The 144,179-nt window shown below is 42.7% G+C and overlaps 1 protein-coding gene across 1 annotated transcript; it reads right to left on the reverse strand.

Moving 5' to 3' along the window:
- Positions 1 to 36,523: 36,523 nt before the first annotated feature.
- LOC148505439 (low-density lipoprotein receptor-related protein 2-like) lies at positions 36,524 to 114,016 on the reverse strand. Its single transcript, XM_088448388.1, has 35 exons — positions 113,855 to 114,016; positions 111,649 to 111,762; positions 111,026 to 111,145; positions 104,962 to 105,189; positions 104,538 to 104,648; positions 103,586 to 103,705; positions 101,131 to 101,256; positions 95,071 to 95,280; positions 93,905 to 94,073; positions 93,164 to 93,332; positions 90,821 to 91,049; positions 87,643 to 87,768; positions 87,168 to 87,389; positions 85,179 to 85,481; positions 84,463 to 84,672; positions 84,239 to 84,358; positions 79,251 to 79,427; positions 71,514 to 71,729; positions 68,925 to 69,160; positions 66,941 to 67,070; positions 63,025 to 63,203; positions 57,085 to 57,271; positions 54,726 to 54,944; positions 54,401 to 54,584; positions 53,823 to 54,024; positions 53,561 to 53,725; positions 50,707 to 50,907; positions 48,096 to 48,630; positions 46,364 to 46,489; positions 43,858 to 43,965; positions 42,133 to 42,369; positions 41,344 to 41,722; positions 40,648 to 40,779; positions 37,634 to 37,671; positions 36,524 to 36,622 (listed from the first exon to the last, which is right to left on the reverse strand). Exons 1-34 carry the CDS (start codon positions 113,925 to 113,927, stop codon positions 37,635 to 37,637), a joined length of 6,300 nt encoding a protein of 2,099 aa, XP_088304514.1. The 5' UTR covers positions 113,928 to 114,016; the 3' UTR covers positions 36,524 to 36,622; position 37,634.
- Between the last annotated feature and the right edge of the window lie 30,163 nt (positions 114,017 to 144,179).

The raw sequence follows: 144,179 nt of genomic DNA on the forward strand, positions 1-144,179 counted from the left end.
AGAGAATTATGCGGCTCCTTAGCACCTACGTTCTGGTGATCATTTTTTTTTTTTATAAATTCAGTACATTCTTACATTGGTGCATTGAAGCAAGGATTATGTGCAAATCTATTGCAGATTATTTGAATGATTTTCTGAAGGTGGGTACAACGAGGTTAATTAAATTTCAGACATTGTTCTCTTTACAAGCATCAGGTTTTTTTTGCTTTTGGAGTTCTACCGTAGTAGGCAAGGATAAAACCGAAGAGCCAACTAGTAAATGATCGCAAGGTAGGCCTTTGCGAAAAGTTCAAAAAGGTAGCTTAGTGATCATGGGTGACTTCAACCTAGTTCCAGATGTTAAACTAGACAAATCAAATGTAGTGAGATCTACAGGAACAGGCCCAGACCCTTCCTTTACTTTACGTAATCTACTGACTGAATTCGATCTTTACGATGTATGGCGAATTCAGTCCCCGACGGTTAGAGATGTTAAATTTTTTTCACATGTTCATAATTCCTATTCTCGGATAGATCTAATTCTATTAGATAAATGGACACTACAAAATACACGACAGTCCAAAATTGTTCCTGTGGTCTGGTCTGATCATGCAGCTGTGACATGGACGTGGGATTACGGTTGCTCTCAGTTTCCCCCTAGACAATGGAGATTCCCTGAGTACCTGTTGCAATCCCCTGAAGCCACCACCCCTCTGCTGGATGCTTTCTCCACATATAAGGTCACTAACTCCCCAGAAGTCACTTCAATTTCTGTATATTGGTGTGCTTTAAAGGCAGTACTGAGAGGGGTGGCTAATCAGACAGGTTCTATATTACGTAAACAATACCTTCAGCAACAGTCTGATTTAGAAAAGAGACTGGCACAGGTAGAATCTCTAAATCGGGCCCGTTCATCTCGTCGCCTTAAGAGAGAATTGGTATCTATTAGAAGTCAGCTCCAAAAATTGTTTATGAACCGTATGAAAAGTGCTTTGTCTTAACTGCAACAGAAATTCTATACCTTAGGTAACAAATCAGGTAGATTTTTAGCTCGTAAATTGCGTTTACGTCACACAAGGAATAGAATAAAGTCCACCATCACTCCAGACGGACAGAGATTACTTAACCACTTGTCCATTGCAGATGCATTTGCCGATTACTATAGAAAACTGTATAATCTATGCAGTGATCCTAATACCCCTCAACCTACGCATGAACTTATCTCCTCATTTTTGGAAAAACTTCATCTCCCCAAATTGACAACGGAGGAGTTAGAGTCTCTTAACGCCCCATGGTCGGAAAGAGAGGCACTAGATGTTATTAGGGCACTCCCTTTGGGTAAAGCACCCGGCCCAGATGGATTCACTAACTCTTTTTACAAACATTTTTCACATGAAGTTGCCTCTACTCTTTTCACTCTTTTTAATTCAGCCACTAGACAAGGGTCCCTACCAACTGAGATGTTGGAGGCCCAGATTATCACTATCCCTAAACCTGGGAAAGATCCCTCTTTATGTCAGAATTACAGACCAATTGCCCTCCTCACTTCTGATATGAAGATCTTCTCTAAATTAATTGCTAACCACCTCTCTCCACTTGTTCCTCAACTCATACATCCTGATCAGGTGGGTTTTGCTAGGGGACGACAGGCTGCAGATAATACACGAATGATTTGTGACTTGGCTGAACTGTTAGTTAAAAGGAAACAAGAAGCTCTTTTACTTTCCCTAGATGCTGAAAAGGTGTTTGATCGACTACATTGGAATTTTCTTAACTCTACATTAACAAAGTTCGGTTTTCAAGGAGAAATACTCTCCTCTATAGCGGCATTATATAGCAATCCAACTGCTAAAGTATTAAGCAATGGTTTCTTGTCTTCCCCGTTTGCTATTTTAAACGGCACAAGACAGGGCTGCCCCCTTTCCCCTTTAATGTATGTGTTGGCCATTGAGCCCTTCGCTACTTCTATCCAAGATTTGCTATGTTTCCCAGGGATTGCAGTAGCAACCATGCTGCACAAATTATGTTTATTTGCCGATGACGTTTTACTATTTGTTACCAGCCCGGAGACCTCTCTGCCTGCCCTCATGAATATAGATAGATACAGTAGTGCGTCTTTCTATAAATGAAACACCTCCAAGACAGAGGCATTACCCTTTTCTATCCCACAGAGGACACTTACCTATCTTCAAAATACTTATAAATATCAATGGAAGAAAGAATCCCTCATATGCCTTGGTATCCATATTCCAAATAATAATTCGAATTTTGCTGAGATTAATTTCTCTCCCATTATAATACACGTTGCTGGTCTTTTAAAAATTGGATGGGCTTTGAGGTCTCATGGCTAGGCAGGTTGGCAGCATTTAAGATGATGGTACTACCCAAGTTCATGTATCTGTTCCGCACAATCCCTTATATGGTTCCACAGCGCTATACCTAAACTTATATATAAGTATATATGGAAGGGAAAGACTCCACGAATTGCTTATAGCCATTTAACACGTCACAAACACCAGGGTGGTCTAGATGTCCCAGATCTTTTGGCATACCACCATGCATGCTTGGTGGCCCAGATCAGCGATTGGGCGCTTCCTAGCAATTCAAAGCCGTGGGTTGATTTGGAGAGAGCTTTGTTTCAACACTTCCCTCTGGCAGAAATTATCTGGACCCCTAAGCAACTTCGGCTAATTTTGACAGAATCACCTAGAGCAATATTGGACTCCCTTAAAGCGTGGGATTCCACTATAGGAACTTCACAATGTATGATTTTATCCACACGTCATCTCTCTCTTGGCTCTTTCCCGTTTAATCCCAGATTTGTGTATTACAATATGGCGCTCTAGTGGTATAAACACAATTGCAGAAGTACTTAATAACAATTCTATGAGTCCCTTTTTATATTTACAGACAATTTACCTTCAAGTGAATTTTTTACTTACTTATGTATTAACCATTGGGTCTCTGCTATGTTTCGAATCAGTGGTTCTTTAGCTCTGTCCCCTTCTTCTATTTTAGCTAAAATGACATCTGGTAATGCTCGAGGGGCTATTAGATTTTGGTACTCCTTATATATAGAGGGCAAGACCCCTACTAACTCTTCTGCACAATTACAATGGGAAGCGGATTTAAAGATTACATTCACCCCCCAACAGTGGGAAGGAATCTATTTAACAGCTCACCGTTTCTCTAAATGCTCTAACCATATGGAGATGCAATTCAAGTTGCTACGCAGGCTGTATTTTACACTGACTAAGCTACACAAGATATGGCCATCCCAGTCAAAATTCTGTTGGCAGAACTGTTCGGAGCAGGGAGATATATTCCATATATTTTGGAATTGTCCAAAAATCTGAAGCCTCTGGCATGAAGTATTTGCATTAGCATATAAAGTTCTTAATACCCAGTTTCAAGAGTCCCCTACCATAGCTCTTTTTCATATTTATCCCACAGAGATGTCCACCTCAGATAAATATATTTTGGGTCATGTTTTGATTGCCACTAGAACGGCTATTGCACAAAATTGGAAATGCCTGTCTCTCCCGTCCCTGCATAAAATCTTGGGTAAAATTCAATATGCTTTCCAAATGGAGACTTTAGGTATTCCATACTCCTCTGCAGCCTCCTCCCCATTGGTAAAATGGTCTAAATGGCATGAATTTGTCACAGATGGTGAGGGCGCTGCACTGCTCCTTGAGGCTAATTGATCTTTATCTATGAGCTGGCCTTTATTGAGGTTGATGTTATTGTGTGCCGGATACTTTATTATCTAGTATACTGAGTAAATTGTCAGTATTGAGAGTTTGTTATCATATGTATTTATATCTGTATTTCTATGTAATATTGTGTTTATGATATATGGGTTATCTTGTATTTTTCTCAATTTATTGTAATTAAGATGTTTATTATATTGACAGCACTGTCTGATTCCTTCCCCCTCCCCCTCCCTCATATTTCCCCTCTTTTTTTTCTGTATTTTTTCCCTTCCCTTTCCATGTTGTTGTTAATGGAACAAAACTCAATAAAAACTATTGATGATAAAAAAAAAAAAAATGATCATACTTGGGTATTGAAGTATAAACTGTTGAAAAATTATGCAGACAGCCTGGAGTCAAGGTAAAAAGAAAATGATAGATCAGCTTTTGAGGTTTGACGGTGCCAATAAAGTGACAGGGGGAGATGTATTAACGGCAAAATGCGGTAAAACCCCTGAAAATGCGGTTTTCGGGGGTTTTACGGCATTCCCCGTATGTATTAAGCGGCAGAATGCGCTGCATTCTGCTGTTTCGCGTCGCTAGGTAACGCCACCTTCAGGAGGCATTACCCAATAGAAGCCTATGGGCTTCTTAGCGGGCCGCTCGGGGCCGGGAGGGTTCCGAGCGGATCCCTCCCATGAGCCCCCGCGGCCTGCGTCCTTCTGCGCATGCGCAGAAGGACTTCTGGGTGTTCAGCAGCTCCTCAATGGGCAGCAGAGGTCAAGAGGCAGTCTAATTTAATAAGATTACCTAAATAAATTAAAGAGGACATTAAAATATGGATAAAGTTACTAGAACATTTCAGTGGCACACAGTACATATATGGCTGTTGTCAAGCCACAAATTTCAAGCATTTACAGAAGCTTGAAAGGGTCCAGAAAATATCTCTATGGTGAAAGGTGTGCAGCTTCTTGGCCCAAAGGTTATATAAATTAGGGCTGTGCAAGCAATTAACAATCAGCATGCATCATCTTTCCAACCACGCATAGGGTTCAGACTTTCCAGCCCCAGGAGGTCGTTCAGAGCTTCCAGCCCCAGAAGGGAGTTCAGAGTTTCCAGCTTCAGGAGGTGGTTCAGACTTTCCAGGCCCAGGAGGGGGTCCAGATTTTCCACCCCAGGAGGGTGTTCAGAGCTGCCAGCCCCAGGAGGGAGTTCAGACTTTCCAGCCCCAGGAGGGGGGTTAGAGCTTCTGACCCCTGAAGGGGGTTCAGAGCTTCTAACTCCTGGAAGGGGTTCAGAGCTTCTGGCCTCAGGAGGTGGTCCTGAGTCTGCTGGTTCCAGTTGGGGTCTTTTGTCAGCTGGTCCCAGGGAGGGCCTTCTGTCTGTAGGTCCAGGTGAGGGACTTCTGCTTGCCAGTCCAGACAGTGCTGCCCAGCCCGAGTTGCCTCACAGTGCCGCTTAGCCTGAGTTGCCTCACAATGCTGCCAAGACCAAGTTGCCTCATAGTGCAGCCTAGCCCAGGTTGCTTTATGGTGCTGCCTAGCCCAAGTTGCCTCATAGTGGTGCCCAGCACCAAATTGCCTCAAAGTGCTGCCCTGCCCAAGTTGCTGCACAGTGCTGCCCAGTCCAAGTTGCCTCATAGTGAAGCCCCATCCAAGTTGCCTAATAGTGATGCCTAGCCCGAGTTGTATCTCAGTGCTGCCCAGCCTGAGTTGCCTCACAGTGCTGCCCAACCAGAGTTGCTTCACAGTGTGGCTTAGCCAGAGTTGCCTCACAGTGCTGCCCAGCCTGAGTTGCTTCACAGTGTGGCTTAGCCAGAGTTGCCTCACAGTGCTGCCTACCCTGAGTTGCTTCGCAATGCGGCTTAGACAGAGTTGCCTCACAGGGCCGTAGCCCCAAGAGGGGTCTCTCGTGCCACAGCCCAAGGAGTGTTCTCTAATTCCCTATGGTTTAACTCCTGTCTGTCAGTCTCAGTGAGGGACTCCTGTCTACCAGTCCCAACAGGGAATACCTGCCTGCCAAATCCTAAGAGGGTGCCATCCCTCCTACCTTTAAACATTCTGATTGTTGCCAAGTCGGCTGCCAACCCGATGTTCAACACCAATTTCCTTTGAAAAAATCTGATGTAGTCGGAAGAAACACATCAGGAGGTTCTATACTGTTCTCTACACTTCAATTAGCTGAATAATTCTTATTGTGGATGCTCCTATCAAATTACAGCCACAATACTGCAATAAGGATTGGATATATATTGGCAACTTTATTTCCGGCAGTTGACACTATTACCAACAGCAGAGTGCTAGATTCGTGGATGGAGACGTCTACAAGCTAGGCATCTACAAGCTAGTGGTGAGCAGTCTCACCAAGGCCGATATTGGCAGGTCGCAAGCCGGCTACACCGATCTCCATAACCAGTGGCCAGTATCCAGAGGGGAGCACATATATTGGAACTCACCTGTCCTGTAGTTTGTGAACGGAGACAGTGTCTGGAATTAGCGGTGAGTGTGTTCACCGGAGCCCGCATTAACAGATCATAAGCTGGTTATACCGCTATCTCAAACTTGATATTTACATTGAACTCAGGAGAAATACTTTACAATATCAGAAAGGGGATTGAAATACGGACAGGGAGATTTAACCCCAGTAATAACATATATACAACCCGGAAATCCGTGAGAAATGGACAGTTTTGTTTCAGGTGTGAATCTTACCAACGTAACAATCATTGCAGATATATAAATAATTGTGCTACTGTGTTATTTGAACAAAAGACATTCAATTTAAAAAAAATTTTGTGGAACAATAAGGAGTTATCCGTAAAAGGTTTTATAGCATATTATTGAAGTGTGTTATTAATACATTAACTTATACTTGTGATTTATACATATGGTTGCTTTAATGGATATTGATGAAATGTTTTAAAGATTTTTGAATATATATTAATGTGTAAATAAATTGCTAGATAAAAAGCAATTATTGTGTTTTATTTACCACTATAGTGCTGTGTTTTTAAAAATATATTTTGCCAACCCGAGTGTTGCCATGTTGGCTGCCAACCAGAGTGCCACTTTGTTGGCCACCAACCCAAGTGCTGCCGTGTCAGCTGCCAACTCAAATGCCACCCTGTTGGCTGCTTAACTGTGTGCCCTTGCCTCAGGGCATGAAGAGGTTTCTGCTACCTTTGCAGATGTCCGAGGGTTGACTGCTACCTTGCCAAAGTCCGCATGGTGTGTCTGCTACCTTTTCAGAGGTCCGAGAGGTGTCAGTTCATGTTGCCAGATTCCGTCTGCCCACACCTTCAGTTGTGAAGTTCCGTCTGCCCACACCTTCGGCTGCGAGGGTCCATCTGCCCACACCTTCAGCTGCGAGGGTCCATCTGCCCACACCTTCAGCTGCGAGGGTCCATCTGCCCACACCTGCTGATGTCCAGTTCCCCATCTACTTCGACAAGAATCCACGTGGGAACTGTCAGTTGCCAGAGCCTATCAGCGGCCGCGCTACAGTCAGCGCGGCCGCTGATTGGCTGACGGGACTGCAATGCCCCGTGAGGTGCCGGCAGCGGCCATTCGGGAGCTATGTGTATGTGTGACAACACACATACACATAGCTAGTAGCGTGGATCGGGTAACACGTTTATTTTTTTAAAAATCCCATGGATTACTACGGAGACCAGCGCTGGATGTAGGTGAGTATGAAATCTTTCTTGCAGGGCCAGCTACCATGGATCTCTACTTGGACAAGGGGACAGAAACTTCTGGTATAGGCAAGTATGTGTGAATGGGTAGGTGTATGTAATAAACTTATACTGGGCACGGTGTGTGTGTTTTGTCTTTTTTTAACTATTTATTTTACAGTGAAATTACAGGTGCCGCATGTCTGCTGGCACTTGTAGTTCCACAAGTGCAAAATGGCAGGCATGCTGGCACTTGTAGTTCCACTATAAAGTACAATAGTTTTACATTATTTGGCCCCCCTATTACCCCCATACCCACCGCTCCAGGGGTATGGGGATGAGCCCCAGGCTTCAGCGTAAGCCTGTGGTGCTCTGGAGAGGGGGGACTCTTTTTTGGGGGGTCCCCAACTCCCCCGAGATCACCGGCTTGCGCTGACCGACTTGGGGTGTAATGCTTTGGACCTGGAGCCCCGGTGATTGGGTCTCCGGGCTGTGGCATTGCACCCCAGTCGGTTGGGTCTGGTGCTGGTCTTAAATATAGGGGGTACCCCACATCGTTTTTGCCCCCTATATTTAAAACCAGCACTAGTCCCTGCAGCCTGGTGTTGGTTTCTAAAATACGGTGGAACCCTACACATTTTGTTCCCCGTATTTTTAGAAACCACCACTGGCTGGCAAGCCTGGGGCTGGTTTGGCGTTTGGCTTTTTTTTTCTAAATTTTTACAATTTTTTTTTTTTAAAGGTTAACAAAAACGGGAATTTTCGGGAAATATTCTAGGGACCCCCCTAATGATGTCTAGACATGGGGGATCACTATGGGTACCCCCATTTTTAACTCCTGAAGGAAGTCGGGGTTTCTAATTGCCGCGGCAAGTGCATAAATGCGACTTTGAAGAAAGTGGTGCAGAAGAGCATTTAGAATTTTTGGGGGGGAAAAATAACTATGCCCAGCAAATTTGGGGTACTTGAAAATGGGGGTCAGCATATTTTAAAGTTGCTAAACATACTTGAAAAAATCGTGAAAAACCCACTTGCGCAAGGAGCTGCAATGAAAAAACACCTGGGGCATACTTGGGGACCCCCAGAGTCAAGTTCGCTATTTTTTAACTTTGTTCCCCAACATTTTTTTTTTTGGCCCCCAAATTCAAAGTGCTTTTTTTGGGGTGTCCCGATTTTTTTTTTTTGACACAGATCATTTCAAGGGGTCATTCTGAAGGGTGCAGGCTATTTTTTTAAGCCTGCACCCCTAAACCCCAATTCTGCACTTTTTTTCGACACCTATTCAATGGTGAAAACTTATCCCCGTTTTTTAACTTCAACTTTCAAAAATGCGATAAGTCTCTGAAATTGAATACAGTGTAAAAGTAAAACCTGCGATAATGACGTCATACCTCCGATATTAACGCAAAAACGGACTTATCGCTCCCATATTGAATACCCCTGTGACTTCAGAGGGGAATTGTTGGAGTGGGCAAATCCACTTATACAATCTAGGGATCCAGTGCTTCACGATCTCCCAGTCCTCTGTGAGGCAGTGCTAGTATATATATACTGACACAGGGGCCTATTCATTAAACGCAAAAATTCAATGGAGATAATTAGCTTTAGAACTCTCATGGAGTTCTAGCTAATTATAGGTGGAATTCATCATTCCACCTCTCCATAAGTATCTATTCCGAAAAGCTGTCATTTTTGCGATGACAGCTTTTCGGGAAATAGATACTTTTCCCTGCCTACACTACCTTATCGCGTCTGGAAACAGTGCTGCGCATGCGCTGTTACATCTGTAAAACCAGCGCATGCGCAGCACTGCCTACAGATGCGTTAAGTTTCGTACCCCCCCTCCCCCCCCCCCCCGACTTACCTGTCCGCGCAGCAGCCTCCGGCTCCGTCCTGCTGGTGTGTCATGTGGTTTCCCAGCAGACCACATGACAGATTAGAAAAAAAAAAAAATTTTTTTTTCTTTTTCTAAACTTTCTTGTGCTCTGCCGGGGAGCACACATGACAGACCAGCCTCCGGCGCCTGAGAACGGAGCAGAGCGCCAGAGGGACTCGTCGGGGGACCTGCACACGCTGATACAGGTAAGTGGATTCTGCTATTCGCCACCTCACAGTGGCGAAAAGTAACTGCATCAAATTCCGAAAATTGATAATTTTCAGAATTTGATGAATACCATAATTTCCACATCCCCATACTAATGTATGGGGAGTGTGGAAATTAACGCAGGGGAACTTAGCAAGGAGATATCTGTGATATCTCCTGTGTTAAGTCTGTTCATGAATACCAAAATAACATTATTTAAGGAAAATGTCCTTAAAAACGTTATTTTAGTGTTGATGAATAGGCCCCACAATCCGTTGCTTTACTACTCTCCAACCAGTGGTGCTGCTCTTCCCTGTGGTATTTGTCCAACATATTTCTGCTTGATTAGTCCCATGGCTTTCTGTGCTTCTGTGGCCTGAGATAATTCTCTAATTACACAGCTGTGGACGACACCTGTGTCTCACAGATTTATACCTGCCCCACAGTGCTTTCCTTGCCGGATCATCATGTCAGCACCTCTGTGTCTGCTCTGGATAACAGAACCTTTGTGTCTGCTCTCCAGGCTCTAGTCATTACCTGCTCCTGCATTTCTGCAAGGATCTTGCATCATAAGACTCCCTGCATCTCAGCAATTGTATTAAACCTTTATCACCTGTGATTGCTTTTTAAATATTCAGCATACACTTAAGTTCCTGTTTATCCACAGTGACTCTGCTACACTAAAGTGCCTGCTAATCTACAGTGACTCTGCTACACTAAAGTGGCTGCTAATCTACAGTGACTCTGCTACACTAAAGTGCCTGCTAATCTACAGTGACTCTGCTACACTAAAGTGCCTGCTAATCTACAGTGACTCTGCTACACTAAAGTGCCTGCTAATCTACAGTGACTCTGCTACACTAAAGTGCCTGCTAATCTACAGTGACTCTGCTACAATTAAGTGCTTCAGCAATTACCGGTTTATACCAGTTTCCTGTTACTCTGATTCTGTACTACACCCTGTGTGTGTAATAAACTCTTTTTGCTTCACTCATATCCATGGTACTATTGGTTACTCTGGGCACACGCACACACAGGGGAATTCCCAGAGAACTGCAACACACCTTTCAGCAGCAAATCGCTACACTCACTTTTACCTCTCACCTACTGGCCCTCTCCTTTGAAGTCCACAACTGCTCACCTTCATACATCTGTGAGCTCATCATGATATACACTCCCTCTTGCATTTCATCAATAATAATTCTATAATCCATGTCTCTCCTACTCTCTGCTAACGTGCTCCCTTAGCTTACCTCAGACATCTTACATGTCGCTTTCCATGCTTGGAGCTCATTACCACCTCCAGCCTGCCTGTGGTCAACAAAAATATTTATTTGCAGCATAGACAGGATGTAGCAGTGTGGCCAATCCACCTTCCAAGTGCCATAGGAATATGAGTAGAATATGGGTAGGAGCATGAGTAATGACACAGAGCTGATGAGCATTACCAATAAACAATGATAATGATGAAAAGCCATAGTTAGATGCATACAGGAGTGGAAATCTAAGCACAATAGTACAAATTAATTACATACAGATCACCTGTTTATCTTTAAATTATATTCCCTATTAACTTATCTGTCCAGCACATTTCTAAACAGTTTAGTTAATTAATACCAATCATCTGTAATCCTCAAGTTTATCTGTCAAATCTGATTGTAACCAGCCAAGCTGGGCTGTCAAACTATTATGTTATTATGTTGGTGGTTCCAGAATTTAAGATGGTCACTTAAGCTGGCCACACACTAGACCAACTTACATCCAACCAGCCAACTTGTTGATTGGTTGGAATGAAAATCTGGTAAGGTATGAAAGGAAATGACAATCAGCAATTTGCTCCCAAATGCTGGAAAATGGACAAAAACTGTTGTTTGAACAAATTATTTAGATCAAACATTTAACAAACTTGTTTGAACGTCCATTTTCATCTGTTTTCTCCCATTTAGGAACAAATTGCTGATCATCATTTACTCCCATACATTACCAGATTTTCATTCCAACCAATCAACTAGTTGGCTGGTTGGACAGATAATCTTTAGATGTGTGGCCAGCTTTAGGCTACAATGATCATACCCATGGTTGGAATTTTTCAGATTTTGGATTTTGGAAAGAATATAGGGTGTGCACATGCAAGATAGTATTTATAGCAGCGAGATTAAGTTTAATCATTTTGTTTTTTTTACACTGAGCATATCGCCATGGCCCTATTGCACATCAAAGCAGAGAAGGATTGTTATTTTATTGCTAAAATGACAGCGTACTGTAGTTGTACTTTGGATTGTGTATATGATTTAATAGGGAGAGTGCACAGAAACTATTTACCATTATATTTCCTGGCAAAATGCTCATCTGAACTTTGATCTGAAGTTATGATTATTGAAGGACTGGAGAGAGTGAGATTAATTCTGGTAGTTGAATATATTTTCATCAGGCAACATAAAATATATCTTCACCACCTACATTGTTTTCCCAATCAGACTATAACAGTGGTTTTTAGCTCCAATCCTCAAGCTCCCCCGATAGGTCATGTTTAATGATTTCTGTTGGAAACAGGTAGGATAATTACTGACCCAGCAAAATAGATTAATCCACCTGTGCATGACTAAACATATCCACAAAACATGACCTGTTGGGGTACTTGAGAATTGGAGTAAAACAACTGGAATATAGCAAAAGGAAGATGATGTAGTTCATCCAGTATAATGGTGCACATTTAAGGGGTAATTCTTAATAGCACCTGTGTGGGGGGCCTCTCTGTGTGTAGGGGCCCCAGGATGATTGCCCCTGCAGTCCACCCCTCCTTAATCTGGGCCTTTAGTACTGTGACTATGCATTGTTTAGTGTACTGAGTGCAGTATTAAAGGAAGTCCTATATTGTATATCCCTCACTGCAGGTCCTCAGATGGTTCTAACACTAATAATGGAAATTGAGTCACATATACTTCTAGAAATTAAGAGTGAATTTCACTAGGAAATTACTTCAGCTTTTCAAGTAATATTAATTGGAAGACCATCGGATGACGATCATGAGACATAAGGGTATATTTATGAGAATTACCCTTCCTCTGGACTAAGGAGAGGAATAGAGCAGTGACATTACTGATTTCAAACTTATATCAACCTAGAGAAGGGGTAGACTGCCACTTAGCAGTGGGTAAAGGAGAACATTTTGGCATGCATTGGTGTCACTGGGTCAAGCAGGAAGAATAGCAGTTACTAGCAGGGTAGTATGGCTGGTGCTGTCGCACAGGGTTGGATGCACTGTTGGTGGTACCAGCCGTACCCACCCTCTGCTGCAACCTCCACTGCTATCTGCATCTTGCTCACAGCTCCCGCACTGTGTGGGAAGAAACAGTATGTCTTCTCCTTCAGTGCAGTGGGACCTGTTCTGCTGTTAGAGCCTCTCTAGGATGCTCCGAGCAGCAAGCTAGTGGTCCGGAGAAGGTGATCCCACCCTCCCTCCAACTGGGGCACTCAATTGTGGTGGCTTCAATGCCGCTCAGGGTGTGGGTGCAGCACAGAGCACAGCAGCTCCCTGTTATGGGGCTGGTTATCAGATGTAGCGAAAATTTAAAAATTAAATAAAAAAATGGTTGCTATGAGAAGTGAACTCTCCAGGGCAAATGGTGAAGATCTTAGTAATAGACCACTGTGTAAAAACTCTTAACCAGAGTTTGCAAAGGTGGGTGTTGCAGTTTGACCCCCAGACCTATGAGGAGTTGGCCACTGCTGCCACGACAGAAGCCAAGCTTGATAGTCAGTGGAACCAATCTCAATGGAGAACCCCAAGTGTTTTGAATGCAGAGAGCATGGTCACTTCCAGGCTGTACGCCCCTCACTGCAGGAGCACATGGACTGTTCATTTGCTCACACCAGTGCAAAATATCCAAGTTACTGTACCATGAGTCCTTACGGCAGAAATCCGTATCTAGTCAAGTTGTAGTTTTTGCCTTATTTGACATGGGAAGCAAGCTTACGTTGGTCATGCCATCGTCCGTGACTGGTCGACTCCACAAGGTAAAAATCCTCTGTATGCAAAGTACCACTGAGGAATACGAGAGGGCACCATTGCCAGTTACTGTGAAAGATCAAATGGTTAATGTAGTAGCAGCTATAACCTCAAAGCTGCCATATCAGATTTTTTCTTAAAGATTTCCTAGTATTTCATGAAGTGTTTCATCAGTGGGGCTGGCCAGACCAGTTGGCAACTGAATCACAGGCCAAGAGTCTGAAGTAAAAAAAAAAACTCTTAAACCTTCAGGAAACATGCACCAAGATTTATTAGAACTGCTATTCTGGAATGCTATCTGTGGGTTAGTGGCAGGCAAGAATACATGTGACTCAGTCTAGACAGCACTGCTAGGGATAGGGATTCCTTGCCTCCAGATGAGCAAATTAACTGGTCCACAGTGCCCATGCTCTTTCCCCTACAGGACTTTGCTCGAGATCCGATCAATGATGCCATGTTAGAGCATGCCTTCCAACTAGTGACTGAGATGAATGGGTTGTCAAAGACCATCAGACTGGCAGAAGGGGTCCCGTTTTTGTTAATTGAACATTTTCTGTTATATAGAATGGGGATGGGACAGGAGAAAACTGTAGAGCAGTTTTTGGTTTTGCAAGTACATAACTCCTTAATCCTAAAAGCCCATTTATGGGGGACACTTGGGGGTAGACAAACAAGCAATTACATTCTGCTCAGGTTTTAATGGCCTGATATGTGCATAGCTGTAAAGAAATACTGCCAATCTAGCCCCATTGCCAGCGTACTTGTCCTAAACGTGTGTATATGGCCCCTCTCATGCCTGTACAAATAGTACACACACACTTTGTGAGGATAGCTATGGACTTTGTAGGGCCATTAGAAAATCTGCACATGGGCACCAATATGTGCAATATGTGATTCTAGATTACGCTAAGTGCTACCCAGAGGCAGTACCACTTCATAGTATTAAATCCAGTACTATTGCTAAAGAGCTTGTCTTGATATATACAAAATTACGTAATTCCCAAATAAATCTGAACTTTGATCTGAAGTTATGATTATTGAAGGACTGGAGAGAGTGAGATTAATTCTGGTAGTTGAATATATTTTCATCAGGCAACATAAAATATATCTTCACCACCTACATTGTTTTCCCAATCAGACTATAACAGTGGTTTTTAGCTCCAATCCTCAAGCTCCCCCGATAGGTCATGTTTAATGATTTCTGTTGGAAACAGATAGGATAATTACTGACCCAGCAAAATAGATTAATCCACCTGTGCATGACTAAACATATCCACAAAACATGACCTGTTGGGGTACTTGAGAATTGGAGTAAAACAACTGGAATATAGCAAAAGGAAGATGATGTAGTTCATCCAGTATAATGGTGCACATTTAAGGGGTAATTCTTAATAGCACCTGTGTGGGGGGCCTCTCTGTGTGTAGGGGCCCCAGGATGATTGCCCCTGCAGTCCACCCCTCCTTAATCTGGGCCTTTAGTACTGTGACTATGCATTGTTTAGTGTACTGAGTGCAGTATTAAAGGAAGTCCTATATTGTATATCCCTCACTGCAGGTCCTCAGATGGTTCTAACACTAATAATGGAAATTGAGTCACATATACTTCTAGAAATTAAGAGTGAATTTCACTAGGAAATTACTTCAGCTTTTCAAGTAATATTAATTGGAAGACCATCGGATGACGATCATGAGACATAAGGGTATATTTATGAGAATTACCCTTCCTCTGGACTAAGGAGAGGAATAGAGCAGTGACATTACTGATTTCAAACTTATATCAACCTAGAGAAGGGGTAGACTGCCACTTAGCAGTGGGTAAAGGAGAACATTTTGGCATGCATTGGTGTCACTGGGTCAAGCAGGAAGAATAGCAGTTACTAGCAGGGTAGTATGGCTGGTGCTGTCACACAGGGTTGGATGCACTGTTGGTGGTACCAGCCGTACTCACCCTCTGCTGCAACCTCCACTGCTATCTGCATCTTGCTCACAGCTCCCGCACCGTGTGGGAAGAAACAGTATGTCTTCTCCTTCAGTGCAGTGGGACCTGTTCTGCTGTTAGAGCCTCTCTAGGATGCTCCGAGCAGCAAGCTAGTGGTCCGGAGAAGGTGATCCCACCCTCCCTCCAACTGGGGCACTCAATTGTGGTGGCTTCAATGCCGCTCAGGGTGTGGGTGCAGCACAGAGCACAGCAGCTCCCTGTTATGGGGCTGGTTATCAGATGTAGCGAAAATTGAAAAATTAAATAAAAAAATGGTTGCTATGAGAAGTGAACTCTCCAGGGCAAATGGTGAAGATCTTAGTAATAGACCACTGTGTAAAAACTCTTAACCAGAGTTTGCAAAGGTGGGTGTTGCAGTTTGACCCCCAGACCTATGAGGAGTTGGCCACTGCTGCCACGACAGAAGCCAAGCTTGATAGTCAGTGGAACCAATCTCAATGGAGAACCCCAAGTGTTTTGAATGCAGAGAGCATGGTCACTTCCAGGCTGTACGCCCCTCACTGCAGGAGCACATGGACTGTTCATTTGCTCACACCAGTGCAAAATATCCAAGTTACTGTACCATGAGTCCTTACGGCAGAAATCCGTATCTAGTCAAGTTGTAGTTTTTGCCTTATTTGACATGGGAAGCAAGCTTACGTTGGTCATGCCATCGTCCGTGACTGGTCGACTCCACAAGGTAAAAATCCTCTGTATGCAAAGTACCACTGAGGAATATGAGAGGGCACCATTGCCAGTTACTGTGAAAGATCAAATGGTTAATGTAGTAGCAGCTATAACCTCAAAGCTGCCATATCAGATTTTTTCTTAAAGATTTCCTAGTATTTCATGAAGTGTTTCATCAGTGGGGCTGGCCAGACCAGTTGGCAACTGAATCACAGGCCAAGAGTCTGAAGTAAAAAAAAACCTCTTAAACCTTCAGGAAACATGCACCAAGATTTATTTGAACTGCTATTCTGGAATGCTATCTGTGGGTTAGTGGCAGGCAAGAATACATGTGACCCAGTCTAGACAGCACTGCTAGGGATAGGGAATCCTTGCCTCCAGATGAGCAAATTAACTGGTCCACAGTGCCCATGCTCTTTCCCCTACAGGACTTTGCTCGAGATCCGATCAATGATGCCATGTTAGAGCATGCCTTCCAACTAGTGACTGAGATGAATGGGTTGTCAAAGACCATCAGACTGGCAGAAGGGGTCCTGTTTTTGTTAATTGAACATTTTCTGTTATATAGAATGGGGATGGGACAGGAGAAAACTGTAGAGCAGTTTTTGGTTTTGCAAGTACATAACTCCTTAATCCTAAAAGTCCATTTATGGGGGACACTTGGGGGTAGGCAAACAAGCAATTACATTCTGCTCAGGTTTTAATGGCCTGATATGTGCATAGCTGTAAAGAAATACTGCCAGTCTAGCCCCATTGCCAGCGTACTTGTCCTAAACGTGCGTATATGGCCCCTCTCATGCCTGTACAAATAGTACACACACACTTTGTGAGGATAGCTATGGACTTTGTAGGGCCATTAGAAAATCTGCACATGGGCACCAATATGTGCTGGTGGTTCTAGATTACGCTAAGTGCTACCCAGAGGCAGTTCCACTTCATAGTATTAAATCCAGTACTATTGCTAAAGAGCTTGTCTTGATATATACAAAATTACGTAATTCCCAAATAAATCCTCACAAACCAAGGAAATATCTTTATGTCCAAATACAAGAAGGAGGATCTCTGTTAGTTGCTCTGGGCAACTAGCGAAGCAGTTTAACCGCACGTTAAAACATATCATTCGGAAGGCCGTGGCCCAGGTGAGGAAAGACTGGGACATTCTTCTTCCATATTTACTTTGTGTAAGAGAAATGTCTCAGGCCTTCACGGGATTGAGGGCCTGATTCAGACCCGGTCGCAATCGCTGAGCGCTCGCAACCGGGTCGATGGTGGTCCAGAGCGCATGCACATGACAGAGCCGCCTCCGTCGTGCGCATGCGCGAGACCCGGATAGCGATGGCCAATCCGTTGCTCCGGGTCTCGTACCAAAGGGGACGTGCTGTCGATGTTGAGTGACAGCACGCCCCCTTTGGTGGGCGGGCCGGGGGAGTGGCTGCCCAAACGGATGCGTTCCCATGTGAACGCCTCCGTTTAGGGGCTGCCCCACTGACATAACAGAGCCAAAATCTCTCTGGGGCTTGCGGCAACGAGACCCTACCACAAGGGTCTTGTCGCAAGCCCGATGGTCGCGATGGTCTTGACCATCGCGACCATCTTCCTGGCCGCTCGCTACAGCTGTGGGTGGTCACCCACAGCTATGCGAGTGTCCAGGAGGCCGTTCTAAAAAAAAAATAGCCCGGCCCTGATTCAGAGCGAGCGTTCTGTCAGAGCGTCCGGCTCTGAATCAGGGCCTCAGTCCATTTAAACAGTTGTGCAGAAGGCAGTTGAGAGGCATCCTTGATATTAATAGAGGGATGTGAGAAAAAGATCCCTAAAGAACCAATTGTGGTTTAGTTCTGTCTCAAATGTTTGAAAGGCCTGGTCAGATTGGTCCCATAGTCCAACAGCATGTATAAGAGGCACAGGAGTGTCAAAAGAAGAACTATAATATGACAGAAATAAACTGGACTTTCAGTTCTGGAGACAAAGGGGGTTTATGCCATAGCCTGCAAGATGCAGGCTCTGGCTAGATTTTGTCGAGTCTTGGACGTTTGTCTAAAATGGCAATCAGTTACAAGGCAACATGCTATAAGGCCACAAGCTATAACTTAAACCACAAGGTGAGACTTGACCATTTTTTCAGGCTTCCAGGAGAGTCACCCGAGATTCAGTAGTCTCCCGGACATTCTATGGCAGTAGGCATGTATGAAATATATATATATATATATATATATATATATATATGTATGTATATATATATATATATATATATACATATCTATATCTATCTATATATAAAGTGGAATGGGATTATAATGCCGCCAGTTCAAATCCCGACAGGGTGAGCCCGACGGAGGAAATCCTGATAGTGTGAGGTAAGTAAGCTAACCCTCCCCTCTTCCCCCCCTAACCCTCCTTTAGGGGTGCCTAGCCCTAACCTCCCCGGCTAGTGCCTAACCCTAACCTCTCCCCAGGGGTGCCTAAACCTAACCCCCCCTCCCTGCACCCTAAACCTAACCCTCCCAAGGGGGGGTGCCTAAGCCTAACCCCCCCTTCCCCTAACCTATCCCTAACCCTCCCTGCGGGGTGCCTAACCCTAAGTCCCCCCCAGGGTTGCCTAAACCTAACCCCCCCTCTCCCCCGCGGCTAAGCGCTAGGGTCGTCTGTACTTACCTCCATCGGTCCGGCGTCCTTCAGCACTCCGGCGTCGGGATGAAGATATATATATATATATATATATATATACACTGGTATATGGATGCCCGGCACTCCTGTGAATAAAATCAATGGTCCTGGTGCCCCTCCTAAAGCCCAACACTGTTAGGGCTATACATATAATACTCAAATTGGATGGATGAAAATAAATGAAGCAGACCACACGACCGTGGTGTTCAACGTTTTCAGAGGCTTTCCCTCTTTTATCAAGACATCTCCTGTGCCATCCAGTTTGCGTATTATATATCTTTTTTTTTTTTTAAGCTCTCACGAACAGGGCCCTCATGTGCTTTTCCTTCCCTCATCTCTTTCACACTGCCAACGAATCCTTTGAGATTGGCTGACCTGTTGCTCATTTGGGTATTATGACTGCTGCTGCAGCAAAGCTTATAGACCTTGTCAATGTTCTGCAATGTTTTGTAACAAATAAATATAAATATATATACATTTTTTAAACACATTTGAAAACAAATAAGTGGTTAAAATTACTGACTACATAGTGTTTCCTGAACGTACCATCTGCTCAGTGCTGGTGTACAGTACTTTTAATAGGACACATTTTGCACATCCACTGTGAATCACAATGTTCATGCACAGCTTTAGGGGTCTATTTACTAAGCAGTGTTAGAAAACAGAGTGAAAAGTGATAAGGTGTCAGCCCATCAGCTCCTAACTGCCATCTCACAGGCTGTGTTTGAAAAATGACAGTTGAGAGCTGATTGGCTGGCACCTTATCACTTTTCACTCTGTCTCCTAACACTGCTTAGTAAATAGACCCCTTAGGGCTTTATTTACTACAATCCGCATTTGTAATGCAGATTTTAGTGTGATATTATCGACTGAATTCACATTGCGATTTCAGGCAATATCACAGGGATTTACTCCCTTGCAGGGACAGAGCTTGCGAGAAAGCTCTGTCCCTGTGAATCCCCTCCGCACACTAGTCACGGTATTTTCGCAAAAAAATACCATGACTAGTGCCACCGCTGCTACCCCCGGCACTAAGCCCCGCTCCCGACACTAAGCCTCACCCCCCGCAATCATGGATCCCCCGCGACCCCCCTCCCTTAATAGCACTTACCTGCAGTCATCGGTGCTCCGGTGATGTCTTCCATGCCTTCGGTCAGCTGATATCCCATACTGCACTGGGACCCGATCACCTGATGACCGGGCCGCAGTGCAGCATGGGAGACCGGTCCCTGGAGCCAGGTAGGTGAATTTTTTTTAACTATTTTTGGGGGGAATGTATCCAGCTTGCGGTCTGTTTAGACCACACAGCTGATCACTGGGACCGGCTCTGGGATCCTTTTATAGCAGAGTAGGAGTCCAGTAACCGGGGGAGACCCTGGATAACGCCACCTCCAGGTGGCGTTATTATCACAGGGCTTTCCCCTGTATTTGTTTACAATTTAATTTTAGTAACTTTGGTCGGATCACATTTCCCATTACAATTATGGGAAATGCGATCTGCTTACTAAAAATAAGTGATACTTAGGGATTGGAGTAGAATTTTACGAGTTCTACTCCTATTGCCCTATAGTAACTGTAGGTGAAACTAAAATAATGTGAAAAGGTTGTGAAAACACCCCTTTTCACTTTATTTTAGTAAAAATAATGTTAATAAATAGAGCCCTTAGTCATTAGACAGATCCAGTAGAGTAAATGACCTGCTTAGGTGGTCCCCATGAAGTCTGAGCAGCCAGTCATCCAATAAACAGAGTTTAAGGGCCATCTGGTAAAACCTGATAACATTCCTGCCCAGTGGCGTCCCTCTCTTCGGTGACACCTGGTGCGGGGAGGGATGCCTTGTGCATGGCGAAGCCGCGCGCACCCTGAAAAGGGGGCATGGCCTCGCGGCCCGAACCCGGTGGCTGGCAAGTGTAGAATAGATTATGGAGATCGGTGTGGGGTGCCGGAGGAGCGGGCAGTGCCGGCTCCCTCACTGTGACAGGAGCCAAGTGCTGCACTTAATGATACAGTGCAGCACCCAGCTCCTGTCACTGAGGGGAAGACTGCACCTTGGTGTCACCCCTCGGTGGGTGACACCCGCGTGCGGCCACTGTTCCTGCCCAAAATAAGCCAACAGTGGCCAACTATTTAATCTGTTGCTATACATCAAATTGCTACATGTGTAGCTAACAGTATTTAATATATGTTTTCTGGTAAAAGGATTTTGTAACATTTGATGTTTTTTTTTTCACTCTCTCTAAAACTAAACTGTTGCAATCTGCAATATTGAAGGTTTGAAGTTTTTTTCTCAGTAAAATAACAAACCACATCCTGCCTAGTCATTGGTAATATTTTCACTACTACTGTATATCAAGCTAATATGGTTTCATCACCAAAAATATAAAAATTAAGATATTCAGTTTTATATAAGTACACAATTATTTCCAAATTATATCCAAGTGAAAAATGAATCTAAGTTATTGCATAAAAAGGATTTGCACTACTTCTGTATTTCCTTCTTCATGAACTAAACGTCCCAGCCAACACAGAGACATAGGGGTAAATTAGCTAAGTTTCGTGTTTTGCCTGTGTTTGTCTGATATTAAACACTGGTAGGAACGATCATACACAGTGTTTGTTTCTTATAGAAATTCAGAAATTTCCTAAGCTCCCGTGTTTGACAGGATTGTGTTTTTCTATGGTGTATGTGATCGTTCCTACCGTGTTTCCTCCCCGTGTTCCCCTACTTTAACACTCCCAAACAAGCAGCCTGCACATATCAGTGAGATACGTGCAGGCTGCTTGTGTGTAATAATGTTAATATAAAGGGTTAATTAAAAAACATAAAACATGTGAGGTTCCCCTCTAAATGCATAACCAGCCCCGGGCGCCAGGAAACAGTCCTGGTTCTAAAAATACGGGGGATAAAACGTGTAGGGGTCCCCCGTATTTTCATGAACCAGCAGTGGGCTCCCGGTCCTAGTTTTAAAATTAAGGGGGGAAAATGGCATTGGGTTCCGCGTATTTTTAAAACTAGCACCGGGCTCAAACTAGCCAGAATGTAATGCCACAGCCAGGGGACCTTTTCACGGGGTCACCCCGGACAAAGCATTTTCACCTCAAACTAGTCAGCACAGGCTGGGGATTCCAGGGGGGAGGTGGGGACCCACCCAATAAAGAGCTCCCCCTTCCCCTGAGCACCCCAGGCCTGGCTGAAGTCCGGGGCTCTTCCCTGCACTCCTAGCTGGTGGGTGCAGGGTTAATAGTGGTAATAATAGATGGCTATTATTGTTTTTACAGTGGGACTACAGGTGCCAGCATGCATGCCAATTTAGTAATATAAATTAAAATATAACTGCATCACTAAAGTGTACTGTATATCACGACTTTATAGAGGACATAATGTTAAATCAAACATTACAAAACTATATCATCAATATTTAGAAAGTATAAAACATTTGAGCAATTTATCATTATAAATTGTAGAATATATGTGACAAGTGCATATATGTAAATAGTATGAACAAATACATTCTATCTATTCAAAAAGTATATGCAAGCAAAATATAACTAATCCGCCATAAAATAATATTCCATACCTATTTAGTATAATCCATCATATAGTGAAACTAACACACAAAATACAGATCACACCTTACACCTGCATTAAAATATATAGAGGCTGATTCAGAATTGCATCTGCGGCCACTTTGCAAGTCTGAAAATACCAGTAGATACTTATTTCCGCTTGTATTCAGAGTCGGCTGCATCTAGACAACAGCTTGTGAGAGCAGTCATCACCATTATCGGCACACATTTGCCCCAGCTCTATTCTCAGTGCAAAAGTCCATCTGAAAGCAGCCAGATCTCACCATTTAATAGCCTGCAGTACCGTCTGCCACAGTTATGCTAACTGTGACTACCCCGTTACCACCCAGTTATACCCATTTAGCCGCTAGTGGAGATCCAGATGACTTTTGTGTAACCCTGAAGAGCTTGCCCATTTAAAAAGATGACTCAGAGGCATGTATGCGCCATGGCTGTAACTAGGACAGTGCCGCTGGGATGTACGGGTGCCACTGTTTCCACTAATTATATTTGCCCAGCCCTACATTAGGTTCCAGTGTCAATGCAGAACTGCGCGGCACCAATTTTTTATTGTCACAACTGTATTTATTTTATATTTATTTATATTTCAGTGAGTGAGGTATAGTGTTAGCAAATAGTGATGTGTGGGGGCTATTTAATTGTGTGAGGAACACTGGAAGGGAGTGTTGGTGATCAAGGGGTATTTCATTATTTGAAGTATAGTGTCAGGAAGTGGTGGTGGGTGAGTTGTATTTCAATTGGTGAGGTAAGGTGTCAGGGAATGATAGTGGGTGACAGAGCCGTAACTAGACTTTTGGTGCCCTGTGCCAGAAAGAGCATTGGCGCTCCCCCCTCCTTATAGTGACATAAGATGCGCCCCCGAAAAAGGGCCATGGCCTCATGGGGAAGGGCCAGGGAAGAGATAGGAGAGGCCAGGAGATGCTGGGGATAAAAGAAGAGGAAGCTGCAAGTGAGGATGATAGTAAACAGAAAATTGACAGGCCCAAACAGCGCCCCCTGCCCTGCGGTGCCTTGTGCCATGGCACTGGTCGCACTGCCCTAATTACGGCCCTGGTGGGTGAGGGAGTTATAGTGGGTGGGGTATGGTATCAGTGATTGCTGGTGACTGAGGTTTATTTCAGTGGGTGATGTAGGATGGCAGGTAGTGGTGGGGAGTGATAGGTAGTTAATTGAAGTATACTGTCAGGAAGTGGTGGGTGAGTTGTATTTGAATGGGTGAGGTATAGTGTCAGGGTTATATAGTGGGTAAAGTATGGTAACAGGGAATGGTGGAGAGTGAGGTGTACAGTATTCAAGGTTTGGTATATTATGTCTCCATTCATCATGTTGATATGTCCAAATTGATCATGTTGACATTGTTGTAGAGTCGACATGATCATAATATCGACACTGTGTTTCTTGTCAATCTATCCCTAACTCTAATGGTAATCCTAACGCCAACAATATCTAACACTAACCCTAATGCTAACTCTAAGCTTACTGCAAAAGTCTACAATTTGACAAGTAATATTTCTCCCTTGTGTTTTATATGTCCCTTTGGCATGTAAGACCTTTTCTATACTGTGATTGAGTAAGTTTGGATAAAAGCACCTTGTGATAAAATATAGGGCCTGATTCAGACCCGGACGCTCTTTCAGAGTGATCACTCTGAATCTGGGCGGCATTTTTTATTCAGAGCCGGCCTCCTGGCCGCTCGCTAAGCTGTACGTGACCACTCACAGCTTTTGCGAGCAGCCAGGTGATGGTCGTGACCATCGGGCTTGCGACGAGACCCTTGTGGTAGGGTCTCGTCCATCGCAAGCCCCAGTGAGCTTCCGGCTCTAATAGAGCCGGAAGCTCACTACTGAGGCCACCCCCAAACGGCAGGCGTTCCTTCGGGAACGCCTCCGTTTGGCCAGCCACCCCCCTGCCCGCCTCCAAAATGGGGCGAGCTGTCAATCACAATCGACAGCCACAGTTTTTTGATGCGAGACCCATAGCGACGGAGTGACCGTCGCTGGCTGGGTCTCGCGCATGTGCACGCCGGCTCCGGCGTGCGTATGCGCAGTGAGGGACCATCGACCCGCTTGCGAGCGCTGTGCTAAATAAGGGAGGGGCAGGGTTTGATACAGGGGTGATGCTGAGCCTACTATAGAGAGTATAATTTCTTTATTGCTACAAGAACTGCATCTTTCTGTCCTATTCTAATAGAAACCCTTTTCGTGTAATCCTTTTTCACTCTTCCGGAGCAGATTCATCACCACCTGGAGTTTTTTACTTTCATTTGTCACTGTTTCTTCTATCACATTAACAGTACACAGTGATTGGATTTGTACCACCATGTGACTTAACAACAGTCACATAAAGCCAAGCCTGGCTAAAGGGCAAATTGATTGAGGCAGTTGTCTTAGGCCCTATTCATTACCGATCACAACTGCGATTACGCAAGCAATCGGCTGATTGTTGCGTTCTGCGCATGCAGGGCCGGATTAAGGTCTGTGGGGGCCCCTGTGCAACAAACATGTGGGGGCCCCTATTAATTGTGACAAACTGGGGGTATGCGCAATGGGGACCTTATGCAGAGCCCCCAGTAGTGTCAGTGCCCACATTGGTAGTGCCCCGTATGCAGTGCACCTAGTAGTAGTGCCCCTTATGCAATACTCCCATTAGATTAGTAGTGCCCCCTGTAGTAATGCACTCTGTATAAATGCCCCCAGTAGTAATACCCCTATAGTTGTGCCCCAAATAGTAATGCCTCCCAGTAGTAAATGGGCGTGTGCCCAATAATAATGCCCTAGTAGTAATGCCCCCTGTATAAATCCCCCAGTAGAAATACCCATGTAGTTGTGCCCCCAATAGTAGTCATTCCCCCTTTAGTAGAACCCTCTGTAGAAATGCCCCAGTAATAATGCCCCTCTACCGGTGCCCCCAATACTAATGCTCCCTTTCTAGTAGAGCCCCCAATAGTAATGCCCCCTGTTTAATGCCCCCAGCAGTAATGCCCCCCCCCGAGTAATGCCCCCAGTAGTAATCCCCCTCCAGTAATGCCCCAGTAGTAATTCCCCCCGCCAGTAATGCCCCCAGTAGTAATGCCTCCCCCCTCCCCAAGTAATGCCCCAGTAGTAATGCCCCCTGCCAGTAATGCCCCCCTTCCTCGAGTAATGCTCCAGGTGTAATGCTCCCCCCCGAGTAATGTCCCCTGTAGTAATGCCCCCGACCAGTAATGCCCCCAGTAGGCCACTTGCACTGAAAAAAAAAAAAGCTCATACTTACCTTAAGCTCTAAGCCCCGCGTCCGCTGCAGTCCGCTCAGCTGCTCCTCTGCACCATGGCAGAGATGTCATGACATCTCTGCCATAGTGCTCTGCGTGAGCCGGAAGCTGGCTCACGTGAGCTTAAGCTTCCGACTCCGGCTGTCGCTGCGGGGAGGGAGCCGGGCGCCCGCTGGCTACAGCGGGCGCCTGGTAAATGGAGCCTCCCTGCGGTGCCGGGGTTAGGTTGGCCGGAGGAGGAGGAACTGGTTCCGTCTCCTCCGGTCCACTTTAAGCCCGATGGGTGTGGGGGCCCTTAACGTGTGGGGGCCCAGGGACGATCGCCCCTGTCGCCCCCCCGTTAATCCGGCCCTGTGCGCATGCATTGCAGAGCACGTGCGCAAAGACGTCACTGTGATCGGACTACACAGACCCATCGCAGAGTGACTGACAGGAAGTGAGCGTTTGGGGGTGGTGACAGGGGGGTTGTTGTCGAAATGCAGGCATGCCAGTGCGTTTGCACACCGTTACAGGGACGTGCATAAATTAGCCACTGCAATGCCATACGCAGTTTGGGTTTTCACTGCGTGCAATGAGATTAGCAATTCCTGAGTAAAGTCAGATCTTGTGCAAGGGTGCATGAGGCTCCGATTGTACTCGATGTTACAGATGGTTTTGCAGACTTGCAAAATATTATAGATGTGTGCAAGGTAAATTGGGCGTCCATATGTTAGGCTGTGACGGCATTGCGATTGGAATCATTAGCATATTTTCACAGTGAGACTACGTGTGTAATCGCAGCGGAGATCGCCCTTAGTTCCTAAGTTCACCAAGGCCGCTGGAGTGTAATACAGATACTCATGTTGCTTAACTAAACTGCAGAATGTGTTTAAACAACTCTTCAAAGGAAAAAAGAAGATTATGAATAGGAGGCACTGAAGACACCTTGCTGCACTGCCTTTCTGGTTTATTATGGTGTTGATGGCATGTCCAAAGCTTGAAATTCATTATGGTCCCTTAGCCTCTCGTTATCCCTCTGGTGTTATATTCTGTAAGTACTAGTGTGTAAATTTTCACAGAATTCCTTCATACACTACAAGGAAACAGAGAAATGAGTCAGTTTCCTCTTGTGTCCATGTAATTAGCAAATACTGTACATGACTGTTTCTTGAATACATAAAGTACTTCCTTTCACAGCTCAATACAAGTATTCACTCCTTACAAGTGTGTCCACATACAGGGGAGTAGCGAGGGTGGTTTTCGGTGGAGCATGAGCTCCGGGCTCCAAAATGGACAGAGGGCGCCATCCAGGGTTCCGGAATTCATGGGCGCTACTCAGTATGACGGCCGCCTGTTAGTTTTATCTCGGTTTGTTTGCTCTATATCCTAAATAAGTTACGGATCTGAGATTTGTTTCTATATTTCATGCTCCCTCAAGCTGCCCAGATTGCCTTGTATCCGACCTTCCCTCCTCTGTGATCATCTTGTATCACTTCCCCTTTCCTATCAGATTGATTACATTCACCTCTCACCTCTATGATTCCCTCCCCTCTCTCCCCTGTGTTTGGCTCTTTGCCCCATCCACACCTTTCTTAATGGCTTCTGTCACCACCCCTCTCTGATTGGCTGTGCCCCTCACCTCTCATTCTTATTGACCTCTGTCACCACCCCTCTCTTATCAGCACTATCTTCTCCCCTCTCCTCTTTGATCCCCTCCCTCCTTCTTTTCTCATTCATTCATTGTGCTTCAATGGACTTAAAAGTGACACATCTGAGGTAATATAATAAACTTCTATGATAAGGTATTAGATTAAACAAAGTCACTGCTTTTCTATATAAAGTAATGAGGTATTCCCAGGCATGACCACAAAGTGTTATTTGAAAGGTCTTAATATTAGGAGACCTGAAATAAAAATAATGGTGTTAGACAGAACATGATTAATTGTACTCACATTAATATAGGTGCAATGCATATTTGTGAAGTAGGAGCATAGCTAAGAAGGGAGCTTCCCATAGGTGTCCCCACTCCAGTGAAAGCTTCTCTGGTTAGTAATTGCAGGCATAAGCTGTGCACCATGTGGAAACTCACTCTAGCACATGTATTCTGTCAATTTAAGTAAAATGATCAGAAAAATTGATGTCAGATAGTGCATCACCAAAGCATTCTACTCCCCCAATGGGACCTCAATGCCAAGTGTCATACCCCACTTTGTTCTTTTTCTCTTCACTTCAGTGTTCCCCTGCAGGCTGGCCATACCCCACTGGCACAGTTCAGTACAGGGAGGGGGATGACATGCACTTTCTCCAGGTGCCATGGTTTCACGCTACTCCTCTGTCCACATAACCCTATCCTCAGATTGTACCAGATAGATATTTGGGCTAAAACGGGGCATTGGGACACACCATGGACTTTGCCGCACTAACCGCCCTGACAGAAATTGTTTCACAAAATATGCATCTTATTTCCAGCGCTAATGCAACAAAAATACAATGCACGGGTGCCCTGATACAGGCACTGCCATTTCATGTAGCTTATGTGTGTGACTCAGTTGCTAATCTGGGTAAAAAGGCAAAAAACAGGGGACTGATAGGAGTGTCCTGTGTCATTCCATGGCTGCATACAACTCCCCCAAGTGTATCAGTCACACCGTATGGCACAAACATGCAAGGTGTATGAGGACACACCTGTATTTCTTTTATGCTTTCTTCTCTGTGCTGTAACTTATTATTGCAGTAAACTTTGGATGGATGTGAATACAGAGCTGTGGTGATTCTAATATTACACAAGCAAGCAAAACAATTAGATATGACAAAATGAAGTGTGGTTTTCTCTGAGAATAGCTTGGTACAGTATCACAAAATATGAGGAAAAACTATTTTAGAAATACATTGTGAAATATATTCTGCATCTTTGGGAATTCTGGATGACTCAGAGGGTTTGAATATTTATACACATTTTGCAAAACTGTGTCAGGGCATGCTGGGATGTGTAGCTCCACAGCAGCAGGAGGGCCACTGGTTCCCCACCACTAAAACCAAATACATAAGTCAGGGAGCTTTTTAAAATTTACTTTGTGAATTATCTTTATCTTATTTTTCCCATGATCTCTGATGTAAATGTCAGTCAGCACCCTATATACACACATCGAGAACTTTTATGTGAAAGAAAAACCCAGTTTATTGTATACTTAGTGTTCTTTATTTGTAAAGTGTCTGTGTATTATGTAGTGCTGTTCCTTGAGGGAATCATGATACTATCAAATTAATTATGTACAACAACAGGGTTGGATTAAGAAGGTCCCTGTGACTAGTGCCCTGTCAATGTGAGTTTCTCCTTCACTATCAGCTTCTATGTCTACTTAAATATGTAAAATAAAAATATTGCATAATTTTGCAAGGAAAATATAAATACAATTTCTAATGTGCAGCCGTCTCTCATATGCTCCTCACTTCAGAAACTTCACAACTATTAATGTTAGAGAACCAGTGAGCCTTGTGGTACAACCCATTCATCCAGAAAAAAGGAGAAGTTTCTGATGAAGCATAAGGAGAACTTGAAGACTTGGCCCATGGTCAATTTTCCAGCCAATCATCTTGAACTCAAGGAGATATAACATCTGAGAAATTGTCCCAGAATTTAATTAATCCTTTTAGTTTTCCCATTTATTTGTGAGTGATAGTCATTTATATGGATTTTATTTAACCTATCATCAATCAGAAGGCTTTCCAGAACCAGGCAATAAATAGAGAACCCCTATCAGGAGCAATGTTTCAGGAAGAGCATATAATTTGAAAATGTGCTGAATGAGTAATGAAGCTAGAGTCTTAGCAGAGAGTAATACTTTTAATGTAATGAAATGAGCCTTCTTTCTGAAGCGGTCTTTAACTAGCCATATAGTATTGAAGCTATGTAACATCCAGCAATAAATGGGACCCATGTCTATTAAGAATGGGCAATGGATTAAGAAAACCCATGGGCACCTCCCTAGAAGCTTAAATTCTAAAGGTGCATACACATGTAACGATTTTTTGAATGATTTAACTATAACGACGTCGTTATTAAATAGTTTGAAAAATCGCTCATTTTTTGGGGGGGAACAATGAACGATAATCGTTTAAGCGCGTTCCCGTTTGTAGTTTATCGTCCATTCTGACTGTCCAACAGAACAATTTTCGTTCAGCATGTTTACAAAATTGTTCATCGTTCATGAAAATAGTTTAAAAAATCGTTCATTAATTTCGTAACCAACGATTTTTCTAAACGATTTTCATTTACGTTTTCAAGGGAAAATCTGAACGAAAATCGTAGGTTACTAAAATCGTTAAGTGTGTATGCAGCTTTAGACAGACATCACAAGACAGAAAAAAAATCAAATGATTCAGAAGTTTCACTGCCTTAGTTATGCTAGAACAGTGGTTCTCAAACTGTCTTCAGGACCCCACACAGTTCACATTTTCTAGGTTACCCAGCAGGAGTACAGGTGTATTCATTAGAGATGTATGAGTTCGGTTTTACTCAGATTTACTCTGATATGTTCGGATCTCAAAAAAGGCATTTTATTGGCCATCGGCTATCACGTGTTTTGGATAGCCAATAGGATAAATCCGAACTTGCGATAAGTTTGGCATAAAGAACCGAACCCGCACATCTCTAGTATTCATTACTTACTGATACATTTTAATAGATCCACAGGTGGAGCCAGTTATTTCATTTGTAATTCTGTGAGGAAACCTGGAAAACATGCACTGTTTGGGGTCCTGAGGACCAAGTTTGAGAACCTGAGTGCTAGAACAATAAGAGTGTTTAGAAGCATGAGCTTCAGAGCGTACAGATTGTCTTAGGACAGTGGTTCTAAAACCCAGTCCTCAGGACCCCACACAGTTCGCGTTTTTCAGGTTAACCAGCAGGTGCACAGGTGTATTTATTACTCAGACAAATTTTAAGATACACAGTTGGAGCTAATTATTTCATTTATTTATTTTGTGATTCTGTGAGGTAACCTGGAAAACATGCACTGTTTGGGGTCCTGAGGACCGAGCTTGAGAACCTGTGTCTTAGGAGAACAAGAACATAGAGATGTTTCTACAGAGTTTCTGGTGAAGCCTGATCTTGAACTTGTAGGAGTTGAGAGGAGATATCAGGAGTAGAATAGCTAATACAAGCATCAGAAGAATGTTCTGAATATCTTTAGCAATCTCATTATGTCTCTGAAGCAAATTCCTAGATAGCTTTCAAAAGTTTGAACCTGGACAGAGTGATAAGGAAAGTGAATCGGACAAAAAAAAAATAAAGCCCATCTAGCTTGTCCAGAATTTAGTCTTTTAGTGGTCCAATTTATTGAAAATTTTTGTGGCCAGTATATACAATGGTGTATCTTGTCCTCCAAAACCAATGTTACCATTCCTCAAATAACCACTTAATGGCTAACAATTCTTGTTCTCCAACATCATAATTATGTTCAGCACTAGAGATTTTCTGAAGAAAAAAAAAAGCACATGAATGAAACTCCTTTGTAGCTAGGTCTGATTGAGACAGGATAGCAACAGCTACTCTGAGGTGTCTGCTTCTCAAACTGATTATAATGGTATTTTAACAACTTGCAGTTCATTTTGATTGTACCAATTTCCCCCCTTGTAACAATTACTTACAATTTTGCTGCCAGCATTAAAAACTTGAATACACTCTGTAAAGTGATCAGTTTAAGTAGACCATAACCAGTCTATATGGTACAAAAGGTTTTTTTTTTGTTGTTGTTGTGTCATCTTCTCTCCTACCATTCAAGACACAGATCATTTCAGTGTGAGATGCCATAGAGGTGGCAAGATGTTTTGGTCTCTCTCTAGGCACCCTGTCACCCCCTTGGTCTTCTGCCCAGGGTGGCAGCACCAGTTGCACACCCCTCGTTACAGTAACCATCGGTTACTGCAGCACACTAAGTGCAGACTGCATCTAGCCAAAATACCTCAGGTACTGCAGCAGAGGATTTAGGGGGAGATGTATGAGTGAACAGGTGCTTATTGTCCGGTAACTGCATGGTGCTGAGAGATCCACCATCAGCTTCACAAATCCAAGCACTGTGTATAAAGGCTCAGAATCGGTCACAGATCAGTCAATCGGAGTAATCCTATGGACTGCACAGAAATGCAGCCAGAACTGAGACACTGGAGCAATTTTTACTGCTTACAGCAGAGGTTCCCAAACTGGTTCCTCAAGGTACCCTGACAGTCCAGGTTTTAAGGATATCCATACTTGATCACAGGTGACCAATACCGCTTTTATACCTACATTCTGGGTCTGACCTGGAGGTTGGAAGTGGGTTCCAAACCGGATCAGACCCGGAATTTAGCCGGCGCTAACCCATGATATTCCAGCGTCAGTGCCGTTCACACCGGAGCCGGATCTGCAGTGAACCTGCTCTTAGGGCGTGGAAGTGGACGCTTGGAGATGATGTCTTCTCCAAGCGCCATTGAAGCCGGCTGGCATGTGGCATGCTCCAGGTCATCGTGACCCGGATCGCACCGTTTACACTGCAGGGTTTCCAGGGTCATTCCAGTGTTAAACCCTGCAAGTTACCTGGGTTGGATTGCCGGGTCACTTGATCCGGGAATCCAAACCTGTGCCCTTTTACACCAAGGATCTACCCGGGTTAACCCTGCAATAACCTGGGTTTTAGCTCTGGTGTAAAAGGGGTATTAATTAGTACCTCAGTCAATTAGTTTCATCCACCTGTGTTCAACCATGGATATCTCTAAAACCTAAACTGTTGGGGAGCCTTGAGGACCGTGTTTGGCAACCTCCTGGCATAAAGTGTTGCTGCTGCGGGATGAAATACTCCCCACAAATAGGCACGACCTGTCTATATTTTAGTCGCCACCCCCATTGCTGCCCTCAAATGGTCCCTGCCTGTCAATTACTTTACAAATCCTCACTGCGAGTGAGAACGGTAATGGAACTTGATGCATGTCCTGTGCAACTCAGATGCACAATTATCAGTAATTTGCTCATGCAACTGCCTAAACATCATCATTGCATCCATCTCTGAATTAGGCCCACAGTGTGTTCAGCTGTCAGTCACACACACACACGCCACAGTATAATTATCACTCGCCCCCTGAGCATTATACTCTTCACTACAGGTTGCACAACAACCCATTCATTCAGGGGGATGTACAGATCCGATCAAACTATATGGGAAAGACAGTCCCTACAAGATTGTCTTATTCCTATTCCCCACTGTGAGAAGGTGGTTGGGGATAACATTCATATACTCTGTTATCCACCCATTGACACCCTGCTTTAATATCAGCAGGTGTATACCATTATTTTATTACCAGTAAAGTTACTCATTCTTATTATATTGTTATACTTATTTTATTACCCAGTTTTCACAACACATTGTCCATGTACCACATCATCATAACCAGAAGGTTTTTCCTCAAACACTTCCCTCATTTTCTTGCCACTGACCAAATCAGGACAAGCTTCTCTGCTACTGGGACTGTAGCCCCTGAATTACCTAGACGGCAGTCCACCTAACTATATTATCACATTGTTGTCATTGTCTGCATATTAGAGAAATATTGAACAAACAAATACATTTCCACATTTTGTGTATCACTGGGGTCTTCCCTCTTTTTACCTTTATAATCTCTAATAGCTAATGTAGCCTGATTATCAGAGTCCAAAGCACTTCAAAGTTATCTGAATCTTTAGTTATATGTGCATGTAGCACCACCTACAGGAATCAAACAAACTTTACCTCATATGCTGTTTCACCATATTACCGTGTTTCCCCGATAATAAGACAGTCATTTTTTTTGTTAAAAAAAACACCATAGGGCTTATTTTCGGGGTAGGTCTTATATTAATAATCATTGACAGCCGTGCCCCTTATGCAGGCCCCCTTGTAGAAGTGCCCCTTATGCAGGCCACCCCCTTGCAGGCCGCCCTGTAGCAGTGTCCCTTATTGTAGTGCACTTACCTGACTCGCAGCCGTCCGGGATGTCGCTCTCACTTGCGCGCTGACTGGATCTAACATGATCCAGCAGGCTCGGCCGCACAGGATCCTCAGAGCGCGGGTGACGTAATGATGTCACCCGCTCACTGCATGACTGGGAACGCTGGGCTCTGCAGCGTTCCCAGCTAAAAAATGAGATTCGGGTAGGTCTTATTTTCAGGGTAGGGCTTAATTTAAACCGGGTTACAAAATGAAGGGTAAGGCTCATTTTCGGGGTAGGTCTTATTATCGGGGAAACACTGTACTATTATTATTTATTGTTTGTAGAGCATCATTATATCACACAGTGCTTTTCAGGGAATATTGAATCATCCACATCAATTAAAATAACGATTTACCTAGTTATACAATACTTTTATTAAAGCAAATCCTTTGAATCGGGCTCATTGTAACAAGATGTTATAATATCCATAAACGTTCCGAGACAGGGCCGGGGACAATTTTTTTTAGCAAATATTTTTTTTCGGGCAGCCGACAGTTTTGCACCCAAAAAAAAGGGGCGTGGCCTTGTGGGAAAAGCCTTACCCATGAGCCACACATCCAACACTGGCTGCCAAACTTTTAATGTGACCTTGTGAAATGAAATTAAGACCCTAAGGGGAGCGACTCAGTTATTTAAGAAAAGTACCAGGTGGCTCTGCTGCCTCAGTCAGTCTTTTTATTGGAGGATTTATGGTGGGCGAGGAGCCTGCCTGCTGATGGCCGCCGGCGCTGACCCTAGCAGACGTACGCAGTCTCCTCTGGACAGGACAGACCCCATGTCTGCATTTTTAAATTGCAGACGCCCACAGTCTCCTTGGCCACAGCGAGGAGACTCGCTCCACGGCTGCAGCATTCAGAGTCACATCGCCTGGCCCGCCCATTCCAACCAAAAGGAGCCGCAGTCACCACTTGTCAAACAATGGCACGGTACTGCGCAGCGCAGGTAGCAATCTGCATCACAGTAACAGTCTGACTGCTCGAGCTTAATCTTGCATGTCACTGGCCACGGCCGACTCAGGGAGCCCTTCTCTATGTGGTGCTCTATTCTGTAGAACCGGCCCTGTTCAGAGATGGCCACTAGTGTTTCTGCAGTTGCAAATTTGCATATTTTCGCACAGCCACTGTGTACAAATGTTGCAGCCACCTGGTTTGTATAGAGACTCTCACTTGCAGCTTCGCCAAAGCAAGTAACCCCTATGGTTGCACAAACAGGGCCATGGGAACTTAGACGCTGGAGCATATTTACTGCATAGCCGCAGGCTGATACACGTTAAGAAAATGGTCACAACTTGCCACCCTTAATTTTAGGGATGATCGGTTTAGATTCTGTGGAAACTGAACCGCTCTGAACAGCGGGGATCCAAGTCCACCCGAGCCGCGGGGATCCGTCTGACTGGGATCCCACTGCAAGGCCGAATGGCATCCTCCTGACGTTAGATTCTCACGAGAGTTTGCCTCTACATTTCACTCCCATCCTGCGCACTGCTCTGCTGATAGTGATGCTCACTGGCTGTGTACAGGGACTCACAAGTGGATGAGCTGGCAAAGTGACTGTAAAGGGGCACACTGCACGCTGATGTATGCTGCGCTCTACTCTTCTTTTTTTTTTGTACACAGCCACTTGTGAGTCTCTACACTTTAATCAGCAAAGTTTAAAAAAAGTAAACAAAAAACTTAAGTTAAAAGTTTAAAAAGGAAAAAAAAACAAAAAAAACAACAACATTTTTTGGTGCTGTACCCCACTGTGTATACAGTCACATAACTTCTTGGGCCTTAGCCCTCTGTGTATAAAAACACCATTACTCCTTGGGCCGTAGCAATCTGTGTATATAAGCACTGACTCCTTGGGCAGTAGTCCTGTGTATAAATTAAAAGCACCATGACTCCTTGGGAAATAGCCCTCTGTGTATAAGCACTGACTCCTTGGGTAGTAGCCCTCTGTGCATGCCTGTTAGGAGTTAGTCAGAGTTTGATAGAGGGCCAGCTCTCTGCTGTTGGTATGGGGCATTTTATGTCAAATGTGCCTTTATGAGAAGATATTGTACCACCACCCTGTGACAGTAGGTGCTTTTTTTGTGTGAGCTGTTAGGAGTGTAGCAGAGGGATAAAGCTGGGTGTTTTCTCCTGTCAGAAGGAGGGGTGTAGTGTGATAGCTGTTGTAATTCCCATCAGCGATAACAGTGGCATCTCAGCCAGGGACGGGAGGGGTTCTAGGTGTCCTCTGGGAACTTAAAATTGTTTTTAGGGTGAAATAATACACAAAGAAAGGGCAAAGAGCCTTTATATGCAGACAGGAGAATAACCCATGAAAAGGGGGCGCAAGCTCAGTTAGAGAGAAAGTTTAAGAGCTGTACTAAAGAGGGGAAAATGAGGGTTGAAGCCCTAAGTGATTGAGGTCTGAGGAATCAGAACAATCCCACAGTCTGAAGCGAAGTGTTGCAAAAGGTGAAGGCTGAATGAGAGCAGTGACTAATAAATAGATTCATTTTGTAAAGATAATCTGAGTGTTGATAAAATAATAAGAGCAACAGACTTCAGCCCTATGGAGATAGCTCCAAAAACACTGAGTGTAACAACTGCATATAGCTTATATACATCTGTTCTACCCCACAGCACTAGGGTCATGTGTTCAGCTTGGTCCTAGGCCCTACTTTTGTGGAGTTTCTATATTCTGTGTTGCTCAGGTTTCCTCATACAGTCCAAACATGCCAGTAGGTTAATTAACTCCTGACAAAAAAAAAAAAATGGACCAAAGTGTGTGTTTAGCCTAAGTTCCAATTGGCAGGGACTTACTACCTAGTGCTGAGCAGAGAATATATAATTGTTCACATAAGACACTATATAAATGATACCAAGTAATCAAGGCTAGGCCTCTCCTCTGAACTGCATGATCTAGTGTGCCACAATGTTTCCACAGAAGTCAATATAATAAACCCTGCAATTACATATGAAAGTTTTTTTTATTAATTTTTAATTTGTATATTTATAGGATCACATTTGCCATTATACAATGCAGCGTTAGTGGAGTTCCCAGCTCCTGTGAAGGAAAGAAAATATACAATTTAGAAAAGTATATCCAATACACTAGGGTGAATCGCACAGTGAATGAACGGTTAAGAAAATTCGCATATTTAAGATGGTGTATGCAAAAGTTACAATATAACTATTTTGGTCATGTGCCATCATTACTATGTATACTTTTAAAATAAATTTTTTGGCTTAGAGATTGTTTTCGGTTGTAACATTGTAACAAATTTTTCAAACCCCAGAAATGACCAGTGCATGAACACACAATGTTAGCAGATGAACAGACAAGTCCAGTAAATTAATATGATTTACATCAATAAAACGGAATTGGCATGAAATCGGCGGTTCGAATCCCGTCAGCGGCAGCCCGACAGGAGCAGAGTGCGACGCAGCGGAAGCCGACAGCGCTGGAAATCCCGATCGTGGATACCCCCCCCCCCCCCCCCCCCCCCCCCGCCCCCCCCCCCCTCCTACCCCCCACCCCCCCCCCCCCCCCCCCCCCCCCCCAAGTGCCTAACCCTAACCACCCCCTTCCCCGCTGCCTAAACCTAAGTCCCCCGGGGGGGTGCCTAACCCTAACCCTCCCCCCCCCGCGGCTGTCCGCACGTGGCGCTCGGCATCACTAGGATTGTGATGCCGGGCGCCGGTTTCCCGGCGTCGGGGAAATGCGGGTGTCTACATCTAGACACCCGCCATTTCACCCTTGCCGGGATAAGACAGTCGGGAAGCTGGCTGCCGGTATTTAGGCAGTTGGCTTCCCGATTGCCTCCCCAATAAAACAGTCAGTAGATCCAATCTAAGATTGTATGCACTAAAATTTAAGATTACTGCATTAACCCTGAAAATGGTAATTCACTGGCTGATTCAGGCTAATCGTATCATAATTGTGTTTCACCACGCAACACAGCATTTATATTTATATAACTTTAATATGGATGCTTATAATTTAGGAATGAGAACCAAGAACATTGTTTACTATCAAGCAAAGTGTTAGAAAGACATATTTAAATTCAAAACTGACCTTACTTAGGGTCTTCAGCACACGTTTCAAGTGTGGTCCTGAAAAAAAAAAAAAAAAAAAAACGTCAGATCACTCACCTTTATAATTGTATAGTCGTGTTAAGGTAAGTGGTGCATAATTTTAAGTTTTTAACCACTTATTTTTTTTCAAAAAAGGTCCCCCAAATTTTTTTATTTGCAAATTATGTAAATAAGATCCATTTAAACCTGATTAAATATAATTTGTTTTTAACAAAAATGTAAAGTCACATTTAAATAGCTATTATATAATGTGATAAAAAAACAACAAAAAAAAAAAAAAACACCATTTTGAGGACGTTTAAGAAAAATGAGTTTATGGTTTTTAAAAAACCTGTTTGGTGGTGGGATGGAGCGAGGGGCATGGATAGCAGCCGCCTAGACGACAGATAAGAACCACTTGGCCCATCTAGTCTGCCCCATTTTTAAACATAGTACCTCAACCCTTATTGATCCCTACTTCTTCTGAAGGATATCTTTATGTCTATCCCATGCATGTTTAAATTGCTCTACTGTCTTAGCCTCTACCACCTCTGATGGGAGGCTATCCCACTTGTCCACTACCCTTTCTGTGATGTAATTTTTCCTCAAATTTCCCCTGAACCTTCCACCCTCCAGTTTCAGAACATGTCCTCTTGTTCTAATACTTATCTTTCTTTGAAGAATGTCTCCTTCCTTTACCTTGTTAAAACCCTTTATATATTTGAATGTTTCTATCATGTGCCCCCTATCCCTACTCTGCTCCAAACTATACATATTAAAGATCTTTTAGTCTTTTCTGGTACGTTTTGTGGTGTAAGACCTTGCACCATTTTAGTTGCCCTTCTTTGTAGTCTCTAATGTATTAATATCCTTCTGGAGATATGGCCTCCAGAATTGAACACAGTATTCAAGATGAGGACGTACCAATGACCTATACAGTGGTATCACTTCTTGCTTTCTGCTACTGATTCCTCTCTCCCTATGCAACCAAGCGTCTGACTTGCCTTCCTCATTGCTTTGTTACAATGTTTGCTTGTCTTTAAGTCACCTGAAATAGTGATTCCTAGATCCCTTTCCTCTTCAGTAGTTTCCAGTATAGTGCCATTAATACTATATTTAGCCTTTGGATTTTTGAGACCCAAGTGCATGATCTTGCATTTTTGGCATTAAACTGTAGTTGCCACGTTCTTGACCATTCCTCTAGTCTACCTAGATCATCAATCATTTGTTTTACCCCTCCTGGTGTTTCTACCCTGTTGCATACCTTTGTGTCATCTGCAAAAAGGCATAGTTTCCCTTCAATACCATTTGCAATGTTACAAATAAAGATATTAAAAAGCACTGGTCCAAGTACAGATCCCTGAGGTACTCCACTGGTAACAATTCCCTCTTGAGACTGCACTCTGTTTACTACAACTTTCCTATCCTGCAGCCATGATCTTATCCATTCAACTATCTGTGTTAAATAAACTGGAAGGCATGGGATTGGATACAGTCTGCGATGTGGAACAGTGTCAAAAGCCTTACTAAAGTCTAGATAAGCTATATCTATGCCCCCCCCCCCCTTTATCCATTCCTTAGTCACCCAGTCAAAAAAGTCAATAAGATTTGTTTGACATGATCTCCCCCCAGTAAATCCATGCTGTTTGGGATCCGGCAAATTGTTGGATTTGAGATAATCCACGACTCTTTCTTTTAAGAGTGTTTGCATCAAGTTCCCTACTACTGATGTAAGGCTCACTGGTCAGTAGTTGCTTGCCTCTTCCTTGCTTCCACTTTTGGAAGCAAGTAATTCCTCTGGAATTACTCCTGTAGCTAGTGACTGGTTGAATAATTCTGTTAATGGTGTTACCAGCACCCCTTTAAGCTCATTTAGTATCCTTGGATGTATCCCATCTGGCCCCATTGATTTATCCACTTTCAGTTTTGAGAGTTCTGTTAGGATCTTCTCCTCTGTAAATGTGCTTGTTCCTATCTCATTTTTCTGATTACACCTGCAACTTAACTGTGGCCCCTTGCCCTCTCTCTCAGTAGTGAATACTGAACAAAAATTAAGATGATCAGCTATTACATTGTCTCCCTCAACAAGACTCCCTCTTTCTGTCTTTAGTCTTTTTATTCCAACTTTTGTTTTTCTCCTTTCGCTTATATACTTAAAAAAGTTTTGCCCCCTTTACCCACTGACTGCCATTTTCTCCTCAGCTTTTGCACATCTGATTACTTTCTTAGCCTCCTTTTGTTTTACAAGATACACCACTTTGTCTTCATTATTTTGCGTCTGCTTGTATTTCCTAAAGGCCATCCTTTTTGCTTTCAAAATACTTGCTACCTCTTTCCCAAACCACACTGGCTTCCTTTTCCATGTGGTTTTACGAACCCTATTGATACAAAAAAGGTCTGTTGCCTTTAATATTGCACTTTTTAATTTTCCCACCTCACAAGTTCCTCCACTCTGCCAAAGATTCGCTTAAACATCTTCCCATCCCTGCAAAATCAGCCTTCCTAAAATCTAACACCTTTGTTTTTGTATGGGGTAAGTCAGTATCTGTCTTTATTCTGAACCATACTGCTCGATCACTGGATCCCAGGTTTTCACCCACTTTTACATCAGATATTGTTTCCATTTGTAAGTATTAAGTGTAATATTGCGTCTTTCCGAGTGGGCTCCCTCACCAATTGCTGGAGGGAGGCTCCCTGCAATGAATTCAGGATGTCCCTACATCTAATGGAACTTGCCACAGACACCTCCCAGTTTATATCAGGTAGATTAAAATCTCCCATGATTATGACCTCTCATTTTAAAGGCAAGTGGTTAAACTAGATGCGGCCATGTGTGTTAAAGCCCAGTCTGGCGTGATCGCATCTGATGTGACCATGACAGGCAAGTGGTTAAAGTAGATGAGGACCTTTTTATCAAAAATATTTTATTAGTATGTATGTATAATTGCTACATGTAAAGTATCTACCAATTGTATGTGATACTTTCAATGTGTACTTGGATAACGTTTGTGATACCTGTTGGTGCCTTCAGTATCAAATGCATCATTAAAAAAGGTTTCCGAGAACTCCATGTTCTCTGCTTCCAGTGGCTCCATGTCTTTAGCAGTCTGCCTAGTTAGAGTCCTTGAAGACGCTGAACTATAGGTCCTGTATGACAGAAAACAAGGATGTTTTGTATTAATGTAGTATTGCATGAACATAGCTAATACTACAGGCAAGGAAATGATCTCAGTTAGTGGTTTGTAACTTCAGTCTTCAAGTACCACCAACTAGTCATGTTTTGTGGATTTCTTTAATTATGCACAGGAGAGTTAATATATTTTGCTGGGTCAGTAGTTATCCCACCTGCTTCCACAGACAGAATTCCTCAAAACATGACCTGCTGGGAAAACTTGAGGGTTGAGAACCCCTGATATAGGTTGTACAACAGAGCAGTATTAAACTAAATCAGATAGTATCTTATCTACCCTACAGTTGTCACTTTAATAGGTAAAGAAATTGATCTACTGTATTAATGTGAATAATCTATTCCCTGCTGTAGTATACACCAGCATGAGTCACACAACATCTTAGCCATCAACATATTTTAAACATCTCACTTTCACTTCTGTATGTAAAATAAAAAAAGGATATAAAAAACCAGGACAAACCCTTAACTCAATTGTCTACAATACAGAGCAACAAAAGAAAGCGGATAATTGTACTGCCAACCTTTCCAAAGCTCTTCTGCGTGAAATAAAGACAAAGACTCCCGCTGCTATCACAAATACAAAAAGAACTGCAATAGTGCCAAGCGTGAGGGGCACAGCAAGTGGTTTTAAGCCCTCTTCACAAAAGTCTCCAGCGTAACCTAGGGCGCATCGACATTTCACAACATCGTTTTCAACCACACATGTTCCCCTCATGTTACAGGTCTCGCTATTACAAGGCCTTGACTCCATGTTTCTTCCAAAATCTTCATTTGTCTGGTTAGATTCTGTGTTTTCAAAATCTACAGAGAAAGTGCTACTTGGAGGACGCATGTTCCCAGGCGTATTAGGTTTGGCTGTCAGGGCATCCTTCCTACCCTTTCCTTCAATCCTGTACTTGCCTAAAATAAAGAGATGTAAAGTTAAAGTGGAGGTATAACTGGAAACAGTATTTCGATATATTGTACAAGGCTGAACATAGTCCTGTGCTGATACTCCAGGCAACATAACTGTTTAATCAGAACATTATTCAGGAGTCAGAGCAGGCTTCCATTACCAGGTTTTCAGCATTGCCCAGTACCAACATGGCAAATTTTGTGCAGCAAAACCACATACAGTGGAATTGATGGAAGGCATCATAAATACCCATTTATCTTACGTGTGAATGGTTACTGGTACAAAAAGTTTCCAAAATACCACTAGCAGAAAACATTAAAATCTAGCAGTTTCTAGAAAATCAAAAAGGAATATTTCTGATTTTCTAAGGTGCCTGCATCATTTAGAATATATAAAAAAAATGTATATAACTTACAGTTTCTCTCATCAGAACCATCTAAACAGTCTGCTTGGTGATCACATATTTTGTTGAGAACAACACATTTTAAACCATCTTTGCAGATCTGAGAACCTTTGGGGCAGTGCAACTCCTCAAGACACAGAGTACTATTCACCAGACGATGAGTAGATGAACAACGGCAGGTACGGCTCGTGAAGTTTGGCAGACAAATCTGGCTACAACCACCATTATTTCTTGAACATCCATTGCTGCCTGTTAGGTTAGAAATAACAAAAACTTGGCATAGAATTGCTACTGAATTCAGAATTTGCACTTTTGGCTCATACAACCTATGCTCTATTACTATAGGCAAATACAAATCTCAGAACCAGTTTTGCAGAATAAAGTAGACTGCATCATCATTGAAGTTACATCATTGCTTTTACTCACTGCTCAACTCCACAATTCTTGGAAGTGAAATTGGAGTTTCACATGTTAGACATGTATCTATTCTTGGAGTATAAAACACCAATTTATACTAAACTGAATATACTAGAGTTTGACACTCATTCAGCTACTAGGAAAACCCACTTCACAAAAAAAAAAAAAAAAAAAAAACACTCCACCCACAAGCAAGAAATAAAAGGGAAGAAAAAACAAACAAAAAACAAACAAAAAAAAAACACATCCTAACCCATCAATACTGTAAATTGTGAATGAGCGCTACAATAAACACAGCTATTGTTTCAATAAGACATTTTGTAAATGGAGCTACAGAGACTATGAATTTTACTATTTGATCCACTCCAAAGAGAATGGTATAGACCAAGTAGATGTCAAAAGATATTCAAATTAGCAGAGATTACAAAAATCTGTCACAAAGAATACTGAAGGTTTAATTACACAAACTATAAAGGAGAAAAAAAAACAATAGAATTCTGAGTTTTGTTTTTTTTTTTTTTAACAGAGCAGGTTGGATGAAATTGTAAACTGGGCTGTGACCTGGTAAATTATATACTGTATCATATTTCACTATAAGGGTATAGGACTTTCAGAGGCAAGTACCCTCTATAAGAGGAAGAAAGGGTGAAATTATCTAAGGCTCTAGAAAAGCCAGTATTACTTTAGAGCAGTCTGTCCTCAAAGCACCCCACCAGTTCAGGTTTTTAAGAATATCCATGCTTGAGCACAGGTGACTTAATTAGAACCTCAGCCAATTTGATTTAACCCCCTGTGCTCAACCATGAATATCTCTAAAACCTGAACTATTGTGGTGCCTTGAGGACCGCGTTTGGGAACCTCTGCTTTAGGGAGTATTTTAGAAGTAATTACCTGATATGTCTATACATTTTAAGTGAAACAGATTTATCCAATCAATTTTTTATACTAAGGAAAGCCTGCACATAAGTGGTTCTTTCCGGGAATAAGAAGAAGGAATTCCTCACAACAGAAAATGGGGATAACAAATTCACAAACAAATTAAACATTTAGTGGAAGCATCTTGCAAGACATTTAAACTGTAGCTAAAATTAGTAGAAGAAATTATGGGGTTATTCATCCAAGGACTTTAATAGATTAATTTTGAGTCATTACAGTTATATTTGCAGTTGTGTTTTGCCTTACTCTGCATCAATTCCACAAGATAAAGTTTGACCCCTGTGGACCTTTTTGTAAACTCAACCATGAAACAATTTTACAAATTGATAGTGGTCACAATACCCAGAAGATCAATACTTTCTTTGGGGTCTGCGTGGCTCTTACCTTGCTGAGTCAGGCTACTGTACACTTTTAGATCTACCACCTTTTGGTCCATTTCAAAAAAATTATTCTCTCGTGTACCCACTCTGCTGAACCAAACTTTTGTTTTGCCTAAGAAACAAAAATTATAAAATGGACAATGGATAAAAAAAAAAAATACATGGCAGAATTTGCTTAAAACCTACACAACAGGAGTGCTACCTGGCATCTCCCCACTCATTTAGGTCTAAAAATGTAGACATTTAAGATAAATTTTGGAGGAAATAAAAAAACCCAGCCGCACACTCGCCAACCTTTACCCCACGGTTCTGGGGAACGTTCCCGACAGAACATTAACAATTGACAGGTAAAAAATGAGTGGCACTATCCTTTCACATATAAGCAAATAGTTACATTTTATGGCCACTTCTAAATATACTCTTGTATTTACAAAGACAGTTATTTTGAGTTTGCATTAGTAGGTTGAAGTACTGCACAAAGAACAAAATTAAATCTCAGAATTTCAAAAAGTGTCCATGAAAGATACTGCAGAATAAAGTTGCTAATCTTTAACAGACTGGAAAATTTAATTCTGCAATGTACACAAGCCATCCACTGCCTCCAAGTGGAAGATACCTAAATTACAAATTAACACACAGCCTTATGCAGAGTTGAAAGCAAGTTTAGTCTCGGAATCTCGGTGGAAATGTAATATTCATCCCAAAATTATAATTCACACTGTCCTATGCAGTTTCCATATAGAGCAGAAGCAACCAACTCAGCATAGCCAGCAAACTGCACCACCCATCCCTAGAAAATAAGAGGAGCAGATGATGTAAGACCTTGACGGAAGGTGTGGCTACGCTGTCAGCGCTGAAGATAGACAAACAGTACATAACTTATCCACATTACTGGAAACCGCCAGAAAGTGTATATAGCTATAATATAACTTAAAAAAATAAAATAAATTATTGATAGCTCTATCCATCCATCTCTATATACACACATATAATTTTTTTTATCTGTTAAGTTGTATGGAGTCTAACCGATCTAAAATTTCAACTTTGAGAGGGGCTTCTGATACTGTTGGTTAGATTTCCCTTTCTATTTTAAAGGCCACACTGAGTATTCAGCACAGTTATCCTGTTACAACAGCAAAGCTGCACGAGTTTCCAAATATTAGCTTAATTACATTTTAAGATGCATTCAACTAATCACATACAGCCTGCAGCTGGCCCCAGGGGGTCAAATACCCGCAAGCTATTCAACTCTAAACAGGCATATTTGCTTCCATTTGCTAGCATATTGGCATGCATGTAGTCAAAATGCCCTTCCTGTACTTCAGCCATGTCTATGTCTCCCTGTTCTGGCCCCCTTGGCACAAGGAGTCGTAAATGGAAAATGTATCCGAGTCACCAGGGCAAAAATATTAAGTAGTGGAACAAGTTGTGGGGAAAATGAAGTACATTTATGTCCAATTCTACATGAGGCTCATAACTATCTTTTCTACAGCCGTTTTTCACTTTTGATCCCCAACATGGGCAATTGGAAATATGGAGCAAGAAAGACTGAGCATTTTATAATATACCTCATTATGGGGCTTATGCTGATTGTGAGCAGGTGGGGCAGATAAAAAAATGTACAGAGAACTAGATTTGAGAGGGGCAGGTCCAAATTCAAATATTAAATTAGTGTAAAAATAAAGCCATCCAGCATGTGTGGGCTACATGCAACAGTAGCCAATATTTACTCCACATGCAAAAAAAAGGTAAATAAATGTATTTGAACCCCTATGAACTGCAACATGGTTTGTTCCAGATACAAAGTTACTTTTCTTTTGCTTTACTCCCATCTCAGAATTAGCTCCTAAATTATGTGAGCACATTGTGTTTATACACGAGGCATGCAAATAGATGCTCTCTTTAGGGATCACCCTGCATGCACAAAGCACTGCTGCCTGCCCTCTAAAGCCGGGTACACACTATACAAATGTACTGCACGAACGAACGTTCAGACATGGATTGGAACAAAATATTGTACACATCACATAGAGTTTACACCTGATCAGTTGTTCATCGCATCCTGTAACCCGTTCTGCACGGTAGATTGCAGGATGCAATGAATGACACGTTGCAGTTACGTACATGCAGCATGTAACACCAATCACGCCATCAAACACCAGATTATGCAGTGAGTATGGTGCGTTCAAGATGTATCGTTACAGTGCATCATCACTGGGTTGTATGTTGTGTACCCAACTATAGTGCCGGCAGTTCAAACACTTGAGGGTGCCCCAAATCCTACCACCTTTTCTTAAGTAGGCACTATAGACCTACTGTATCAAGTTGACCTATTTAAACTCCAATTGTTAGCAGGTGAACCATAAGATTCTAATGGATAATCTATATATTATTAGAAGTAGACCAATTGTATATGTATACAACTAAAAGATAGCAAAGCCTTACTGTTATTTTTTAAAATAATTTTTAGGCAAAATGTATATAAATCTTAATATCTTAAAAAAACCTACCATCAGCAAACATTGTCCAGAATAATACATCATTTCCTGTAGTGAATAAGTTCAGGCCATGCAGTCCACTCCGTATCACTTTATAATTTGACCCATCCACCAAAACTGACTCAATTGTGCCATATGCTGCAATGAAATTAGAAAACTGTAGTACCAATTAGGATTCCAACATTAGAACATCATATTTTTAATGTATGGACAGTCTGTCTATAAATTTAAAAGCTTAAATGTTACAAAAAACACTGCTACATGTATTTTCTTACTATGGGGAGATGCATCATACCTTAGAGTGATAAATTGGAGAAGTTGCCCATAGCAAACAAGCAGCTTCTATGATTGGATACAGCTGCCCCATGAGAGAAGTATTAATTATTGCATTTATAATGCAATCAATAACGGACATCTTCACCTACTTACCTGCAGGAACATCTGCCGCCATGTATAATCCTCCTCTCGAAAGTAAAGGCTTTGCTGGGACAGCTGAGTATTGCGGAGCTGTCCCTTTACTGCAGAGTTTATGGCCAGTATGAAGTAATGTGCATGGGCTATTGGCCACCATCAGGAAGGGATCCTTTAAATCCCTCTCTGGGCCATTTTGCAGTAAGAAGCCCATAGACTTCAATAAGCAAAACCATATATAAAGCACAAGCTCCGGAAAGTTACACATTCCAGAGCTTGATGCATTTGGGCATATTGCAGCACTATACAATTTTGAGGCTTGCTGTGTTGTGGGTCCAGTAGATAGAGATCTGCTGTGAACAGCTTTATGAGGACCAATATGTACAGATTTTAATAAGCCTTCATAAATAGTTTTCAGAGGTATGTCCACATTTACACCCTCATCTCTGTCCTTCTAATACAATTATTAGATCTCGCGCCTTGTACCTACAGTACAAATACTGAGTCCCGACACCCATCTAAATCCCGATGCCAGAATCTCAACAGTCTCCATCCCGATCAAAAGGTACACCGGGCGTCTTAGCTGATAGCTGCAGGGGCAGAGTGTTAGGTTTAGGCAACACAGTGGTGGTGGGGAGGGGGGGGTTAGGCATCAATGGGGATTGGGTTTAGACACTAACGGGGAGAGTTATGGTGCAAGAAAGGAGGGTTAGGAGGTGAAGGGAGGTGGGATAATATAATTACCTGACCTCTGTCAGGATACAGAGCATCGGGATGCCGCTATCTGCATTTTGACAGTAGGCATCCAGAGTCACTGCCGGTATTTCATACCCAACCAATTTTAAACAGATTGCAGTGAAAATTCCAGTTTGCATTAATATTTTTGTGGAGAAAAGGTTTTTTACAAAAAAAAAAAAAAGAAACGTTACATTTGTTGGTGCAACAATTAAGGTTACAACATAGAAATTCGAGGATACTTGTGAATTGGCCACTGCATCGTAGCACTGTGTATACAGATTCAGACTCATTCGCACATACTGTAGTTGTACAAATGTCGCATATCAAATTGATCAGCGCAATGTAGTTTTATTGCTTCCAGTTTTATTTGTGCGAATAAGTAGTTATGAGCTGAAAAGTTGCTCAGCGTAGCAGAGTCACCCAGACCTGGGCTGTTTGGTATGACTGAAGCCAGTGTGTATGCGGACACATCTGTACCATAGTAATCTAGTTACATTTTCTAAAAATAAGACTCAAAATTAGATTTGAGAAAAAGATCAGATTGTATTGGGAAACAACTGAAGGCCTAGAGAAAGCAAATCATTAAATATTTTACCTCTATCAGCCCAATAAAGTCGAGAACCAGAGTCTGCAAAAGTTAATCCTGTCACCATTTTGCTCTTTCTCCACAGAACTCTCCTCTCTGTGCCATCCATTTCTGCACATTCCATCTTCCCGCTGTTCTTTTGACTCTGTAATCCAGCATCAAAATAGCACATTATGCCAGTCGATGGGTAGACTGCAATGCAGAATGGCTGAAGCAAATCGTTTATCACTACAGTTTTATACAAGCCATTTAAAGTAGCCACTTGAATGAATGGCTTAGATGTGCTAATCCAGAAAATATTTCCAGTTATCCAGTCCACAGCAATGGCAATAACACTGTCCTCAACATACATTACTTTTTTCCAACCCTTCGTGTCATCTTTGATTTTAGTTGAAGCTATGTATTCACCATTTTTTACAGCCAAAACAAGCAAGTGATTTTGCACAATATAGTCAAATGATGAAAGAGGATTAATGTTGGTTAAAGATGCGATTTTAGTCTTCGTAGGTGCCTTTTGGTCAAGTGTTCTTTTTTGCAGGGAGATCTGCAAAGAAAATAAGATTACTCACAATTTTGAAGTGTGATCTTGTTTTTTACATCAGCAAGTGACAAATTTCCCATACATGTAAATGTACAGAGGAGAACACAAGTCTCTCTAGTAATGGAGGACAAAACAAGTCACTAGAGCTGCTGAATCAATTTGTTACTATCAAAACAAACAAGGGTCCATTGTTATTTAGCATGGATTTAATAATCATCTCAAGTCTAACGTATGCTTAGATTAACATTAAAATACAGTAAAAATAAATTCTATAGAGCTTAATAAAATGATAGCTAAACCCCTTAGACTGTCTTAGAAGTCAAGGACCAAATATCCAGAGGTAAGTGCACAATAAACAGGAATATTTACTAACTATTGAGTTTTAAATCCAATAATTATAATTTTATTGGCACTAATCGTGACAATAAGAAATCATCCGGGTGTAACAATCACATCGTGACAGGGGCTCCGAAAGGATTCATAAGCAAAAGGTTTGCAAAAGTCATCCATACATTCAGGGGATCCCCTATATTTGCAGGTACCCTCCAAAAATAGATGTTTTTAGGGGAGATGCCCAAAATATTTGATAAATAGGCTAAATCTTGAAAGCATTTAACAAGGTTAATCTGGTATTATTCCAGAGATGCTACACCTATACTCAGAGCCAACTCTGTCCATACTTATTCATAAATGCATTCTAGATAATTACCTCTATACTTTGTTTCATGGTTAGTAACAAAATGCCACCAGGCTATTTCCAGAGGCATCACTGGGGCTGGTGACAGCCGCTGCGCACTCTGGATACCCTGCGCGGGCCAGCGGCGTGCCCAACCAAATAGGGGGGGGGGGTGTCACCTAAATGAAGGGGCATGGCCTCATGGGGGACCCCATCATCACTCAGGGGGCAGCCCAGCATCACCGGATATATCTGGGCTGCCCCCAGAGACTAGGTAGTCTGCACTGTCGGCTCCTCTTCTATGACAGGAGCCTGGTGCTGCAGAAGAATGTCACACTGCAGCACCTGGCTCCTGTCACTGCAGAGGAGCTGACATTTTGGCGTCACCCCTTCAGAGGGCGACACCCGGATACGGCCCGCAGCCCCCACTGGCTATTTTTCCCATATTATTCCTGTGTTGCCATCTTTGGTTTCAATAGTAATTAATAGGACAAGGTACTGTCCAACAGTATGTCTTTTTGCCCAATACTTGCAAATACTCTCCCTGTCTGGACACATTACTTCACTTTCACTACACCTCTGCGTGCAATTCTTGTACAGTGTTACACATACTTACTCAATTATCCTTGTCCATTTAATCATCTACCTAGGACTTGCTCACACACCCAGTGCTAAAACACTGACTGTATGGATACAAAAAGTCTAATCAAAAGGGGCCTAAGTGGTTCCATAAAGCAGAGTACCTGCTAACAGATCCCTAGTAAGAGGAGGTGCTGCCACCAGGCCTGACACCATGATTGCACAGATTAATGCAGTTAATAAAAAATTGGATACAAACTAACCTTACATCTAGCCAGAATCATTAATAACTGATATACTATCAAGACAAAACATCAAGTAACTAAAAAGGCAATGTGTGCAATTCAAAACTGATCCATCTATACCAATATTTATTATTAGATTTAACCTCAATTCTGGGCAAAAGAAAGGTTAAGAACCATTGCTGTAAAAGGTGCATACACAATTACACACTAGACGATATTTTACGCGATTAGTCAGATTTTGACGAATCTGGACAAATAGTGTAAAATATGTCCAAATCGTGAGTGTCCACTCACAACATGGATGCAGAAGCACGTACCCGCAGGTCTTCAGTCATATCTTCACTACAGCAGGCAAGACCTGCCAGTCTCGTACACGACACACTGGAAATTGTTAAGGACGCACGATAGATCGTTGGTCAGATTGGACACTTTAGCACCATATTGTGCCCCGGAGTGTTGGTGAAAGTTCAAGGGAAATCGCTCACGATATCACATCGTGAGCACATAGTCTAGTGTTTAGGCACCTTAAAAGGATTAGCAGTTTTATATTAGAATAGGTCTGCTTTCGGTTTCCCATACCTGTGTTACAGATGTTGGTAGTGCCAATAGTAGAAATGACAATTCCTTAAAAGGAACACAACTCCACATATTGCTTGAAAGCAAAAGTCCTGTGGGACACCAACAGCTTCCATTTAACCCAGGCCCAATAAGGCATAAGTGTGAACACTTTAGTAGTTGGCAAGGGTTGTCCATTCTTGGTTGCAGAACCTCATGCATCACCTAAGAAACATTTAAGCACTTATCAGCAAGGTAGTGGAATTATCAAAAATGATATAAACTGTCGTATAAAGAGACAGGTGTTTGTGTTTTAGATGCAAAATCTATTACATTTTAACAGGTTGCATTGGTAGATCTGGAAAAAACACAAAAACGAACCATTGTTGGCATCATGAAACATACCAGCCCCCAATAGAAAAAAACCAAGAAAAAAAAAAAAAAACCATTTGGGTAGATCAAAGACAAGAAACAAAAAAAGTAATCCCCCAGCACACCGAATTATCTACCACCATGTCGTTTTTCAAATCTTATTGCTGATTTCATTCAGAGATCTCAGTTGCATATGTTTGCAAAGATATGGCTAAGCCTCCAGGCCGCATCATGGAGTCTCTGATATCGGAGGTCCCTATCACTTGGTCAGAGTCCTGGGTGCAGAACCCAAAAAAAGCCGGCGAAGGCCAGCCACCCCAGTGAAACACACCAGTGAGAGACTAAAGTTTTCGTTTTTGCTTTATTCTTATTAACTCATACTATGTGTTAATGGGTGATACATAGCTGAAAGGTGTAATTAAAATGCGAAGAAAAACAAAATAAAAAAAGTGTATAATATTATATATACATACAAAAAATAATTAAAAATAAAATATTTTGAAGGTGTTAAAGTGCTAAATACAGTGTTAAAGTGTGCCACCCCAGAGCAGCCCAGCCATACCAACTCCAAGGGGCACTGCACCCCAAACTCATACACAAAACTATATCCAATTTTGGTCACATAATTGCCCAATATAAGGCCACATGATAATGGCACATACAAATATACCTGAATTGAGAGCCAGCTTACCTTGCAGTCACCCCTAAGTCCTCCTAATGGCACTCCAAGAACCAGCATGCCCTCCAAACGCTGGTCCCATCTATGCCTCTCAATACAGCAATACATGTTGGTAGCTGTCTCAATCACTTCAGTAATATCACTCCGATGCATGTAAGGGAGGAGTTAGTCTATACAAGAAACTAAAAAGTAATCCCCCAGTACTCAGACTGAAATCAGCATTAAGATTTGAAAAACTACATGGTGGTAGAAATTTCAGAGATCTCAGTTGCCGGCTTTTTTGGGGTTCTGCACCCCGGACTCTGACCAAGTGATAGAGACCTCCGGTATCAGATGCCATGACGCGACCCGGAGGCTTAGCCATATCTTTGCAAATATATGCAACTGAGATCTCAGAACTATCTACCACCATGTATTTCTTTGAAAGCAAGAATGAGGCATGTTTCTATGTCATGCATGCTTGCTTAGTCTCCGGTGTCACATGATGCACCCATGATTCATCACCTGTAACAATACGATGCAGGAAGTGCACTCCCTCTTCATGGTACCGCGCTAAGTGCACAAGACAATGCCATCCTATTAGATTTGTGAACATCTGTGAGTTGCTTTGGTACCCAGCATGAACCTTTTTTCCTGTACCAGAGTTGGTCATGAACGATGTTGTGCACAGTACCCACTGATATGCACAGTCGGCAATATGTCCAACGCGAATGAGTCTGTCCTCCTGAATCAGACCTCTGATGCGGCACAAAGTGCCAACTGTGGTGGACATGCTTGGCCAGCCGGATGCTAATCTTGACCTTCTGTCCTGCAGTTATCAAAAGTAGGGCACCAAACCAGTTTCCGTGACATGAAATCAACTTACACCGACATGTTGACAATTAATTTAATTTGCTGATGTGCCCTTTAGATGCAGAAACCTGATCACACTACGCACCTCAATGTTTGACCATGTTTCCGCCAGCCCCGCCATCTTACAACTGATGTTGGGACAGTATGACCGATATGAGACACAGTCTAATGGTTGTGAGGGGAAGCAGTGGTCTACCTGCTCTGGCCTGGGGGGAAATTAGAATTAAATCTAGAACATAACACATGAGAGGTCATGTTACCTACATTACTTATGGAAACACCCTTGTAGAATTGGCTGCCGTTTTTTGTATATTCTTAAAAGGTTATGTTCTACGTTAACGCAGCAATCCAAGAAAAACTAAAATACCCTGGGAAGTGTGCGATACAAAATGTTAACATATGACATGTCGATATTACCATGTCAACATTTTGTATGACCATATCGGCATTACATCAATGTTGACATTGTAAATGTCAACATAATGACCAGACGCCATGCTCCAAAAATGATAATGTCATTCCATAAAAAAACTACTGCATGTGCTTTAGCATTCATCTGGCCGTATATCAGCAATTACTTGGAGCAATTCCCCATTCTGCCGATGAATGGGTCGGGTGATCAGCAAAATCCAACATGTTAGACAATATAATTTCAACCCAAAAAATAGATAGTGATCAGAACTGGCGAGTAGGGGGATCATCAACATTGTACTTTGCTGATCCCCCGAAAAATCACCAACCATCGGAGTCCAGCAATTTTCATCAGGGATTTTCCCATTAGAAATATGGCCGCATTAGCCAATCCCCAGACAGAAGTGCCATTTGAAACCCATGACCAATAAGGGTTAGAGTGGGAAGTAAACCATGGTTGAATCCTTGATGGTAAAATCCTCCAAATGATTGTGCCCCCCTGTATGTTACAGCTATACTATTGCTTGCCAAGTGATATGCTGAAGGTTATAATGCATCAAGTACCTTAAGTCCATAAGGCTGCCCATGTCTCTTTATTAGAACAGATGAGTTTTTGCCAGTCTTCTTATTCATTTTCTGCACAGTTCTTGCCTTTATTTCAGACCAGTAAATCTCATCCTCAAACACCGTTAAGGCAAAAGGACTTTGAATGTTTTCCATTTGAATTACCTGATTGTGAAGAAGCAGTAGAACAAGCAGACAATTCTAGTAAAAAAAATAAAAATAAAGCTAATAAGCAGCAAAAGTGTTAAAATTATACATGTACCTTAATGTTTGTGCCATCTAAGTTAGCTGATCCAACAGAATGAAATTTATCATCCGACCAATAGATTTTCCAGCTCAGTAAGTCAAGTGCTAAACCGGTTGGCCAGCCAAGCTGCTCTGCAATTAGCACTTTTCTGTGTGTCCCATCCATACCAGCTTGCTCAATTTGTGGCTTTAATCCAATTTCAGACCAGTACATGATTCTGCAAAATCATGTGTTGAGATTTACTAAGCCAGACTAGGTAATTTTACATTGCATACAACACTTACCCTGAAGACTAGTTTGTTTAAACTCTACAGTAAAAGTTTTTTCTTTTTTACTCCTCCATACAAATATTTTAAGAGGTGTAGTTTTGGTTAACACCACCCCCCCTCTCCCAAGAATAATACTAACAAAAACAAACCAACAACAATACTCTAGTTGCATTTAAATTTAAACATGCAGAGACTAGGACCAAACTTCATATTCTTTATCAGTGAATGGTGCACTATTAAATTAATATGAAAATCATTAAAACAAAAACTACATCCCCACCACTTTTCTTTATACAAAACTGGTGTTCTTAGATGATAACTTACCCACTAAGTGACTGCAAAACCAAAGAGCGTGGCTGATCTAGGTTTTCATCAATGACTACTGTGTATTCAGGATAGCCTTTCCAAGATGCATTTAATGCTGTTGCAAGGATCTGCCCAACTGCCCCATCTGTCCAATACAGATTGCGGCCAACCCAGTCAACAGCTATGCAATCTGATTTAATTCCTGGAGCAGATGGAAAAACATATAGACTATCTCAAAAATTTATTTTGGGGCTGCAGTAGTACAAGTTATAGCACAGAACTCACTACCAGAATTCAGTAACATTAAAAAAAAAAAAAGAAATAAAAAAAAGAAATACCTGACCTTTTACAAGGGTTCCTTTAGTTTTTGTTCCCATGGTTAGCCATTTGATGCTCTCAGCATTAAGGTCCATCCAGAAGATCCTCTGTTGTTGTACATCATAATCCACAGAAAAGATCATTGAGCGCTTATCTGTGGATGTTAGAATCTCTTCTTCCAAGGTCCTTAACTTGTATATCATCAGATCAAACTGAACCGCTACCAGCAAAACTGGTTCTGTACCTATCAGAGGGAACCAGATTCAGTCAAAGGTTAAAACATAAGAACCTTTCAAAGACCACCCAGCACTCCTCCTGTTTTGTAGAGTATCTTCATGTGGAATATATAAAAGCTTGACTTCCTCCATTGGTTATGAAGTGGACACTTCATAACCAATAACCTAAAAGCCCAATAAACTGAAGCATTTTTTGCAGCACAGCTTTATGGTAAAACAAACAAACAAAAAATAATAGCAGAAGGCTTGATTCATTTCATAATCATAATATGCTATAAATCCCTATGCTATAAAGTTTTAATGAGGAGCTGCCAGAGAATGGATGGTAAATGTAACAATACATAAGGAACTTCTGAATTGCTATCGCAACTGTGGTACCAATTAATATTGCCTATGCATGTTTGTATTTTTAATTAATTGTGCACAACTTTAGAATGGAACAATATAGTTAGCACACCTGTGGAGCTACACTCTAAAGCAGCAAAAATTGTCACAAATAAGTCACCAACTTATATGAATGCAAAAAAATACAATGTGTAGAATGATCTCACTTTAGCTTCATACAGTATTGTCCAAATAGGATTCTTTTATAATGTCACTAATTGAACTTGTTCCAATGGAGTAGAGCATATATGCATGAAAAAAAAAAAACTAAATATAATGGTGTAATACTCCTACAGAATGTTAAGTCCACGTGGTGATAACTTTCAAGAAAAGGTGAAATAGTCCTATCCAAAAGGTCAAATTTCCCAAATCCTGAATGATGGCACCAATAGACGAGTAGAAATAGTCACTGTGTGGACTCTTACATGTATGCTTACTTGATGGTATCAAGCACAAAGGTTTTTCTTTATAGCTTCAATCACATCTCAAGAATGGTATAAGATCTGAATATACTCCATTCAACGTACATAGAATGAAACCACAAAAATGGACCAGTTGGTAATCGAAAAAAAAAAAAAAAAAAAGGGTTTAGGCATTCATACTATATAGATGGAAAACATTACATGCACTGAGGAAGTTGGAACCTGGTTATTCTTATTCAGTGAACATGTATATACGGACAAGGGAATGCCGTGCCCAAAACAAATATGACCTCACGCGTTTCGAAGCTCTTGCGTCATCTTTTTCAAGATGAGTGTCTCAAGACACTAGGAACAAACATGTTTATTGCACAAGCACAGCATGTTGGCAGTTCAACGTTATTGATGAATGGCACCCACTTGACCTTTGGATGGGACTATTTCACCTTTTCCTGAAATCCATCACGTAGAGTCCATATTATGTAGGAGTACTACACTACATTTCATTTTATTCATGCATATAAAGGTCTACGCCATCGGAACAAGTTAAATTCGTGACATTATGCAAGTATCTTATTGTTTGGACAATCTGACGCACAAATGAGATCGTTTTACACATTGTACAACTTTTAGAATTGTTTTATGTTTTAGAATACATTTGTTCTAATTTAATTTTATTGGTTTTTTAAATAATTTCTCAACTAAGAGTTTACACTATGGGCAACATTTCTTTGCCAGTATAGTATTAAAAGGGGTTAAAGAAAAAGGTCTATTTTGCTGCTTCCATTTATTCTCTACCAAGAATGGTTTAAACCTGAAGAGCCAAATCTAAAATACACTAGTAGTAATATGTAATTTGTGGGCCAAAACTAGGGGTGCGTGATTGAGGTCACTGCCCTGGGTCTAGTGGGCAACACCAACCCTACCCTGTATATGGCCAGCACCCTCTGGCCTGTAGAACCACCATGTGTTCTTAGGATGCTCAGCTTCTTCCTAGGCTCAGCCGGCCCGGTCCCCTCGTGAGGTCACATGTGCAAGGCTGGGCCAGGGCCCTGATAACTATTATGCTTCAAGGTTGGCAGGCTTTGCCAGCTTCAAGGTTGGCAAAATCAATTGGGGTACAGAAGAAATGCCATGTAATGCATCTGTAACAATGTTCAAATTAATATAATTAATAATATCGGTCTTCAAGCACCATCGCAATGCATTGTGGTAAACTCCCCATGAACACTGACAATAAGTGTGTTCATAAACTTAGGGTCATGAAAAGTGTGGTTGCTCTACTGTAGGCTACTTTTCCTGGTAGAATATACACAAACATAGGAAGCAAGACACTTTGGATTACCTGTCACTTTACACTGGTGACCATCAGGCTGCAGGGCATAACCGGGATGGCAAGTACAGTTATATGTGCCATTTTGGTTCATGCAAGACTGGCTGCATGGTGACAGATCAAGTTCTTTGCACTCGTTTATATCAATGCATAGACTTTTATTTCCATTTAACTTGAAACCCCTCTCACACAGGCATGTCTGTAAATAGACAATGTAATCGGTTATTTTATTTTGTAGGCAGACAGTACAGTGTTTTAGGTGCTAAAAACAAAGTATATTTCATAATCTATACACCCACAGACTTTACCATGTACAGTAAGAAAGAAAGATGCCAATTCGACATGTGGATGAGATGCAGCCTATATGAAACCCTCCCAAATAAGCTCCATCTAGCTAGCTTATGATACGGAATACACTATATAGTAATTGAACGTAAATACTGGCGGTTTCCGTATAATTTTATGTAAAAATCAGCTTGATACATATAGTAGACTGATTCTTTCTGAAAGAAACCTTGATGTGTCTGTGCCTACTGTTGTTCCTGTGAGTAATGGTAAGAGGCTATAGCAAATACCACTATGTAAATGAATGGATGTTTCTCATGATTTAAAGATACCAATATGTGCTTACCTTGCTACATTATGTCATAAGTGAGGTGCGCCACTTTTATATCCTTCATTCTGCGGTGACAAGCTTAAGAAAATACAAACATCTACTTAATCTAGAATGGATTGTGGAACACCACGGGTGTTTTCTCATTACAAAACCAGATATACTACACTATTGTTTTTTTCTCCCTTTCTTTTCATGAACGGAGAACGTGAGAAAGGAGGAGACAGACAAGAATCACTTATACTATCGATTTAGAAGGATTAAGTATCCATTGCTATGTATATTATTTGTTAGTTTTTGTGAGAAGCGCCAGTATTTACCTTCAATTACTGTAGTGTGTTACTATGTACAGTGGCTATAAAAACAAAAAAGGTATTCACCCTCCTTGGGCTTTTCACAATTTTCCTGTATTATATTTACCATGATCAACTTAATTTAAATTTATTGTCACCAACACAAAAAGTGCCAATAATGTGCCAAACAATGCAATCTAACCAGTTGTCAAAAATCAAGAACAAAGAAAACCCAGGAAAACAAGCAATTTCTTTAGTATATCCATACTAGACTTCCTAAAGTAACCAACCTTCTTTAGAAGTCAAATAGCTTATTGGAGGCCACCTGTGTGTCAGATTATTGCAGCATAAATTCTCTGGAAGTGCACTAACTACCTGAGGGAGCTTGCATAGACTACAAAATGAAGACTCAACATTACTAGCATATCTGGGACAAGGTCTTTAATATATACCCATCAGGAAAAGGATACAATATTTAAAAAGTCACTGAATATATCCTAAAGTACAGTTAACTCCATGAAAAAAAAAGGAAGTGCATTTTGGAGATTGAGTGTCTTGGGCAAGGAGAGCTGTAATAAAAAAGGCCAACAATAGCCCAATGGTAACTCTAAAGGGGTCACAGTATTCCATGACATGACCATATGAGAGGTAGATTGTATGGTCTGACCAGACCAAAATTGAACTCTGCAGTCACATGCCAAGCGTTTATGCTTGATCTAAACCCAACACTGCACATGACAATGAAAGCACCATCCCTACAGTGAAGCATTATTGTGGCATCATATTATGGGGATACTTCTGCAGCAGGGACTGGAATGCTCCTAAAGGGAAAATGGATATCACTAAAGTACAGAGAAACCCTAGATGAAAATCTACAGCAGACTATTTGTCATGTTCTAAAATAAATCTTCCAATTACCCAAAGCGCACAGGAAGGGCCCCACTAGAGTGGCTTAATGAAGAGGTTAATATTCTGAAATGGTCTAGTGCAGAGGTTCCCAAATGCGGTCCTCAAGGCTCCCCAACAGTTCAGGTTTTAGGAGATATCCATGGTTGAGCACTGGAGATTTAATTAGAACCTCAGTCAATTTGAGTTAACCACCTGTGGTCAACCATGGACATCTCTAAAACCTGAACTGTTGGGCAGCCTCGAGGACAGTGTTTGGGAACCTCTAGTCTAGTCAAAGCTAAGTTTTCAATCCAATTGAGTACCTGTGGCTACAACAGTGCGACCCAGCAATGCTGTATGACGGCACAATATTACATGCAACAGTGCTGCGTTGCTCATTGCAAAATCCCATCTGCCATGTAGCACAGATGGGATGATGTATTGCTCAGATCCGCAATGGAATAATATATCACACGATGCATCTTATCGTATGTACCCAGCTTAACCACCATGATCCAGCCCGATGGAGATTAAACAATTTTGCCCAAATAAATGGCCTCAGTTATCAGTGCCTAAGGGGCCTATTTGTCAAGTTTCATACACTAGTGATAAAGCTCATTGCGTATGATAAATGGTGCTCAACCAATTAGCTCCCAACTGTCATTTTTCAAACACATGACAGTTAGGATCTGATTGGCTGGAGCACCTTCATATGCAACAAGTTATTACTCAGATAGACACTTAGCAAAAATAGACAGAGCTATAATTAAGGTGGTTCTACCAGTTAACTGTGGCAGTAAATACTCATGCAATCCCATTTTCAAGTTTTGTCCCCACCTGTTTTCGAAACAATGTGGTCTTCAGAATTTTTTTCCACATTGAGTATGTAACCCCCCTTTACCCTCTAAAGGGACACCAGGTTACTAACTCCTATGTAATCTCCTTTTCCCACCCTTAAACTCATTGTTAAGTGGTGTACCTCCTATTACTATTAAATCAGTGCCTCCACCCAAGTATTGGTAGTAGACTGGGCCTACTTGGGAAAACCCATATGAGGATAAACTCACACTTAAACTATATCACTGCATGTTTATAATTTTACTTAAGCTCACAACTGACACTCGCAAATAACGACATCTTGTATAGACATTATGGAATCACATAACCGAATTACAATATGAGTAGTAAAATTTAACTGAACAGAGTAACACTCAATCCTTGTATATAAATGAATAACAGATGTATATAGTGGTAATACAAGTCATATTTTACTGTAACACCTGTGGTCATAAAGTAGTTGATACATTGTAAGTCCTCAACTTATTTAATATGGGGTAAGTACTTTACACCACTGTAAGTTTGTAGTCCCTTTGACACTTGTCGATAATATGCTGTTCCTAACTTTTAGTTTATAAAAGTTCTGTTGTCGGAATATCCTTTAACGGTAACTTTTCCTGTATGCTGCTCTCTATATCCACTGAAGGATAAATAAAGTTGATACCTCTGTTGCAAATGTTTCTAAGAGAATAGCATTTAGTTATAATCCACCTCCTGAGTTTTGAAATATTTCCTGAGTTGATACATACATACATACATACTAAATGCATTTCTCCCTCCCCAGCTATTTGCTAAGGCTAGTATTTTAGGGAAGTCTATCCAGCTCAATGGCTGGTAGTACAAATGTCAGCCATAGATTAGTATAACTGGACTCCCCTCCACAATATATCTAAGTCCATATAATGTGCTTATGCTGGTACCTTGGTAAGTATATAAGCCTTGCAATATCAACAAATATAGTCCTGTGGGGTTATTCCATCACAGTCACAATGAAATAACTATTCATACTCCAAATTAATTATATTTATACAGCAGTCCTGCCTATGCAACAACCAGAGTTTGGTGATGTGTGCTGTGGATTATAAGTGTAACTGGCAATATGTTAGATAGTAGATGCCTACACCAACTCCCCTGACTTATATCTGCCTCAGGCTGCAAATTCTTCCTGTATTCCTAAGTCCCAGTCTCTTATAGATATTGAGTTATCTATCCCTTTTGGTCCCTCCTCTTTGCTGCCTCAGCTTGCTAGTAAGTCGGTTATATGATTAGGCAGAAATTAAGCTTTGAGTAATGTATGAAGGGTAGCTGGTGATTATAGTGAGTGTGGTGCTTGTATGTGTACTCACACCCCTGCGGTATAGAGATACAGCCTCCGGGCTGTCCTTTGTAGTGGGAGCTGCTGCTTGCTTCAGCCTCTGAAGTTAGCCTGAATTCAGGCTGATTTGCCTGCCCAGGACCCGCCTCTCAGACCTCCATCACAGGGGGACTCCCGACAGCCACCTCCTGGCCAACTGTAGCCGGCGCCTGCTCCATGACGCCGGCAATCCCACTGCGACCATTGGCCTGCTGTCTGAGCCAGCCGCCTCCTCTCACCAGGCATCACCCAGATCGGTGCGGGTCCACCTCCCGTGACGCCGCCTCTCTGGCATCATCGGCAAGACAGGGTGGGTGCCACTGTCCCACCTTCTTCCCCAGCTCCGGCTGGGCTCCCTCTCCGGCTCTTCTCCCCTGCGCCCGGCAGCTCATAGCTGCTCACTGGCTGCCAGGGTCACAGGAGGGCAGGCACTGGAGGGAGGGATCAGGAGACTAACTATCAACTGCTGCTAACAGCTCTTATATGTCCTCCCTCTCACCGGATCCTATTTTCCTGACAGGAACCAATTCACTCCCATCTATATTACTCCGCCCCATTCTGCAACTATCACCAGTGTCTGTGAAATGTATATCTGCAGCATGAAGCACTAAAGTCCACTGACATCATAGATATCTAACATGCACAGGGTACTTACATTTCCACATATTTACTTATATTTACATCACATCTATCCCTACAGTATATTTAACATTTACCTCATAAATGGCATTTTGCTGTAGTTAGATGAATGAAAATATATACCTGTTTCAATTGTATATATGAATTACCTCCGTAACCCTAACCAGGGTTACAAGTACTTGTATTGATTTGTGGTAATCTGTTTCAATTATATCCATCATAGTTCTACCAGCCACACTAAGACATCAGCGTATGGAGAGGGAGGCACAGCCCCCATCCCCCATACATCTGAACAGACCTTATTGAGCTCTATGCAAGATACATAGGGGTCTACTCGTGAAGCAAAGAAGAGCCCTGTTTAGCTGAAATCAGGGCTCTTCTCTGCTTTGTGCTATTCATGGAGCTAGTTTACCGTGGAGAAGTGTATTACTTATTTAGCTGTAGCCCTGCTCCATGCCTGTATCACATTACCATACTATTGTATGGTGAGTGCGATTCATGAAGGAACAAAGCTCAGCTGTCAGTCTCCTCCTGCGGTACAGATTCACCATCTGAGTGTGGTGTTCAGTTACCGCAAGCCGACCAGAGCAGGGAAGAAGCATACTTCCCTGCTGTCTGCCTGGCCCCGGCGCTGGCTCTGCACCTTTTCCCAGCGTCCAGATGCCGCGGCATGCGCTGTGAGGTGCAGGTCTGTCTTCTCACTGCGCTACAGGGATCGTGAAGGGGCTGGACAGCGCCCAAAGACGTTGGACAGGCAAGTGTACATGAATGACTACTAAACCACTATATATCGCATCAATGTGATGCGATTTATTGCTATATATCTTTTAGTAGCCACTGCATGTTCTATATGAATAGACTCCATAAGTTAAATACAGTTGAAACCAGGGCCGGCGCTTCCACTAGGCAAGCTTAGGCAGCTTCCTAGGGGCGCTGGCAACTAGAGGGCGCATTTGCCGGGTGCCCGCTGAGCTTGTGTTTGTTACCAGTGGGCACCTGGTTCCTTCTCTACTACCAGTCTCTCCCCCCCCCCCCCCCCTGCACCTGGGACCTAATCAACCCCCCCCCCCCCCCCCCGTGGCTGCGGAGGACGGAGCTCACTCTTGGGCTCAGTCTTCCGGGTCCCGCAGTGCACTATGGGAGTGGCATCATATTTTGAAAAGAACCATTGACCTTGACCTCATCTTACTGGTTACTTGCAGTGTCAGTCACCTCATGAGCAAGGGGGCATTGGAAAATCAGATTTTGTAATTTAAGTATTTTAACTATAAAAAAGAAAAAGAAAAAGATAGACTCAAGCAAAATCTCACATGTCACTTTTTACTTACCGGACCAAGTGGGGAAAGAAAACACGCGTGTGAACATTCTTCTCCACATGTTTTGTTACACATTCCACCTTCATCTGAGCTATCCAAGCAGTCATAGTTCCCATCACAAACTACATTCATAGGAATGCAGTCAAAATTCTTACACCGGAACATGTCATTTTTGCAGCTTTGGAGTCCACCTGACGAGATACATTTAAGGGTTTAGAAGTATAGTTGGCAAGAGGGGTCTAAAGTCTCATTGTGTATTAGTTTATGAATGGTGCATGGACAGAGCAATTTTAACATGAAAAATAGTGACCCTGGAAGATGCAGATCACCTCCCTGATGGCGTGGCCAATTGTGGCCTTGGCTATGTGGTAGAGACACTGGTATACAAATATTTTGTATTATAGAAAGTGTTTATGCTACACTGACAATTCTAAGACCTGCAGTACTGATAAATGTGACCCATTATTTGGACAATTACAGACCAACTGCCAGTCAGCTGCAACAGTGCCTCATACTTTATGTGCAGAGATGCCACTGGGAGTCTGTAGTGAATCTTCACCAGTGGCACAAGGAACAGCAGCTTACAATGTGCTTTTGAATAGTGGCAGGAATGGTTGGATTGATTGAACAGTGTTGCCAACAAGCGGAGACAGAGTAACATTACCTACTAGACAAAATGCAGAAATCTGACAGCTGGGGGTTATTTGCTGTAGGACCCACAGATTGGGGTGGCATCACCCATGTCACATCTACAGGTCTGTATTTTTCACTATTGGGCAGTAGGTGTGGCCCACAAATCTGTTACACCCTTGGTACTATAGTAAGGGTGTAATGCCAGGCTCCTAAATGTGTACTCCAAGTGAGGAATTGATCTCTATTAGAGCAAGACCCTCCTATGGAGTATATATGGTGCAAAACCATTTTTATCAAGTTCCTAATCTATTGCGACAGGAGCCAGTTTAAAAAAAATAATGACATCATATGTAACAAGTGAAATCTGCTATTTGTAAAACAATGTATTTGTCATGCTTTATTATGAAAGCTTGGAGGGCTGTCTATTGCCCATAACCATTAAGACAAGACCACTCAGCAATACTTCTACATAGTCTTTTGTACTGCTAATGCCAATTGAAGTATGGGCCTGATTCAGCTTGGTTCGCAAGGCTGCGTTCGCACGGACTCGTTCGATGTTTGTATTCTGCACATGCATCGCACTGCTCATGTACAAACTAGCTACTGCTATTGGGTAAGGGACTGCAGTGAGTACGCAGTCCCTTCCGATATTGATTGACAAGAAGTGCCGTTTAAGAGTGTTGATGGGGGTTGTCGGGCGAACGCAGACGTGCCTGTGCGTCTGAACGCCGTTGCAGGGGCGTGCGTAATTAAGCCCCTGCAGTGGTGTACGCACCCTGAGCTGTAGATGCGACAGGAAGTTTAGCAGTTTGTGAGTGAAGTCATGGTCAAAACCAGTGCATACGGTCCGATGTTTTTGCACACTTGCAAAGGTATTTGGGCTGTAAGTAAAGGGAAGTGGGCGGATTGATAATGTGGTGGTGGCTTTGTATAGAGCTGCGATCGCATTCATTTGCATAAATTTGCTGCCGGGTACGTGCGAACACAGCCTTGCGAACAAAGATGAATCAGGAGGACCTATATACACAGTTCACATTATGCAACGTATACTTATAGTACTACTGCCATCTACTGTACAAAGTAAGAATTAGTTCTGAGATTTAGGGGTCTATTCATTATCATTTAATTTTCACCTGCTTTTGTAGAAATTACGTTTTAGGGCCATTCATCAAAAAGGTAATGCAGGAGATATCAGATATCTGCTGCTTACCTTTCTTTCCCGATGTGGCCCACTGTCCCCATATGGGGATCTAAATTCATCAAGCTCAGAAAATACAATATTTTTGGAGCTCGACTGAGAATTCGCCATCTTCAGATGGTGTTTGCTCCTGCACACCTTGCTACTTCTCTGTGGGAAGAAGTCCTGGGTTGCGTAGCTCCTTCCGCTGGATGCTGGGGGTTTGTGTGCCTGCGTGAACTCTAGTACACACACACACACACTAGCACTGCAGGGTCAGGCTCTGGGAGACTGCTGATTTTCAGATCAGCTACTTCTGCTTCGGAGAAATGAATTGCTCCGGCACTTGCCATGATTAAGAATGTTAATCGGGGTCCGCTCAGACCCCGATAATTAACATAATATATCCATTAAGGAGGAAACAATTTTATGGTGACTGAGTGCTAAATGATATATTTCGATTTTCTCAATCCTCAAACGTTTATGAAAGATAACACCCAGAAAGCCGTAGAGCTGATACACAGATTAACAGACTGCAGGACTGCAACTGTACCAACCAGGATCTCCCTACAAAACATACCAAGTATATGAACCAACTGTTTGTAAATACAGAGGTAGATGTACTAAGCTATGGAGAGAGAAAGTACCAACCAATCAGCTCCTGCCATTTTACAGACTGAAATGACAGGAGCCAATTGGTTGCTAGTTTCTCTCTTTCCAAAGCTTAGTACATGAACCCCAATGGTTGGAATATTAAGTAATAATTTTCCAACATATTTATTTCAATTAGTCCTTTGTACTAGAATTTCAGGATTGTAATCGTGGTAGCTTGTTACAGGTACAAAGTATGGTAAACTGGTCAAGAAGTGTAAAAGTTCTCCTTGTTGACAGTTCTAACACCCATTAAAAAAGTTATTACAATTTCAACATGCATGAAGAGGAATCACAACATTATCTAGTGTGATACTAAGGGCTCTATTCAGCAATGTAATATTTACTTCAATTATCGTGTCGACGTTGCCAGAAATATTCGGGACACCACCACTAATGCTGAATAGATCCCGAAAGGTGGAGATTTAAACGTTCTAAAGATATTCTAGCCATCACTTACCTAGTACACAGGGTACTATTGAGGGGAGTAGGCCCGTGTGCATTCCCCGTCTGGGGCCCCCTCCTCTCCACGGCGGCCAGACTGACGGCTGACCACAGCAGCAGTAGAGACTGGGCACTAGTCTGTGCCCAGAGTCTGAGCATGTGCAGGTCACGCCATTTTCCTGGCGATTTCCTCACTGCGCATGACGCTGCGTCAGGCAATTTCCAGCATTTTGTGAAGGGCTGAGACACCCAACGCAGGCCCTTGGAGAAGTATTACAAAATATGAATGCAGGGTGCACAGTGTGGCCCCCTCCTGGACCCAGGGGTCCGTGTGCACCCATTATAGATACACTCTTGCTAGTACAGTCTACATAACGGATAGCTACAAAATGACTGCTTGCTATGGTAGGGACAGATTAACAATGGAGAAGATGGAACTACAGCTATAGGCCATCACATAAACAAGGCCCATCATGACAGCAGGATGGTGACCAGCCGTCCAACTGGCCACATGGTTAGTGAAAAATTATAAGCATTAAAACTGTAGTTCTATTTTCATAACAATAGAGAGACAGAGAGAAATGTTGCCCAGAGCTACCAATCTGCTTCTACCATTGCTTTGGGTAATTTCTTCACCACCTCTCTACAAGACTTGATAAGTCTCCCCCCCCTTGGACTGACACTCCGTGTCCTGGTCATAGCTCCTTCCCAGTCTCAGAATAGGCCATTGATCATTTTCAGCCCCAGGATCATGTGGCCTTTAATCTGGCCCTTTCTATAGTTAATATAATAAGTGGCTTTATAACTAGACATTAAAGTAAATTATTTCCAGATTTAATGAAGACAGCACTAAGTAAATTAGTATAGCAACACCATATAGATTACAATCTTACTTTAATTCTGGCATTCCTATAGCCAAATCCAGGAAAAGTAGTCTGGTTATATAGTGATCAATTTTACTCCCCATACTTGGACAAATTTAACACCATATTGAGCTAGAGGCCATTAGGGAGGAGAACTTACAACCAGTTTCGTCACTGCCATCTCTGCAGTCCTTGGTTCCATCACAGCGCCAGAAGGATGGAATACATTGATCTTTGCTTGCACAAGCCCACTGTGCTTTTTCACATTCAATCTTCGCAAATTTACACTCCTAAAGTTGGGGAGAAAATAAGGCAGAGAAACACAACATATTACATGATGGTAAGCTTTAGAACATCTTTCCTCATCCCACATCCAAAATTGCTATGATGTTCCATCTTACTTACAGGCAGTGCTTAAAGTGGTCAGAGACTTGGTGGAACTCAACTGCCCCCCCACCTGCAGCGCTTTTTTAATAAAGGGACAGCGCATCGCAAAAAGGAGCATGGTCTCAAAAAAAAAGGGGCCTGGTCACACAAGAGTATCCCCAATTCAAATTACATCGCACATAGTGCCCCTTTTATGCAGTGCCCACAGTAGCAATGCCCCTTTGTGGCGAGCGAAGAGAGCTTGCAAGGGGACATTTCTTTTGGTGGCCTTTATGGGCATGTAAAACCACACTTCCACCCTCACTCCACCTCACTTCCAGGTACAAATACTGAAGGGTATAATACTACTACCCTTACCTTAAGCCCCGCTCCTGAGTCCGCTGCCATCCGACTGGCTGCTCCTCAGAATTATGGGAGAGGAGTCATGACGTCTCGTCCACTGCGGGAGTCAGAGCTCAGGAGTGAACTCCAGCCTCCGGCGGGCCACTGTAGGGAAGGAGGAATGCGCCCGCTGGTAACAAAATCTCAGCAGGCGCCAGGCAACTCCCTGCAGCACTGGGCTAACTGGCAGGGTAAGGCGAGGTGGAAGAGGCGGAACTGGTTCGGCCTCCAAATAAACTGACTGAACACAGTTCCACCCCACTTTAACCCATTTACAGGGTTTAATTAATTCTGTCCACATGGTGCTATGATATACCCAATGTAGGGTAACTGAAGCAATATCATAGCAAATGTGATCCAAGACAGGCAGATAAATTAAGTGCATAGTGGTTAATTTTATATTAGCAGATCCTGGTGATGTTGGAAGTGATTTGGTCATTCAACCTGAAAACTTGTGACCAAAGTAGTCATCCATAAATGCAGAGCAGCAGATGATTACCAATGTAATTACCAATGTGCCAGACAATAGGTTAGCTGTTCAGTATGCAGTGGATGCTATTAAAGTATAAGCTAGAATTCATTTGGTATAGAAATAAAAGTCTAATACTACTGAGGCATTTTCAAGCACCCATGACTGCAGATATCTACAGGTAGGTGCCTACTGTATGTTCGCTATCAATATATGTGGTTTGATTTCTTTGCCATCAATTATGCATCATTGAGATACATGGCTTTGTCATAAGAGGTATCTGCTGGTTCCACTGTTGATGAACACTTAAAGGAGCTTGTTGTTGATTGACTATTTAACAACCACACTCTACTATGCATGTTCTCAACAGAAGTTTACACCATTTAGAGCAGTGGTTCTTAATGCCAACTATGAAGTATCCCAACAGGTCATGTTTTAAGGAACTGTCTGGAAGCAGGTGGGATAAAAACGACCCAGCCAAATAAATGAACACTCATGTGCATGATTGAAGAGATCCACAAAACATGATCTGTTGGGGGGTAGTGGAGTTGAAAACCCTCAATTTAGAGAAACCTTTTATCGCAAGACCACAGCAAGTTGGTTTGGAGAGAGTGTTTATCCTCATAGGCATCACAATGGGGGTGCGGGCCACACCAGGGTGTCACCCGCCGAGGGGTGACAAAGGGTCGGACTCCCCCTCACTGACAGGAGCATGGTGCTGCACTGTAGAATTAAGTGCAGTGCTCAGTTCCTGTCACTGAGGGAGCCGGCCAGCACTCCAAACAGTGACCTCTCCTGCATCCCTCCCCCACTCCCCCCAAGTAATAGACACAGGGGTTTGGGCCGTGTGGCCCCACTCCCCATGGAGAGGTACAGCCATCAGACAGGAGCAGACTGGGCAGCACACCTTTTCATCACTTCCATCCTTGCAGTCATTTGCACCATCACACTTCCATTCCTTCAGGATGCATTCCCCACTGTTACATTGGACGTCTCCACTTTGACAGTGTACAGGCTTAGAGACCATGCAATCTACTTCATCAGAGTGATCTCCACAGTCATTATCTCCATCACAGACCATGGTTTTCGGAAGACATTGACCATTCCTACACCGGAACTTGCTGCCACTACATTGCTTTGGTCCTGTAAGAGAAAACCCCTTAAATTATATGAATTCATGGCCTATTGCTGCCAGCTTATCAATGCATAGTAAAAAAGTAAATTCATACAGGACAAAAAGTTATTTTGCAACTTACAGATGTGTCCTTATACACCTAGGGGTATATTTAAAGAGATTTTAGAAGTGGAGATGTTACCCACAGCAACCAGATTCTACTTAACATTTAACAAGCACCTTCTAGAGGATAATAGCTAGAATCTGATTGGTTGCTATGGGCAACATCTCCACTTCTGAAAACTCACTTTGGTAAAAATACCCCCTAGTGTCTATACATTATATGGCGCAAACCAATGTGCGACAGACTCAGGCGTAGCGTATTGTATTTTCTTTAAAATTGTGTGTCAGTTAATCACCATACAAACTATACTAAAAAGACATTAGGCTGAAACTTTAAATGCACAGAAATTAGTTTTAAACTTTTACAAAGTCACATTAGATGCACAAAAGGAACTTGGCACGAGAAAAACAGCACACTGATTCACAAATGTCACACATCAAATTGATTGCTAGATTACACTAAAGTAGTTTTGTCACTTAGTTTTATTTTTGCAAATTCGATACACATTTTGAGTGAGAAAGAAGCTCTACGTGGCCGAGTCACCAGGGAACTGACGTGCCGGGATGGGCTGTTTACAGCAACAGTGTATGAGGGCATATCTGTATGCGCTAACAGTGATAGCACAATCTGACTATGCTAGATCTATAGGAGGGGTCTGTTCCTGGTTGTTGGAGCATTTCATGAATATAAAATTATTAGGACACATTAGAAGTAGTGTAATCGAGACAAAAACACTTTTTCAAAAAGACAATCCAGTATTGTGAATATTCAGATTTAAATTCCTGGAATCTGTCAAATTGTTGCAAGTTATACTTCAGTGTAAGATACTGTGTAAGGTGAGAGCACATATTGTATTAGGTTTGTAAAAAACAAACAAACTGACCATACACAAATGAAGAAGCAGTGGGTGAGCGGTGCTAGAAGGTTTAGTCACTAAGCATTATAGCACACTTCCCAATACTGGAAAATTGTAACACAGGACATGCACAAAAAGGTGGTTGATCAGTAGAATATCAATGTCACAGGCCATGGCCACACACCCCAGTGTGTGCCTAGGGCTTCTGAATTGCTACACTGTCCCCCTTGCGCGCTCCCCCCCCCCCCAAAAAAAAAAAAAAAAAAAAAAAACAAGACCCACATCTCTTCAATACTGTGCTAATGAGCCGATATATAAAGGACATTCAGAGGTGGGATATACCTCCCAGTTGTATGATAGGAGAGTCTTCACAATAAAACTATCTGGACAGTTGGGAGCCATGTTATAGTTAGCAGCTGCAGGTTTGGTTATATTTAGCTAAGCAAACTCCTAAATTTTGCTTAGATTTAAGTGTGGGGGTCTAGGATAACATTGTACCCCTTTCGTGTAAACAGTGGTAATGTACCTTTGGACAAACTTTAGGCATCGAATAAAAGGAAAAAAACAAAGTAAAAATGTAAATCTAAAGTAATGGTCATTGAGACAATGGTTTACTGCTATTTCAAGAAACAGTATGCAACATTTTTAAATTAAAGTAAATCAAAAGCTGCTTAAGAAACGGACAGGTTTTATTTTTAGGTTCAGTGTTTCCTACTTAAATCAAACACTTATTTAACCATCTTTTCTCATTTTAAAGACTCCTATAAAAGGCTTACAACTCATTCCTTAATACAATTACAGGTCAAGTCTTCAGTCAGTCACAGAATTTGCTCTTTAAATGGAAGACTTGGCAAAATAATCTGTCCCTTTTCTCAAATGTCTCCAAAATGTGCTGGATTGAGAGCTTCAGGTACATTTAATTGTGACGGTTAAGGTCAGATTAATTTAGAGGTGATGTGCCGCCTTACATGCCGCCATGTTAGACTGCGCACAAATCCACTTATGGTAGGCTCATTTTTCCTGTGCACTTATAATGGTTGTGACTAAAAACCTAGCTATGTTGCTGGACACGATGTGCTTTTCTGGAAAGGCATATCACACCAAAAACCAGTAATTGAACTCATCTTCACACACCCAGCATTAAGGTGAATTGTCCATCTGTAAAATGCAGTAAACCCATTTCCTGGGTCACCAGAGCCAAAAAGACCCAATATATTTTATAGAGGCAGCACAAGAACACAACATACAAGATAGCTGTTACCAGGGCTGGTGGAGATGTGCTCAGGTGGTCTTCCATCAATAGTAGAAGAGTAACCACTCCCAATCCAAAAGGAAAGATCTGGAGGGGTGGGGGTGGGTTGGGATCACTACACACAAAACAAGCTTTATAAAGAATACTTACCACACCCTTGCTCATCTGCTTCATCAAAGCAGTCTGCTTTATTATCGCATAACCAGCTTTCAGGGATGCAGCGATTACTCCGATCACAACGCAAAGCACAGTCTTCTGATGGCTTCCAGCAATTTTGTTCATCAGATCCATCAGGACATTGTGGTACACCATCACAGCGGTACCGCTCTTCAATGCATTTTTTACCATTTAAGCACTGAAACATACCTTAGAATAAAGCATTTAGTGATGAGACAACTGGCAATAAAAAAACACAGACGTTCATTTACGGGAGACAACCAAACTATAATTTGCTTGCATGACTCATAAAAAAAGAATATACCACTTAAGACAGAAAAGGCAATGATCTGTTATTAGTTTAAAGAGTGTTCAATCCTAGACTTCTGCCTCACTCTCCCAAGCTAGGAGTAGGTGTACATTGTAGTAATTTATGCCCATAATAGCAGTCAGCCTCCACTGATGACTGACATTCATTGTGTTTCATAAGCTACTGTCATTCATAAGTTCCCCAAGCTGAAAGAACAGAACATTAAAAGTCAATTTCTGGAAATGTTTTACTACTTTAAGACATCATTGCACTGAGGCAATTCAAACACTTTCAAATAAAGGCACATATGGCAGAAACTTTCTACTACAGTTAAGAATTTGTAGAGACCAGCAATACACAGGAAATTAGGATCTTCTAAGACCTGCAAATAAGTTTTCACTAGGCATTGCTAGCTTTCCAATTTTCCCCACCAATATAACATTGTTTTAAGGTTTTTATTTAGATACTATATTGGAGTCTCTCTAATATCTGACCTCCAAAGCTTTAGATAGGAATAGATTCATTGTGGATCTAAAATTGATTATGACAAAAGTATACAAGAAAAATATTTACACATAGTAATCCAAGTCCTTACCTTTTAGCAAATAGGCATTTGATCCTTGTTCAAGTCTACCAGGAGGTGCGGTTGAACAAATTCACGGCTGTATACATTCTAACTACGCCATTTTAAAAATAAAAATAAAAGGTGATCCTGAAAGATGTTTTGCAGTGACCTTTTTTTATTGTTACATATCAAGTTATCAGTAATTGCTTTGAACATTAAGCTTGGAATTTCCATTCTGATCTGGTAAGCTTCTTGATATAAGGTTTAACCCTCCTGGCAATAGTGGCAGCCTGACCCAAGAAGAGACTGTTGCTTGGCTTTCCTACGCCCTTCAGTCTGAACCAGACTCACTCAAGCACAGACCATCAAATTTTTCTTTCGACATTTCAGATTTGGAAAAATGGAAGAGAATAATTTCCAGATTTAAGTAAAATTGTGAAACAGCCCCGGGCACTCAGCCCAGAGAGCTTGCAAGTCTGAAACAACCCTTTTTCACCAAAATCCTGGGTCGTACCAGGCTTAGATCCAGTTTCCACTGCACCCTCATCCTGGGTTTTTCCCGGGTCATCTCCATTTCCACTGAACCCAGATAAGATCAGCAAAACCTGTTGAGGTCATTAAAAATGGCCTTTATTCAGGCCATTGTTAAAAGGACATCCACATTTAATGACATCCTTTATTACATTTTTTAATTTTATTTTTTATTTAGATTTAATTTAATGACATCCTTTATTTACGCATCTACTCTCGTCTCTGGGTGATTGCATCAGCAGCCAGCACCCTGGAAGAACCAATCAGCAGCTTTTGCAATTACTTGGGTCAAAAAACTCAGGTAAGAGCTGTTTCCACTGCAGTGCTACCAGATTTTACCCGCTAAAAACCCTGCTTAATACCTGGGAAACAATTCTGGGTCAGTAGATCCAGGATTTTTTCCTTGGAGCCATTTCCACTGAGCAGAGTACCAGGTAAGCACGGCATTTGCTCAGGTGTTTTAGGCAGTGGAAAAGGTACCAGCTGTAATCACCACTAGAAAAAAAAATTAAATAAAAATATGCCTCCCTGGAGACATTTAATACTTATTTCCATAACCTCCATGGTACATTAAATGTTATATCTAGTATTTTTGCAACCTGCACAACAATCCATCTGCTACAAATTTCTAATGTAATCATGCCCACAAAGCAGAAATCTCTATCAGGTTTTATGTAACCCTTCATAAGATTAATGAAGGTACAGCAGTCTGTTATTTTAAAAAACCGAACGGAACCGAGTAGAACCGAGCCTGCACATCCCTACTAAAAACCTTTCAGATTGGAAAGCAGCTTTTTACACATGAACAAATGTCATTACTCTGAGTAATGACAAAAAAAAAAAAAGTTGTTGGAAAACAAAAAGCCATCGGAACAGAAGTGCCATACCCATCCCCTCTAAATGCTGCACCCTTTGGGATTGCATGTTTTCTGGTGCACACACACATGTAGCAGGGCTATACAAATCCCTGTTGCCATGACTTTGAAATCCACCTTTGTGAATGCATGTCTTTATTGCTACTTCTACTTTCTTTTAGCACTGCTAGTTGCCCATTTCACTGTAGTGTAATCTCACAGTAAAGCAGTCTATAAGCCTTTTTCTTGGCTGTGGATATAGCTGGGAACCTGATAATTGAACTTGGGAGGTATTCACCAGAAGAGTTAGTCAGGTAAAGGAAAATGCCAGCTGTGTCGTAATGGGTACAGGTTGGCAGCGTGTGAGAATCAATCTCTGGGTAACAACCTCTTTACTATGAGCTGGAATATTTATATTTTTGAATTCAATTCCCATTCTCCTGGGAGAATAATCTTCAGTCTGAGAAAATCCACCTGGGACATGGAGTTAGAAGGGAATTTAGATTTTCTGCCCAGACCGTAATCTTTGTCTTACACATCAAGACCTGGCTTTTGGTACATCTCTGGCGATTCAGGTAGGCTACTACTGCCATGCTGTCCAAAAATACTTTGACTAGTTCGTTTTAGACTATACTTAAAAATGGATTGCATTCAATACCACTCTGATTTCTCAATGCATTTGAGGATAACAATCTCTATGCTACTTGGAATGGTTTGTGACCGTCCTTTAATGAAGATTCTCTGTTACAGAACTGCAAGATTCTCATTCATCATTTTGCCCATGAAACTAAGTCTATAGTTGAGGATAGCACACACAAAAGATGAAGTCCTGAGCGAAGTTGGATCGTGTGACATGACTGGGCTAAAAAGATCTTGCTTGAGATTTTTTTTGCATCTATCCTCCAATTGTATACTTCTGTCGTGTAGAGTGGCCATCTACACATTTAATTGACATTTCCCAAATTATAATACAACCATTGTCTTGCAGAAATCAAAAGGTCTGATTTAATCTTTGTACAGTCTCTGTATTTCCCTGTAAATCAGACAGACCGTAATGGAGATATAGCCATACTGATTTTTTTTTTTCTAAATTGAGCTATAAAAATGTGTCACAAGGTGTTCTCGGAGAAGTTTCAAGGCTGGATGGGAGGCATGTAAATTGGTAATGGTTGCCTAGTACAAACAAGCGGAGGTAGCCTTGCTGTTATTTAGTGAATGGAACATGGAAGTAGGCATCTTTTAGATCTTTAGAGTACAAAATTCTTAAGTTTTATGCCTGCTAAATAATCTCTGATGTTTCAATACAGAGCTGCTTCACATGTACAAACTTAATTCTCTTAATGTCAGTAAAGTCCTTAAGTAACTGAAGTGTTTCTTTACCAGGAACAGGTGTGAAAAAAACCCTTTCCTCTGTGTAGTAGTTACAAATGTCACCGCCTATGTTTAGCAACTTGCTTAAACTGTCCTTTTGAGCAGTGATTTCTATTTGTTGTGGGGGTACTAGACACCACAAACCTGTGGGAACTCTTGAATTCTACCTGGTACCCCATAGACCCAAATCTAGAGCCCATCTGTCTTGATCAGAGCAGCTCCATTTTTCTTCGATACTTAACCCTTGCAAAGGCATTATTTTATTTTTTGTTATTGAAAATTATTTTTTTATTAAAACCCCACACACTGTCGCTCCATAAACTTACTATAAAATTGGTTAGGTTGTTCACTTGGAGCTGCTATATGCTGTGCACATTTATAACAAAATACAGCATCCCAATCCAAAGGCACATTTTCATCACAAGCTGCACACATTTGTCAAATGCTTTTTTTCAACAAGTCGCTTTCTTGCTCCCATCTTTGCAGGCACACTGTTGAGCAAGGTGCACCAAATTTACTGTCCTATACTAAAACATCCAGTGTACCCTAATATGGTCTTAACTTGTGAGGGTACTAACTGGCTGTTTTGGTTGCCTCAGGATCAAATTCCATATTGTTTGCAGAAACTAGAGGCCCAAAGCAGCTCCCTTCCTAGTGTGCAGCACCATTTTGAAAAGTCGGACCCTGCATCAGTGTGGTTGCGTTCACAGTCCACCTGATGCAAAGGCTGCTGGGAGTATGAGCGGAACGGCCAGGGTCAGATTGCTTGCTGTGCTCTCCTCAACTGGGAGCCTGTGCAGACTCCGCCATAGAGTGCTATTGTCCGATGCCGCACAGCCTTCAAAAGTAGCCCATCCTAAAGCACTACATACAGTCACATGAAAGTGGGCCCCACTATCCAAATGGCTCTGGTAAATTTTTTCCTCCAAGTGAGCCATTAGTAGAAAATCAGACCGCACGGAGATGATTCTTTGCCTATGAGGAATGCTGCAGTGTTTTGTGAATACCCAATGAAGCAGAATTGCCAAAAAGGTAGTGGCCAGTGGCGTAACTACAGCCCCCGCGGTGGCTTGGTCATGCGGACTAGCAGTCCGCATGAAATCTGCAGAAAAAGGCCCTCCAAAAATGGCCGCCGCCTCGGAGGAGACAGATACTAGAGGTCATACTGGACCTCTAGCATCTGTTAGTCATCCAGGCAGGGCGGTAGTGCAGGCAGTACATAAGTGCCATCCGCACTACACTATTAGTATAACAAACACAGCCACCGGCGCCGGCTGCTGTGTGTTTGTTTTAGCAGCCGATGAGAGTCAGACTCATCGGCTGCTGCGACCACTGCCGGAGCTGGGCATCTTCGGGCTCCCGCAGTAGCTAATGGGAGAGCTCTCCCATAATGTAGAGTGGGCCGGCCTGGGAGGACACCAGACGGAGGAGCTGATGCCGGAGTGAGGATCAAGGTAATTGGAGGTCTTTTTTTGTGTGTGTCTGTCTGGCCATGGGGGGGGGTTACTACTACTGGGGGGCATTAACTACTGTTACTTCTGGGGGAGGGACTACTACTGGGGGGCATTGCTGTGGGGGGGGGGTTACTACTGGTACTGCTGGGGGGGGGGGGGAGAACTACTGGGTGGGTTACTACTGGCGGCACTGCTGGGTGGGAATACTACTGGGGGCACTGCTAGGTGGGATTGCTGCTAGGAGTACTGCTGAGAGGACTACTACTGGGTGGGACTGCTACTAGGGGTATTGCTGGGGCAGGGGGACGACTACTACACTGGTGGGACTACTACTGGGGGCACTGCACTAGGTGGGACTACTACTGGGGGAATTATATAAGGGGCACTGCATAGGAGGACCACTACCTGGGGCACTATATAAGGGGCACTGCATAGGGGGCCACTGTATAAGACCCCAAACAGTGAGCAGGTAATTTAAAAGTAATTAGAAGCCATACTGTGGGGTATAAAATGGTGTCAGGGGGCAAATATGTATGTGGCACTTTGGCAATAGGCATTACAGTTTGCAGCATAATGTGTAATTGACATTATGGTGTGTAGAATAATGTGTAAGGGGCATTACTACAAGGAGGAAAAATACTGCAAACTGTCTAGGGGGGTAGGGCACATTTGTAACTTTTGCACTGGGAGCCAAATTGCGTATAAATGGCCCTGTAATTATTTTACCAAAATGCCATGGGGGGGGCGTCAGAAATATTTTTGGCAGGGGGGAGCAAAATTTATAGTTACGCCACTGGTAGTGGCACAGTTTACACGCCTTCAAAGGAAGATCAGACTGACTCAAGGGTAGCTATCCAGACATTACTACACAAAGCGATTCAAAGATTCATAGAAGACAAAGAAGAACAGCAAAACCAGCTCCATCTTGAAATGCTGGACATTTTACAAAACAGTTCAACAAGTTTTGGATTTTCCTTCAGGTCGTGACAAGTTAACTATTTACTTTTATTGTAAAAATGATAAAGTGGATGCTTGTAGCTTAGTAGAAACATTTTTGGACACTCAGCACTTTAGGAAGTACAGGTGAGAAACATTTTAAGTAGAGACATTTTATGCTAGGTTTACAGTTTCAAGTAACTAGGGACCTGTAGTAATACAAAAGACCTGGCAGAAGGAAAAAATGTTTTTTGGGGAAAGGTCTTTGCCTGGGAGAGGATTTATTAAAGAATGGCTTTTCAAAGCTGCACATCAGCATTCTTGCCTGCAGAACTTTACAGCAATATTAAGTGCAAAATGCACTTTATAGTACGGCCATTTTTCATTTCTGTCAAAAGTGGCGATAATTGGCAGCTTTGAAAAGTCATTGTTTATAAATAAATCCCTAAATGTTTATTTTACCAAGTTTGGTCTTTCTCCTCCAGAACATTTCCAAGGGCCTCTCAATAGTTCTAAAATAAATGAACTGCAGTTGACCATGAGACTTGTGTTGAGGAAAAAACTCACTAAATGCGATATAGAATGCCATTTAAGCCAAAAGCAGCAATTAATCATAGATTAGAAAAAGTTTACTATGTGGTTCTTGAATATCCTTTAGAAAAGTCTATTTCAGCTATAATGCTTTCTGCAGTTGAAGCCAACTGGTGTTGCATCTTATTAATATCTTGAAATGTCAAAACTTTTACAGGGTTTAATTTAGTCAAAAAGCCATTGACCAGAGCAACCATTTTTGTCCCAACTGACACACCTTAAACCTTTTGTCATCCAAAAAAAATGTGACTTTAGATAATACTGCTTGAGACCATTCTGTTTCTAAGATGAAGATCTTTCAAGTCAGGATTTAATTAATGCTTAATAGATTTTCTTACAGATTCATAAAGAATACTAGAGAGTGGTTTATTGATTAGAGCAACCTTTCAAGATAGGGATAGAACTCCATACAGTACTTCCAAGGATATCCTGAATGCTTTGTGGAACTACTCTGATTTGCATCAGATGTCTGTGGAAAAGAATAAATTTCATACAGACCAGTTATACGGAGTTTAACAAATGCCACAGAGTAGTAGTTGGTCCTCTGAGCCAAGACTATGATTTCAAGAGACTACCTAAAGATACAATTACCTTAAGGCTGCTTTTAAAATACCAGTATTACTACATTTTAATGCACTTTAAGGTTTTTTTCTGGCTCCTACAAGTCATCAGCACATGGAAGTGGGGCAGTTTCTAGATCTTAACTTGCTTTCATTGGCAATAAACAAAAAAATGTAGGTTAGATTCAAAATAGTTTTGAGAGACCAATGTGCCCTAGTTGAAGTAAGCACAGCTATGAATATGTTGCTTAGGGAGGAAGCAAAAGCCATTTTTCAAACTTACTGTACATGTTTAAATAAGTTTTGTGCTTATTGAGTCGCATCATGTTTGAATCTCTGTGCTAACTTTTTATGTCTGGACAAAATCACTTAATCTTCCAGTGTATCATATACGGAAGACTTACATTGTAAGCTCATTTTGTGCAGTGAAATGCTGCCTAGCCAATTTTGTGAAGAGCACTATAGGACTGGGAGCTCTCCAAACATAATTTACTATACTTTAATCTATACTTAAAAATCCCTCATCAAGTAGCAAAATAGGTCTTTGAGCTTTTGTTACCTGATCGGCTACAAAAAGTTGTGCAGTCATCCTCATCAGAGCCATCCAGACAGTCCTTCTCACCATCACATACGAAGTCTGAAGATACGCATTCCCTTCCATCCCGACATGACAGAAAGGTCCGTGGACAAAATAGAGTCTCTGGGAAAGGCAACTTTTCTGACGAAACTTCCTCACCTGTGAAGAGGATATTTAATGTGCCAAATATGTAAAGCTATAGACACACCTTAACACCACTTAATTTTGTAGGTCAGTATTACTACAAAACCATATATTTTCTGGATGTGAATAACTAATTAAGAGAAGATATATGTAAATATTGAGTGATCTCTAAATACCTTTGTATGTCGCTGAAGACTTGTTAATTCAGACTTAATATGCAGTATACTTATCCAAAGTGTAGTAATTGCAAGACCCTATTAAAATGACTTGCTTCATCAACTTACAATTTATTTTTTTAAATTAGAAATTAGTTAAGATTGAATGGAAAAAATAAAAAAAGGTTTATGAATGAAGGGGGAACCATTTTTTCTCTACTGCCAATTCCAATGGGATAACAGAAATGTCAACATTCAACCCACTTGCTGGCAGATGGACAGTACACATGCACTACAAGGTCAATTTGATACTCCTTGAAGGATATATCCACTTTTGCCAACCACATTTTTCAGTACTCTCTCAATTTAGCCTTTTAGATAGGGTCCCCACAATAACCTGCATTCAGCTCCCATTTGGCAGCATTGGAAATATCTATCAGACAAGGTGGACTTAACCCATCCTAGATGTCCAAGAAGCTTAGTCACCACAGAACTTGGGCACTAATACCTCACGCAGGGAAGCTCAGAGCCTTCCTCTGTAAGCCAGCATTGTGATTGATCTGGGAAACTCCTTGTCCTATTCTGAAGCATTTGTTGTAACCTGACACTTTTCATAATACAGAATTTGTTTGATTTAGTGAATATAACAAAAGTAACAATTGTGCTATCTTGATCTCATCCATGGCAGTTGATTTAATGGCAGCCTCCTTCTCTTCTGTTAACACCAATATAAATTGTCCCTCCCTCCCCCTTTGGACTTTTAAGGCAATAAGATAGGACTGAAAGACAAACCGTGACATTTATCACACCTTACTCTAAGGCTTCCCAAACTCTGCCTTTATACAGTCCAGGTTTTAAGGATATCCATGCTTGAGCACAGGTTACTTAATTAGTACCTCAGTAAATTTGACTTAACCATCTGGACTCCAGCATGGATATCCTTAAAGCCTGGACTGTGATGGTGGAGTTTGGGAAGCTCTGGCATACACACTTGGCGTTTTGAAACTACCATGGAGGTAGTAAGAGTAGGGATTGTCCCAAGAACTATGCTGTCCTGGAAAAACTTACATAAAAGCTCTTATGCAAAATGCTTTTGCAGCTCTGACACCATGTGGAAATGGAATTGCAACTGAAGACCACTTTCAAAGTAACTTAAAACCTATTTCCTATGAATGTTTATATATCATTTCTATAAAGAACACCCAAAGCAAGGTTCATATCCTATGCCGGCAAAGGCTCACTAAATACTGGCTCTTTGCTGCCTGCATGTTCCTTATGACAAATTCATCAGCAGCCAATTTCCTGCAATGCCCTAAAGGCAGAAATTTGTACTTTAAGCATGTTCACTGCTGAGCTTCTCAGAAGAAATGCCAGAATGATTAACAGAATAACTACTTTGTTATATTACTCAAAACGTGCCAGTTATTGAACATTTTCCAAGCTGTATAGTATGCCTTGAGTGTAGCTTGCTTTCTAGCCTTCAAAAGAAGAGAGATCCCTTTATTTGAGAAGTAATGTTGCATTAGTAAACCTCTGTTCAATAGCCATGAAGTCTTGTCAGGATTCTGGCTGGAGATGGCATATTTTTACCTAATGCACAATGTGCCGACATACAATGACTGAGTTACTGCCAGCAGAATCACTTCTACAAACCATGTTCATTGTGGCTAAAAAGGTGGAACCCACAATGATTTTTACATAGTTTTTACTTTATTTCTGCACCCTAGTACCTGGAGAACACGAACACGAACACACACACACACGAACACACACACACACACACACCTGTAACTGCCATCTGACTGATTTTACAGCTTCTACCCAGCTGTCCACATACTGTACCTTGTAAAACCATTACTTTGGAGTGATCTACTGATGTCATGAAGTCAGGTTTGTGGATATTCTTATCTATTCACAGGTCAATTGAGAGACCAATCTCCTGGATGTAGGGTAGAATGATCAAGGAAAAGTCAGCTATGTGAGCTGCGGTTAAAATCCTACAATAGGTTTTCAGTCACACTTCTAATATTTGAAGGCAGGATGGCTGTGTGTTCTTGCATAGCCCTTGATTTGACTGAGGACCACACAGAAGAGTCTAAAGGTGTTTTTTATGGTCCGTGTGGTTTCCTTTGGTCACCGTTGCAGATATGGTCTTGTCTCTTGATATTGTAATAAATTGAAGCAAATATTGAACATCTTTTCCCAGCTACTAACACAATTTTAGTGTCATTTCATATGAAGCCTGAACTAGTGAATGACCTCTTTGGCTGTAGTCATGAGTCCTAGTACCAGACATCTCCTCAGTAACCCAGGAGATTTGACCAGAGTTAGAACCTCTTACTGGGGAGGGGGGTCAAATAGTTTCTCCTCCCTGTATCGTCTGAATCCAAATGTATTTTAGTTTAAATATTGTTTTAAATGGACTTTGCCATGTTAATTAAACCACTTCAGTACTTGTGACCCATGCTGTAAGCTTAGGCTGCCTACAACCTGCATCTTCCCTTTAGCAAAAGTTTATAACATAGAAAAGGCCAGACCAATTTGCTCTTACATTCATAAATGTCATATCATAAAAAAAAAAAAAAAAAAAAAAAAAGGCAATTACATGGGCATGTCTGGGAACGACAAGGCTTCAGAGGCCATGTTTAGTTAGACTAGAAAAGTGTAGCTAGAGTACACCCTCTGCTACTGCAAATTTCTATGGGGCAACTGGTGATGCATCGGTGTTGGTGTGTACAATCTCCATCGCAAATAAACAGCCCACAGCCTGAAAGTGGGCACCTCGCCGCTCACACTCCATCACATCATCTGGCACAAAAGGAGAGCGGAGATTTGCATTTGCAAATTCTCACAACAGCTATTGAGAGAGCGGCTGTGACTGCAGCTGCATTACCAACCATCTCTGGATCAGGCCCAGAGACTCCTTGCCTCTTTAGAGTTGGTAAACAATAAATGAAGATAATATAGCAGACAATTGAGCACAGGAAACTTATCTGTGACTTTGGATGCAATGTTTTCAGGAGCAATTCCTGAAATTTAATTCTGAATATAGCCTTTGAGCCGTCTTGTAACCATTTTACTTTGGATAAACTTAAATAGAGAAAGTATAGCTTCTCGCCTTCAAATGGAAGTAATAATTAATAGAGATATAACAAAAGGTATGTGTCAGCGCTTTGAGGTCTAATTTGGGGACGTCTAAACTTATTATAGCTAATAGTCTATACTTTATCGTATGTGGGTGTATAATCTATTGTGTGATTTATGTGTAATTCTTGAACCACCTTGTAGTTCTGTGGGGTGGGTGTTCTTAAAGATTGTAATTTCCAATATCTACTTGAAGTGTTGGTTGGCAAAAACTTTGGGCCGTGTGTTCCTTGAAAGTCCCCTACTAAATAAATTGTGGTGCTAAATTGGTAATGTTCAATGATGGTTAAGAAGTGCTGGTTGGCAAAAACGGTCGGCTGTGTGTTCTTTTAAAGTCCCAAACGGATCAATCATTGTTAATAATGCTGTTAGTATATTTCCCTGGAACGCCTTCTCCCTTCTCCACTGGTACATATATGGTTGCCTCACCTCCTCAGATGTCACACGTACTAAAACCTTGTGAATAATTGAGACCTGCAACCCTGAATGTATCCAAAAAGCTTGATGGATCACCACCCTGACAAAGTCCAGGAGTCCATAGAAGATTTGCAAATAAGTTTGTCATCTCAGAGAGTTAGCATCTTCTAGAGGAATTATAGTCTGGCAATGGCACATCAGTCCTACGGGGCAAAATGTAATTTAAACAATACAAGCAATCCAAGCCTGGTTGCATTTGACGGTCTATCTGGGCGATTCCATTCCTCAGCAGTGTTTCCTTTACTCGCTTGGGGATAGGAAGAGTTAGCCTCGCCTTGTATCCAGGAAAAGCAGCTTTTTTAGCTTATGAATGGATTTAATCATGTCAACTGCCAGATCTGGAATGAAATTACCTTATAGTACTTCAGCAGAATAGCTATCTGGGAGACATTTGTCAAATACTACATAAACCAGTTTGAGATAACCTTCATAGAAATTAAAAGATCAGAAACAAAAAAGTGTCAAGACTAAGAAGTAGCCTCTTGGAGCTTAACCCAAGCTCCATGTATGGGATAGTGCTCCTTCTGTACTTTTTTGTAGAATGTATAGCTGCACTGTGAGAGGATCAAAAGTTGCCAGCATAAGTCATTTCCACTTTGTACTAGATCACAAGCATAGCACAGACACTCCTGGATCCAGAAAGGAAAAACAAACTAAGCCAGTGGCTTAGAGGACAATTCTATCCTCCTGGGCAGCCAGTCCACTACCTCATTACAGCCAACTAGTACAGACTGCATAATGCCAAGGCTTTAATTTTCTAGATCTACAGAATTTTTTCACATTCATGAATACAACACTGCTACTTGCCCTACTCCCCATGGAGGGCAGGAAAGACACCCCGAAGGGGTGGCTACATGTCCCTCCATGAGGAATTTTCTTTCTTAACCTGACCATGGGTGGTTGTGATAATTAGCCTTTTGGCATTCACTGCCATGGAGTAATAAAAATCCTGCATATCTCCTCAGAAAACAGACATGTCCATTCACCTTGATCTCTTGCCTTTAGGATTACTCTACTTTTAAAAAGTCATAAATATAACAAAGAACTTACTGGCAGAGCAGCCATCCTGATCATCTGGACAGAGACAGTTTATGGCATTCTTTGAGCCAGGCACACAGATCTCTTTGGGCATACAGCCACCATTGTCCAAGCTGCACGCAGAGTGGCTTCCTTAAATATATAATTAAGAATATTTTATTATCAAAGACAGCAAACTAGTGCAAATATAAGCAGCCTGGGTGAATATTCAAAAAATAAAATAAAATTCCACTTGCCTTTGATTTGACTAGATGTCATAATTATAAGTTGTGTTATGTTTGCTTCGTTAACTGTTGAAACAATCTTCATGGATTTTCTGTCCCATATTTCAATTACTGGATTGTTATAAGCCAGTAGAAAAGGTTCAAAGGCATCCATTAGCATACTTGTGAATTTATCCTTCAAGTTAAAGAGTTTCTTTTTAAGAAGGCTCAATGAATAAAAACCTAAAAAATAAAAAACCTACAATTTAGATTTCACTTTACCTATACCTTTTGAAAGCCTCCAATATAGGACATTCATTGAGAGTGCAATTTCTGTTAAGTGTTTTGTGGCGGTTCAGTAACTACACAAGTCTGCCTATGGAATGGATATGAAATACCAGCGGCTGAAGAGCTGGTTCATATCCCAACACCAGAAGCCCCCAGAATATTTGAGGTTTTGCACTGGAACAGTTCCACTTATAATACAGATATATAGGGCCAGATGTACCAAGCTCTGAAAATAGCGATAAACTGGAGAGTGAGAAACCACCAATCAGCTCCCAACTGTCATTTTTCAAACACAGCCTGTAACATGACAGTTGGGAGCAGAGTGGCTGCCAGTTTATCACTTTCTAGAGCTTAGTACATCTCCCCCATAGTGTACACTGCCATTAGTTTGAATAAATTTGCACAACATTTAACAGGTGTTAGAAATGTACACACGTGTGATAAGTTATGGTATCACTTACCATTCTCTTGTTTGCTCCACACAATGCTATTGGATTTTATGTCCAAACTAATGTGTGCAAAGCCAGTGCCATTCATTACAGTTTCCACCTCCTCTCCAATAAGACTCATCTGTTGGATTCGGTCCTCTTCCACCACATATAGTAATGCCTTTTTCCAGTTAAGCAACAAATTCTGTATGGGACGACTGGATTCATAAATGACCTTCGTCTCAGATCCAGTGTGCTTTGTTACACAGACTCTGTTTCTTTCAGATGGGAGCCAATAAATGTTGCCAGTAGGAATATCAATTTTTGCCACTAAAACTAAAGTAGGAATAACTGCCGTTAATGTTTTCATATTATCCAGAACGTGTGCATAATACACTCTTTGGTATATTGGACGTGGGCACAAGGGATCCTTTGGGTAATAAAATGTTGCCATTTCAAACTTGAATTTTGCTAAACTAAATCATGTGACATGTGGCAGCCAGAATGTGCTTTGTACACCACTGGAGGCTGCCTGGCCCTGAACTAACTTTCTGAATGTGCAAGAGAATTTTTTTTTTTTTTTTTTTAAAGCTTGAGTTGCCCCAGAGTTTCCCAAACTCTGCCATTAACGTACAGGTTTTAAGGAGATCAATGCTTGAGCACAGGTGACTCAATTAGTATCTCAATTTGATTTAACCATCTTGACTCCCAGCATAGATATCCTTAAAACCTGTACTGTAAAGGCAGAGTTTGGGAAAGAGTTCCCCTATCACAGAAATGTCCATATAAAACATGGTCTTCGGGATGGGCAGCACAGTGGGGCAATTGTTAGCTTTGCTGCCTCACAGCACTGTCAATCTGCCTTATGCGGGGTACACACTGGCAGATATATTGGCCGATCAATTGATTGGCCAATATATCTGATGCCCGTCGGCCAGTGTGTACCAGCGATATGTCTGAACGATGTTCAGACATTGCACCGGCTTTGTTGCACAGCCGACGGCAGATATATCTGTCCATCATGCTGTGTACGGGTGGTCAGCAGACCACCCGTACACTTGCAGCGGCAGCCGTGGGGAGGGGGTTGCAGCGTGATCCCATGCCAGCGTGGCCCACTGACAGATGGAAGAGGGTTGTTCAGTGTGTATGAACCACCATCAGCAGATATATCTGCTAGGTGTGTACCCAGCTAAAGGGGTCTATTTAATAAGCTGTGTTAGGAGATAGTGAATGGTGATAAGGTACCAGCCTATCTGCTCCTAACTCATCTCACAGGCTGTTTAAAAAAATTAGACAGTCAGGAGTTGATTGGCTGGTACCTTATCACCATTCACTTTATCTCCTAACAGCTTAGTAAATAGACCTCTAAGTCTTGGGGGGGGGAAAAAAAAAAAAAAAGGAGTACGAGTCATCCTGAAACGTCAGCATACATGGACTGATCGGGATCAGAACTTTTTAATTGGGCTTTTGTTTAACGTTGATTGTGAACACGTGTATTTGCTGCTATGATCCTATGGTGCTGGATCACAGTGCACCATCTGACTTTCCAATTGTAACTAAAAGTGTGCAGATTGTCTATTTTGGAATATGATCTATTGTTTCTGTTGTTGTACTGTTGCAAGTTAACATTTGTGTCTTTACACAAAGCCGTTTGAAACAAATATTGACGCCCTATAAAAACTCACCACAGTATGTGTTATTTTATAGAACAGTATGGAATGGTTACAAGGGCACCTGAATAGAGGACACCTGCTGAGAATTAGTGCCAGACCTTTTGGAATCTATATGGTTTAAAACCTTCTACTCTAGAGACTAGCCTTATTTGTGTCTTTTGTAAATGGAATACAAACAAAACCGCAGAATGAACAATAGCTCCTGTAAATAGACATTTGCTGGATCACCCCTCTCCCTCTATATATTTGCCCCACATACTATACAGTTTTTTGCCTTTGTAATTGTATTATATTTGTAATCAAGTCTTCCACTACCATTATTAAATACTATCGCTTGTTAAGACCATACCTGCTCCCCCAGTTTGGATTACTTTAGCACTTCCCAAAATGCCATTAGATCGCAAGAGAAGACCATGATCATCTATCCAGTACACAAGATCTCTTTTCCAGTCCATATCCATCAAATTTATTTTTGCTGCCTGCAGGACAAGAGTCTTTTTCACAATGGCTCCTTGAAATCCCAACTCCAACAAATAAATGTCATTAGCACTTCCACACATGATCTTAAGGTCTAAGAAAAACCAGAGAAAAGGAAACAAACTTTAAAATTATAAATACAATTTATGTATTTGTAATACACAACAAATCCTGCAGCAACAGTTGTCGTACATCCCTCTTAAACTCTTTGGTATTAAGTAGAGTTAACTCCACAAAAACAAAACCATAACACAAAAGATCCCAAATATTTAATGCAAAGTGTCCCATTCTACTGTCCTGTGCATTTAGTAGTAGAAAATATACAATGCCAGCATAATTGTACTCACTTTCACATTTTCCAGATGGTAGGAGGAACAACCCCAAAGGACAAGCACACTTATAGGATTTGGCCAGCACAGGTGATAACAAGCAGATGTGACTACAGGTCCCTGGAGAACATGGAGTGAGTTCATCTAAGAAAAATAGGATTTAAAGCTGTAAGTGGGCAGGAGTTATTTTCATATAATTCGCAGGTTACCATTGGCAATGGGGTGGGGGCATAGGTTTCAAACCTTCTAAAGAGGATGGCCATTTCCTACTGTCCTCTTTAGAAGGTTTGAAACATCTCCCAGAGATTAGCTGTACTGGGACTACAAAGCTAATGCCACAGATTTATCACATGCTTCTATCTCAACAGGGTCATTTCCAATACAGAGGTGCTCGTTTTGCTCATCATGGCTTTCAGTTATTTGACTCTAGGTTACTAGGTCAGCTCATTAGAGAAAAAAAAAAAAAAAAAAACCACCACACTCCTAGCGTCAGATGCTACTCCTATCTAATCAATTTACGCCCAAACTGTGTATGCAGATGTTGGACTTGGAGATTAAGCAGTCATGGGCAAGGCATAGGATTCCACTACGTCAGAGGTTCCCAAACTCCGCCATATCAGTCCAGGTTTTAAAAATATCCATGCTTGAGGCCAGATTAATCAAATTGACTGAGGTGCAAGTTGTCACCTGTGCTCCAGCATGGATATCCTTGAAACCTGGGCTGTAATGGCAGAGTTTTCGGACCTCTGCACTAGGCGGTTGTGCCCTATTGCTTCATATTTGACAAGCCTATGTAGAATATCCCGCAAAAGCAAGAGCCAATGGTTGGATTAGACTTCAAATAACCACATACCATTACTAATGTTTAATTGTATGGGAAGACAATTCCAACATTGTCAAAGTTATCTTTACCAAACATGTATGGCTGTGTTCATAAGGAAGTATTAAGAAAAAAAAAAGTAAATAAAAAAAAAAAAAAAAAAAAAAAGGAGTCTTTATAGCAATACAACCAACATATCCCTGCAGTCCAAAACAATAGCAGTGTTTTTTACATTTGTTTCAGCAGGTACCCAGATGTCTGTGTTGCAACTACTCTGCCATACCAAATACAAGTTTATTTATTTTTTTATTAAGTAATGCAAACACCACGCACTGAATGTCCGGGTTGCTGAAAAAAAGTTAAGAATTTGAGGGGTCTGCTTAGTAAATAGTGTTAGGAGAGAGCGTGAAAAGTTATAAGGTGCCAGCCAATCAGCTCCCAACTGTTATTTTTCAAACACAGCCTGTGAAATGGCAATTGGGAGCGGATTGGCTGACATTTTATCACTTTTCACTGCGTCTCCTAACACTGCTTAGTAAATAGACCCCTGAGACAGCTTTTTGTCCGAACACTGGTTTAGCGCCATCTACTTTAGCAGACACTGCACTGCAAAAAGTGGACTAGTAAAGGTTTTTAATCTGGTGAGGTTCTGTATCCAAGTTGTCATGACAGCAGTGGCGAATCCAGTGGGGATTCCCAATTGCCCCTCCCACTTATTTACAGAGATAGGCCCAGCCGGGCAGCCAGCTGCTGCCTGTCATCTACAGTACAGGCGCACAGGTTGCCACGGCGCAGCACCAGAAACTCTGGCAGATATAGAGCAGCAAGTGGGACTGTTTAAAAATCCCAGGACGTGCTGTGTGCGCACTGCAGAACAGCCAATCACCAGCGATTGGTTGGGGAGATTCTGTCGGCGATGACTGCCTGCTGCAGCGTACACACAGCAGCCAATCACCGCCGGCAGCATTCACCAACCAATCACAGCTGGCGGAATCTCATCCAATAGGCGCGGGCTGTTCATTCCACCTGACTTCCGCGCTGCTCCAGGGTAATGTCCAAATCCCCTTTCCAGGGGAGGACCCTGACATCAGCCAGTGTCCAGCGTCATTCTCTACATCTAAGTGGGCATAGTGGGAAAATGTCCTTCCTCCTAGAGTCTGTCCTCCGTCCCTGCCTTCCGTGGTCCACCTAGAGGCTGGCAAGGAGCAGGAAGTTAGAACATGCAGCCCTGGAGATAAAACTGCCTGGCAGATAGCACCGCAAAAACAAGTAGCTACAAGCATGATCAGCTCCCTGCATACACCCATGAGGCAGCTGCAGCAGAGTCTCTCCCTCTCTCTTTACCCCAATAGAGATCTCCATGCAGACCAGCTAAATACAGTAGATGGCCCTTAGAGAAGATTTTCCAGAAGGAGCTCAGGGAAAAAAGTGCATTGGTCATAACCCTGAGATCTTACTTATACCCAGGGGTTAAAGTGGGCCGGAACGGGGCAGAACTGCGTTCCATCACTTCTATTTGGAGACAACCAGTTCTGCCTCCTCTGACCCACCTTAGACCGGCACCGCAGGGAGGCTCCATTTGCTGGGCGCCTTGCTCCCACCCCGCAGCATTAGCGGCAGCCAGAGGCTGGAGCTCACTATTAAGCCCCGACTTCGCTCCCCCCACGGGCACTATGGGAGACACATGACGTTTCTCCCATAGTAACTTCAGAGGACACTGAGCAGCCAGGCGGACCGGAGCCACAAAGAAGCGGGGCTTAAGGCAAGTATTTTTTTTGTGTGTGTAAGCAGAGGTGACACTATTACTAGGGGAATTACTACTGTGGGCCACTGCAAAAGGGGCACCACTACAATTGGCATTGCATTTGCATAAGGGGCTCTACTGCTGTGGGCATTGTATAAGGGGCACTGCTGTGTGTCATACATGACTAAGGCACACTACTATGGTGTAATGGGAATCAATATTGTGCTACTGTGTGGTGTAATTTGAATTAAGAATACTATTGTGTGACCACGCCCATTTATTTTGTGACCACGCGCTGTCTTTTTTTTTAGAAGGGGAGGGAGAGTTCCCCCCACTTCTCTAGGACCACTTTAAACACTGCTTATACCTCTACTCTGCCCAGGTTAATCTCATCTGTAATCACATCAACGTTACAACTGGCAATGAGAGGAAGAAAAGAAAGCTGGTTCTAACCACAACTTAGCACCTGGGTAGTCACCTGGTGAAAATGAACCTTGAGTGGAACTGGAACCATTCCCACTCATGCATCATACCACATTCTAAGCTGCACCTGAGAAATCCTCACACCGCTTAGACACCAATATTTTCAGTACTCTTTTTTTTTTTTTTTTTAAATACAAATGGCCACTTACTAATGGATTGCTGGAGCTCATGTAGCACAGTGAACGCAGAAAGGTTTGAAGTGTTCAGAAATAATTCTCTAGTCGCTGTATTGATTCTTGACAAAGAGAACAACTGTTTTTCATCAGCCAAAAAGAACCATTCTTCAAAAACCGAAAGGCCCAGGACAGTCTGGTCTTTATGCAGTACATCTGGGAAAGTATATCTACCACTTCCATCTGTTTTAATGGTTTCTATGGACTAAACAGATTAAAAAAAATAAATAAGTTTTATTCTTTAATATAAGAGTCAATAATATAAATGTCTTTTATTTATGTCAGAAGTTTGGCCTGTGCTGTATAGGGAAACCTGGACAAGTTTATTTTTGCGCAGCCTCCTAACAAGCCAGAGCAATAACCAGAGTGGTGCAGCATGAACCCCTATCTAGAGGGTAATACAGTGTTTCCCAAATTCCATCCTCAGGGAACCCGAACAGTGCAAGTCAGCCAGTACTGAATACACTTTGCTATGGAGACATGGAAAACATGCACTGCTAGGGTTTCCGAGGACTGGAATTGGGAAACACTAGGATAATAATTTTTCTACCCAGAGCCGTAACTAGACTTTTGGTGCCCTGTGCCAGAGAGCATTGGCGCCCCCTTCATATTTTTAAATAGGAACATAAGAGTGCACCTGAGAAAGGGCCATGGCCTCATGGGGAAGGGCCAGGGAAGAGATAGGGGAGGCCAGGAGATGCTGGGGATAAAAGAAGAGGAATCTACAAGTGAGAATGATAATAAACAGGAGAATTGACAGGGCAAAACAGCACCCCCTGCCCTGCGGTGCTCTGTCACTGGTTGTACCACCCTAGTTACGGCCCTGATTCTACCACCCAGGTCTCAAGACTATCTAGTAATACAACAAGCAAACATAGGTTATGGGGTATATTCAATTGGGTGTAAGCTTTTTGTGGCAAAAATGAATGCAGCTGTAGTGCCTCAATCTTTAATTAGTGTGGATATACACTCTTCCTATTCTCGCTCTATCCAATTGAAACAACTGGGTATGAATTTTTCTGCATAATCATGTGGAAATAAAAATATTAAAAAATATATAAAATATAAATACGGAAATCAGCCTGTAGCCTAATGCTGGCCCATACAGGCTACAATGATTGGGGCGATCCGCTCGATATCTGCAGATCGCCCCGATAATTGTAGCATGTGTGTGGGCGACCAAGTGTTAAATGGTTGGACATGCTGGATTGTCCAGCATGCCTGTCCAATGCGATATTTATGAGTTAAAATGCCGTCTGCATCGGACAGTGTATGCCCAGCCGCGGCCGACAGACAGACATTTCCTGTGTTCTTTCCCATGGAAGGAACAGGGAAAAGTCTCCTCCCCCGGGGGTGGAGCGCAGATGTCGGGGCTAATACACTGAGATATCACAGTGTATGCCGCACACCTGCGGGCTGGCAGGCTGCCAGATAAAATGTCTGACAGGCATTTTATCTGGACATGTATGCCCAGCTTTAGAAACAGAGAAATTAATTTTTTTTTTTTTAAGAGACTGATTTTTTTTGGGGAACAATTACAAATGAAAGAAAGCATTTTTTTCATTAAAATAAGTGCTATAGTTAAATTGGGGTGCATAAAAAAAGCCTTTATTTGAAGCCACTTTTTAAAATTATTTAAAAAAAAAAAAATGACACCTGTAACTCCCACTTGCAATCTTAAAAACACAGATTCCATTCATACAGCACCCTCTTATACCTATCCCACACTTTAACCCATTATTCTGAGTTCAGAATATCACCTCAAAAATGGCTAGTAATTATTGGCCTATTAAACCAATTAGAAATTTGCAGCTGCTCTGGGACTGAAAAAAATGCTACTGAAATTACAGTGGCAAAATTCTCATGGCTAATTGAATAAATCCTCATGGCTTTTCTCCTTTACAAGAGGCATTTATCAAAGCTTGGAGATAGATACTAACCAATTATTTTTCAAATACAGCATGTAAAACTTAAGTTAGAATCGTATTTATTAGTACTTTATCTGTTACAATTTGATCTGTCTCCAAGCTTTGATAATTACCCCAGTAAGAAAAATAAGATTAAAACACTCATTTTGACAATTTACAAACACATTTGCTATTAAACCAGAAAGAGGCAGAGACTTCAGGTTAATTTACCAAGGGGGACTGCAAACACAAATACATTATGATCACTGAAAATGATAGTGGAAAAAGTTAGCATTAAAATGCAGTATGTCCATTATATTACTGTATGGCTCATTCTCTTATCTACCCAGTATTAGAAATGCTTACACCACAGAAACATTCTGGCATAACTTAAAGTTATTTCTACAAATACCTCTTTGTATTCGCTGATCCAGTACAGACGAGATGCAATGTAATCAAGAGTAAGACCTATTGGCTGTTCCATGGGTACAAATGCAATCACATGTCGATCAGACCCATCCATGCCAGCCATCTCTAATGTTGTATTTCCTTTTTTGCCATGGTTTATCCAATACATGTATCTGGGGAAAAAATATAATGCAACCAAACGGGAATGTGAACACTTTACTTTTTTCAAATCATGTAGGCCTAATTTTTAACCTGGATTTCCACTTTTAGATCAGAGAATGCTATAATCTATATATATGAGAAGCGCAGTGACTGATTACTGGTCCTCCTACAATTACTATATAGCACTGTGGTGCATGGGTCAGTGAGTGGTATAATAGGATGAGAGAAAGTATCCTCTTTGCTTCCATTTGGGGCCACTCATTGATCAGAGTCAAATGTACATTGTACTCACTCTTCAACCAATTACACAGCTGGATGCCTGGGACAGTATTATACAACTGTGTTACACTGCAGACTAGGATATTTGTACTAACAATGTATAATTCCAGTGACTGATGGCGCTTCACGTGTTCAGGTAAAGAGAAATGCTTTGTACTTCCCAGCACACTAATGATTACAGAATATTTGTATGTCTAAACAACCTGAACATGCAACTCAATCCTTTAAAATCTACAAATAAAAAAAGAAAAGAAAAAAAAGGTTAGTATGTCACAAAGCATCCATTTAGAAATGTATATCTTACCTTTTGTTGGGAAACACAGTAAGTTGATCTGGTACAATGTCCTTTTCAAGAATGAAAACATACCCCTGTCCATTAGTCAGCCCAACAGTGATAGACTTCTCCACACTGCTTGCCCAATATAGCTGACCTGTGAACCAGTCTACGGATACACTATTAACATTCACAACCTCTGCAGAAAAAAAAAAAAAAAAAAAAAGTTTTATAGGCAATATTTAGGGCCTCATTTATGGAAGGGTGATATTTTTGTTATCACTTGTTACTAGTCCAAAATGGTGCTCCAACCAATCAATGTCATTTTTCAAACACAATGGTTAGGAGCCGATTGGTTGGTGCACCAGTTAACCATTTAAGATTAGTATCGAGTGAGAAGACTATCACTTGATGACAAATGAGGTTCTCAGACAGAACTAATGAAACATTACTACAATGACATACAGAAGATGGACCCGTCCAAAACAGGATTCAACAGCAACAGCCTATTTGTCAAATGATCAACCAACACTGGGGATATGATGACTGATCTATTATGCGGTCAAACCCTTGTAAATGGATCCCTCCCAGTGCCCCGGCGGTGCGAACATCCATCATCATTAACTAGTGACATTAGTACGAACCAGAGTATTACCAAGTACAGTTTTTTCAAAAATTGTTACACCATCCGCCCCTGAATGCACATTTTTCCCCCAGACTCTTCTCTTACAATGCATTAAGTCTCCTGCACAGTTGGATAAGCCAACAAGCTTGATCTGTAAATATTCTGCAACTGGATTATCTGGTTTCTGGTCAGATGTGTGATTTTCACCAACTTGGTTATGTGGAAAAACAGACTGATTGCAAAATACTTGCTAGTTGTGGGCCCAATTTAGCGTAGGCTAGCGTAGCCTGCTGATATCTACATACATTCAGCTTCAGTCAAGTAACCAGTTAACTCATCAGCCTGATAACTGAACCCTATCTGCTTTTTATTGTGTTGCAGTGTCAGACCAAATGACAAAGACTTTGGATGCAATTTGTAATGCTGGTTCAGGCGACATGCCAAGCTATTCTAAAGAGGAGAACTCCAGCAATGTGGATATGTACAAAACTCAATATACTGTAGTACAGCCATCTTTACAAATAGGGAGAACTGGTATGCTTTAGATGTAAATCAAAAGTCAAATATGTACCTGGATATAGGGAGACAGACCGTTTTCCTCCAATTACAAATGACTGAAGAGTTTTCTTCTCATCAATCCAAAAGTATGACTCACTAGACAAGTAATAAGTAACAGCAGAAGGTTGTCCATGAACAGAGAACAGATGCTGGTAGTCACTAGTCCTCGCATCAATTATGCCAATTTCACCCTTTTTTGCCAGCAAAATTACTGTAGCATTACCTAAAGAGAAAAAGGCATTTTACTTTCACATGGAACACCTGCACACAAGGTTTCTATTATAGGTGCAGGGTGTACAGTGCACGCAGCTCCAAATCAAGGAGGGCCCAGTGTCACATAAACCCCATTTACACAGACCTAAAAATCCCGGGTTGATGCGCAGCAACCCGGGATTTTTGTCTGTATAAATGGATCCAATCGGGTCCAGGGACGCGGGGATCCCAACTCTGGTAATTTGCAGGGTTGGCCAAGGGTCGTTCCCATGCCACCCTGCAGTGTAAACTGCTCGATCCGGGTCACGATGACCCGGATCGTGCCACATCCTGTCCGATTGGCCGGCTTCAGTGGCACTTGGTGAAAACATCTCCAAGTGTCCACTGCAACGCCGAAGAGCCGGGTCACTACAGACCTGGCTCCGGTGTGAACGACACCGACTCGGGAATACCATGGGTCGGCGCCGCAGTCTGAAAGGGGAAAGTTCTGGGTCTGATCCGGATTGGAACCCTGTTCCAATCCCCAGGTCAGATCCAGAACTTTGAGTGCTGACTAATACCTCTTTTATACCAGAGTTTTAGAGTGCTCCTGGAAGAAGGCCCTCTGGACACTAATGTTACACACAGGCCTACTAACTTAAGACATCCTCTCTTTGGATTTAGTTTCACACCTGGAGAGGTTTAGCAAGACCGATTGCCCCAATGGTCAGAGGTTCCTCATCTTCCCAGATGAGGGCTTGTCAAGTAATTTAAGGAGTTTCCCTTACCATATATCGTCAACTCAGCAATGCATGTTCATTGTATGCACTCTGTTTACTGTGGAAAGACGCAATATTAGACAGAAAACTCATTTAGGGTGAGATGTACTAAGCTTTGGAGTGTGATATAATGGAGAGTGCTAACATGGCCGTAAAAGCAGCCCTGAGGGTGGAACCGGTCTGGTTTTCTTCATGAAAACTGAGGGACTTTTTACCTGTGGCATCTGCTAAGCAAGTCCTCAGGAGTAATGCAGGAAAAGAATTTAAGGTCAAACATTTAATTACTTGTAATAACACCTTTGTAATTTATTTACCAATGTGGGTGTGGGAAATTTTATGTAGGTAAAACAAAGTGTTAAAAATCTGGATCCTAGAACATCTTAGGAATATAAAAAAAGGTGTAGAGAAGAGAACCATAGTGTACTCAGGCATTTTAAGAAATGCCAAAGTAATAATCAAACAGCATTGAAATTTATGGGACTGGAACATGTTCGACTAGACATGAAGGGTGGTAATAGAGAAGACGTACTAACCAAAAAACTGAATCTTTTTGTATTATCACCTTAAATACTCTGCATCCCAGTGTATTAAATGAGGGGTATGATATTACCCTGTTTTTAAGGAAATGAATTGTTTAACCTTTGTCCACTTGTTCATAATGGAACTGATTGTTCCTTATTTGATGTCATTTTTTGGTTTATACACTGGTGTATACAGTTTTAATCTTTCAGGTACATTGTAGGATCTGTTATTTTTAAGATAGTATATTTTTAATTCATTATATTTGTAATCATATCTTGTAATGATGTATTGTTGTAAACATATGCGTTTTAGAAGTTTGTTATTTTAATGAACACTGTTGCAATCTGTGACAAGCAGTAATTCAATTTATATTTAAAACTCTTCTGAACAACGCCAGCCAGCCTCCTGACGAAACATGTTGGGGCGGGGCCTGGCGTGACCCTCTGTTACTGTTCGGCTTCTTGATTGGCAGGATTAGATCCTGGAGATGTTCGGGTGAAACTCCAGCCTTATTGTGATATACATCATTTATGGTTGTGGTGGTTCTAGACCATCTACTTTGGCACACACGCTGACCTGGAGTTTCTGTCTTTTATGTAATAAATTCTTTGTTTATATTAGATGCATGATGTGGCACCCCCTTTTTGTGCTCTAAAATTACTTAGATTGTGACCAATAGACAGTAATATGAATTGTTCTTGGTCACCTACTAGATTAATATACCGTATCTTTGCCAGAGTAAAGATAATTTTATTTACTGGCCAGGTGACCACTGCATGATCTGGGGGCGCAGGATGGGGGGTGGGGAGAGCAATATCCTAAATTACAGCAACCATTTTTATTTATGTATTTTTTTTTGGGGGGGGGGGGGGGGTTAGGTACCAATACCATTTCTCACACAGGGCAACAAAATGTCTAGTTATGGCTCTGAGTGCTAAAGCACCAACCAATCAGAGCCTGTCATTTTTCAAACAGCCTGTAAACTGACAGGAGCTGATTGGTTGGTACTTAGACTCCACTATCACTCTAAAAGGTCTATTTACTAAGCAGCGTTAGGAGAGAGTGAAAAGTTATAAGAAAGTGATTAGGTATCAGCCAATCAGCTCCCATCTGTCATCTCACAGGCTGTGTTTGAAAAATGACAATTGGGAGCGGATTGGCTGGCACCTTATCACTTTTCACTGTCCCCTGATGCTGCTTAGTAAATAGACCCCTATGGCTAATACATCTCCCCCAAAGGGTGACAGGATATCAGATGTAAATGCTGTATAAAGATAGGGACCAACTCATGCCACACAAACAAAAAGGCGTTAGATTTTAGGATGGCTGACTTTGCAGAGATGGGGATATGTGTAAGTGATTAATTGGCAGATTGAAGGAACTTGGGAGTGCAGGAGAGGTGGGAAAAATTAAAGTGCAATACTAGAGCAACAGACCTTTGTATCAAAAGGGTTAGGAAAAGGAAGCCAGTATGTTTCACAAAAGTAGTATCAACTAGTGTGAAAGCAAAAAAAAAAAAAAAAAAAAAAAGGGGGGCCTTTAGGAAATGTAAGCAGACTTAGAATAATGAGGACAAGGGTATATCTCAGACAGAAGGAGTCTGATGCTTGCCATACACTAGCACGATTTTGGGCCGATATTTGACGCGTCATACGATGAATCATGTAGAGATTGTGTAGTTTTTAAGTAGGATACGATCCGAGGTGCGCTCCTGCAGCTCCTAAAACGTATCTTATGATCAGATGTGCAGCCCATATTATCCGTCGTATTCGTATGCTGATCATGCTGTGAATTTTAATGAATTGCGATGTATCGTGCGCCTGAGCCGCGTCATTTGTAAACAAAAAAAAACTGATACACACACGGGGAGATCCATGATGCATGCATCTGTCTCAAAATAAACACAGATGCAGGAACGGTTCAGTGTGAGACGCCCCCCCCCCCCCGCCGCCCCTGGTTCTGGAAATACAGGGGGAAAAAATGCATAGGGTCCACCTGTATTTAGGAGGGGTATAGCAAATGAGGACCTAGGTAGACTAGGTCTGAATAAAGAAAAAAAGTGGCAACTGTAGTTTAAATGCTAAAAAATGCTAAATCATGCACTTGGGTCTCAAAAACCTAAAGGCTGAATATAGTATCAATAGTACTATAATGGAAACTACAGAGGAATAAGGGGACCTAGGAGTCACTATTTCAGATAACTTGAAGAGCAGGTAAGCAATGTAACAAAGCAATGAGAAAGGCAAGTCAGATGCTTGGTTGCATAGGGAGAGAAATCAGTAGCAGGAAGAAAGTAATAATGCCCCTGTATAGGTTATTGGTATGGCCTTATCTTGAATACGGTGTTCAAAAGGGAGGTTCAAAGGAAATTTGAGGAAAAGTTACTTGAAAAGGGTAGTGGATAAGTGGAATAGCCTCCCATCAGAGGTGGTATAGGATAATACTGTAGAGCAATTTAAACATGCTTGGGATAGGCATAAAACATCCTTACAAACTACTAAGGGGTCTATTCATGAAGAGGCTAATGAAACATATCACTATATTGCACAACATCAATGTGATCTATAGTGACGTTTATTAGCCATTCATGTGGACTTACCTGTCGGACATATTTGTGAGCTATCTGGCCCCTCCGCAATCCCTGGAAGCAGTGAGAAGACAGATATATCGGTAGCCCAATTAGTATGCTTCTCACTGCACATGCGTCTGAGAGCAGCAGGTCACATCAGACCAGCTGCAATAGATGCTGGGCAAAAGGGGGGGGGGGGGTGTCGAAGCCAGCACTGGGTGCCAGAGGGCAGGGAAGAATGCAACTTCCCTGCTCTGTTCGCAGTACAAATTACGCCATACATATGGCGTATCTGTACGCAGCAGAGGAATGGAAAACCACTTGCAGTTCTTTTATGAATTGCACTTACCATACAAGAGTATGGTGTTACGATTCATACAGGAAGCGGGGTCCACTGGAGAAAGAATAACCTTCTCCACGGTAACCCCCTGTATGAATTGCCGAAAGCAATGAAAAGCCCCGTTTCAGCTAACCAGGACTTTTCACTGTTCTAGAAATAGACCCCTAAGTATCAAATAGTCATAGAGGTTACCAAAAGGTTCAAATAAGGGCAGACTAGATGGGCTAAGTGGTTTTTTTTATCAAATTCTAGGTTTCTATTAATAAATGCAATAGATTTCACTGCAAGGCTACATGATAGAAAATGTTAACAACGGCAAGCAAAGTTACATAGTTGTAAACTATAATCCCATCACTACCATTATTGTAAATGCAGGCAGTGCAAGAGCACAAACATATTACTTTCCCTGACGTTCACACAAATGCAGCACTGTCTCTGGGGCAAAAAAGACTCCTATTCTTACTGCACATTATAGATCAGCACATTAAATAATATTATCACACACTTACGGTTCCTGAAAAATGAAAACTTAATCTATCAAACATTTCAAGTTATTACAGAGAATTATAGCTATATTACTAAATGTAAATGTGCACTTTGAATATCCACCATTAAAATGAAGCATGACAATTAACTTTCAATTTTAAGGTTAATTTCAATTTTAAAGGTTAAGTAATAAAGTTAAAGGCAATGAATCCTTTTAACTACCACTTAATTGGTGTTTGGGAGAGTGGGATGAACGGTAATTTATAAGAGTAGGTTCAAAAAAAGAGAACCAATTTGGCTGGGGCAGCAATCGAGAAAGCATAATTGTGTAATAAGGAAACTTTATAGGTGCCTTTCTCAAATATTGATCCAGCCCACAAGAGGGCAGTCTAGTGTATGGGCAAAAGATGCATTTAATGCCTCCAATAGCGGACATTTCTTTCATTAGATAAAAGGAAAAAAATAAAAATATACAAACACACACACACACACCTTCGTTTGGTTATATGGTACTGTGATTCAGTATACAACCCCTCTCTCTCAGTCTCCAGGTGGCTCCAGAAACTATATGCGAGACTGCTCCAACATGCCGCAGATGTAGCTTGCAAAGACAGCAGTTATGGCTACCGCTGTCTCTGCGAGTTAGTTAGCACATAGCAGGAATAATCATGTAAAAAATAAATAGATTGATCTCTCTCTCCCTCCTGCAATGTACATTGAAAAAAAGAAAATTGCACCACTCCCGCCACATCTTTGTATATAAGATTGTCAAATATTCCTTAATATAAAATCAGTGAAATGCCAACCCATTTGAAAACACATTCTGTAGGTAGGGCAAGTTCCACAGTAGTCCAAATTTCTATGATTATTCATTTTCATCAGTGATAAAGCAATGTAATCATTCACCTATATGGATAAATGATCTAGGTAAATGATCATTCTTAATTTTCATCCAAGATAATCAAACCATGCATAACCATTGAAATGTGGGACTACTGAGGAACTTGTCTGCCTCCTTTTGTGTGCAGAGTTCCACCCTCAATAATATTACTTAGGACATAATAAATGGGATGGCAACTGGGTCATGTAATATTTCTTGAACAGCGAGTGCCAGAATGCTGGATTTATAGATAGTTCTTAATGACCACATTAATTAATACCTTTACATTCTCCCCTTACACTTACCTACAGCTTCACAGGCTGTTTTGCCTTTCAGGTGAAAGCCTTTAATACAACCACATTTGAAGGTTCCATTCAAATTAGTGCAAAGCTGGTGACAAGGACTATAATCCATAGAACATTCATCAATATCTGGAAAGAAGAACACCAGTTCAATTACAAAGTCTTCATCTATGTGCTAAAGGTGCAATACAAGATAACAATTGAATGAGTTGTTTACTCTATACTATCATTTTGATGTTGTATAACTTCTGGGGTTTCTGTCAGCTTTGTCTTAATCTTCACTTAGAAATTTAACATTCCAAGGACAGGTTCTTCTAAGGATTAGCCCCCCAACCCCGCTTTTGGAGCTCTGCTCAATACCATGGAGTGATACAGTGAAAACAGTGGTAAGATAAGATTATTGCTGTTCATTAAATACAGAACATCAGACATAACCTCTTGAGACTAAAAAGGGGGCACTTTTTCCTCCAGTACCCGCTGGCCAGAAGTACCAAGAGGGGGTCAATGCTGCATAGTATTGGCTGGGCACCCGTACTTGTGCCAAGTTAAGTCTAAAATGGTTTTTTTTTTTTTTTATTTCATATTTTGCCTTTCCCCCAATCTGAGAAAACATGGTTAAATTAATTGTCCTAAAATACTATATTATGACCCAATCTGGCAACTTCAATGCTTTTATTTTCCAACATTTCTAGTGCTTTATTGTACTGTAGTTTGCCACATTGGCAACACAGATAAAGATTCAGAAATGGATGTAGTCAGCATCCTAAGTCAGGCTAAAGACATCACAATACCCACAACAGCATCCCGACGGTCAGAATACAGATTGCAGAAGTATTAGTGTTAGGGGGAGAGTTAGGGAGTTTGGATTAGGGTGCCGGGAGACAATGGAGGCGCCTGCCGCCGGGCTCCAGCACTGAAGGGGCACCTCCTCCATTGCCCACAATATATTCATCCCACTTAGCACTGTAACTATGTACCCGGAGTGTACCATCACGGCCGCCCAATACATGACACCTCTTCCCGGTACCTGAGAAGCCACCATAACCATGTATTATGAAATAGATGGAAAGATAGATATGAGAGATAGATATGAATCAGTTAGATATATATATAAGATAGATATGCACCATTTATTTTTCCTTTTTTTTTTTTTTGAAGGGGGGGCACCAAATTATAACTTTCCTCCGGGCATCTGGGATGAATTTACGCCACTGGCCGGACGGGAGGGGTAACATTATGATACTTACAGAAATCTGTCAGTGTTCCGCAGTCTGCATCCTGGCTGTCAGGATCCCTTACCTAACCCTCCAGAAAGCTGGACACTATATTGGAGAAATTCTTGTTTGCCTGGTTTTTACAGCAAAATCTAATGTCCACGTTTGTTTAATTACATGGCTGGTGGTTTTTAATACACGTAATTGCAATGCAAATACAGTAGAGACCTTAAGAACCAGTGTTTAATCTATATTTAATGTTTTCATTCTTTATTCATTTATCGTAAACTTATAAATATACAAGACTAAGCAACTATATTCCAGTTACAAGATATCTGTAGAGTGCTTGATTTATTTATTTATAATTCTAGTACTACAGCCTCTTACTAGTGTCAGAAAGGTTAATGGCTTTTCACCAGCATAGTATCTAAAACAATTTGGACTGTGTTCATCATGGTTTGTTTTGTTTTATGTGGCACAGTGGCCCTTGAGTAAACAGAAGTCAGTGGTTCTTACACAGCAGTGCTGTGCCTCTAATCCAAGGCTGCATAACATTATACCACATCCTTTGTGAGATGGCCACACCCCTCCAGTTGTTAACCAAGACCCCAAGTGCCCCTGCTATTGCATTTCCCTTGTGGGTCCTTCACGTTTAAGTCCAACATAGTTCCCTAGCCCTCCCTGTTGGAAACTATACAAAAAGTATTCTGGTGCACAATTGTTCAAATTTAGGAATTGATGCTAATCAGTTGTAGGTCTACATCTTCACTATGTACATGTCATAGTAGAAGCAAATAAAAAAAAAAAAAAGTGTGGTGGTGAATTGTAAGCATGTGCAAAATACACCCCTTATGATAAATATGCCTTGGACAGTTTTACATCAATGTCACTAGCTGTAGACACCATAATGCAGAGAGCAAATGAGTATGTTGGAAGCAGTAGATCTTCATGTGCCTTATAGAGTCAAGGAAGCAGTATATCTAACACATTCAGAGTCACTCAGCATCAAAGCAATATACACCAAAAGTGGGTTAAGAATAAGCAAACCTTGACAAAGCAGAGTAAATGCAACAAAATGTATTGAATTACTGCAGGTAGGCTTTTCCTTCCAACAAATCAGCAGCAGGTCATCATATCCAGAATGTAATGCTTAGGTAGCAAGATGAACACCTTGCTGCTTTGCATGACCAGAGTCTGGTTAGAGGTTGCCATCACCCTTGCAGAATAGGACCTCCAAGTCTTACCAGTACAGCTCTGATTATCTGATTGAAGCTTCCAGCCCTCTTGGCAGAAACAACTGACACCCATTGCAACGTCTTCACATTCTTGCATGCAGCCTCCATTTGCATCAGAGCAATGACGACCTGTAACATTCGTGATGTAGTTATGAGAACGGCGGCCGCAAAACCCTCAAATGATAATTGCATCACTTAAATAAAAAATGTAGAATAAAAAAAAAGTCTTAACCAGTTTTCTATGAAAAAAACAAACAAACAATTGAAACCCTTAAAGGCATCTGTAACCAGAATAGTGGTACCACCAGAGACCCGAAAAAAAAAAAAAAGTGCAATGGCCATAACACATGATTTATAGAGAAAGCAAGGATTCTCCAGTCGTGATAATTTGAGCTTAAAATAATTTGATGAAACAAGAGTTATGGTGGGTACACACTACACGATATTCTCCCTGAGCGATATCGTGTAGTGTTGTCCCCGACAGGCTGTGCTCAGTGTCGTTCATGACATTAACGATATCGTTCAGCGCTGGGCTCTCTCCCCCATTCCCCGACATGCAGCAACCTGACGAGATCGTCAGGTTGGCCTGCATGTCAGCCCGATGAACGATGATGACGAACGACCCGCGGGAACGCGCGTCGTCGTCATTCATCTTTTTGATGTTAAAAATGGACGACTGAACGATAACGATATCGTTATCGTTCAGTCGTCCACTTTATCGCCCAGTGTGTACGCACCATTATAATTAGCACATTGTAGTGCCTTGCTGGACCTACAAGTAGATACTCTGACTCATGTAATGTAGCAAATTGAACACCATACAGTATAAGATAGCTCATATTTCTGCCAAGAAAGTGGATTCTCTGTTAAAACAATAAAAGCCAAGCTCTAAAAAGGCATTGTAGAGTAAATAAAAAAAAGTTTAGGCTAACAATTCTAGTAACCCAAATACAGTACACACCACAAGAATTTGTTTCATCAGAGCCATCTTCACAGTCCCTCTTTTTGTCACAGACTTGGCTGAGATTTAGACATTTTCCATCTCCACATTTAAAAAGCCCATCACAAGTATCTGTACAAAAAAAATAAAAATAAATAAAATTAAATGCATTCTTACATATCTTCTGAGGTCTTGTAAGATGATTTGTCCATCAGTTGAATGTTACAGTATATACATATTATTGAACACACTTCATGAGTGATTCATATCGTATGTTCTGGGACTCTGAAGGCATTATTGCCACTCTCGCTGTAACATGAACAGTTTTGCATCTAAACAATCCCTTGATTTGGGTTGTAAATATATATTTATTACACACACAGGAACTATGACAAGTAGAATTTAACTGTCTAACATACTATGGGGTAGACCAAAAGATACCAACCACACAGCTCTTCATCAGACCAATCTCCACAGTTGTTTATTGCATCACATTTCCAGGATTCCATAATGCATAGCTTATTCTTGCATTGCATTTGATGTGCCATACAGCTTTTTGTGGAACAGTTCTGCTCATCTGAACCATCTTCACAGTCATTGTGGCCATCACACACTTCCCATAGATCAATGCATTCACCATTATTGGGGCATTGCTTTTTGTTACCTGAACAAGCTAACAGAGAAAGAGGCAAGTAGCATTATATAGATACACACACACAAACACTACTAGCTTAAAAAAAAAAGAAGACTTCAAATTTCAAAAGCAATGCAGTCTGAATAGAAAGCATACAATGCTATGCATACAACTACTATTGGCTTGGCAACTTTTTTTTTTTTTTTTAAACTCAAATAGTTTTTATTAGATTGTTTTAACATTACAGATCATACACATCAATAAACAAAAGTTTATAGAAACAACAATATGGACTCATTCTGTAGTATAATCTGCAATACATTATAACAAAATACAACAAACATTAAAAAAATGGAATAATGTGAAGGGAGAAAAAAAAGAAGGAAATAAAATAGGAGTACACACAACTACTAAAAGGACATGTATAATTATTAAATAATATTACTGGTTTGAAGTATAGAAAATACTAGCTGAAGTAGTCATTGAGTTAGGAGTGTCAAAGAAATCATACCAGGGACGCCATTGAATTAATGGGGGGGGGGGTGAGGTTGAGGTGGAATATTTAAACCCAAAAGTTTCCATTTCAAAGCTTCTTTGGACCTTAGACACTATTTGCCATAGGAGAGAGGAATCAGATCTTTTCCAGTATTGTACTAAAGCTGCTATCGTAGCTATAAAAATGGGTTGCCAACTTATCGAAATTTCTTATGTTGCAGCAGTGCAAGTGAGCTCAAACACTAACACTTTATATATACAGTAAAAGTTGTTATACTTTAAAGAGTCTCTCTAGTCTACAGAGACCTGCCATCCAAAAATGGTTGGTAATGAAGAATTAAATGACTCCTATAACACCATTAACATTTTGGAATGCCAAGCTATAAAAGACACTTACTAAAAAGGTTAAATGATAAAAAAATAGCCATACTATTAAACTACAAATACCCAGTTATGCCATTATCTTAGTAGTGCCAAACTTGACTCTTACAAGACTACCCCTTACTCAAGTGAGAAGGTGATTGGTAACTATATCCACACCCCCAAACAATCAACTCACAAATCTTTGTGCCTGCTCTCAGATCACTTTTATAGATTATGTGCTCAACATGCGGAAACTATCTTGAATTTATTATTTTTATCAAAGGGTAACCACCCTACACTAGATCATGTTTGCTGTTATTTACCTAAGGACACTGCTGACAGCAGCTATGAATGAGATCACACTGGGGGTAGGGTGACTAATTGAGGAACAATCCCTACCAGTGTTATCGTCAACTTACATGGCACCACAAGGGTTCCATAGCACCATATACAAGGCTAAAAACACACAATTACAAAGCATAAACTGCATGACAAATTTTACATATATACATAATTGCAGTCTACAAATAAAATAATTCCATAGAGTAAATGTAGGAGAAAGACTTGCTCTCCAGATAAGGTAGGCAAGTTGCACACACACAAAAAAAAAAAAAAAAAAAAAAAAAAAAAAAAAAGGAAGGAGGTGGTAGTCTGACTTAATGTAGAAGAGCACTCTACAAGTTGACAGCAGGACAGGAGAATCAAAGGTAGGAGGCAGAAGTGGTGATCAGGGAGGAAGAGGAGGAGGTAATAATTGCTAGAAAGAAGTGGCCGGGATGGAGTATGTAGAAATTAGGCTACACATGTAGGGACAAGAGTGGCTTTGTAGGCAAATGAGAGTAGCTTTAATTTGGCACTGTAGTAGAAAGGGAGCCAAATGAAAGACTGGATGCGGACACTGATGAAATGTCAACATGATTAGAATGTCGACAAAACATTTCTGGTGGTCCAGTGGTAACTTACCTGGTTCAGCAGGTCTGGTGGTGATGTCCTGATAACCAGCTCATTGTGAGTAAGAATATCTGTATTCCCTACCCCTCCCCTAGTACCAAACCCTAACCCTCTGATCCCTGTAGAATGTTGATATTTCACCTGTCTACATCATGACTGCATCCATCCTAGAAAGACTAGCAATGGAAATGAGGCAGGCAACAGAGTTAAGAAAGAATGAAGTGGGGTGAGGTGGAAGTTCAGCAGGCCAGTGGGGTAGCTTACAGTAGATAAGGGAGGGAGATACTAGAAATATGACAGATGTAGCAAAAGCAACAGAATGAAGGACTGGATGTCAGGGGAGAAATAGGGCAGTCTAGGATGACTCCCAGAGAGCAGACTTTGGGACAGAAGAGGGAGAAGTCTATAGAGAGAAAACTACTGACAGCAGCTGATATGGGAGAGTACAAAGACAGGAACCTTCAAACCATCAAGCAACTATTATGCACTACCATTTGGACAGAGTGCAAATCGATAGTTACATCAACACATCCTCAGGGGAATAAAAATAAATAAAATTAAAACACTGTCACCACATTATCAAATGTTTTCTCCAAACAAAAGATCTTTAGATGTTAAGGAACAGCCATGGTTGTTTACTACTCTGCAGTATGCAGGACAAACCTTATTATGCAGGCATCAGTACCAGATGAAAAAGAGCGAGTGAGAGAGAATCACTGCTGATCCGTTGTAATTTGCGATTTCCCCTAAAATCCTGAACAAACCATATTGTACAAACTGCAGCAAACAATGCATCTGCTGGAACATTTAAAAATAGTGAAGGGGAGCGGCCAGGATCAGTGACGACAAATCGTCCATCGCATCATTCACACACACTATGATTGGTCATTCCAATTGATCGAGAATGGCCAATTCGTGTAAAAAAAAAAAAAAAACAACTGCTCTGTGTGGGGGCCTTAAGTCAGACCATACAGGGGAACTAAGAGCAAGTCAAGATAGTGCTCACTGATGTAAGATTGAGGAGGTCCACTGAAACTTAATGAGGAACAAAGGGAGAAGAAGAGGTTTGGATTCAGCAGAATTGAAGGGATCACCATCTTTAAATTATCCCAGGTTGAAGGAGGGCAGCACTGATTGCTGAAAGTTAGGGAGCCAGGCAGAGAAATTATCAAGGAATTGGGAGACAAGACCAGGAGGTGATAGATGGCAACACAAAGGTGAAAGGAGACAGCACCTGAAATGGCATCAGCAGGAGAAAAAGTCAAGTTTCAGTGATCACAAGCAAGTTGAGCGAGTTAAAGTTGGATGGCCATCAATTTTTTGCAGACTGACAAGGCATTTCACAGAGATGAGAATTAAGTGGATAACATTAGAAGGATTGCAGAAACACTGGTGAAGATTAGTTTTGGGATGAAGCATTAGAGAGGATGGGAGAGAGAGGCAGGGTTCAGAGGAGAGGTAAGGAGAGAAAGACCATTTCCATGTTGAGGCAAAATATGGGAAGGGGAGGATCAGTGGTTAGAGAATTACAGGGAAAGAAATGGCCATGAAGTAGGATAGTGGGATATGTGAGAGGAGAAAGGTCTTTGGGTTGTGAAGCCAGGTTGGGTGAAAAAAAGGCAGTTTTACAGTAGCAAAAAACATAATTAGCATTTAATGCAAAGACAAATCAAAGTGGTAATATTACAAACAATAAAAGCAGAAGCTAAAGTAAGCCAGTGGCAGGGGGCTCAAGTGAGTCCATAGTGCATAAGGGCAGAATCCAATCAATGGCAGAAGACACCCAAAGCAAAGAGGTCACAGGAGTACCTGATGTGGAAGGAGCAACAGGTCTGTGTAGAGGGAGGAGGGAGGACTACGCTAATTCAATTGCCTCAGTTTCTTGTCACAGTTCAGAGCATTTGCCAGGAGAGTCCAACTCTCAGGAGAAAGTGCTGGGTCAAAGGCAAATATAGAAGCACTATGTAGGGGCAGTGTGATTAGTGGTGTAGTCAGGTCAAAGTGAGAAGCAGGTCAAGAGTAGTGATGAAGTTTGGATCGACCTGCTGACCGCCTTATATTCAGTGTTTATCCTGAGAGATGAATAGGACAAGAGTACAGTCTAGAGTATTGGCAGTGATAAATGTCACAGCATCAGGACGGGCAGGTCAGAGTGTACAGATAAACAGTACTGAGGTGGACTGTGCTTGGAGAGGCAGGAAGAACTGGAAGCCAGATGTTGATTGACAAGAATAGGCCACAGTCAACTAGCAGCAGCAGGCATGAGGGGTTGGGTACGGGATGCCGGTGCTCTGGATTCCAGTGGTCAAAAACAAGCATCTCGACAGGTTTAGGATACAGACCTGTCGGTAGGTATCCTAACTCTCTCCCTAACCCTCCCTGGTGCCTAAACCAAACCTCCCCCCAGTCGTTAATCTAAGCGCCCACATCCCATGTGCTAGGATATTGACAGCATAATAGCATGGGTTAGGCAGAACAGGGACTGGGCATCCCCAGCTGAGTTAAGAAGCCTAGATTGTGATCGATACTAGGCTCCAGTAGAGCACTCACAAGCACATTTGCTATGATGGGGAGTGGTGGAATGATTTATACGTAGAATGTGCAACTGGAAGCCTAAGTGCAGGGTGAATGAGTGACCCAGCAAAGGGGACCTGGCTGACCAGTAAGGAGTTCCAGTCTCTTACTATCGGCCTATAGTATCACCAAGATAACTTTTTGTGGAAATCTGCCTAAAAAAAAACAACTTTCTATTGCGAACAATTATAAATATGTCCCTTTGTATCTCCACTTTTGCTCCCATCTGTGATAAGTTTCTAAACAGTTTTTTTTAATTTGCCTCCCTTTTTTTAATATTATGCTGCAATTTTTTCACTCCACTCTCTGCATGTCCACCACTAACTATTCCTTATGTCTCCTCTCACTATTCAACATTATTGCAGCTTCTAGTGCTATATTTGAACACTCTTAAGAGAATGGAAGCTCCAATTGTATAGAGTCCAGTTTACAGTTTGAGCTGACAATGTCAGTCCACCCAGTGCTACATTGGTAGAAAAATTGGGAACACAATGTTTTAGTAGGGATGTGCTCTGCAATGCCATTTTGAAAACTACTAGTTGAGTACCATTGCAATAAAACAGTGATATTTTGGACATAAAAGTGTAAGCTGTATAGTTTGTGTGTTTTGGAGCAATAATATAGAACCCCCCAAAAAATTATATATAACAATGTTCTGAAAAAACATGGGTTCCAAAAATATTGGCAAACCTGCCCCGTCATGAATAAGAGCACTGAACCACTTTCTGCAATGCTTAACAAGGTTGGAGAACACTTGAGGGGTCTTGGACCACTCCTCCAGGCAGAACATTAAAAAAGTCCTTTATATTATTGGGTCAGCGCATGTGGACTGACCTCTTCAATGCACACAACATTTTCAATTTGTTTCAAATCTCAAGACAGCCATGACAAAACTTTGATTGTGTGTTCCTGAAACCATTTTAGTATGAATTTTGATGTGTTTTGGGTCATCTTGCTAAAAGGTCCACCTGTGGCCAAGTTTCAGCATTTGGGCATAGCCAGATAGTGTTTGGCCTAAAATCTCCTGGCATAAAGTGGAGCATCATGCCGTTGATTTTTCACAAGAGCCTTTAGAAAACTAGCTGTAAGACAGACCCAAATAATCAATGATTCATCACCATATCTGACAGTGGTTTTCTTGTTAGGTCACCATACAATTCTATTTGTCGTTCCAATAACATTTTGCAAAGTTCAGGTGCTGCATATTGTGTCTCACTGTTCGGAAAGGCTTATTTTGCCAAACTCTTCCAAAAAGCTTCTGATTATGGGCATAGGAGCATCAGACACAGAACTTTGAAATCTGAAAACCAAAATTCAGCTAAATTGTACAGTTGTGAAGCTGATCTTTGGATTTGGTCTTCACCCCAGTTACCATCCTCCCCACTGTACATGGGGACAGTATACTCTTGTATTTATACCCCAGGGAAAAGGAAATGGCCAGAGCCAACAATTGAGTTCCAGGAGACTGGAGCAATAAAGGGATTATACTTACCACAGTCCGCTTCATCTGAGCCGTCTAGACAGTCACTGACACCATCACACTTCCAGCTTTCAGGAATACACTTTCCATTGTCACATTGCCATGCATTTGTATCTCCACGGCATGCTACAACTGTAGAGAAAAATCGTTCAGAAAATCAATTTCCCAAAACCATCTGAAGACCCCTCCCCACCACAGATAGCAAATACCTTTTGCTTCTGGGGATAGAGGCAGATTAATTACTAGTCCAACTGAATGTGTTGGTACATCAACCTAGGACAGGGATACACAACATGCGGCCTTCCAGCTGTTGTGGAACTATACATCCCAGCATGCCCTTCCACAGTTTTGCCATTGAGGTATGCTAAAACTGTGGCAGGCCATGCTGTGATGTGTATTTCTGCAGTAGCTGGAGAGACGCATTTTGAATACTCCTGGTCTAGTAGTTGTCCACACTTTGTGTATATTTGAACTTTAGCACATAATGAACATTTAGTTTTTTATTGCATATTGGCTTCATTACAGTTTGAGAGATGTACTGTACCACATAGGATATCCAGATTGTTTAATCAATGAGGAATTGCAACAATCGACAGAAAAAAATCCACACGAACCATAGAGAAATAAGGTCTTACCACATTGCTCATCTGACCCATCAGGACAGTCCCTCTCTCCATTGCACAGCCAAGAGATAGGAATGCATTTATCCTTACATGTAGACTGCTGCATAACACTGCACATGGGTGGTTCTGAAAGAAAGTGGTCACATTTACATTTGGCAAAATCTATATCTATCTCTATCTCAGACAGAACAGGCGGCACTCGCAGATTTAAATGGAAACTATATATTCAGGTGTACACATAGGCAACACTTCAGTGTGCAACCCCCTTTCTCAAGCTAACACCATTAAAAAACAGACAAAAATGGTGTAGGCTTGAGACGGGGTTGCACCCCGAAACATCGCCTAGGTGTACACCTGAATATATATTTTCCAATTAAATAATCTGCAAGTGCCATCTCTTCTGTCTTTGATCTATTGTATTTTAAGGATTGGCACCGGAGTATTGTACCAGCTACCTTTGTGAGTGCCAGCATATTGGGGACATATAGATATAGTTTAGTTGCATCACAATGCGACCAAGATTGTCAGTTGAGAAAAAAAAAAAGTGAAAAAAAATATGCTTGGTAGCCGGCACGCCACGAAGGGCTGTTTGGCACAACAACAGTGTATTATGAGGAGAAAAAAAAAAAAATATATATATATATATATATATATAACACACATTTATACATACACAGAACACAGCGGTGGCCATTTTCCAGTGTTCTGAGCAGCGCTGACACCCACCATGGGACCACAGACAGGTAAGTTTAAAATAATATGGGTGCAGGGTGTGCGGTGCTGGGCCCCCCTGGACCCGGGGGCCCGTGTGCCCCGCACACACTGCACCCAGATAAACCTATTAGTCAGTGGAGTAACTAGATATTTGTGGGTCCCAAAGTAACTGTTTATAAGGCCCCTTATATAACTCCTAATGGTGACAAATTTATATAACACTATGGGGGTCTATTAATTATGCTAATTATCGGGGCATGAATGGACACGATAATTACATTCTAATTCGCCACAAGCGCCAGAGCAATTCATCATTGCTCTGGCACGGAGAAAGCTGATCCAAAAATCGGTTTCACTGTTCCTTTTGGAGTAGGGAATCTTTCCACCGCTTCTTTTGGAGCTTTGAGACAAGTGCGCTTGTGTGACCTACAGGTCACAGATGCACATGAAACAGACGTCCTGCGGAAGAAGCTGGACAGGGGCAGAGGAAAATATTGTATTTTCGGAGCATGATTAATTCTGTCCCTATACTAGTGTATGGGGGGATAGAGGGCCAATCCAGGAAGCAGGACATATCGGTGATATCTCCTGCTTTACCTTCCTAATGAATGTTAATTTCTACAAAAGCAGGTGAAAAGTGTCATTGAATAAACCCCATGGAACTTTCAGCTGTGGGCCCCATAGTAGCAGTACCTATGCCTTTGCTGTCAGTGCTGGATGTGAGCCCTTGAACTATATGAAATGCACAACTAGTGAAAATTACAAGCAGAATACTATGCAAAGAAAAAAAAAAAAAAAAAAAAAAAAAAAAAAAAAACAAACACCACACACAATAGTTACTATGCAAAGGACATATTACAACTACACTTCAAATTGCACAATACAGGAGACTTCACAGAAATATTTGGCAGAATGCTAAAATGCTAATTAGCACTGCAAATTGCAGTAACCATTATTATCAGTAGGGACTACAATCTGACCCCTATGCCCCAAACTTCAAAAAGTGAAGCAAAGCTTCTTGGAGTTCGGCCCTGGTAGTTTATACCATCTTCAGATAACGTAAACTGCTTTAAGCCTATGGAGGGTTACAAGCATGAGAGAGAGATCTTTCCATTTCTCTCCTGCAGCCTCCGGCAGGAGCTGACATTGTGCACATGGGCAGCGTCAGCTTCCACAGGAGAAGTATTTCACAAACTTGAAAGAAAGACTTCTACAATATGACGGCGATATAACCCACAGGGACGGCAGTTACCACAACCGCAGTCCCTGCGAGTTCCCCTTGATACATAGCGGGGATCATTTCATTAAAAATTAAGATATCCCTCACTATATGGAACCTTAATAATCACAGTAGTTCCACAATTATTAGTACACAGGCCCCTAAGTTGCTTCAAAATCATGGACAGTGAAGATAACCAGTTTCACAGATTCCTGGTGACAGCAGTAAAATTAAGTGCAATTCTAGTAAGGGGAGACAAGAACATTATTGATTTTTTTGACTCACCGATTGATAGCTCTCCAGGTATAAAACCAGACAGTAACAAGACTAAAATCAACCTCACATATATCCACCTCATTTTTCTTCAGAGAGAGTGTATGCATAGGAAAGTTATGGCAGGATTGTGCTTAGGAGTGGGAATAAAAAGCTGACCTAAAGAATAATAAAAGAAAACCCTTTCTCAGAGGACTGTTATTTATCTAGAAGCCTCTTTCTGACCCTTCATAATTAGCTGAAGACATGCAGCACCTGCTAGATTTTTAGCAGGTTAATTAAAGAATTAGGTTAATTAAAGGCAACTTTGCTGTGTCACATACAGCATGTTGTCATATATGTGTGTGGTGTTTGTTTTATAAGTGTCTATATTTGAATATTTATTAATGGGTTTATCTTTGGTTATCCATACCAACAGGAGACTCTTTTTTAAAAATCTTTTTACATACAACTAATAGTTGATTCATGATCTGTGAGTTACACGTGTGTCTGTCCTGGAAGCTTATTCTTCAATGTTCCTCTTTAAGCTTATGGTTCTACATGCGTGTTCATTTCAGTATACTTCTCTATGAAATGTTGGTGAATTTGATTTTTGCAGTAGCTAAAACATTGTTATATAAGTGTTTATTTATTATGTAGGTTTAAATATCTAGTGCATACATTTTTTACATGCCGGTGAGGATATTTGTGAAAACTGTTGCACATGAGAAGGTATTGTAACCAGGAGTGTAACTAGCCATTCATGAGCCCTATACCAACATTTGTAAAGACCCAATCTTTTGCCCAATGGCAAAAACAGAAACATGGGACACACAAGGAAGACAGGCCTCCCATCAGATGGGGGCCCCATAGCAACTATACCCGCTGTACCCATGGTAGTTATGCCAGTTGCCGACTCTCCCGCAATGGCCGGGAGGCTCCTGAAAATCTTGTGGCACTCCCGGTTCCCAGCAAAGGATGGCAAGTCTCCTGGTTTGGGTGCCACCTGCATAAAGTCGCTATGGGCAGCCATCCACAGAAGAGTGATAGTGGGCACCCGGGGGGCCTAATGATGTGATTTGCACTGAATCTTGTCATCTTAACCCCGCCCCCTGCTTCACACTGCCGTAAGTCTCGGTATTGTATAGGAGAGGGTGGAGCTGCGATTATGCAATCGCACTGCCACACCGCCGCGCAGCCCACAATTACCCCCTGCAATGCTGACATGGCTACCCCCTCCTAGAGGGGGCAGCCAGAATGTCAGCATGTATGGTTTATACCCTTGATTGAAACTAATAACAACCAATCCAATTGTATTACCTATTTTATCTTAGAAAATAACAGCAAATATCTGTATATTCATGGGATACAGTAGGCAGGGTCAGCCTGGCTCACAGGGATACAGGGGAACCCCCGGTGGGCCCCACTGCCTGAGGGCCCACCCTCTCCTCTAGGGATCAGGTTCCATACTGTGCACTTGAATATTACATTATACATATGTTACATTACGGATGTAGTCAGCATGCCTCCACGCGGCATGCTGATGGACTATATCCCATTGGAATCCCGACAGCAGTCGGGAACCCAGCTCCAGAATATCGACCACTAGCATGCCAAAGGTAGGTACAGGGGGTTAGGTTTAGGCACTAAGCTGAGTGTTAGGCACTAAGGGGGAGGGTTAGTGTTAGGCACCGGGGTGGGGGAGGTTAGGTTCAGGCACTAAGGGGGAAGGTTAGGGTTAGGCACCAAAGAGGGAGGGTTAGGGTAGGGAGAGGGTGAGAGTTAGCATACCAACCAACAAGTGTTGGTATGTTAATCCTGTCAGGATCCCAGCATCGCGATTCTGACCGATGGGATCCCGACTGTTGGCATTACATACCTAACCCGTTACATTATACTGCATAGGACTATGGTGTATTTTCTACAATGCATTGCTGTTATTAGTCTGGTACATTATCATGCATACACTAGAAGTATTTACTATATATATATATTTAAAGTGGTCCAGAGTATGCACTCTCTAATGGTCAGCCAAGCCTCTGTGGAGACTGGCCACACCCCCTCTGGAGACTGGCAACAGCCCAAGTATAGGCCCCTATCACTGCATTCCCCCGGTGAGCCCTTCATGCCCCAGTCCAACACTGACAATAGGGGAACTGTAATGAGCAGTTGCCTGACAAGGACATCCACTTTCATTGGTAGTAGCATAACTGAATAATAATAAAATAAAACGACTGAACCAACTCATGCGTCAGAAAAGTAGTTTTGTAACATTAAGACCAGACACAGGGGTAAATGTAATGGACGGCGAGTTCCATGCGAGACTGCCCAATGTTTTAAAGTAGTAGTCATTTAAAAGGCAAAATCAACCTATTAACCACTTAATTGACTAATTATTTTTCCAAAAACCGCTCAGAAATTGTCTTTTTTTTTTATGACATCTTTTATGACATCTTTTTTAAAACTTATTCAAAACGATTTTATTAATCTTTTTTTGTAACACAGTATACCATAAAAATAGCAATTTCTATGGTATACTGTAATGGTATATATTGACAGGTGTACCATCGATGGTCAGTGGGGAAACCATCGATTAAAAAGTTAATTGACTATTTGAGACAGCAGCCACCAATGTTGCCTTAACATCCGTTGGGGGCCGTCATCAATGTGCAGCATCGGTGCCTTGTCAGCAGGGCAAAACCACTTTTTTTTTTAGAGTAGCCATCCCTAGTGTGTGTGTGTGTGTGTATTTATATTACACATACACACACACATATATATATATATATATGTACAGTGTATATATATATATATATGTATATTAGGGGTGAACGGGTTTGGATTTCTGAAATCCGAACCCCCTTGAGCCCCCCCGATCCAAGGCCGATCCGAGTCAGGCTCGACTTTTTCCGCCTGACTCGGATCTGAAATCGAGGCAAAACGTCATCATCCCGCCTTCCGGGTCTCGCGGGTTTTGGATTCTATATAAGGTACCCGCGTCGGCGCCATTTTCTCACTCGGCTGTGGACAGTGAAGAGGGAGGTTGGGAGTTAGGGCTGGCTGGGCTATGTAGTGTAGTTTAGTGCAGTGTAGTGTTGTGCTGCGTTGTGCTGCTGTTGTCCATAGGGGCTGTGTCCACTCCTCCAAAGTCCATAGGGGCCGGCTGTGTTGTGCTGTGCTGCTATTGTCCATAGGGGCTGTGTCCACTCCTCCAAAGTCCATTGGGGCTGGCTGGACTGTGTTGTGCAGTCAGTTGTCCATAGGGGCTGTGTCCACTCCAAAGTCCTGTGTAGTGTCCCAGTCCAAAAGGGGTGCTGTAGTGTTGTCCAGGGGGTGCTTTGTCCATCAGGGGTGCTCCCCCCAAGTGCAAAAAAAATAAATATTTTTTCTGTGTTTGTGAATTGTGTGCGCAGTAGCCGCACGTGCATCAACAAAGTAGCGCCAAGCGTGCGCCTGTGTCATTAGTAAAGGGCCGGTTGGCTTGACCGATAAAGGGTGCTGTAACCCCCAAAGTGCACTCCAAACCAAATAAAAAAATATTTTCTCTGTTTGTGAATTGTGTGCACTGTGGCTGCACGTGCATCAACAATGGAGCAGCGCCAAGCGTGCGCCTGTGTCCCATAAGTAAAGGGCCAGCTGGCTTGTCCATTAAAGGGTGCTGTAACCCCCAAATTGCACTCCAAAAAAAATAAATATAATTTTGTGTTTGTGAATTGTGTGCGAAGTAGCCGCACGTGCATCAACAAAGTAGCGACAAGCGTGCGCCTGTGTCATTAGTAAAGGGCCGGTTGGCTTGACCGATAAAGGGTGCTGTAACCCCCAAAGTACACTCTAAACCAAAAAAAAAATTATTTTCTGTGTTTGTGAATTGTGTGCACTGTGACTGCACGTGCATCAACAAAGGAGCAACGCCAAGCGTGCGCCTGTGTCCCATAAGTAAAGGGCCGGCTGGCTTGTCCATTAAAGGGTGCTGTAACCCCCAAAGTGCACTCCAAACCAAATAAAAAAATATTTTCTGTGTTTGTGAATTGTGTGCACTGTGGCTGCACGTGCATCAACAAAGGAGCAGCGCCAAGCGTGCGCCTGTGTCCCATAAGCAAAGGGCCAGCTGGCTCATTTCTTAAAGGGTGGTGTAACCCACAAAGTGCACTAGTCTCCAACAAAAATAAAAAATTATTTTCTGTGTTTGTGTGCGCCTTAGCCGCACGTATATATCAATATAACATGAATGGAGGACCAAACTTTCTCCGATAAAAATAAAATAGGGAAAGATCAAGAACCACTTCCTCCTAGTGCTGTTGCTGCTGCTGGGAGTTGTTCATCATCCCAGAGAGGAAGTAGGAACACCACTACTTTTACTAAACAATTGACCCTCCAACAGTCCTTAGCGAGGAGGATGAAGTACGACAGCAGTCATCCTGAAGCAAAACGTATAACTGAGGCCTTGACTGCTATGTTGGTGTTAGACGTGCGTCCGGTATCCGCCATTAGTGCAGTGGGATTTAGACAATTGATGGAGGTAGTGTGTCCCCGGTTCCAAATCCCGTGTAGATTCCACTTCACTAGGCAGGCGATACCGTGACTGTGCAGAAACGTCAGAAAAAGTGTCCTCAGTGTCCTGAAAAATGCGGTTGAACCCAATGTCCACTTAACCACGGACATGTGGACAAGTGGAACAGGGCAGACTAAGGACTATATGACTGTGACAGCCAACTGGGTAAATGTATCACCTTACGCAGCAACAACAGCAGCATCACCAGTAGCAGCATCTCAGAAACGCCAGCTCGTTCCAAGGCAGGCTAAGCTGTGTATCACCGGTTTCAGTAAGAGGCACACCGCCGACAACCCCTTAGAGAAACTGAGGGAAATCATCGCCCAGTGGCTTACCCCACTTAGACTCTCCTGGGGATTTGTGATATCTGACAACGCCACCAATATTGTGCGGGCAAATTCCAGCACGTCCCATGTTTTGCTCACACAATAAACTTGGCGGTGCAGAATTTTCTGAAAAGTGACAGGGGCGTGCAGGAGACGCTTTGGGTGGCCCGAAAAATTTCTGCCCACTTTTGCCATTCAGCGACTGCGTGCGCCTGTGTCATAAGTTTTTCTGTCTTTGTGAAATGTGTGGGCTGTAGCCGCACCTGCATCCTCAAAAGAGCAGCGACAAGCGTGCGTCTGTCTGTTAAAGGGTGGTGCAACCCTCAAAGTGCGCTCCACAAACAATAAAAAAATTCTTCTTTTTTTTCTGTCTTTGTGAATTGTGTGAGCTGTAGCCGCACCTGCATCCTCAAAGCAGCAGCGACAAGTGTGCATCTGTCTGTAAGATGGTGGTGTAACCCTCAAAGTGCGCTCCACAAACAATAAAAAATGTCTTCTTTTTTTTTCTCTTTGTGAATTGTGTGGGCTGTAGCCGCACCTGCATCCTCAAAGCAGCAGTGACAAACGTGCGTCTGTCTGTTAAAGGGTGGTGTAACCCTCAAAGTGCGCTCCACAAACAATAAAAAATTCTTCTTTTTATTTCTGTCTTTGTGAATTGTGTGGGCTGTAGCCGCACCTGCATCCTCAAAGCAGCAGCGACAAGCGTGCGTCTGTCTGTTAAAGAGTGGTGTAACCCTCAAAGTGCGCTCCACAAACAATAAAAAAATTATTCTTTTTATTTCTGTCTTTGTGAATTGTGTGGGCTGTAGCCGCACCTGCATCCTCAAAAGAGCAGCGACAAGCGTGCGTCTGTCTGTTAAAGGGTGGTGCAACCCTCAAAGTGCGCTCCACAAACAATAAAAAAATTCTTCCTTTTTTTCTGTCTTTGTGAATTGTGTGAGCTGTAGCCGCACCTGCATCCTCAAAGCAGCAGTGACAAGTGTGCATCTGTCTGTAAGATGGTGGTGTAACCCTCAAAGTGCGCTCCACAAACAATAAAAAATGTCTTCTTTTTTTTTGTCTTTGTGAATTGTGTGAGCTGTAGCCGCACCTGCATCCTCAAAGCAGCAGCGACAATTGTGCATCTGTCTGTAAGATGGTGGTGTAACCCTCAAAGTGTGCTCCACAAACAATAAAAAATTTCTTCTTTTTTTTTGTCTTTGTGAATTGTGTGGGCTGTAGCCGCACCTGCATCCTCAAAGCAGCAGTGACAAACGTGCGTCTGTCTGTTAAAGGGTGGTGTAACCCTCAAAGTGCGCTCCACAAACAATAAAAAATTCTTCTTTTTTTTTCTGTCTTTGTGAATTGTGTGGGCTGTAGCCGCACCTGCATCCTCAAAGCAGCAGTGACAAGCGTGCGTCTGTCTGTTAAAGAGTGGTGTAACCCTCAAAGTGCGCTCCACAAACAATAAAAAAATTATTCTTTTTATTTCTGTCTTTGTGAATTGTGTGGGCTGTAGCCGCACCTGCATCCTCAAAGCAGCAGCGACAAGAGTGCGTCTGTCTGTTAAAGAGTGGTGTAACCCTCAAAGTGCGCTCCACAAACAATAAAAAAATTATTCTTTTTATTTCTGTCTTTGTGAATCTTGTGGGCTGTAGCCGCACCTGCATCCTCAAAGCAGCAGCGACAAGCGTGCATCTGTCTGTTAAAGGGTGGTGTAACCCTCAAAGTGCACTCCACAAACAATAAAAGAATTCTTTTTTTTTCTGTCTTTGTGAATTGTGTGAGCTGTAGCCACACCTGCATCCTCAAAGCAGCAGCAACAAGCGTGCATCTGTCTGTTAGATGGTGGTGTAACCCTCAAAGTGCGCTCCATAAACAATAAAAAAATTCTTCTTTTTTTTTCTGTCTTTGTGAATTGTGTGGGCTGTAGCCGCACCTGCATCCTCAAAGCAGCAGTGACAAACGTGCGTCTGTCTGTTAAAGGGTGGTGTAACCCTCAAAGTGCGCTCCACAAACAATAAAAAATTCTTCTTTTTTTTTCTGTCTTTGTAAATTGTGTGGGCTGTAGCCTCACCTGCATCCTCAAAGCAGCAGCGACAAGTGTGCGTCTGTCTGTTAAAGAGTGGTGTAACCCTCAAAGTGCGCTCCACAAACAATAAAAAAATAATTCTTTTTATTTCTGTCTTTGTGAATCTTGTGGGCTGTAGCCGCACCTGCATCCTCAAAGCAGCAGCGACAAGCGTGCGTCTGTCTGTTAAAGGGTGGTGTAACGCTCAAAGTGCACTCCACAAAAAATAAAATATTCTTTTTTTTCTGTCTTTGTGAATTGTGTGCACTGTAGCTGCACCTGCATCAACAAAGGAGCAGCGCCAAGCATGTGCCTGTGTCCCATAAGTCTGTTAAAGGGTGGTGTAACCCCCAAAGTGCTCCAAAAAATGAAAAACAATTTTTTTTCTGTGTTTGTGACTTGTGTGCGATGTAGCCCCACGTGCATCAACACAGTAGCAGCGCCAAGCATGTGCCTGTGTCATAAGTCAAGGGCCGGTTTGGACATCTGGTCCGGACTGAAGGACGTGCCAACAATTTCTGACAAGTCTACTGTCACTGCATATAATACTGTCCTCAAAGCAGCAGTGACAAGCATGCGTCTGTCTGTTAAAGTGTGGTGTTTCCCCCAAAGTGCGCTCCAACAAAATAAAATAATCTACTTTTTAACTGTGTTTGTGTGTGAAATGTATGCGCAGTAGCCACACCTGCATCCTCAAAGCAGCTGCGCCAAGCGTGCGTCTGTCTGTTAAAGGGTGGTGTAACCCCCAAAGTGCACTCCAACCAAAATAAAATAATCTTTTTTCCTGTCTTTGTGTGTGAAATGTATGCGCAGTAGCTGCACCTGCATCTTCAAAGCAGCAGCGACAAGCGTGCGTCTGTCTGTTAAAGGGTGGTGTAACCCTCAAAATGCGCTCCACAAAAAATAAAAAATTCTGCTTTTTTTTTCTGTCTTTGTGAATTGTGTGGGCTGTAGCCACACCTGCATCCTCAAAGCAGCAGGGACAAGCATGCGTCTGTCTGTTAAAGAATTACATTGGTGACAGCATCCAAGTAGGCATGTCAGACAGTCCGTACCTGTACTGGCAGGAAAAAGAGGCAATTTGGAGGCCCCTGTACAAACTGGCTCTATTTTACCTGAGTTGCATCCCCTCCAGTGTGTACTCCGAAAGAGTGTTTAGTGCAGCCGGGAACCTTGTCAACGAAAGGCGCAGGAGGTTGCTTCCACAAAATGTGGAGAAGATGATGTTCATAAAAATTAATTATCAACTCTTCCAGGGAGACCAGCCTCCAGAACGTACAGAGGGACCTGTGGTTGTGGTTTCCAGCGGGGACAAATTAATACTCTGTGAGGATGAGGATGTACACAACACTGAAGAGGGTGAGGAATCGGTGGATGAGGAGGATGAGGATGACATCTTGCCTCCGTAGAGCCAGTTTGTGCAGAGACAGATTAATTGCCAGCTTGTTTTGTGGGGGCCCAAACGAACCAATCATTTCAGCCACAGTCGTGTGGCAGACCCTGGCTCTGAAATGATTGGTTTTTAAAGTGTGCATGTACTGTTTATACAACTTAAGGGTGGGTGGAAGGGCCCAAGGACAATTCCATCTTGAACCTCTTTTTTTTCTTTGCATTATGTACTGTTTGGGGCCTAGTTTTTCAAACTGCCATCTTGACAGCGTGTACAGGAAGGAGAACTGACATGCGGCACACTAAGGGATGCACCAGAGATAATTACAAGCCACCCTTAAGTTACTAGGCTTTGGACCTTGAGCGGTTGCATTTAACTATGCGCTCTATATACAGCGCTGTATTATTGAGATGATGTCTCTGTATCATTTGTTGTAATTACCAATTATTGGATGAGGTCTTGAGAAAGGTTCAGTTTGGAACCGAAACGTCGACCAGAATTTGTTACATCCAAGCAAGTGTAAAGCCCATGAATGAATAAAACTACTTAAAGAAATATAGTGGCGAGTGCCTCCTTCCTTTGGTGGATATACAAGACTATATATATATATATATATATATATATATATATATAGTCACACTGTATCTATATATATATATATATAGAAAATATACCTTCATATATAACACACCTCCCTGTATATCACCTCTCTCTCTCTTTACTCACTAATCTGTATATAAGACATCCATATATAACTCTCCACTCTAGATAATATACCTTCATATATAAAACACCACTCTCTATATTATACCTCTATATATAACACACTACTCTGTATTTTATCCCCAGTATATACCATTCACTACATAGGAAACAGTAAAGCTATATTATTCATCAAGTTATGCAAAAATGGTCTGATATTTAATAATTAATAGGTATTTATTTTCTGCTGAGAAAGAATACGTACAGTCTGCCTTAGGGCCTGATTCAGAGCTGAACGCTCTGACCAGAGCGCTCGCTCTGAATCAGGGCCCTCCTACCTGTTTTAGGAGCGTCCTCATGGACGTTCGCATAGCTGTGGGTTACCACCCACAGCTTATGCGAGCGTCCATGATTATGGTCGCGATGGTCAAGACCATCGCGACCATCGGGCTTGCGACGGAGACCCTGCGGTAGGGTCTCGTTGCCGCTAGCCCTGGAGTGATTTTGGCTCTATCAGAGCCAAAATCACTCCCACTGACATCACTGAGACAGTAGGCGTTCCCATGGGAACGCCTCCGTCTGGCAGGCCCGCCGCCGGCACGCCCACCAAAGGGGACGTGCTGTCAATCAACATCGACAGCACGCCCCTTTGGTGCGAGACCCGGAGCGATGGAGAGCCCGTCGCTCTCCGGGTCTCGCGCATGCGCACGACGGAGCTCCCTCCGTCGTGCGCATGCGCAGTGGGGGACATCGACCCGCTTGCGAGTGTACTGCCGCTCACGAGCGGGTCTGAATGACCCCCTTAGTTCACTACTCTTAGAATAATTGAATAAAAAGCCAAATGATTGCCTTTTTTCAGTAAATGTAAGTGAACCAGTTCCCTTAATAAACATCTGTGAGTTTAGGAAATATATTTGATAGGCAGAATAACCTGTAAATACCTCCCAACCAGTGACGGATTTTACCTAGGGGCTGCATGACTGTAGCCACCCCAGTAAAATTGGTCACCTCAGTGAGCCAGTTGCAGTCCGTGACTGCACTGGATACACTGTGACTGGCAGTGGAAACGCTACCTACCAATCACACACAGGACAGGCATCCCCAAGGGGAGGTGATTTCTCTCCCTGCGGCTGCCAGTCCGAGCCGAGATAGTGGATAGTAGCCACTGCTCTGCCTTTCGGGCCGCCCTACACTGCTTCTAGGGGCTGCAGCCGAAGCAGTACATAGAAGCCGGTGTTATGCGTGATGCCACCGCCTTTCCTGGCACCTGCCAGTTCCAGGATGCGGCTAACTGGACCAGCAGCAGTGGCAGCCCCCTTCATGCAAGAGGGTAGGAGCCGCTGCTGCTCCCAACTGTCCCAATTTTTCTTGGATAGTCTTGAACTGATAAAGTTTTAAAAAGTTGAATAAAAGGGAAAAAATTACAAATAATGTAAGGGGAATAAATTAGGAACGAAAATATAGTGTTATGGATTGTTTGAGGTAGGGGGACCCAAATCAGTGTTTTGCTTAGGGCCCATGAGGTCTAAATCCACCAATGGGTCTTATAGTTTATTAAACTGCCATCTTGTCTACCACTGCAGTGCCACTCTGTGCCATGTTTGAAGCTGCCACATGTTAGTGCCACCCACTGCTGTCGCTTAGCTTAGTCAGCCAGCTAGCTTGATGCAACCTTTTGGCCTAAACTAGATTAAATCAATATTGTGAGCTGTAAGGTGGTCAAAATTGACTGAATAATACTGGAAATAAATGTTATTGAGGTTAATAATACTGTAGGAACAAAAACAGGCCCAAATTATGTGATTTCAGCTGTTTTTATGATTTTTTTGGAAAAAATACAGATCCAAAACCAAAACACAAAGGAGATAGAGATCCAAAACCAAAGCCAAAACAGGGGGGTTGGCGCACATCCCTACTTTAGACAAACAATACAATAAAAAGGTCAAAAAGTCTTGCGCCAATCCTGTTTCAAGTGTGAATTTCTCTGTTTGCTTGTTTCATAGGACCTTCTTTAGCAGAGAAATCAATCCACATATAGGGTCTCATTCAGACCCGTTTGCCAGTGCCTGAGCGCTCGCAAGCAGGACGATGTTTGGCTGTGCACACGCGCAGCGGCCGCACTGCGCATGCGCATGCCCCGGAGTGAGAAATTCTCTCGCTCCGGGGCTCACTACAAAAGGGGCGGCTGTCGATGTTGATCAAAAGCTCTCCCCATTTTGTAGGTGTGGCGGGGGGGTGGTTTCACAAATGGAGGCGTTCCCAAGCGAACGCTAGCCGTTTGTGGGCGGCCCCACTGACATCACCAGTGATGTCAGTGGGAAAGCTTCCGGCTCTATTAGATGAGACCCTACTACAAGTGTCACGTCGCAAGCCCCGATGGTTGCGATGGTCTTGACCATCGCAACCCTCATCCTGGTCACTCTTTAAGGCTGTGGGTAGTAACCCACAGCCTAGCGGAGGCCGGATCATTTTTTAGATGCGGCCGCCCTCATTCAGAGCGAGCGCTCGCATTTTGCGAGCTGCTCTGAATGAGGTCCATAGTCCTCAGAGAAATGTTGTATGCAAAGGAAAAAAAATAAATATAAATAAGCAGAATGATGATCATAAATCTATAGCAATAAACAAAGTGCAGCTCCCAAATAAGGTGTAGATGATAAGATAAGGGTGCTCACATGTGTGCTTACATGGAACAGGTGTAGTATTTTCTTATAAAGGTATCTTTAGAAATCCACCGTTGTCAGTGGCAACACCTCAGTGTATGAGAAAACATATAATGCTTACACTTCATCTTACATGAAAAAGCATTTTTCAAGCACATCAAGGTTTCTTTAATTCCATATTCATAGATATGAAAAAAAAACTCCTAATATAATCCTCAGAGAAATGTCGTATGCAAAAAACATTATATATATATATATATGAAATTAATAAATAGAATAATAATCAGAGATCTCTAGCAATGAATGAAGTGCAGCTCCCAAATAAGAATTTTTTTCCACATTTTGGGAGGTATTCATAGACTCTCTGGCCCTGATTCACAGCCGGACGCTCTGACCAGAGCACTCGCTCTGAATCAGACCCGTCCTATTTAAATTTGTAGCGGCCTTTTGGACGCTCGCATAGCTGTGGGTTACCACCCACAGCTTATGCGAGCGTCCATGATGATGGTCGCGATGGTCAAGACCATCGCTACCATCGGGCTTGCGACGAGACCTATCAGAGCCCAAATCACTCCCACTCCCATGGAAACGCCTCCGTCTGGCAGCCACGCCCCCGGCACGCCCACCAAAGGGGGCGTGCTGTCAATCACCATCGACAGCACGCCCCCTTTGGTGCGAGACCCGGAGCGACAGCTTGGCTGTCGCTATCCGGGTCTCGCGCATGCGCACGACGGAGCTCCCTCCGTCGTGCGCATTTGGGTACCATCGACATGCTTGCGAGCGTCCTGCGCTCGCGAGCGGGTCTGAATGAGACCCTCTGTCAGGTGAGTTAAAAAATCAACTACATAACTGTTTCCATTCCACTCAATAATACGAGACTAGATTATTACTAGAGGATGCTCCAATTAACTTGCCAGCGACCGCCAACGTGGTCTGATCTGATTGTTGTGTCGGCCCCGCCTGTCAATTTTGATATAATTTTTTCCTATACAAAGCGCATACGCTATTGGTCCTGGTTTTATATACTGCGTACATCACTTCTTATTTTTAGCTTACATTTTGTAATTTCACTGATATACCAATTGTATCTTTCGACCATATTATATTGGATATTGTGTGCTTTATGTATTGTTTTCAATTGTTCCTTTCTGAATAAAAATAAGTAAAAAAAAATTAAAAAGTTGTTATCAATTTCAAGGAACAAAGACATCCATGTAGCCTTTTCAGACTCATTAGCTTTGTTTTGGTACAAAAGAAAAAATAAGTATTTGTATCTCAGACATGTATACTGGTCATATACAAATATGTCAGTCTTCAAGCTCCTACAACCTGTGACATATCCAGTTTACTGCAGGTCAGAGGTGGATCTACTTTGAAACTAATGAAGCTTAAGCTTCAGGGCCCCTAACCCCAGAGGTGCTCTGAAGCAAATTGTTTTAATGAGTTAATTTTTCAACAAAATCAATGGAGTTTTTTAAGTGTGTGTTATTAAAATAAGGTTATTTTAGTGATAGAATCAGAAGCCAATGGGTTGAAGTACTTAATATTGACCTTAGAATATGCTCTACATTAGTGCTGGGTACTCAGAAACCCCCTCTTCCCTGATCAGTACTGGCCAGCAGACACTCTATCTACAGCTCAGACCAGATGGCTCGCATGCGGTATGGGATCCCGGCTGCCGCATGACCGGCAGTTCGATTCCCGGCTGCGGCAGCCCGACAAAACAGCAGAGCCCGGCAGCAGAAGCCCGACAGCGCTGGAAATCCCAATCGTCCCTAAGGTAAGTATAAACTAACCTAACCAACCCCCCTAACTCTACCCCTCCTTAGGGGTGCCTATCCCTAACCTCCCCCACAAGTGCCTAACCCTAACCTCCCCCCTCTACGTGCCTAACCCTAACCCCCCGTTCCTCGCTGCCTAAACCCCCGGGGGGGGGTGCCTAACACTAAGTCCCCCTGGGGGTGCCTAACCCTAAACCTCCCTCCCCCTAGCCTAACCCTAACCCTCCCAGGGGGTTGCCTAATCCTAATTCCCCCCCGGGTACCCTAAACCTAACTCTCCCCCCTGCGGCTGTCCGCTCGTGGCGCCCGGCATCCCTTCGATCAGGATGCCGGGCGCCTGTCTCCGGGCATCGGGAAAATGACAGGCGTCTAGATTTTAAACGCCTGTCATTTAACCCTAGGCGGGATAGAGGATTCGGGAAGCCGGCAGTCGGGATTGCGGCCGCCGGTTTCTTAAACGTATCCCGATGGCTCTTATGAGCCGGCCGGGTGCAGAACAGAGAGCTGCTGTCAGTGTCACTGTTGAGTGCAGTACTGCCAGGTGCCACTAGATGCTCCCATCTCCATTTTGTGCTGTCCCATCTGCCAGAAGTAGGCTCTCCAGTGCTGACTGAGGGATGGCATTCAGCTCAGAGTCGGGAGCATGCAGCGTGTGGTAGAGAGCTGACTCAGGGGGATTCCTGAGATCCCACTCAGGAGGATCAATAGCTGGGATCCTATAAAGGAAGTGAGTAAGTTTTTGTATCTATCTATCTATCTACAGTCTCTCACTCTCTGGGGGGTTTATACACCTATCTATCTCTCTATCTAAAGTCTCTCTCTCTGGGGGGTTTCTACATCACTCTATCTACAGTGTTTTACTCTCTGGGGGGGTTTTACAGCCATCTATCTATCTATCTACAGTGTCTCACTCTCTGGGGGGTTTCTACATCTATCTATCTATCTATCTACAGTGTTTCACTCTGTGGGGGGGTTTCTACAATTCAGATACTGTATATACTCGAGTATAAGTCGACCCGAATATAAGCCGAGGTACCTAATTTTACCACGAAAAACTGGGAAAACTTATTGACTCGAGTATAAGCCTAGGATGGGAAATGCAGCAGCTACTGGTAGTAATCCCCCCTGGTACTGTCCCCAGTAGTAATCCCCCCCTGGTAGTGCCCCCAGTAGTAATCCCCCCCTGGTAGTGCCCCCAGTAGTAATATCCCCCCCTGGTAGTGCCCCCAGTAGTAATACCCCCCTTGGTAGTGCCCCAGTAGCAATATCCCCCCCTGGTAGTGCCCCCAGTATTAAGCCCCCCCTGGTAGTACCCCCAGTAGCAATATCCCCCCCTGGTAGTGCCCCCAGTATTAACCCCCCCTGGTAGTGCCCCCAGTAGCAACATCCCCCCTGGTAGTGCTCCCAGTATTAATCCCCCCCCCTGGTAGTGCCCCCAGTAGCAATATCCCCCCTGGTAGTGCCCCCAGTATTAACCCCCCTGGTAGTGCCCCCAGTAGCAACATCCCCCCTGGTAGTGCTCCCAGTATTAATCCCCCCCCCTGGTAGTGCCCCCAGTAGCAATATCCCCCCCTGGTAGTGCCCCCAGTATTAACCCCCCCTGGTAGTGCCCCCAGTAGCAACATCCCCCCTGGTAGTGCCCCCAGTATTCCCCCCCTCCCTGGTAGTGCCCCCAGTAGCAACATCCCCCCCTGGTAGTTCCCTCATTATTAATCCCCCCCTCTGGTAGTGCCCCCAGTAGCGATATCCCCCCCTGGTAGTACCCCTCGGTAGTAGCCCCCCAGTAGAAAGAAATGTAAAAAAAAAAAACACTTACCTGTAACCCCGCTCCTGGTCCCGACGCTGCTACAGGTTCCTCCGCCGCTTTGCATAATGGGAGAGACGTCGTTATGACGACGTCTCTCCCATTACCCACTGCGGGAGCCGGAAGATGGCTCCCGCAGTGGGAGCAGCAGTAGCCGCTGAGAGTCTGACAGACTCTCAGCGGCTGCTGATTATACCAAACACATAGCTGCCGGCTCCGGCGGCTGTGTGTTTAGCAGTGTGTAGCGCTGACCGAACTCCGTCTGGTCAGCGCTACACACGCGGTGCAGGCTGTGTCACAGTGACACAGTCTGCACCGCGGCCCGCATGGTACGCTACTCAGCAGCGTACCATGCGGGCATGACTCGAGTATAAGCCGAGGGGGTGCTTTTTCAGCACAAAAAATGTGCTGAAAAACTCGGCTTATACTCGAGTATATACGGTATTTGAGCCTCAAGGTCCTTGCAAGGGCAGCAATGTCCTTTGGACCTTGTCAGATGTTGCCCTATTTTTTCTGGTTGCAAAGAGGCCCCCATAACAGTTCAAGCTTCAGTGCACCAAAAATGTAGATCTGCCACTGCTGCAGGTCACTCATGTGCCTAAAATAGGGCCATTGTCACTTGTACGCTGGTTCATACATTGAGAAAGCTAAAGATTAAAGATACCATACACCTCCTGTGTGTCAGACACTTTTTCAACAGAGACACCATAATTTAAGGAACATACAACATTACAGTTTACTTTTAATCCAATAAAACATAACTAATTCTGATTTTAATATTTAACAGATTCCTGAAAAAAAGAGAATGGTGTTTCAATAAAAATTATAAAAAAAAAAAAGGTTTGACAGGATGTAGTAACCAGGTTCGGGATCGGCTTAACCCCTTTTGACGTTATTGGGTTTGTATTTGGAACAGCTGGCTGGCCATCTGTGTGACATTCACTATCTGGCTGGGTAGTAATGATCATGGCCTATGTGGCGGCGTAACTCACTATAGCAAGATTGGTTGGACTCCCAAAACTGTAATAGTGAATGAAACTGCATAGGTTACAATCACAACTTCCTGGCTAGCCTTTTTTTGGCAATAACAGGGCTCCATAGGCAGGAGCCTGCTACTACAAGCTTCAGCCCCCCCCCCCCCCCCATTGCACTGTAGAATGTCACAGTTTGAATACTCAGATCCAAGTCAGGACCCATGGACTGGGTTGATGAGGTGTGCAGGAATCTAGGAGGCTGGATTAGCTATCTACTCATGAAGAGGGCCCATGTGGTTTATTGCCTAGTGCCGTCTAAGAGGTCAGAGATCTCTGTAAGGTTCTTCTATCCCTGGAACTAATTGAAGGGAACTTCAGAACTACCACCATCAATGGTAGTACCGACAGTATTGAGAGCAGAGAGTCCCGGAGGCAGTTAGGAGCTGAGATGAGCAGTAGTCTCACTAAGCAGCAATATAGTCTCAAGTGAACACAGGAATAGTCCACTGGAACCCGCAATGAGCAGTCGAGTTGAAATCAGAAGACTTGCTTGAAGTCAGGTTAACTGTAGACAGAAGACTTGCCACTTGAAGCACTATAATAGTCTCTAGGATAAAAGGATACTTCAGACTACTGCACAGACAGGTGCAAGAATTTAGCAAACAGGCTGAACTGCCCCCAGTAGTAGTCCCCCATATGCATTGCCCCCAGTAGTAATTCCCCCTATGCTGCATTTCCCCCAGTAGTAGTCACCCCAGTACAGACCCCCAGTAGTAACCCCCTATGCTGCATTGCCCCCATTAGTAGTCACCCCAGTACAGACCCCCAGTAGTAACCCCCTATGCTGCATTGCCCCCATTAGTAGTCCCCCCCATTGCTGCATTGCCCCCAGTAGACCCCCTATAGTGCCCCCAGTAGTAGTCCCCCCTATGCTGCATTACCCCCAGCAGTAGTCCCCCCCTATACAGATCCCCAGTAGTAACCCCCCTATGCTGCATTGCTCCAAGTAGTAGTCCCCCTATACAGTGCCCCAGTAGTAGTCCCCTCTATGCTGCATTGGCCCCAGTAGTAGTCCCCCTATGCTGCACTGCCCCCAGTAGTAGTCCCTCCTATGCTGCATTGCCCCGAGTAGTAGTCCCACCTATACTGCATTGCCACCAGTAGTAGTCCCCCTATACAGTGCCCCCGGTAGTAGTCCCCCCTATGCTGCATTGCCCCCAGTATAAGTCGCCCCTATACAGTGTCACCAGTAGTAGTCAACCCTATACAGTGCCCCCACTAGTAGTTCCCCCTATACAGTGCCCCTAGTAGCGGACACACCCCCATAAAGTACACCCCATAGCAGCCCCCCTATACAGTGCCCTCAGTAGCGGCCACCCCCCCCATAAAGTGCCCCCAGTAGCGGCCACAAGTTATACAGTGCCCCCTAGTAGCCCCCCCATGCCAGGTTTACACACACAGAAGAAAAAAAAAACAACTTACCTGAATCCGCGCTCCTGACGGGACCGCCGCTGTCCACTCCTCCCAGCCCACACTGCAGTGCACTATGGGAGAGACGTCATTACGTCTCTCCCATCACCCGCTGTGGGGGAAGCCAGAAGGCGGCTGTGTGTTTGTTACTGTGTAGGGCAGGACCACTCACCACGTCCTACCCTACACTTCTGGGGCCCGGGGGACTAGCGTTGGGTGCAGCAGCGGCTATGCGCCCCTGCACCACAGCGCTCCACCGCTAGTTCTGCCCCTGGGGTAGTCCACCCCTTGGCTGATGGTGGTACTGCTGGACGGCGCCCCCCTTTGGCCGGCGCCCCTGGCAAGTGCCATCCTGGCCAATGGGTAGATACACACCTGGAGAGCTGCACTGATCACAGACTTGAAGGTATGTAGACAGGATACTTGCAATAGTGGTGTGCTGCAGAGTAGATGAATTAGACTCAGAGGCAGTAGCTTGCAGAGGATCAGCTGATAGGAGCACAGGTTCAAGCGGCAGATTGGAGACTGGACATACTCCCCAGTAAGTGAGCACACAGAGGAGTATTGCTCCACAAGCTGCAGAGGAGATGAGACTGATTCATAGGCAGCAGAGGAGTGATGTTGCCCATTGTTCCGACAGTATGCTAATAAATAGCTTAGGGCACTCCTGGCTGTCATTGGATGCAGAGGTCGTGTAAGCACAGTATTCAGAATCTGACTGGATGGATCAGTCACCTGACTGCATCCAACATGGCTGTGCCCATGTAGTCCAGGAAATTAAAATAGACAGGAAAGCAGGACAGGGATGGACATCGGAAGCCCGGCATTGAATGGTTGCCAGACTGCCGACACCAAATCCAGCAACTGTTCAATAGTATAATCATTGCAATGGTTATACAGTACCTTAGTTATAAAAGGGGATGGAGCCTTGCAGCACCCCCATCCACGTCACTATGGGGGCGTACCCAGCACTCTCTGAGATGCTCTCTGAGATGCTGGGCTGCCCCCAGGCTCTCCCCTTCTTACCCGCAGTAGGACAGTTGGGAGGTATGCTTTAGCTGAGCTGCGGACACCACTTCCAGATGTCTGCAACTGAAAAAAACAGTCAGCCATTGGATGGGCATCGGAAAGCTGCAACCGAAGGCTGGCAACCATCGAATTCTCTGTATTCAATGGAAAACGTATTTCCATCGAATCGGAAACAGTGATGGTTGCTAACCATCTGCTTCCGATGTCCATCCCTAGAGCAGGAATACTGTAGAAGGCCAGGATTGATACAGTCCACCTGAATAAAGCACTGCCAGAGAGGGTATGAATGACTGTGGGGTCTATGTACTAAGCCTTGGAGAGAGATTAAGTGAACAGAGATAAAGTACCAACCAATCAGCTCCAAAATTTCATTTTTCAAACAATGCCTGTAAAGTGACAGTTAGGAGCTGATTGGTTGGAACTTTATCTCTCTCCACTTTATCTCTTTCCAAGGCTTAGTACATAGACCCCTAAGTCCTGGTTTTGTGACACAGAAGATATAGAAGAAGCTACTAAAATAAGATTACATGTACTGTGATTTAGATAAGTGCATGACCAGCATTTTTATATATAAATTTTATTACAAATATATATTTTTTTATTACAAATATATATTTTTTTTATTATTTAGAAACAACTGCTGTTACTGAGTTGAGGGGAACTTCATAGCCTACACACACCTATAACAGCGGTAGTTCCATCACTGCCTACCATCTATTAAGGTCTCATGTGAGGATACACAACATTTTACACAATATAAGTTATATATATTATCTAAATTTTAAATATTCTAGTGTTGGTCCCTATAGCAAAATGGTGGTGTTCCACCCATGAAAATACCCTTTCAGCTGCAGGATATTTTAAATTTAGATAACATATAACTTATATTATGTCAAATATGGGGGTGGGCAGGATGTATTATTATTTTATTATTATTATCCTTTATTGGTATAGCACTACAAGGGTTCCGCAGCACCATACAAAGTACATAAGCAAATGAGCACACAAGAAAACAGTAATTAACAGTACAAAACAATTCAGGACGGAATCTGTATGATATACCGATGGATGGGATGCTGGCAGTCAAAACACCAACACTGGCATCCCGATTGTGAAGAATCCTGACAGGGGTCGGTGAGTACCCTAACACTCCCATCCCCCCCCCCAACCCTCCCTAAGTGGTGCCTAACCCTAACCTCCCCCCCCGGTGATGCCTAACCCTAACTTCCCCCCGGTGGTGCCTAACCCTACCCCCCTTCCTGCACACCATAAACCTAAGCCTCCCTGGGTGTGCCTAACACTATTCTCCCCCCGGGGTGCCCACAACCTAACCCTCCCCCCTGCAGCTAATACATAACAGCGCCCGCTTACCTTCGTTCAGGATGACGGCTGTCAGGATTTCGACGCCTATCTTTAGTCCCGTGTCAGGATCCGGCTGCCGGTAATGTGACTGCATCCCATGCAGAACAATGGTTATTACATTACAGGGAAATGGCTGAGCGGTTGCAAACAGCATATTTTCGCAGCAGAATTGCGTGTGTAATCGAAGCTGCGATCGCAATAGCGATCCGTAATGAACCAGGCCCATTATCCCACAGAATCATAATGAAAAATCTATATAGTAATCTTGATGGTCTGTGCTATCTCCGTCATCGCCTAACCCTCCCCAACTGCTCCCACTGCTGCGACAGAGATAGGACAAGTTTGCGGCTGGGGGTAACCTTGTAGCGCCAACACAGAGTAAGTGTAACGGCAGTCCAGGGGCAGAGTGGGGATGTGGCTAGGGAAACCCAGTGTTTGACAGGTCCAAATTGATAGTATGCCATACATTTTATTACCACAATCATGTTGTTGTTAATAAAGTGGAGATAAATAGCACTCCAGAAAATCTACAGTATATATACAAAAAACTAAAATAATGAATTTATTTTGTTCATTACTATTTTTGATCATCATAATAGTGAACTTGGATTACTCCTTTTACTACTTACAGTTGATTACACAATACTGAATCACTATAATGAATCTTCATCTAATGTTGAATGCATGGTTACAAAATAAGTATGCCTCAGAGTTTCTAGCATTTTTAACCCAGTATTAGTCATTACTTAGAAATGCTTTTTTTTTGTTATTTTAAGTGACATTTAATGTTTTTAAATAACTAAAGGGTAAGAATGACAAAACACCTGAAATATGTTCCAGTGTGCGTTGTAATAAGAAAAGATCCCTGATGGTACATGTAATGAAAGAACTCAAGCCAAACAAATTCCACACAAAGGTATTCCTTACATGGAAATTTGGCAACACATAAAGACCATTTCTTTTTTTTTCTTGAGAATGGACTGGCAGGGTGATGTAATCAGTCCAGGAAATTAGAGAGAGACTTTAAATGATGCCTGATACTTCTCTATGGAAAAGCCCTAGTATAGAATAAAGTTAGTAGTAGCTTTGAAACTTGAAGAATTACATTCTAGTGGCTTACTCATAAAAAGATTGAAATAATTTAAATGCATAAAATAAAACAAGCAAACAATCAAATAAATACAGAGCAGATATAGGGCCTGATTCAGAAGTGGACGCAGTAGTGTAACAGTCGCAGCTCCTGCATGGTAATTCCGTGTCCTATTGAGATGTGTATTCAAAGATGAACTATTGGCAGATCCATCTGCCACACCATCAGACATTGCACTTATGGCAGACGAAGAATGTCTGTGGGTCTATGGCGGCCAATGTCAGCAGAACTGCGTCTTTAGACGCAATCGCTGACACCAATATGCACCCAACAGGCCCGCCTCCATTAGCCACCCTCCAGTCACCGCCCAGGAATGGCCATCGAAATTTCAATGGGCGTTTTAATTTCAATATGCATCTCCTGGCAGCAGGGACGGACTGGGGCTGTATTTCAGCCCTGGCAGTCCGCCCTGCATTCTCGTGTAAAGGGGGGCATGGTTTAATCAAGGGGGCATGCCGCGAGTCACGCCCCCGTCTCTCCCCGGCCCAGCACACCAGCCACCGCCCGCCGGCCCATCCATGCCTCTACCCCTTCCGTCTCCGTGAAATTATAGTCATTCCGGAGCCATGGGGTGGAGGGCGGGGAACTTTTCCTTTCCCCTTTCTCAAGCTAGTCCTTAGGCCATTGGCCCTTCTGGCATATGCCAGAAGTGCCCGATGGCCAGTCGAGCTCTGCCTGACAGTAACCATGGGGACACATGCGCACATCCAATTTGCACGTTGGCAAAACCATATTGCACTGCAGGTGGGGTAGATTTAGCATGTGCAGAGTGATTTATAGTTAGAATGATGTCCAAGCTTAATTCTACATTTTAGTGTAAAAGAATTTGTTCGCTACATACAAAAGCACACAAGTATTTTTCCGGAATGGGATTGAAATACCGGCGGCTCAAATCCCGACAGTGACAGGCTGATAGGTGAAGATCCTGGCGCCCGGTGAAAAGTATGATAACCCTCCCCTCAACCCCCCCTAACCCTCCCTTAGGGGTGTCTAACCCTTACCTCCCCATTAGTGCCTAATCCTAACCTCCCCCCACGGGTGCCTAAACCTAACCCCCCTCCGCGCACGCTAAACCCTCCCGGGGGGGTGCCTAACCCTAACCTCCCCCCCTAGTGCCTAACCCTAACCCCCCCTTCCCCTAGCCTAACCCTAATCTTCCCCGGGGGCGTTCCTAACCCTAAGTCCCCCGGAGGTCCCTAAACCTAACCCCCCCCGTCCATGGGCTAAGAGTATACCTACCTGGCAGAGAGGACGATCGGTACGGCGTCCTCGGCATTCCGGCGTCACGATTAACATAGGCATCGGTATTTCGACGCCTATGTTAAATCCCTTGCCGGGATTACGCTGTCATGCGGCCGCCGGTCTCATAACTACATCCCATTTTCCCTTCATGCAAAAAAATAAATGCATTTTCACCCTTTTCAGTGCAACATAGTTTGTTGTAGGAGAAAATTGCTCATTCTTTTCTCCTTCGCTACTTCCCCACCACAGAAATGTAGGTGTGTGTTCTTTTTTTGTACAACTATTTCACAAAGAAATATGAACAAAAGTTCAGTTCTTCCAGCATTAGACATACTGTAAGTTGAAGCAAATCAGAGCTTACTCCCTTCCTAAGGAAAATAAGTTATTAATCATTGGGGACAAAGGGGGATTCTTTATAAATTGCTGTAAAAGGAAACATATTTATTCAATTTGTCTTCACCTATAAATAAAATGAATGTAAAGTTAGAGGAGAGTCTGTGATCAATTCTGCTGTACCAGCTATTTTAACTTTAATCATTTATTAAAATGTTTATTTGTGCCAGCCAGTTGTGCTGCAAAATAAAGATTTTTAAAGACGACAATTTGATCATTTACTAAAGTTACAATCTGTGGGACTCCAGATCACTTTTTGCATGTACGGTGTGTGACAGGATGCAAAATTGTTCTGATGTGAGGAGCTGGTGGGTTGAGGGCATTGATAACCAAATTATAAAATAAGATTTAATTTTCTAAGGATGAGATATATAATTGAGATTCAACAACTGGGCGCAAATTTACTAAGATTCGAGCGGCCTCTGATTGGCTCCGTCTCCTGACTCACTGACCAGCCCATGAGCCAATCAGCGGCCGCTCTACAGTTAGTAGCCGTTGATTGGCTAGCGGCTCCTGACATTTCACACTTATCAGTCAAGAGCCGGTTAGCGGTGTATGTGGTCACACATATACCGCTAATATAAGTATATGGTTCGAGTGCCGGTTTGTTGTTTTGCCAAGACCCCTGGATGCTACGGAGACCAGCGCGAGTGTGGAAGTGAGTATAAGGTTTCTTTTTCAGGTACATCCAAATGGGATCTACAGGGACAAGTGGATGTGAACATCTGGCAGCAGGTAAGTATGTGTGATTGAGGTAGGTATGTAATAAAGCTCTACTATATACGGTGTGTGTGTTCTGTCTTTTTTTAACTATTTATTTTACAGTGGGGGTACGGGTGCCGGCCGCCTAATGGTACTTGTAGTTCCACAACTGCAAAAGGGCAGGCATGCTGGCACATGTAGTTCCACTGTAAAATACAATGGTTTAATACTATTTTACACTTTAATACCCCCGTACCCACAGCCCAGGGGTGTGGGGAAGAGCCCCGGGCTTCAGACCAAGCTTGGGGTTTTGGGAGAGGGGGGACTCTTTTTTGGGGGGCCCCCACCTTCCCTGAGATCACCGGCTTGGCCTGACCAGCTTGGGGTGAGAATGCTTTGGCCATGGGGGCCTGGTAATAGGGTCTAATGGCTGCGGCATTACATCTCGGTCGGTTTGGGTCCGGTGCAGGTTTTAAATATAGGGGGACCCCTACGCATTTTTTTTTTACCCCTATACTTAAAACCAGCACTGGCCCTGCAGCCAGGTACTGGTTCCTAAATTACGGTGGAACCCTACTCGTTTTCTTCCCCATAATTTTTGTAACTAGGACTGGCTAACGAGTCCAGGGCTGGTTATGGCTTTTGGGGGGGGACACCCTACGTAATTTTTTTTAAATATAAACACTATACATTAACTACACATGTAGAACCATACACAAATCACACTGATCTGTGTACAGTATGTTTCTGGCAAACTCAGGAGGGTGAGTGTTTGAAACTTCAATTTCTCTGCGAGTTTGCTCTAATCTCACCCGAGATTGCAATCTCGAATCTTAGTAAATTGGCCAACTGCATCCTTTTCATGAAAAGTACTTCCAAGTTTGCCCGATGGTGAGAAGATTTGAGTTTGCGATCTCACCCGAGTTTTACTAGTGAGATTAAAGAACTCTCTCCCAAACTCACCTGAGTTTGCCTTTAGTAAATTTTCAAGATGAAAAACATGCCTAAACTCACCCGATATTGTCATCTCGACCAAACTCGATTCTTAGTAAATTTACCCCCTGGTGTGTACTTATGCCGACGTTTGCTGGCCTGCGGATATCTGCACAGAATTTTCTCTTCAGAAAAAGTTTGATTTTATTTATACATTCTTCAGGTGGGACAAACCAGGTGTCCATCTGTACTTTCATTGGAATATGTTTGCACTCTCCAGGTGCACGTTACACAGGAACAGTGGCGTAACAAATCATGCACTAAGACAAGGCTGCACTGTGTGCCGTGCACAGGGGCAGACTGATAAATTGTAGTCAGGAAGAAAGAACATATCGCTGACCTTCAAGCAGCTGCCCATCCTGAAAAAATGTGTTTTAGTTACATTCCCTCCCTCAGGGCCTGATTCAGTGGTACATGTAATGTTGATGCCACATGCAAGCGGCCAATGTTATCAGTGTGCACATGAGTCCAAGTCACACTGCGCATGAGTCATGGTTACCGCTCTAATAGGCATAACTAATTTGGACGCAGAGAGAAGTAATTTCAGTGTGCATTTCAGAGAAGTAACGGGAGTGGCTAGCCAGACGTGAGCATGTCGCGGTCAGCTACTAATTTCAAAGACTCAATTGCACAGACCCTGGCGGCCATGTTAATAGGCTAGGTGCAATCTCTATTGGTGCGACAGATGGTGCATTTTAATACGCACAGTGGTGGATTAGCGTCACAGGTGGTGGGTGTCTTAGTGCGCAGCAACATTAGCATAAAGACGCAGTCACAGCTGCAATAGTGTGCACCTTTGAATCAGCCTTATCAAAAGACTAACTGTATGCACAGTGCATCTGTCCCTGTACACGTGTACTTAGCGTATCTAACCCTATAAAGGTGTGCCCAGTGTATCTGTCTCTATACATGTGTGTTCAGCATGTCTGTCCTTGTAAATGTGTGTCCAGTGCCCAGGGCCGGCTCTTGGGGTGTTCGACAAGTGCGGTCAAACAGGGGCACCACCCATAGATGGTGCATTCCCTTCCAACATCCTAATTTCAACGGGACAGCACTGTCTCACTGATCCACCTGTGGGCCGAAGTGTCCCCTGGGTGGTCAGATCGGGACCCCGGACTAGCTAAATGGATTCTGCCGCATGTGTGCGGCATCCATTCAGTGCCGGGAGAGGGCTGGGGGAAGCCCAGCTAGTGACGGTGCTAGGCTCTCCCCCAGCCTGACGTTACACGGGAGGCATGCCATGCGGACTCCCCCTCAAATCACTTAGGGGGTGTGGCCTATGGTAATTAGGTCCGCCTCCATTTTCGGTCATGCACGGCTTCGCTGAGCGTGACTAGAGGCGCTTTACATCGAGCCGGCAAAGGGCACGACTACTCCTGGAGCCGACCCTGCCAGTGCCTACACATATAAATCTGTGCCCAGTATATCTGTCCCTATAAACGTGTGCTCAGCATGTCTGTCCTTAAACATGTGTGCTCAGCATGTCTGTCCCAATAAATGTGTGCCCAGTGCCTATACATATAAATGTGCGCCCAACGCGTCTGTCTCTGTAAATGTGTGCCCAGTATTTCTATTCCTGAAACTGTGTGCCCAGAATCTGCCCTTATAAATATAGTTACAATATTTCAGTTTATATAAATGTGTGCCAAGCGCATGTCTGTAATAATGTGTGCCCAATATATCTGCCCTTATAAATGTGCACCCAGTGCATCAGACCCTATAAATGTGTGTCCAGTGTATTGGCCCCTATAAATGTATGCCCGGTATATCTACCACTATAGTATAAATGGATGCCTAGTGTATCTGTGTATCTGTAAATGCAATTTGTAATGAATCACTTATGAGAAGATGTCCATGAATAAAGCAAAGTCCATTGGTAGCGTGTCCCGTGGATCCTGCCTCTGCATGGGTGAGGAAGGGACCACCAGATAGGAGCTATGGGCCACACACTGCATGGACTCTACCTTTATACAAGGGGACAATTGAAAATACTATGCAGGGAGTGTAATAGCCTGCAAACTGAGGCATCGGCAAGGTTTCAGCGAGTCTGTCCAAAGTTTTAAAGTGACAATCATTTAAAAAGCGAAACCAATCGGTGATCTCGCAGATGCCTGCAAGTCGCAGGGTCAGTGGCGTATCTATAATGGGTGCAGTGTGTGCATGGCACACGGGCCCCCGGGTCCAGGGGGGCCCCGCACCGCACACTAGTCTGCTAATGCTCCGGTGGCTGGCCAGCCGCGTCAGTCGGCTGCCAGCCACCGGGGAGAGAGGAGGGGGCCCCGCACGGGGAGTGCATATGGGCCCCCTCCCCTCTTAAAACGCCCCTGCGCAGGGTATTACATTTCCCTCTAATTACAGTATACAGGTGGCTGCAGCCTTGCACCGTTAATCACCACCAATGGTTGAAAGATAAGTAAATAGATCTGGCTCAGCACCGAGGGTCACTGTCAACCATAACACATACCATACTTGCCAACTCTCCCGGAATATCAGGGAGACTTCCTGAAATAGTAGCAATCTCTCTGACACCCTGAAGAGTCTAGGGCAGTGGTTCCCAAACTTTTTTGAATCACGGCACCCTAGAGCATCAGCATTGTTTTCACGGCATTCCTAAGGCAAAAGTTTGTTATTGAGAAATTCAGAAAAATTTAGTAAACTAGTAAAGTGAAGTAAATTGTACTTACCTGTCATCCTTATGTTCACTTACGTGTTAGTGGTCAGGTTTGCACTTCTGTTTGTTTACATATTTACATTACATTGAGCATAATTTGATATGGTGCTGGACCACCATCCTGAAGCATCCCTGCAAGTGTCCCGAGGCACCCCAGGGAGCCACGGCGCACAGTTTGGGAACCACTGGTCTAGGGGGTATATTTACAAAAGTGAGAGTTTTTAGAAATGGAGGTGTTGCCCATAGCAACCAATCAGAGTCTACTTAACATGTAACTAGCACCTTCTACAAGATAATAGCTAGAACCTGATTGTTTGCTATGGGCAACATCTCCACTTCTAAAAACTCTCACTATAGTAAATACACCTCTAGCAATCACCCCGATTGCACCTTACCCCCATTATGTAGCTTTTGTATACTTGGAAAAAAGATATGGGGCATACTTACTGACTTTTTACAAATCCTCTCCCGGAACAGCCTGGAGAGGAGATGCTGCCCTCAGCTTCGGTGGGGGGGAGGGGGGCCATCATTAGGCCCTGCCCCTTTACAGAAAAGCCCACGATTCGCTGGTTCACTATGAGGGGGCGGGGCTACATAATGCAAACCCACATCATTTAGCCCCACTCCCTCCTTGCGGACCCGCAAATTTTCCGTAAAATCTCCCCATCCTGCCCACTTAACTAGGATGCGGGAGATCTGCTTACATTTTCAGGGGTGCGGGGGGCTACCTGAAAAATCATGAGCCTCTCGCAACTTTTTGGAGAGTAGGCAAGCATGAAATAAGGTATATACACAAACTGGATCATCAGTGCCATTTCCCTGCATTGGTTATAAGGTACAATGATGTATCAATGTGTTTTCATCAACAAATAGATCTTATTGAACAACAACTGCTACTTTGGGTCTCGTTTACATTCGAATGAAGGTCATCTTTATGGCTCTCAGATGCAGCAGTACAAGTCCATTTTAATGCCACGCTCATTGGTGCAGCTTTCACAATCTCCCTGACATGCTTTTTCAAAAGTAGGCAAGTATAGGAACACTGCTTCTCATCCTCTACAATATTGCTGCCACTGATTGCGGGGACCCAGAAAGGAAGCCTGCATACTCCATCAAGCACAGGGATTAACACCGGCATTTAGCTGTACCAATACCCTCCTGCAGACTCTCCAGGGCATTCTGGAGCTCCGGTTGTCAACTTGGCTATCACCACCCCCCACAGGGTAGAGATGGCAGTCTCACCCAGCTGAGTGAGTGGGGACGCCGGTAATTACCACGGACCCTGGAGACAGCCGCAACAGTGATCAGACAGCTCCGAGATTCTTGTACACATGCTGCAATGGTAAGCAGTTTTGAACTATTTAGCTATCAGTAGTGCTTATTATTCCAATGGAATGTATGTGATCACTTAGTTACAATATACTGGAGACATTATTGCCATTTCACTGAAAGTGGATTTCTCATCTACCCACTTTTGTGACATTGTTCAGAACATTACATTCTATAGTAGAGGACTATGATTATCTAATCTGAGATTTTCAGGAACTGGTACTTTTTTCCCATTCATTGGATCAAAGAAAGGTTCTGTTTTTATAATTCTGATACGGCTGATTGATATGCATTTATATGGTACAAAAGTGTCATTTTGTATTATGCTTTAATGATTATGCTGGGACCCATAACCTAGTGTCAATCTATTAAAGAGATATGATTTAATAAATTTGTATTATCTTCATATCGCATCTGCATGCATTTTTATTATGATTGGTATAGTACAGTTCTTTTTATTAAAGTATGACACACACACATAGGCTGCATGCAGCCGCATGAATCACTGACAGACCATGCCTCCCAGGCCAATCCATTCCTCCATCTGAGCTGTATACAGGGACTGGGTAATGTGGGCATACTACACTGTGTATCTCCAACTCCCCGCCCACACTGAATAATGCAGCTACATACTGTATGCTGTGATCAAAAATAATTGGCTTTTCAAGTGTTGGCCCATTGTGATCATTTACCACTATGTTGTCTGTGGACAATGCCATTTTTCAGGTGATACCTTTGGAAAAATGTTGCAGGTGATAGCAAAGACTCTGAGTCAAAGTCTTTTCTATCTTCTGCACATACACAATCTTCCCATAAATATCACACCAAAGATGTGCTATATATATATATATATACATATATATAGTATTTAGAGGCGACCAAAAGGGACTCTAAACTAAAACGAATCTTATGGAAAATACATTTTGGCCCAGGGCATTACATCATAGTTATTGAGAGGTTCCTGCTTGTTCCTGCTGAAAAATAGCCCTGGCTACAGATGACAGTGGGCCTGATTCAGAGCCGGACGCTCTTTCAGAGCGCTCGCTCTGAATCAGTGCCTGCCTATTGTATTTTTAGAGCGGCCTCCTGGCCGCTCGCATAGCTGTGGATGACAACCCACAGCTAGTGCGAGTGGCCAGGATGATAGTCGCGATGGTCAAGACCATCGCGACCATTGGACTTGCGTCAAGACCCTTGTGGTAGGGTCTCGTTGCCGCAAGTCCCACTGGACTTCTTGCTCTTACAGAGCAAGAAGTCCACCCACTGACATCACTTGTGATGTCAGTGGGGCCGGCCCTAGACAGTAGGCGTTCCCATGGGAACGCCTCCATCTGGGCAGGCACACCCACCAAAGGGGGAGTGCTGTCACTCAACATCGACAGCACGCTCCCTTTGTAGCGAGACCCGGAGCGACGGCTCGCCCGTCGCTATCCGGGTCTCGCGCATGCGCACGACGGACCACCTCCGTCGTGCACATGCACACTGGGCCAACAACAACCCGCTTGTGAGCACTCAACGCTTAGGAGCGGGTCTGATTCAGGCCCAGTGTACCAACAACACTGACAGCTGCACACACTTCGGACCTGATTCAGAGGTGCACGCAAATCCCATCGCATTCCGTACACAGCGGTTCTGTGAAATAGGCTAATGACTTGACTTGTGTACAGAGATGCCCACCTCTGGCGTCTTACATATGCTGTTAGTGTACAAAAGACTAAACATCGGGAACATCGGTTGCACATCGAACATCTGAGCAACCCTATGCTATCTCAGAATAA

This window comes from Taudactylus pleione, unplaced genomic scaffold, assembly GCF_031769625.1.
Source record: "Taudactylus pleione unplaced genomic scaffold, aTauple2 ptg000454l, whole genome shotgun sequence".
NCBI lineage: Eukaryota > Metazoa > Chordata > Amphibia > Anura > Myobatrachidae > Taudactylus > Taudactylus pleione.

What these genes read in the sequence shown, in the direction of transcription:
- LOC148505439 (XM_088448388.1), bottom strand. Translation starts at nt 113,927, where the DNA reads ATGAGGTGGATATATGTGAGGTTGATTTTAGTCTTGTTACTGTCTGGT. An exon ending in TGATGAAACAAATTCTTGTG is followed by an intron (nt 103,706 to 104,537) that starts GTGTGTACTGTA and finishes CGAATGTTACAG; the next exon opens with GTCGTCATTGCTCTGATGCA. An exon ending in GGATCAGCGAATACAAAGAG is followed by an intron (nt 91,050 to 93,163) that starts GTATTTGTAGAA and finishes TAATCTGTTTAG; the next exon opens with TCCATAGAAACCATTAAAAC.